General features: G+C 36.8%; 3 protein-coding genes across 5 annotated transcripts; 2 read left to right on the top strand and 1 right to left on the bottom strand.

Annotated features, from left to right (window-relative positions):
* The first annotated feature begins 4,452 nt into the window (after positions 1-4,452).
* PTP4A1 (protein tyrosine phosphatase 4A1) lies at positions 4,453-13,456 on the top strand. Of its 3 annotated transcripts, none has more exons than XM_047733653.1 (6): positions 4,453-4,598; positions 8,012-8,559; positions 9,595-9,687; positions 9,992-10,122; positions 11,527-11,601; positions 12,031-13,456. In XM_047733653.1, the coding sequence occupies exons 2-6, from the start codon at positions 8,455-8,457 to the stop codon at positions 12,146-12,148; spliced, it is 522 nt and encodes a 173-aa protein (XP_047589609.1). In that variant the 5' UTR covers positions 4,453-4,598; positions 8,012-8,454; the 3' UTR covers positions 12,149-13,456. The 3 variants fall into 3 exon arrangements, with proteins under 3 accessions (XP_047589609.1, XP_047589610.1, XP_047589611.1); XM_047733654.1 differs by having other exon boundaries at positions 4,460-4,598; positions 8,015-8,559; XM_047733655.1 differs by lacking the exon at positions 4,453-4,598 and adding an exon at positions 5,668-5,686.
* Positions 13,457-52,900: 39,444 nt separating this feature from the next.
* Positions 52,901-57,779, bottom strand: LOC125101590 (basic salivary proline-rich protein 3-like). Its single transcript, XM_047731986.1, has 3 exons — positions 57,775-57,779; positions 53,799-54,146; positions 52,901-52,989 (listed from the first exon to the last, which is right to left on the bottom strand). Exons 1-3 carry the CDS (start codon positions 57,777-57,779, stop codon positions 52,962-52,964), a joined length of 381 nt encoding a protein of 126 aa, XP_047587942.1. The 3' UTR covers positions 52,901-52,961.
* Positions 53,751-138,280, top strand: PHF3 (PHD finger protein 3). The gene is given in 17 exon segments (XM_047733086.1): positions 53,751-53,955; positions 64,472-64,740; positions 95,269-95,430; positions 100,613-102,392; positions 108,153-108,462; positions 118,084-118,267; positions 121,023-121,170; positions 121,252-121,388; positions 121,391-121,407; positions 123,001-123,117; positions 124,967-125,098; positions 125,889-126,024; positions 128,446-128,641; positions 129,649-129,796; positions 132,423-132,512; positions 134,762-134,957; positions 135,417-138,280. Coding segments are annotated over 16 exon segments (6,120 nt in total). The 5' UTR covers positions 53,751-53,955; positions 64,472-64,496; the 3' UTR covers positions 137,540-138,280.
* Positions 138,281-144,179: the final 5,899 nt, after the last annotated feature.

The raw sequence follows: 144,179 nt of genomic DNA, 5'->3' as shown, positions 1-144,179 counted from the left end.
ATTTCCAATTCCCAAATCACTTTCATTCAGACTTTAGAACAGCAAAAGAAATTTTTTGAAGCTCACTAAAAATAAGAATTTTCTTAAATTCCTCCTGGTAACAGTATGTGAATCAGTCAAAATAATGGCATGCTATGATAATGTTATGAAGTATTATAGGTTCATAGTAAGTCTTTTATGCAGTGTCCCAAGGAAACAGTTCAACATGCAAATAGAAATATTCTTTTGACTAATCTATCACACTGTAATGTGCAGGCTGAACCACCACAGAAGTAAATACTACGTTAAGTGGCAGGATTTCTAAGGTGAAAATACAATTTCCTCTGATTTGAAGACTTCCCTAAGCAATTTCCAGGTTTATATTTAAGTGGACTAAAATTAGTCATGAAAAGTAAAGAGACAGAAAATGGACACTCTAGAGATTAACTGGAGAGAATTATCTTTTTTAACAGACAATTTGTTAAAGTTGTTTGAAAATTGCCTTAATTTTACTAAGAAAACATTACTTCTAGTGATTGGGTTTGATGACTTAATAAAATTTTGATTTCTGATCTAGCATGATTCATTTATCTAAGATATCTACATGTTTAACACCCCCTTGGGTCAGTAACTGGCAGTTCCTATGTCGGACATATACAAAACACAACAACAGCCCAAGTATACCTATTGGTCTATGGACTTTGTCCTTGAAAGCCTGTTGTGACAAGCTTAATTGTTAGAGATCTCTGTGTTTAAAATTCCCACAGAAATGATGATGTAGCACTGGGTTTGGTTTCATTATTCATCAAACTAATTAAGGAGACTTGATATCCCCATCACAAGAAAAAAAATTGTAACTATGTATGGGGGCGGACGTTAGCTAGACTTATTATGCAAATTATCTCACAATATATACAAATATTGAATTATTAGCTTGAACACCTGAAATTAATATGATGTATGTCATTTATATCTCAATAAAATAAGTACACAGAAATATGTAGATACAAAAAAAGACTTCATAAAACTTTAAATTAATGTCTTAAGGGATGAAAACTTTTTAACATAGAGCATTAGTTTTAAGCATTTGTGCTGACAGTTGTATGTTCACAGAAATGTGAATGAGCTCTACATTTTTTAACATTTTTTACAACCACACAAAAATATTAATTTTAGATATAAAATAAAATAGGCTATTCTATAACAGCAAAAGGAAAATAAACTTTTACAATATTGATAGGGACTGTGTTTGTGCCCCCTGAATTTTCAGGGAACACTTAATATTGCCCTCTGCACTGGTATCCAGACACCCACTGGGGTATTTGCCTCTACTAAGTACAGCTGGCATATTATTATACTTTGCAGTTTACTGTTTGTTTCTGGGCTAGTATTGTCACATTCGATCTTTCTATCATTGCAATGGTAATATACATACTATATTAAGTGTTCTTTTAATCAGACTTCCTCATAGCCCCAAATCATCATTCTGTAGTCTCAATGTGAGGAGATTGAAAGGGATAAAATCCTCCATTCTTCTCATATGACTGCTATAACTGGAATCATTTCACGTTTACTAGATCTACCACCATTGTAAGGATTTCTCTGTTCATGCTTACCAGAATTTACGATTTGTTGTCTTCTGCAGTGTTTCATCTTCCATAAGGATCTTCCTCATAATTGTCTTAATAGTCATTTTTATCACCCAACTGTTAGATTTTGCATTTTGAATATGCTGATAAAAAGTCCTGCTCACCATGATGAGCTCAAGGACATGTTTTGCTGAGAAAAGTAACTTATAGCTGGGCATCTTGTTCAGTAGGAGAAGAAGTCTTCCATCTCAGGGCTTTTTCTGGAGCTTAGAGTAAGCATTGGCTTTGGGGACTGGGTTTTCTTACCTCTGAATGTCTGGACCACTATTTGCAAGCATGTTGGCTCAGGCTGGAGACCTTCTGCTAATAAGTGTGCTGATGTTCCAAATGCAAATCTGTGGAGGTTAGGTCTTCAGACCACAGGAGTCTCCTGACCCATATTGGGATTGACTACTGTTCTCTAAGAATCAATACCTTTAAACTACTGGGCTCAGTAGACCAGACACCCTCAGTACTGCAGTGAACCACCATGGCACAGGTCACATACAAACATGGCAGCTGCCAGAGTGACGAGCCGAGGGCTACTCTGAGAGAATTTGGCAAGCTGGTCAGCAAGACCATATTTATATCTTGTTTAAAGTGCATCCTTCCTCAATACCAAAACCTTTCTCTAGTTTTCCATCCTTGAACTATGTCCTTTTCAAAGTATAAGAAAGTGGTACCTCATCTGAGAGGCTAAGACTTCTGTAAGCTGATTAATGCACTTGCAAGTTTGAGCCCAGCTTTTAGAGCTTGATGAGCATAGCTGACTGGATACTTCATGTCAGCACTACTTGTGGTAATTACAAGATGTGTGCATCACAAGTCTCACAACTTGTATCACAAGTTCTACAAGAAAACTGGCTAATACTGATTTGGCTCTGCTTACCATTTGTTGAATTTATATCTCATCCAAGCAAATTCATTTTTTAAAAAGTCATTACATGAAAAACTTCACCACTCCAAGTACCATCACTGTTTGCTGACCAACTTTTGGAGTGAGAGTAGCTGATTGAATGTTTTTTAGCTATTGTATATGTTGGTCAAGCTTTTTGTTTATTATGAAGTTAATTCTGCCCATTACACACTGTTAATATTTTCTCCTGGTGTGCCATCAATATTTTAACTTTATCAAAAGTTTTCATCATATAGAAGTTTTTTATATAATGAAATCTATCTTTTTTCTTTGTGATGAGTTCCCTGACCTACTTAGGAAGGTCCCTCCCACAACAAGATTTTTTGAAAATATTTTTTTGACATAACACTTTAAAATATTTGTACCTTTTAAAGTTTATTTGTAAAAGGACATTATGTTTCTCAAGCTCTTTAGTTTTTCTTCATTTAGATAGATTCAAAAGTTTCTTAAATGAGTAATTTCTTTAAAATGAAGATTTTACTTTTACTTCTGTAAAAGCCTGACCCAGTTCCTTTTTTCAAAAGTGCTATTTTGTTTACAGAGCATATAAGAATGTTGAATAACTACCCAAGCCCTCTAAATAGAAGTACTAATAAATCCTGAAATGCTGCAGTACGCTGACTGAGAACAAAATTTGATCCCTAAAGCCGTCTCCAATCTACTGGTCAGTGAAAATAGCAAACAAAAGGCCTCAGTGTTAGTAGAAAACCCAGTTCTTCAAAGCAGGTAAAAGTCCTGTTTAGGCCTTCCATATAGCAGAGAAAAAAGGGTTTGCAGATTACAAGTGACAAAGTTGCCTTTGTGTAGCACAAAACAATTATGACAAGGCTTTACTTCTTAAGGGCCTAAATTATGAAAACAGTGGAGCAACAGAACTGAAAATGAAAAAAAAAAAAAAAAAGCTTTAGCTTTGACGCAAAGAATTACAGCAGTCCTTGACATAACCAAAGATTCTTAATTTTTAAAACGCTTCCTTTAGCAGTGACTAACCTTTCATTATCTGTGACAACACATCAAGTGAACAGCAGTACAAAGGATGCATGTGATTTCGAAATGCCACAACTGAGCCAACTGCAGTTGCCCGCGTACATAGTATGGAGGCGTGACCAAAAAAAGATTAGGGAGCATTGGAGCTTTATCTGCCTCCCGCGGTACTCTCCCAATCTCCCATAGCAGAAGTTTGCAAAGTTTCTCCCCGCTTGGAAGGGCCCTCGGCTACAAGTATTCACCTTGTCCGAGCCTAGGGCCGTGGCATTCAAGGTGTTGAGTCACCGAGTACAGCGGTCGTGCGACGTAAATATCGTTTGATGACGGAGATCAGATCGTAGTGGCGCAGGTGCCCAGGTAAATCGCTGGCAAAGAGGACTGTGGTTTAACTTAAGGCAGAATAAAGTAGGGTCGGGACTGAGGCACGGTTCTGGCCCTAAAGGGATTGCATTTTAAGTTGAGGCAACTTCAAAGCTCCCCATGTGACATATGCGCACTCCTCGCCGGCTTGAACTATGAGAGCCAGGGTTTCCGGTGTGATTCCTTCCAGTCAACACACTGCAATCTTCTCCCGCTCCCACCCTTTCCTACCCCAGGCTCGGTCGGCCCCCGAGTCCCTCCACGTCCCCTTCCCTCCCCCGCCCGGGAGATGCTACGACTCCAGCACTTCGCCATTCATCAACCGGTTCACACCGGCAGCGGCCGCCGCGCGGTGACGTCCGCGGGAGGGGGGTGGGCCTCCGCCCCCGCTCGTCGGCGAGCTGCCGGAGGCCCGGGCCGCGATTGGTGGCGGGGAGTTCGCACGTCGCACCGGCTATAAAAGGGAGGGCTTGTGACGCAAGGGCGCCTCGCCGCGTGTATTGGCTCCCTCTCCTGCGGGCCGGCTGGGCTACGCGCTCTTCTCGGAGCCGCTCACTGCATGGTAGAGTCTGGTGCCCCCACCGCTGCCTGCAAAGCCGCCGCCGCCCCGCGACGACCACCGGTACCCCCTGCCCTGCAGCCGCCGCCACCGCCGCCGCCTGTGTCGCCGCCGCCTCGGGACCGGCTGTATGATTAGGCCACAATCTTCAATGAGTAAACATATTCCTGTGAGTATCCGTCGCTCCGCCGCCTCTGGGGCCGGGGCTCCACGACCGGCCCCCCCATCCCCACCGTCGCCTTTGTTCCGAGCCCGGCGTCCGCTCCCCACCGCCCCGGCACGCAGTTCCGGTGGGTCCCTGCCTGGAGCGGGCCGGACTACGACCCCGTGGCCGGACGGTGGGACTGGCTGCGGGGGCCCGGACGCTGGGGTCCACAGGGTTGCGGGTTGGCGGTTGAATGCCGGAGGCACCGGCTTCCTCATCCCTGCCGAGCCGGGGGGCGGCGGGGGCACTGCGGCCGGGCCTGAGCGGCGGGTGGGGGCGGTTTCGGCCACCGCAGCAGGCCGGGCGGGGCGGCACAAAAGCCGCTTTGTGACCGCCGCCTCCGCCCTTGGCCCTCCGGTCTGGCGCGCCTGTCCGGGCCCGGCGGGCTCCGCGGCGTCCCGAGGCCCCTTTGTTTGGCCGAAAGAGAGCGGCCCGCCTGGGAAGCGGGAGACGTGGCCCGGGGTGGGGCAAGGGCTGCGCGTGTCACTGCGGAGCCAGATACGGGGAGGGCGCGGCGGCGGGGTCGCCACCGAACCGGGGCCGGCGAGGCTGATAACGGTCTCGGCCGAGAGGTCTCCGGGCTCGGGGGCCAGCGCGGGACAGGAACCTGGTGCAGCCACCCCTGTGCTCCGCGGCCCGGACCGGCGCCTCAGACAAAATGGCCTCGGCGTCCGCGCCTGACTGAAGGCGCGGCGCGAACCCGTGATTGCGGAGAGGGGGCGCCGCGGGCGGGCCCCGGCGCGCACCGCCGCGTGCGCGGAACTGCGGCCCTCTGGGGCTTTACGCGAGCTACAGGCTTGGCGGGGGCTAGAGCGAGGCTCTGCTAGGTGAGGAGGTCGACTCCCTGCCCCGCCCTACGCCCTCAGTCTCCACCTGGTAATTCGAGCTGTTCCGGATTTAACGCCCCACTTGGGGCTCTGGATAATGGGAACAAGTCGAGTCTTGTCCTTTCTCAGGGGCAGGTCGGTGGAGAAATGGTCTGGGTCTGAGCACCTTGGAAACTGCCAGGACTACTGTTGCACTGAAGCGAAAGAGTCCACGACCGGGCACCAGTCTGCACTTTCCCTGCCAATCTTTGGGGCCCTGGATGGCGCCTTTTAATCGGGGACTATTTAGAACTGTTCCTGAAATCCTTGGTGTAATGTGTTGTTGCCTGCTTTTGGCTTGTGGCAACAGTAGCCAGCCAGAGCCAGAATTCTGAGGTTTATCTTCTGTCCGTGGAAGCCGCCTACGATTCCAAGAGTATTAAGTTGTTATTTGCACTGTAGTTGGAACCGTCTACCTGCTTGGGATCCAGATTCTGAGGCAATTCTTCCTGTTTCTCTTTTTATATGAATTTCGTTTGACGGCAGTAAATCAGTTGAAGACCAAAAAACTAGGTCATTCCCAAGAGTAAAGCAGCATTTTACGTATGCTATATACCAAATACATTACTTAAGATATAGTAGATCTGGAACAAACTTTTCAACGACCTATTGGACAGAGTGGTTATACGGATTAATTGCTCTGACTCTGCAATCTGACGAATTTAAGCTTCTGCGCAGAAATTGCTTTGCCCAGACTTCCCTCCCACCCACGCCCGGTGTATATTACGGTGATTATATAGAATGATAGGTGGGAAGGGGAAGAAACGCCTTGGTATTTCCGAGCTGCCTATTGTGGATAGTTTTTCCTTGGCAAGGAAATTGGTAGTGAGGGAATGTATTGGGCGGAACAGGTGTTAAGTAGTTGTGGTCACTGCTCTTTTGGTGAAAGTTCCCCCCCAGCCACTGGATGGCTCCACTAAGTGAATTATTTCTGTTGCTTTCTCTGCTTCCTGATGAACCTGCTTATATGAAGAGATACGGCCAAACTCAGCTGTAACGCGAATTTTAGCTGTTAAATGTGGAAGTTGTATTGTGAAATGCTGTCTTTTTCATACATGTGCTTTCAATTGAAAAAAGATGGTATCTGGAAATCAGAATACTAAGCCACGAGTCATTGCACTTAACAGCTTTACAAAGGACTTCTTTAATTCATTGTATATCATGGAAAAGCTGCCAGAATTCACTTTTTTTATTCTAAGAAAGTAATATTTAGGATTTGAGGCAAAAGTATAACTGAAATTATTTTCCAGATTACTGCTGTGTGTGTTCACTGTAGTAGAGCCAAGCTTACTTAATGGTAGTCACTAATGTTTTAACCCAGGTAGCAAATACATGAAGGAATACTCTCTGAGGGTTCCTTTGAACAGATTTGGAATAATGAAAGTCCTCTTTCTTCTGGGACTCCTGAGGCTAGTTCCTTTGTTTTGACAGAAAAATGAACTAGGGTTTTGACTTGCTGTTTTTCACTGATCTGCTAGATCTCCATATGAATTCTTCAAAATGTAGCAAAATTTTTCTAGAAACTATAACTAGTATGGTTCAAAATGCTATTTAAAGGTGCAAAATGGAAATAACAGATAGTTTGAATTTAATTTTAAGCTTTTGAAATGCTTAAATATAAACTGGGGGGAATCTTTGGTTAAAAGATTTTATTTGGTAATTTTCCCTTGAGAATACATAGAAAGTGTTTGGGGGCAGTGACTGGCACTTGGTACTCTTGTTAACCTATCAGTTTTTCTTATTCCTCTCTTTACTACTTAGCACTCACAGTCTTTTTTTTTTCCTACTTTATGAATGTTCATTCTTGTATTTCATATAACAAGTTGATTAACTTCCAGAGACTCAGATAAGGAAAATCTGTTAAAAAAGAATTGTAAATTGATAGGTTGTTGGATCAAAAGATAGTGCATGTGGAAGCATTTTGAAAACCAGTTTCTTTTCTTTCCCTTAAGAACATTGGTTGAAGGGCGCCTGGCTGGCTCAGTTGGTAGAGCCTGTGACTCAATCTTAGGGATGTAAAGATTATTTTTAAAATAATTTTTTTAAAAGAACATATTGAGTTTTTAGAGGAGTAAGTAAATTATGCAAGGACTAACAGCTTCCAGAGTTTTCATGAAGTTTACAATATGTAAAAATACTTTATTAGGTGGAAAAACAATATAAAGAGTTGTAAGTTTTATAACATTGTAAAGCCACCAACTATTTAAAATAAAATGGGAGTGTATGTGTAAGTGATATTGTCAAAATGTAGCAGTGGTGTTCTTTGAGGGGTCTCTGTATTAGGTCAGTAATTTCAATCTAAAGTAATCTACTTGTGAATGCTTGTTTTATGGTTTTTTATTTAAATTGTAATCACCCCTGTTATTTTTGTGGTTTAAATAAAAGTTTAAAAGGTGGCTTGGGCCCAAATTTGAAAGGATAGTCGTGCACTTAAATACTACAAAACCATAATATGTTCCTTTGAATTGGAAAACAACTTTTTTCTTCTCTCTCTTTTTTTCTTTTAAACAGCAGTTCTGTGGTGTTCTTGGTCACACATTTATGGAGTTTCTGAAGGGCAGTGGAGATTACTGCCAGGCACAGCACGACCTCTATGCAGACAAGTGAACTGTAGAAATTCATTACTACTCCACCAAGAAGCCCCCATAAAGAGTGGTTAACCTGGACACAGAAGTGTTGAATTGAAATCCACAGAGCATTTTACAAGAGTTCTGACCTGGATGGGGTAAACCTCAGTGCACTTCCTTTCTATTGCCTCAGTATTACTGGATTGAAGAATTGCTGCTTCTTGTTAGGAGGTTCATTTCATTTCCCATTACTCCCAACTTCATACTCAAAGCACTGAGAATTTCAAGTGGAGTATATTGAAGTAGACTCAGTTTCTTTGCGTCATTTCTGTATTCAATTTTTAAAATTCTTTCATAACCCTATTGAGTGTTTTTAACTAAATTAACATGGCTCGAATGAACCGCCCAGCTCCTGTGGAAGTCACATACAAGAACATGAGATTTCTTATTACACACAATCCAACCAATGCGACCTTAAACAAATTTATAGAGGTAAGGTTTGATACTTTCTAATGTCTTAAACTGATTGCAGTTTAATGGTGGGGCTTTTTATCAATCAAAATAAATAGGTGGTTTAGAGAAATTTTGGTTGGTATGTCTGCCGTTCAGTTTCCAGAAATGAAATAACAGTTTCTTCTTTAGGTTACAGGAAAATTATTTTGTACATTTCAGAAAGAGCATGTACTTGAATTAGTTTGCATTTATAAGATCATCTAGTTGTTCATGCCTCACAGTTTGCTTATTTAAATCTATATGAGGGCGGTATAACAGTATGATTCTCACAAGAAATTTATAGAAGGGAGGCTGCCACTTAAAGATAGTTCATATATCTGCTTAGTCTAATGACTAATACTGTAACCAAAGTTAGTTAATGTCTTGGACCCTATTTAATGCTTAGAAGCCAATTTTTAGCTACTAATTATAATTAGTAATAAGATTATGAGTCTTAAAGCTTGTAGTTTTAAATAGTGTGAGGTTTTTTACACTGTACTTATAGGATTTTAGAGTCTTTGGATATACTTTTAAGGTTCTAAATTACAGTGTGTACTGCCAGTGAGCAAAAGTTTAAGGAGTTAATGTAATCAAGTCAAGTCAGATTACTTGTAGTCATGAGTGATTCCTTTGGGTTCTATTTACCTTTGTCTCTGAATTGCTTCTCTCCTCTTGTTCTTCATCTCCATCCAGCTGGTGTTGCCAATACTATAAACACCTTCCATGTATGAAGGGCCACATGATCTTTTTTTAACTAAATTTATTAAAAATATGTGATGTTTAATATTCTCCTTTTGTCCTATGCTAGTGTTGTCATTTAAAACAGGATTTCACTTCCCAGAGTTGAGTTGTAAATGTGGGTGGTGTGGAATGAATGAATGAAAACAAGATTTACTTTCCTGTTAAACATACATAAGTTATACCATTTGTTCCGTGATTTTCTGTTAACTAGCAATACCTTTTCAGCAATTGGTGAGCAATAGTATCATGGTCATAAAGACTTCATTACGTATTTTTTATGTATGTGTTATCCAGGAACTTAAGAAGTATGGCGTTACAACTATAGTAAGAGTATGTGAAGCAACTTATGACACTACTCTTGTGGAGAAAGAAGGCATCCATGTTCTTGTAAGTGTTTAATAGTTCCTATGTGTTTGATACTGTGCTACAAAATGACCAACTTCAAAAAGCTTGATTTTTTTTTAAGTTATTACGAAAGTATACAGCATCTTAATTTCTAAATATGAAAGTTAAGCAAAGCTTTGAAGTAATGAGATCTTTATAAAGATTCAGCATTTATTTGCATTTCATTGACAGTGGGGTTTCATAAAAGACATGTTTAAGCATATTAAAATGCTTGAGTGTTAGAAACTTAGAATTATTAGTTGGCATTTATGCTAAAAAATCTAAAACGCTTATTCTTTTGACTTAGGATTGGCCTTTTGATGATGGCGCACCACCATCTAACCAGATTGTTGATGACTGGTTAAGTCTTGTAAAAATTAAGTTTCGTGAAGAACCTGGTTGTTGTATTGCTGTTCATTGTGTTGCAGGCCTTGGGAGGTAAGAGAATTTTTTAAATCCATTTAATGTTATTCGTCTTCATTCTAGTAAAAATGATTTTGATTTTGAGTCCAAGAAAGATTCAGTTACCACTTTGTGAGTCAATTTGCTTTGTTAGGTTACATATTAAACTAAGTTTAAAAGTAGGTGAATGTAGGGGCACCTGGGTGGCTCAATGGGTAAGGCCTCTGCCTTCAGCTCCGGTCATGATCTCAGGGTCCTGGGATTGAGCCCCACATCGGGCTCTCTGCTCAGCAAGGAGCCTGTTTCCCCCTCTCTCTCTGCCTGCCTCTCTGCCTAACTTGTGATCTCTGTCTGTCAAATAAATAAAATCTTTAAAAAAAAAAAAAAGAAAAGAAAAAAAGTAGGTGAATGTAATAGAATAATATCTTCCAGTACAGCTGGAGCTAACAAATGCTGTAGTTGTAAATTATACTTGTCTCTGTGGGCATAATTACGTACAGAATTAATTGTGCTAGCTTATATCAGTGATATCAATGATATTGGAATCATTGTCCAGGCTCATTAGGAAAAAGAATTATGGATCATTTCTAAGGTGCTTTGAGTTGCATATGTTGTACTTTTGATAGCGTTCTTGATCCTGGAGATCCCAGTTCACTGGGAACTCATTACCCAGTAATGCCCAAATATTCATATCCAGATTTGTAACTCACTATTACTGCCCTCCATCCCACCACCAAGAAAAAAAAGTTCTTTTCTAGAGGGTAAAAATAAAATGAGCATTGGCCCTGGGGGTTTGGCATGCAACTGTGTCACAATCTCGTTGATAATAAACAAAAAAGGAAGCAAATAGTTCCAGAAGATCTTTAGGAAAAGGAGTTCATAACCTTTAAAAAATTTTTTTAAAGATTTTTATTTATTTATTTGAGAGAGAGAAGTGAGAGAGAGCATGAGCGAGGAGAAGGTCAGAGGGAGAAGCAGACTCCCCATGGAGCTGGGAGCCCGATGTGGGACTCGATCCCAGGACCCTGGGATCATGACCTGAGCCGAAGGCAGTCGTCCAACCAACTGAGCCACCCAGGCGTCCCCAAAAAAATTTTTTTTTTAATACTATTCCTTGCTTGGATTCAGAAAAAATTATCTGCATTTATCAAGATTTACCCCCTTACGTTTTTTAAGATTGCCCTCAAATAATTCAAGTCTTAGTTTTCAGACTTACTTGTAACAATTAAGGACATAGTTTATTTTTGGTTCTAGGTAAAGGTCTGGGTTTGGTAGGAAAATGCTGATGCTTTATTAATTTTTTAAAAAGAAGTCAACATTTACTCTAAGGTATTAATTACATAGGGAAGGTGGTAAATAATAGTACTTTTGGGTTAAGGGATGAATGTTTGAGGTGTTGAGTTTTCCAGGATTGATTTATCAAAATTCTTACCCTACCAGAGCTCCAGTGCTTGTTGCCCTAGCATTAATTGAAGGTGGAATGAAATATGAAGATGCAGTACAGTTCATAAGACAGTAAGTATATAATGATTTTTCTTTTCATTTCTTCATTATCAGTGGGTTTTATTACTACAAAAACAGTTTTTCCTCCCATATCACATCTAACCATTACATTCAAGATAGTATTAAAACCAGGAAATAGGATCTTATTTACACTCCTTGTAAATGCTCAGATTACAGAGATTCTAAAATAGTCATGTAAGTGGATCTCATATAAGTGGATATATAAATTTGACTGTTATAACCAGAACATTTAAGATTTAGGACTTTGTAGTACCCTTTTTCCATTTACACATGTATGTCTATCCATAAATTTGGCATTAAGTCACAGCATAATAATCAAAAAGATAAATTGCCACAAGAGGTAGTTGTCTATAGCATAGTAAACAGTAATACGGAGGGAGTTTGCTTTAGTAAATTCACCTTTTGTTTTTCTTCATGTAGAAAGCGGCGTGGAGCTTTTAACAGCAAGCAACTTTTGTATTTGGAGAAGTATCGTCCGAAAATGCGGCTGCGCTTCAAAGACTCCAATGGTCATAGAAACAACTGTTGCATTCAATAAAAGATCAGGGGTGCCTGATGTCATTTGCCTTGGAAGTGGAATTTGAAACAGGACCTAATTTGTCATACATATTAGCAAATATGTTGGCTTGGTGATTAAGTCTAATGAAGCTTCCATAGGAGTATTGGAAAGCAGTTTTATCAGGCCACAAGTTTGATGGGATTGCAGCCTCTGTGTTTGGGTTACAATCAACCTATTTGGACACTTTGCAAAAGATTCTTGCTTTACAGCATTTAAAATGTGCTTACCACTTGTACCAATTGACCTTTCCTGAAATCATGCAGTATTGACTTATGTCTTTAAATTTATTCCCATGCCAGAATCTTATCAATATATAAGAAATTTAGAAAGATTAGGTGCCAAAATATTCAGCACAATATTTGTTGTATATTTTTAGTATCGTACAGAACTAAAATCCCAGGAACTATGAACACTCTGGACCTTATGTGGTTTATTCCTTCAGTCATTTCAAACATAGAAATTAGGGCCTATATGGTTATTTGCCTGCTCACTTTGTGTTTACATCTCCCACATTCATACCAGTATACATCAGGTTTGCTCAACTTCTTTTTCTTTTTCTTTTTTAAACCAAGTCTTACAATGATTATTTCATGTCTTTCTACAAATTTCATTTTGTGCTGTTATGGAAAACCTCCATTTTGAAAATCTACGTTGTACAGAAGCACATGTCTTTAATGTCTCCAGACAAAAAAGCCTTACAGTTAATTTTAATGTTTGCACTTTGGAGTGCAACTTACAGGGAGGGCCTGAAAAAAGAACGGGAGGGGGCTATTATGTATTTTTAGTAAAATGTTGCCTTTGTCTTGTGCAGAACATGTAGAATATGCTCTTTTATTTAGTAAATATTTTTTTAAAAGGTAGAGATGCTTTGTTATTGTAGCTAAAACAATTCTTAATCATAAAATTTCTGAAATTCTTGTAATTTTTTTTCTTATCTGAAGTTTATCAACATATTTTTGTTTGAAGTGTGATTTTTTTTCTTCTCTTCCCAACCTCTCTTGCAAAAAAAAAAAAGTGGGTTTCTGCTAATGAATTGAGCAGACATCTAATATTTTATATGCCTTTTGAGCTGTGTAACTTAATATTTGGATACTTGATAATTTGTTTTATTATGTAATTGATAAATGGTGATGTGTATTAATGTTAGTTCAACCATATATTTATACTGTCTGGGAATGTGTGGTTGTAGTTCTGTGGGAGACATAATTTGTCAGTGTTCACCAGCTTGTAAAAATCTAGTGCGAGAGCTTAAACATCTAAATAAATAATGAAATGCATTTATCATCATTGAAATTGTTTGGCTTAAAGTTAACTGGTTTTGTAAAAAATGATATAAATGAATTAGGCTTCATTTAGTGCCATTTGAAGTATGTCCTCTTTTTTTTTTTTTAAACAAATGAAGGATTAAATGAAGTTGACGTTTAGTAAGTTTTTGATGGACACAATTTGTTACAGTCATGAGAACTGCTTAACATTAAAAGTACTTTCCATTATAGATTTTCCTTTTTAAAGGTTTAAATAATTTCAAACCTGTGTACTATGCTGTATTGAGAAACTAGAGAAAGGCCTTAATTTGAAGCTCAGTTCCACCAAATAATAACTTGTTTTGAGCAACTTCTGAGCCCGTTTTCTTATTTGCAAATAATGGATACCTTTACAGGTTTTGATATTGGAACATAATATTTGGCACATGAAGGCTTAATAAATTTGAAATTTCTTTCAGTATTTATTTCAGTAATCTAAGTGCTTCCTTTGTGTAGCTCATGTTAATCTAAAAGGGACAGATGTCCTTGTCTGATTTAACAGTTTTAATAGTTAAAACTGAGTAAGATCTTTTTTTTAAAAAATGGTACTCCACATTGTATTTTTAAAAAGATTTTGTTTCCATCTCTGCCAGTTTAGCACTTAATATACACTATTCTTAAAACTTAGAGCCAAGGCAAAAGCAATAAGGAAGTCTCTGGGGACCCTTAGTTCTTTAAATCTTACATGTTTTGTAATTGGGAGTAGTTAATTAACCTGAGTTTTTTTGGTGATTGTTTTGTTCTTTTTTAAATGCAGCCTTCCCCTGAAGATATTTGGTAATTTTGTAAAATTGATAACTAAATAATCATTGCTATTATCACACAGCCCATAAAACAGCATTTGTTTATTGAGAGGAGGTGCCATCATGATAAATGAAACATCTTGAGTTTGGAAACATTGTTGGTTTGCAGTATTGGATTGTATATATATGGTGCTTAAAATCAATTTATAACCTCATCTGTACAGCATACGAATGATGAAATTTGCTTTTTATCCAAATATTTTGTGTCTTGTAAATATGACTAATTATAGAAATACCCATTATACATTTTGGGAGATTCCTTATATCTAACAAGAAATAAAATAGAAATAATGAGTTGAGATCTTGAATGTAAGAAGTTACCAGATGGTGTTTGAAAATTTGGTTATTACTTGGTTTTGGATAACAATTTCCATCAATAGGATAATGTGTTAAGTAGTGACTAGTTGACTAAGCCTGTCTCTAGGAATCATAATGCTGACAATTAAGTAATGTGATTACTAAATCATAACAAGAGACAGTGCAGCCCTTTAGCTGAAAGCAAAACCTAGGTATGTATTGCCAGACTAACCAATTAATATAGCTATTGTGATAGCTACCATTTATTAAGGATATTATTTTCAGGTAATTTTCATAATTTAATTATTTTAAAATATTACATTTTCCCAATTTTTTTTTTAAGATTTTATTTATTTATTTGACAGAGAGAGATCATAAGTATACAGAGAGGCAGGCAGAGAGAGAGCAGGAAGCAGGCTTCTTGCTGAGCAGAGAGCCCGATGCGGGACTCGATCCCAGGACCTGAGATCATGAACTGAGCCGAAGGCAGCAGCTTAACCCACTGAGCCACCCAGGCGCCCCACATTTTCCCAATTTTATACATAAGGAATATAAGCCTCCAGTTAGATGACTGATAAGTAGAATGCAGGGATTCAGGATACTCAGGTGGCTCAGTCAGTTGAGTGTCTGACTTCGATTTCCGCTCAGGTCGCGAGTTGTTGAATTGAGCTCCTCTTTTGGCTCCATGGTCAGCAGGGAGTCTGCTTGAGAGTCCTTCCTTCTGTCTCTCACCCTACTCTCTCAAATAAAACCTTAAGAAATTCAGGGGTTCAAACGTGACTACTACACACAGCTATGACTACATATGTCTGACCTTTTTTAATGTACTAAGTTGTTAAAGGTTTTAGGAGTTCTTAAACTGCCTGTGGAACTCATTCTTTTTTAAAAAGTGCGAATGTTACGTGATTGTGTAAATTTCTTCATTTAGATTGAACCTTTTCCTTTTACAAAACCTTTTTTGAAGTAAATCAGGATCAGCTAAGATAATGCTGCAGAAACAAGCAACCCTGAAAATAATACAGATACCCTTACTTAACCTTCATATTCATTCCACCCAAGCTGATGGAGCATCTTTTCTCTAGAAAAGTGTTATTGTGACAGAAGGCCAAAAGGGCTTTGATAATTAAGTTTTTGACTAAGAGATCATGCATAACACTTGTATCCAACTCATTGGATGGAACCGGTCACATAGCTACCAGCATGGAAAATGCAGTCCTATTGTCCTGAAAAGCTAGAAATACACAGCAGTAATTGCTACCACATAAGAGTTTAGACAGTAAACTTTTTTTTTTTAAGTAAGCTGTATGCCCATGGGGTTTGAACTCCCAACCCTGAGAGCAAGATTCACAGGTTCTACTCACTGAGTCAGCCGGGTATCCCTAAAGTAAATTTTTTTTTAAAGAGTATATCCACAGTAACATACCACATAACTGAAATATCAAGCACAGAGGATAAAGTTCCCAAGCAATCAAAATAGATACCATGAATTTTAGGCATCCAAGTGTGCCTATTTAGTTTTATTTGACAGTAACTGTAGCAGCATTGGTAATTTGGTTCCCCTGCCAGACTAGAGGTAATAGATAAGATGCAGAGCATGGGGAGAGAAGCACATGGGCAAGATACATATGTCAACCTGATACTGAAAGACTTGGACTATGAAAACTAAGCTGAATTTAAAAAGCACAGTCATTTGGGACACATCAGTGTTATGGACGAATAGCCTTAGACTGTGTGTGTGTGTGTGTATATATATATATATATATATATATATATATATATATACACCCTGTAGACCTTCAGCCCATCAATGTTTCACACAGACCACAGAACAATTACAGATATTTATAATGATTACCTCCATCATCAAAACTATAAACAATTACATTCAGCTTTGTATGTTTTAAGGCAAATTTTGTTATCTAAAATGTTCAGAGGATATTCTTAGAAAAATGGTGCCATGAATAAATAAGTTTTGCAAACATGACCTAAACTTAGATATTATTTACTGCTATATTATTTAATGCTTTTAATATGTTGATGTAAATTTTGTATCTTTCCAGGAGTGTGATATAATATATAACTATTGAATAAGTTAGCTCCCAGAAGGAAACAGGTGGTACATTCACAGTGGACAATTGAGAATATGTAATAGAGGGAAACCAACAAGGGAGAATGCAGTACTGTTACGATCTCCAGGCCTAAAGAGGCGAGGAAGGGGGTGGGGGGCAGTTAACAACTGGGGAAAACAGCTAAATGGAGAGGACTGACTGCCTCACAGAAGCTGTGACTCTAGTAGGAAGACAGCCAACTAACTTGTGGCAATCCCGCAGAAGGGAGGTGAGAGACCCAGAATAAATAGCTATCTCCATTTCCCTATCTCCTTTAATCCTCAGCCCTCCTCCCCATTAGCCCAATCCAAGAGGAAGGCAGGGCAAAGGAACCTGGAGTCTAAGATAAACCCTTTGGGCACAGAGCAGAAGGAAAACTAGTAGAGAGTGGGAAACTAAATATTCTATACAACTGTGGGTTCCTTTTTTTCACAGATGACTGTTTGGGATACAGTATTCTGCAGAACATGTTTTCAGAAAACTTGACATTATCCATTTATAGACATACAAACTACTACATACAAACATACTTTTTTAAAAAGTGACAGTGGAAGAATCTACACTAATATGAAAGAACTCGTTCTTTCAATTTCAGTTTAATCAGGTGTTGATTTTGGGAGGAGAAAATACAATTTCTCCAACAAAATGGTAAGATAAACAACATAATGTCTATTTCACTTTCGATTTATGAACTGTGATCATGGAGTTGGTCATTTTTGCAAAAATATTCCAGGGCTTTCTCCCAATGATCTTTATTAACCAGTTATTTAGATAATTTGTCTTGCAGCTACTCTGGCATCTACCATGGCATCCATATAAATTTTCTTTCTTCCAATTTACTTGATTTAACTCTATCAGAAACTCATCTAATAATAACTTTCGGGGGATGCCTGGGGTGGCTCAGTAAGTACGTTAAGCATCTGCCTTGGGCTCAGGTCATGATCCCGGGGTCATGGGATAGAGTCCCACATCAGGCTCTTTTTTCAGCAGGGAGCTTGCTTCTCCAGCTCTGCTGCTCCCCCTGCTTGTGTGCGCACGCTCTCTCTCTCTCACAAATAAATAAAATCTTTAAGAGAAGAAAACACTTTGTAGTGAGTTGTGCAGTTCTCCAAAAGCATTTTCATTGACTTCGTTCAATCCTGAAACTTAAATTTCACTTGCATATGTTTACATTGTGTTGTTGGCTACGCTGGCAAGAAAATGACCAACAACTTGGTTTGGATATATTTCACAATGCTAATGTTAAACAGGGAGAAAGACTGGTAGACTAATTTTTAAGTGGAAGTTCATCAATGAAAATACTATATTTTGCTTCCCTACAACTTAATTTACGTAGGGAGTCAACGAATATACAGCTAAAAAGGGCCCTTAGTTCGAAGGAATAAGCAAGAGTTCAGCTTCTATTTGACTAATGAGATCTGGATAGGTGTTGACTCTCTTAATGCTTTGTTATTCAGTCAGTGTTCATCAAAAACCTACTAGAACTGGGCGATGAACCTTAAGAGGAGCGCATGATGTAATGAGCACTGGGTATTATATAAGACCGTTAAATCACTGACCACCACCTCTGAAACCAGTAATTAATTCATTTATATGTGAATTGAACTTAAATAAATTTATATATATATATATATATATTTTTTTTTTTAAACCTACTAGAAGTTTTCATACTAGAAGCCCAGCCAAACTGTTGCTAAGAACTTCAGTAATTCCCATATCTTGTCAGCCAAGTATTCAGTTTTGCCCAGGGAAACCAACCCATCAGCTGGTTTCTGTAATTGTCATAATGCAAAACCTATATAACATGAAAGTATTTAATGACTATTAACAACTAGCCCACCCTCCACCCTGTACCCTCTTTCAACATATTTAAACCAAAGGACAGTGTTTCCGAGAAATCTCTGTCAGGAGATTTCCCTAATTTGAATTCAGTCACTAAAAGAATTAGCATACTAAGCGCTCCTGGGTGACTCGGTTGGTAAAGGTAAGGGCCCATTCCTGATTTCAGATCAGGTCATGATTTCAAGGTTGTAAGGTCAAGCCCAGAGTCTGGCTCTGTGCTCAGCCAGGAGTCAGATTCTTTTTTCCCCTCATCCTCTGCCCCTCCCTCATTTAGACACATTCTAAATACATAAATATTTTTTTTTAAAAGAACACCTTTTTAAAAAATTAACATAGTAAGAAAAGCATACTTACAAGCATGTAAGACAAGTTGTTCTGTTTTTACTAGTTAGTATTTTATGACTTATTATGTTTGCTGGGATATATTCACTTGTTCAATGCCAAACGTGATCATTAGATGATTTTTGTCAGTTCAAAGCATACATAGTCTTCTAGGTATGAAGCACTGTTTCTTTTCAAAAAACGGTAGATATTCTTCTGGTTTGTTGGTGGGGCTAGGGGCAAGAAGAGGCAAAATTCTCCTAGCCTTGGGGCGCCTAAGTGGTTCAGTCGTTAAGCATCTGCCTCCTCTCAGGTCATGATCCCAGATCCTGGGATCAAGCTCCCCCCCCCATCGGGCTCTCTGCTCAGTGGGAAGCCTGCTTCTTCCTCTCCCACTCCCCCTGCTTGTGTTCCCTCTCTCACTGTCTCTCTCTCTCTCTGTCAAACAAGTAAAATCTTTAAAAAAAAAAAAAAAATCCTAGCCTTGAGAGAGCTATTGAATTTTTCAATTGACTAGAATCAGGAAATTGTTCATTAATTCCATAGACGTTCATTGAGTAAGCATTATGTACCAGGTACTTGGCATTGAAGACAAAGTAATGAGGACCCCTTGGTCCCTGCCTTCATGGAATTTAGGCTAGAGATCCAAATTTAAACTTGCACTTTTGGGTATAGTACAGTAGTGTATCTAAACAAAAATAACCTCTCCCTAAAGGTTCTGGATTACAAGAGAAGTATATTAAATTGCTCCTGTTGCAAAGGTATATTCAAATAATCTTCATGGATAGCTACTAGCTGATTGTCTTTAAAACAGATTCAAAGAAAGCAAATATTTAAACATTAATGATGGTTGTAATTATGCCTCATACATATGCTGTGTGTGACAGTTAATACCTTCAGGTTTGGTAGGGCTCTTTGGTGCATCTAAATACCCAAACCCATCACAAAAGTGCAGCTCAAACAGCAAAACCTCAACAGGATAAACTTCCAACTTGGCATTGAGTCGCTTAGCTGGTTGCACATACAAATCAAGTTGTTCCTTATGGGGAATCTAGTGATTCTGCCCACCAATTCTACCTCCTGCTAGGTGAAAAAAAAAACTCTACTCTGACATAGTTCTAACAACTCTGACAGTACCATCAATGAAGACTCTTTTTCTGACTTATTGTTTATTTCCTTTTATGACTATAAATGTAGGCAGAACTAGTACTAGTGACTTTTTGTTTGTTGACAACATACGGTGTCATCAATTCCAAACATTCGTGACATATTGACTACAAATACGGCTTATGAATTCATCCCAGGGGAAAAAAAATTATTTACTTGGCTTACTTTGTTGAAATCCTTCTCACTGTTTTCACTCTTCATGTGGTTTGCTTCTTAGTACTTTTCAGATTTTGGGAAGTTAAGGAGAGGCAATTTGCTTCACTTATTGCTGTGCACTCTCCTGAGAACTAATCATTTCCACCATGGTGTGGAAGGCACAGATACATTTAACAGAGTTCACAAAACTAAACAGACCCCGTTCCTTTGACATTACGCCTTGGGGTGATCTTTTTATCCTATCTGAAAGGTACAAAAATAAATTCCCAAACCCAACAGGAAGGAAAATAGGGGCACCTGGGTGGCTCAACCAGTAGAGCATGCAATCTTGATCTCAGGATTGTGAATTCAAGTCCTACAGTGGGTGTGGGGATTACTTTAAAATATTTTTTTAAAAAATAAAACAATTTTTCAGCCCTTCCAGCATTCTGTTTCTTTCACTTCTTTCTACAGGTTTCTTATGTTTTTAGGTTTTGCTCAAAATAAGTGATTCCTTTCTTTGATTATAACTTTAATTTTTTTTTAAGATTTAGTTTATTGGGGTGCCTGGGTGGCTCAGTGGGTTAAAGCCTCTGCCTTCGGCTCAGGTCATGGTCCCAGGGTCCTGGGATCGAGCCCCGCATCAGGCTCTCTGCTAGGCAGGGAGCCTGCTTCCTCCTCTCTCTCTGCCTGCCTCTCTGCCTACTTGTGATCTTTGTCTGTCAAATAAATAAATAAAATCTTTTTTAAAAATTTAGTTTATTTGAGAGAGATGGGGGGAACATGCATGGGTGGGAAGCAAGGGTAGAGGGAGAGAGAGAATCCCAAATTCTAAACAGGGAGCCTGATGTAGGGCTTAATCTCAAGACACTGAGATCATGAGCTAAGCCGAAATTAAGACTCAGACACACTGACTGAGCCACCCAGGTGCCCTAGAACTTTAGTTTTTGAAAGTAAATAATAATATGAGAAATTTTTAGATATGTTGAAACTATAGTAGTCCAGTGGTTTATCTACCCCACTCTTATTCACAAAGATGGTGATTCTCAAACTTAAGCCTGCATCAGAATCACTGGAAGGCTTGTTAAAACACAGATTGCTGGGCCCTACCTCCAGAATGTCTTATTAATTTAGTAGGTCTAGACTGGGATCTGTGTATTTGAATTTCTAACGAGTTCTCAGGTGCACCTGCTGATCCTAGGAAAACCGTTTCAGAACCACTGCTTTAGAAAAAACTATTCAAATGCTTAAGGAAATGGAAATGTTGACATGAATCTATTATATGCAAGTTGAACTGTAGGTTCTGGGGTAATCCAGAGGACTTGCCATTTACCCAGGCATTAAGAAATAGGTTAGGGATGATAATACCACATTCTAGGATGAGCCCTGCCATAGGTATCTTCTGGATAGAAGAAATAATACTGCAGGATACCACAAAGGAATTGGATCACCCAACTCCAAGGTTGAAAAATGAGATCATGGAGTGTTAGAGGTCAGGTGACAGTGCTGGACTATTAGAGATAAGATAAGTGAAATTACTACAGTAAGCCAGAGGGATGAAATGGTAATTAGTATTTTGTTTCTGGGTTCTATGACTAGTTCATCATGGAATCCCTAGGAATGAAATAGATGGACAGCTTACTAAGGTGCCACCTGACAACCGCACTTTTCCACTAAGTATGGGTCTTCCTGCCAGAAAACATAATTCAAGTCCCTGTAGTGGGATTCATGATATTTTCCAATTTCCTAATCCAAGACAGTTCAGAGTCTCAAAGGACTTTGCCAATCTTCAGCCAGTGTTTATGGTGAATTTTCCTTCAGACCTTCCCTAGAGTCTGTTTAATAGTCGACTCTGCACTGAAGTAAGGGAAATATCCAAAACTTCTGGGAATGTTATTAAACAATCACTCTGAACTTACACTGGAAACAGATATATCATTGTGTTCCACCAGTCTAGGTATGGGTTTATGAAGGCCAGAGAATGGATAGAAGCTTGACCTAAGCCAATAAAACAGTGGGTCAATGTGGTAGCCAGCTTCTAACATGGCCCTAACGATCTTTATCCCATTATTTATTCCCATTAGTGTTCCCTTTTTACATTGTGCCAGGGCTGGTCTACAAGACCAATAGAATGGTTGTTTAAAAAAAAAAAGGGGGGGGACTACAGCTACCATCTTGGGCTCTGCTCTTAGGGAAGCCAGCTGCAACATCTTGAGGACACCCAAGGAGTCTATAGAAAATAAGAAAAGTGAAATAAAGTGAAAATAAGAAAAGTTTAGCTGCGGCCAGAGGAATTGGTCAGCCAACAACCACTGAGTAAACTTGAAAGCAGATTCTCCAGCCTTCTGAAGACTACAGACACCCTGAGCCAGAGCCACCAAGGCAAGTAGCCAAGCTACTTCTGGATTCCTGACCCACAGAAATGGTGAGACAAATGTTGGTTGTTTTCAGTTGTTAAATTTTGAGGTAATTTGTTATGCAGCAATAGATACACCTAATACAACAATACCCCACTGGGTAATTTGAAGCAACTGCCTGATAGAGCATCATTTCATCCAAATATATTTCACTGTACATTGCTAAATGGTAATTTATATTTTTGAAACATACCAGAATACTAGACTTAAAAATTGACAATAATTGCTTACTACCATTAAGTATCCAATGTATCCAATCACTGTTCAAATTTCCCTGATTGTCTCATGAATTTTTTTTAAGATTGTTCAAGTTAGGATTCACATAAATTGCATACATTTTAATTGGTTGGCATGTTTCTTTTAATTTATAGATTTTCTCTCAATTACTTTTTTATCCTTTGTATTTTATTTGTTGAAGAAATTGGACTATTTGACCTCTAGATGTTTCTGTATTCTGGACATTGCCGACTGGACATGGTAGCATTCGACATACTCATTTGTGTTTCTGCATTTTCTGTAAATTGTTCGTGATAAAGATTCATTCAAATCAAGGTTGTTTGGTTTTGGTAAGATGTCATCATAGGTACTCCTTTTAAATTCTGAACCATGTGAATATATTTAAAAATAAACATACAATTTTTTTTAAAAGATTTTTATTTATTTATTTAACAGAGAGAGAGACCACAAGCAGGCAGAGAGGCAGGCAGAGAGAGAGGGGAAAGCAGGCTCCCTGCTGAGCAAAGAGGCCAATGTGGGGCTCGATCCCAGGACGCTGAGACCCTGGCCTGAGCTGAAGGCAGAAGCCCAACCCACTGAGCCACCCAGGTGCCCCAAAATAAACATACAATTTTTTTTTTTATTTAAGCAGAGAGAGAGAGAGAGAGAGAGAGGAGGAAGCAGGCTCCCTGCCTAGCAGAGAGCCCGATGTGGGACTCGATCCCATGAACCCTGAGATCAGGACCTGAGCTGAAGGCAAAGGCTTAACCCACTGAGCCACCCAGGCAGCCCCTAAACATACAATTTTAAAACCAGTTTTCTTTCTGTAAGACAAAAGCAATCATGTTGCTCAAATAAAGTATAGCCTACAACTTCTCCAATTTGCACACTGATTAAGCATGATTTCATTTTAAAAGGTGAAGTTGCTTGCCAATCCTTAGAGAACTGGTCTATCAAAACTGATGATGCTAGGGGTGCTTGGCTGGCTCAGTTGGAAGGCATGTAACTCTTGAGCTTAGGGTTGTGAGTTTGAGCCCCACAGTGGGTGTAGAGATCACTAAAAAAATAAACTTAAAAAAAGAAACCTCTGGGCTCAGTAGGTTGGGCATCCAACTCAGGGTGTTAAGATCAAGCCCCCAATATGGGCCAACTCCATCTCAGTAGGAAGTCCCCTTCTCACCTTCTACAGTTTGATTTGCCCCTCCTGATATTCACATGCTCTCTCTCTCTCTCTCTCAAAGAAATAAATCTTTTAAAAAAAGAGAGAAAGAAAGAAAGAGAGAAAGAAAAGAAAGAAAGAAAGAAAGAAGGAAGGAAGGAAGGAAGGAAGGAAGGAAGGAAGGAAGGAAGGAAGGAAAGAAAAGAAAAGAAAAGAAAAGAAAAGAAAAGAAAAGAAAAGAAAAGAAAAGAAAAGAGAAAAGAAAAGAAAGCTATTGATGTTAATGAATGACAGGGTAAATAAGCCAATATTTTCAATTTGGTAAATTTCTGGAATGTGCCTTCCATGACTAACATTCTTAGCAGCTGGATTTGATCCTAAAATGAAGGACCTTATGTGTTTCCTTTCCTTCAAGTAACCTGCATATTGGAACACATACTTTCTTACACTCAAACTTATACTTTTTTTTCTTTTCTGTGGATCTTAACAAAAACATATTTAGCAAAGATGTAGCTGGACTGGGATACTCAGATCAAAATCAACCTCAGAACATCTTTAGCATTCTATGATTTCTTTAACTGGAATATCATCTCATCATAACTTTGACAAGGCTAGGTGAAATCTCTGAAAATCACTCAATATTTTTCCTGATAAGGGATTTGTCTATTTACTTATGTATTTTTAAGATTTTATTTATTCATTTGAGACAGAGAGATACAGTGAGAGAGAGAGAGCAGGAGCAGGAGGAGCGACAGAGGAAGAGGGAGAAGACTTCCTTGTTAAGCCGGGAGCCCGACATGGGGCTTGATTCCAGGACCTGGAGATCATGACCTGAGCCGAAGACAGTCCCTTAACAGACTGAGCTACCCAGATGCCCCTGTATCTTTATTTAGATTTTTTTAAATGTTATGAATCCCTAAAAGGAATAGTTATTTATTGAGCTCTGTGCAGCATAGTCTGGTAGCACATTCAAAATGGCTTTACTTCATGTAACTAAGGAATGGAAGAAAAATTGTCCAATTAAATTCCCTAGAGTTAACCAAAATGGAACATATGCTTCAAATAATATATAAAATATGGTAGGGCTTAATGATTTTATATGAAGCAAATGACGGGGATTTTTAGTCATATTCCTGTCTATTCTATAGACCATATTTTCTTCTTCTTTTTTTTTTTTTTTTAAATAGGCTCAACACCCACATGGAGCCCAGTGTGGAATTTGAACTCATAACCCTGAGATCAAGACCTGAGCTGAGATAAAGAAAGAGTTGGATGCCTAACAGACAGAGCCTCCAGGATCACACTTAAATGATATAGTTTAAAAAAAAAAAGAAAAAGAAAAAGAAAAGAAAAGAAAGAAATTTAAATCCTGTTGCCTGGCTAGCTCATTCAGAAGAGCATGGAACTCTTGATCCTGGGGTCATGAGTTCTAGCTCTATGTTGGATGTAGAGATTACTTAACATAAATAAATAAAACAGAATAAAAAGCACTAAGACACTCTTGATTGCCTACCCTACAGGCATTTCTCCCTTCTTCCTTATACAGACTTTGATTTTGTTTGTTGTACAACATCTCCTGGGAATGAGTCATGTTTAAGCCAAGCCATGGAAGAATTTTACAAATATCAAGACAACACCCCAGAGCAATTAAATCAGAATCTGTGCAAGTTGGGCACAGGTGAAAATATGTTCTAAAAGCTTCCAGTTTCGGCGCCTTGGCGGCTCAATCAGTTAAGTGGCTGCCTTCAGCTCGTGTCATGATCCCAGGGTCCTGGGATGGAATCCCGAATCTGGCTCCCTGTTCAGCCAGGAGACTGCTTCTCCCTCTGCCTGCTGCTCCCCTGCTTGTACTTTCTCTCTCTCTCTCTCTCTGTCAAATAAATAATTAAAATCTTAAAATAAATAAATAAAAGCTTCCAGGTTATCCTTACATACAGGCAGGAAGCAGGACCACAGGTCTAACCCAATTATGACAATCCGCTCCATTTGTCAATGGCCAGAGGAAGGTACATTACACTGTTGTAACCAAAAAGACTTAAGGAAGATTCTGCTAAGGGCTCCTGGTAAAAAAAATTTTTGTCCTTGAAATAGGAGAAGAATATAAAGAGAAAGGTTTTAAGTGCCAATACTCCTGCTTCTTGCTTGTGGTGATGGCATGTCAGAGCATAACAGTTGGTTCTAGTGGCTATTTTGCAGCCAAAAGGAAAGATATTGTTGAGACAATAAAAACAACAGAGCAGAAAGACCAAAAGATTCCAAGGGTATGAATAGGAAAACAGAGCCACTGTAAATATAATGAGAATTAGGGTTTATTATAATAATTGGACCTTAAACAAATAAAAGAAGAGTTTCAAAAATGAAGGTCTAGTAAAGGAGTCAGAGAATCAGAAAAATAGCCAAGGGGTGTGTGGACAAACTGGAGCAGGTAGAGAAGTCCAACAAACCAAGCTCAACTGCTTGCCAAGTGGGACTGCAAAGGGAGCATTCATGGAGAGTTCTTTTCCAATTGTCAGCTTTAGGAAATAGTCCTCTTTGTATAGCTATCACCTCTGGGTCTGTGCTACACATCCAGTGGTGGGTCAGGGGCTGCCGTTGGCTAGCAGCACCAGTAGGTGGCAAGAGAGGCAAGACGCTGATTTGAGACAAGAAAGGACTAGGTAGGACTCACCAGGTACTTCTAGAGTCACCCAGTTTGATGACAATGACCTTTCTGAGCATAACAGCTTCAATTTCATGCACTTTTCAAATCCAATACAAATTCTTATTTTGTCCAATTCTAACCTGGAACCATGGGGGAAAAGGGATCCTCAGAAATACAGTTCCTAATCTCAGCCAAGAAATGGGATAAACAAACAAGCTATAATCTTTTTAGAAAGTCTAAATGTAATGGTTAAATCAATAACGTAGACAAATTTGGATGATGATACCAGCTAGCTATCTTTGAAAACCTTGCCTTTCCCAATTATTGTAAATTAAAGTCAATTTCCTTAAACTTAGTAGGTCCATGCTTCTTTTTGACTAAGTCTGGTACTTCTCTCTTATACAGATAAATCAATAATAAGCACAGACTACAAACAATAATGGAGTAACAACAAAAATTCAAAAGCTAGGAAGAATTTTTAAAATGAAATAAATTAAAATTTAAAGAAGCAGATTGATGTTAAAAATAAAGATTGATTAAAAATTAAAAACATTCATTAAGTGGGAAAATTAGAATGGGTGGGAAATTAAAACAGGAGGCCTCTAATTTCAAAGCTAAATGGTACAATAGAAGAATACAAAAAAGGAACCCAAAAACAGCACACATTTAGATAAGGATATTAATTAAAACTGTGAAGTTAACTTGAAGAGGATTAATAGAATAAATTATTAATTCAGATTTTCAGAGGCAACTGACACTGAGAAAAAGTTAAACTGACCCCACTCTAACCAATGAAGAGTTCTAGTGGAGGCTTTAAGAAATCCTCATTATGCCAACATGTCTCCAATGAGGATTTTTGCAAGACTCACAGTGCCCATCATAGCTCTCACAAACTTGTATGATTTGGAAAACTCATTAAACTCATAAAGGAAAATAAAAGAGAAAACCACAAAACTTATAGTAAATATTTTTACAATTTTGGGGGAACATTGGCTAATGAATGGAGTAAGTAGATTGATGTCTACGTGCAATATTTATTTTAAAATTATTTTCCCCTCTGGAGCTCCTGGGTGGGTCAGTCTTTTGGGCTACCAACTCTTGGTTTCTGCTCATTCGTGATCTCAGGGTTGTGAGATCTAACCCCAAGACAGGCTTCAAGTCCCAAGAGGGACTCTGCTCAGTACAGCCTAGTGGAAATTCTCTCTCCCTCTCCCTCTGTCCCTTTCACTCATTCTCTCTCTCTCTCTTTCTCCCTAAAATAAATAAATAGGAGCACCTGGGTGATGCAATTGGTTAACCATCTGCCTTTTGTTCACGTCATGATCTCCAGGTCCTGGGATCCAGCCCAGGACTGAGCTCCTGGCTCAGAGGAGAATCTGCTTCTCTCTCTCTCTCCCTCTGCCCCTCGCCTCCGCTTGTGCTAGCTCTCTCTCTCTCTCTCTCTCAATAAAATCTTTTAAAAATTAATTAATTAATTAATTTTTTAAAAAGATTTTATTTATTTTTTTGACAGAGAGAGAGATCATAAGTAGGCAGAGAGGCAGGCAAAGAGAGACAGGGAAACAGACTCCCTGCTGAGCAGAGAGCCCCATGAGGGGCTCAATCCCAGGACTCTGAGATCATGACCTGAGCCAAAGGCAGAGGCTTAACCCACTGAACCACCCAGTTACCCCTAAATAAATAAATCTTTAAAAAGTCAAGAAATCAAATAATTTTCCCCTCAATATTTTTTAAATTTTATTTATTTATTTGACAGAGAGAGAGATGACAAGTAGGCAGAGAGGCAAGCAAAGAGAGAGGGGGAAGCAGGCTCCCCGCCAAGCAGAGAGCCGGATGCAGGGCTTGACCCAGGACTCTGAGATCATGACATAAGACGAAGGCAGAGACTTAACCCACTGAGCCACCCAGGCGCCCTCCTCAATATATTTTAAATAAATATTTAAGATTATTGGTTGAAAGTGACCAACCTAAACAATAACTTTATTTGACTGGTAAACCAGCTTCAAACAGGCACTGATGGATCTGCCATGCGACTCCTCGGAAATCGATCTAGCATTTTGTACTAATTTTCAGACACACAAGAATATACTGTGTGGGTGTGCCTGGGTGGCTCAGTGGGTTAAGCCCCTGCCTTTGGCTCAGGTCATGATCTCAGGGGTCCTGGGATGGAGCCCCACATCAGGCTCTCTGCTCAGCCGAGAGCCTGCTTCCTCCTCTTTCTCTCTCTCTGCCTGCCTCTCTGCCTACTTGTGATCTCTGTCAAATAAATAAATAAATAAATAATCTTAAAAAAAAAAAAAGAATATACTGTGTGTAACCCTGGTCACCTCCTGGAAAAGGAAATCCTATCCAAAGAACAGGAAGGAAAAGGAAACTTTCACTATTATCCCTATATACTATAAGTGTTGTACCTTATGAATATGTCGCCTGCTCAAAAACAATTTTTAAACAAAACTTTTCAGGTTTTCAGCTCCTGCTTCTGAAATTGACAGTCACTTTAAGGAGGAAAGCAATCTCAAGTACCAGGCTCTTGGCTTCCCTCTGCTCCTCCATCTTGGTCCACAAAGTTTTACTTCTTTTGTTGCTCTCTGATGCCTTCAAATTGACTTTCTATCAACCTCAGCTTTTAAAAAAATGTATGTAGTCAGAAGGATGAACCAAAATGGTCTAGTTCATCAGTAGCTGAAGAACTTCTCTGATCCTCTCCCCTCCCCTTACTGCCTCCCCATATGTACCTGAAGTGGCAATATTGTTTCAGTTTCCAAGTCACCAAGATTTAGTAAATATAACATGTTAACCAACAAATGTTCAAATTTATTGTCTCTAAAAATGAGATAAGAGCAAAGAACAATTGTTCAATTCCACAGACGTTTATTTGTAGCTGTCATTCACTTTGTCTACTCTAACACAGGTCCTATATCAAATGCTATTAATACACCATTTTACTTCATCTTCATGATCATCTGAAAATTACCATCAGTCATATTTTATAGATAAATAATCCCATCTCAGAGACATGAAATAATATCATATATAGCAATTGTTATATACCAATGATCAATAGAATTTAATTCAAATTAAGTTTCAATCTTCTTTTTTAATTTTTTTTTAAGATTTTATTTATTTATTTGACAGAGAGAGATCACAAGTAGACGGAGAGGCAGGCAGAGAGAGAGAGAGAGAGAGAAGCAGGCTCCCTGCTGAGCAGAGAGCCCGATGCGGGACTCGATCCCAGGATCCCGAGATCATGACCTGAGCCAAAGGCAGCGGCTTAACCCACTGAGCCACCCAGGCGCCCTAAGTTTCAATCTTTAAAGAGGGTGGTACATTCTACATTTTACAGCCTCTGCAAGATACTCTACTAGATCCTGAATCAAAACAAGCAACGAGAGCATTAAACAAACCAAAAAAACAACAGTGTGCCAATGGTGTCATTTGGCTTGATATTTTCTATTCAAAATTTGTCAATATATTCAAGATACCATTTTTGCAAGACAGAGTATGCAATTAGGAGAAAAATTTATCCTCAAGAATAAAAAGCACCTCAAGATGGAAGTATTATTTGTTCCTCTTTCATTTCACCACAAATGATATTTCCATACTCAAAAGGTAAAATCCTGAGGGTGTACTAGAGTGGAGTGGGAGGTATTAACTGTTTCATTTCACCCATTTGTTTCTCAGACCTGCTTCTGGATATTGCCTCTATGCTACACTTGTAGGGCCCAAGTTGGTTTCTGTCTTCTTTCCATTGTAGCTGAACTCCCTTGGTCCCCAGCTTCAAACTCAACCCTTCTTCTGGTTCCTAGAACCAGTCACTATCTTCAAGCATTGCCAGTTCTAATTTCTGGCAAATCCCCTTTGACACTTGCCTGCTTGAGTATTTTGTCAGAGGGTCATCCTTTGCTATACGTCTCTGGCTTCTTCTTAGGTCATTGTTTTGTTTTGTTTTAAAGATTTTATTTATTACTGGATAGAGAGAGAGATCACAAGTAGGCAGAGAGGCAGGCAGAGAGAGAGGAGGAAGCAGGCTCCCCGCTGAGCAGAGAGCCCGATGCGGGGCTCGATCCCAGCACCCTGGGATCATGACCTGAGCCGAAGGCAGAGGCTTAACCCAGTGAGCCACCCAGGCACCCCTCTTAGGTCGTTTTTTCTTGTTATTCCCTTTCCAAGATCTGGATTCATGACTCTGAGTGACTTCTACCACGATACCAAATGCCTGTTTGCTGGAACCTCTTTGTATCACTCACTTTAGACTTGATGTTTTTGCCCTATTAACTATCTGTATCCCTCCCCACCAACATTCCCATCCCCCACATAGTGGTCAATCATTATTGCACTTTACTCTCTCCTGCAGTGAGAAACCCACTGCCTTGCATGTACCTTTCCTTATGCTGTTGAATGAAGTTGCTGCTTCACAAAACTATGTGAAGAATGTTTGTCTCCTGGGTGAATAGATTGAACTATGACTATTGCTTTAGAAATAAACATTCATTTAAAATATTCTTAAGCCTCTCACTACTGTTAATGTTACAGGTTCTAGTAACCAGAAAAACAAAACAAAACAAACCCCAAGACCTAATCATAATCACCACCCTTTTGGAATTTACAGTCTACTTAGAGAGCTAAGCTCCCCAAGGAGGCAATGGAGGGCAGAAAGGAAAAGTGCCATAGGAGAACAGATGAAGTACTGTAGAATTAAAGAGAAGGATAAAGAGAAGCAGGTATGACTTAATGAGAGAGAAAACATTTCTGTAATTGAAGATATCAAAAAAGAATGCCTTTCTCTCTGAGGATGTGAGCCCAAGAGCTGCTAACAACTATTTCCCCAGCCTTGAGGAGAAAGTCAATCTTGGGTGTGGTGTGAGGATCAACAACCAAGGAGAAGGAAACCAAGAATTAGGGAGGGAGGAAGAAATAGGAAGAAAGGGCAGGAAGGAGACCCTAATTACAGTTGAGTCTCTGGTTCCAGACACCTCTGAGGCTAGTTGTATTGCTGATCTTGATAGGATCCATTTATACCATCCAATAAATTCCTTTTTTTTTTTTGCCTAATAAATTAGTCCCCTAAACTAGGATTTTCTGATTTACAAACAAGAGTTATAATGAACCTATTAGACAAACACTCTGGAAATTTACCAGTTACTAATTACATCTTAGTTAACTAATCTTAATCTTAGTTAAATTAATGTTTTAACCTTAATGTTTAATTTGGTCATTTTAAAGTTAATTTTTAATCCTTTTTCCTTGGATATCCTGCTTTCTAACCTTTGAAGGTCATTATTTCACATTTAAAGGATGAGAAGTAACAATACACAGAAAGAAGTCTTTGGGTATATGCAATATCTCAAAATTAAACTTGTATACTTTAAGTATACAGTGGCTAAAATTTTCAGATAAATAGGCTAGCATTTTGTTTTGGGGGGTTTTCTTTTTTTTCAAAAAAAAATGTTTTAATTGTATTTATTTATGTGACAGAGAGAGACACAGTGAGAGAGGGAACACAAGCAGGGGGAGTGGGAGAGGGAGAAGCAGGCTTCCCGATGAGCAGGGAGCCCAGTGAGGGACTCAGTCCCAGGACCGTGGATCATGACCTGAGCTGAAGGCAGACGCTTAACCATCTGAGTCACCCAGGCGCCCCTGGCTAGCATTTTGAAGACAGTGTATTTACCTTTATACTGAAAAGAAAACACCATGACTCCAAAAATGAAGTTAAACTTTGAAACCAAACTCTAAAAGGATGAGTTATCAGACCACTTTACAAAATAGGTGTGTTTCCTATTTGTGGGAAGAACAATGACTCGAAAGCAAGGGTGTGCAATATTGGTGCATTTTCCCAGAACACTATTTTGATAATGAGATGAAAGTGCTCAGCGGCATCAGACCGCTTCATTTACTCACCACACATGGATTGTTCCCTCTTGATGGATAAAGCTCTGCCAGGGATCGGACCAAAGCACTGTGCAAACGGAAAGATATTGGCACTATTAAACCTAAGAATTTGGAGGCTGGTAACTAACTGGTCCTACCCTCTCTTCCACATGTTCCACTAAACAAACAAATAAACAAAACAAAACAAAAACAAAAACCAAAATTTAGTAAAGCAACAACCATTGCCCTTACCTCTCATGGTTTCTGTGGATCAGGAATTCATGAAGGGGTTGGTTCTATAGTTCTGACTGCAATGGCAGTCAGAGTCTGGGGGCAATGTGGGGCTGGAGCAGCTCCGGACGGGTCATGCGTTTTTCTTTCCAAGCAGTCTCAGAGTTGCTCCTTGTCCTTCAGTGTGTGTTGGTTTAGGCTTCCTCACAGCAGGGTAGCCTCAGGGCACTTGAATTGGTTCTATGTGGGTGGTGCACCCAAGCATGAGCACCCCAAGGGATCAAAATGAACATGTATGTGTAGCATATTCATGACCTCTCCTTGGAAATCCCACTGCATCACTGTGTCATATGCTTTGGTTGAGGCATTTACAAAGGCCTGCTGAGGTTGAAGGAGAGAAGTCATAGATAGCCTAGATCCCACCTATCTCTCAGTGGAAGGAGAGAAAAAGTCATATTGTAAGGAGAGCAGGTAGGATGAGAGATGTTGTGGCCACCTTTGGAAAGTGTCTGTAAACTCCCACCAATCCCATCCCTATTCCCAATTGAAAGGAGATGGAAGTAATGAGTTTTATTCTGACAGAATAGAGACCTCTACAAACCATAGCAGTCATTTTATAGCCTATGTATCTGATATTCCTATCTTCTGGCACATATTCTATAGACAAACCATAGTATATGCATGGAATTTTATAGCTAGTAAACAAAATTATATCATTGAATAGACCACATTTTTATTAGGAATTTCATTTTTGCATTGGTTTCTGAATGTTCTTACATTTTCAGAAATACCTTATAATGAAGTCATTTAAAAAATAGCTCTTGGAAAAATTAAAAAAATAAATAAATAAAGAAAGAAAGAAAGAAAGAAAGAAAGAAAGAAAGAAAGAAACTCACATAAAAAAAATAGCTCTTGGGACACTGTTTAGCTACCTTTTTGTTTTTCATTTTAAATTGTAAAACCCTTCACATATATCGAAAAGTATGAAAATAAAAAGTCACCTACTAATGAACAACAAGACTGAACAAAAGTTAACATCTGACCAGCAGTCAAACTCCCTCTCACTCCCTTCTACTTTTTCCTTAGGTGTTTGTTTTTTTTTTTTTTTTTCACCTTTCTGGAATGCTGCCTTTTCCTTACAGTCTGGCTTCCACATATCCTTAACAGTAGAAAATAAATAGCAAGTTATTAAAAAAAGCTATTCGACCAAATTTGAAGGAAAAAATAAGAACCTAAGGAATTACTTTTTAAAAAGGGAGCTGCTTTTGGCCAAAAACATTTTCCCAAAATCAAGGGTGAGAGTAGAATTTGGTGCTGTTATGGACTGCAAGGCAGATAAATCCATCCAAATCTGGAACAACGGTTGGGGGTTGGGGTGTACTCTGAAGGATCATCCTTGCAATAAACAGGGACTTTTCTTTCAAACTGAGAAAGAGGCTATGTAGGGTTACAGCCCAGTCAAATTCCCTGGGACATCCAGGAAAACCCAAGACATGAACTTGGTATTCTATGGTCCAGGACTTATAACAAGCCCAGACACAAATGCTAATTTTTCTGGAGGAAAGTAACTTCAAAGTGTTTTGTTTTTGAACATCATGCCCAGGAAACTGACATAACCGAGTGCTTCACTTTGATATAACCAAGGGCTACTATGAGCAAGAAGCAGGTCCTCAGACGTTTCAGGTGTTGGAACGACCACTTGGAGACTCCATAAGCATGATGCTGACCATTTAAAGGAATGAATACAGCATTGAAGATATCTTCAGAGAATAGGAAACTATAAAAAGTGATACCCGGGGACGCCTGGGTGGCTCAATTGGTTGGACGACTGCCTTTGGCTCAGGTCATGATCCTGGAGTCCCGAGATCGAGTCCCGCATCGGGCTCCCGGCTCCGCGGGGAGTCTGCTTCTCTCTCTGACCTTCTCCTCGCTCATGCTCTCTTTCACTGTCTCTCTCTCAAATAAATAAATAAAATCTTAAAAAAAAAAAAAAGTGATACCTGGAGGGAAGTAAGTGTGGAAGATAGAACAGCCTTTTAATCTTGAGCCCCTAACGGGAGAGGTGCTAGACCCTTAATGGGCTTGGAAAATAATAGATATTAACAAGAGCAGACAGAACCTGAACATTCACTACACATCAAATATTTTAGTCGGCTAGGGCTGCCAAACCAAAATACCACAGATTGGGCGGCTTAAACAACAGCAATTTATTTCTCACAGTTCTGGAGGCTGGAAGTCTAAGATTCAGGTGCTGGCTGGGCTGGTTTCTTCTGAGGCCTTACTGCTTGGCTTGCAGGTGGTTGCCTTCTCTCTGACTCTTCACGTGGACTTTTCTTCGTGCACTCTCATCCCTGGGGCTCCTCTTCTTATAAAGACTCAGTCATACAAGACTAGGGTTCCATCCTTATTACCTCGTGTTGCCTTAATTATCTCTTTAAAGACCTTAATCAAATACAGTCCCATTGAAGGTTAGGCCTTCAACATATGAGTTTTGTTAAGAGAAATGCTTGCTAGAAAACTTTAAGAAGAATGCTATATCCATTTTGAGTGAACAGATGTTTATAAAAGCTTAACTAATAATAAAAGAACAATAGAGATGAGATTTTACCATCATCATAGTCATAATCTTTGCAGAACTTTGGTGGAACCATTTGACATCCTGAAATTCATAGCATCAAAAAAATCATCTTCAAGACCTGTATTTTATTTTTAGCTATTTAATTTCATTTATATTAAAAAGGCTTTGAAGAAAAAAATCCCTTTTGGGAGTTTTTTACTTCCGTGAGGCAGAATTAAAAAGAACATTAATTTTGTCAACTCAGATTTGGAGATGATTGCTTTCAAATTATTCAAACAAGATGGAATATCTTCTCTCACATGTATAAAAGGCTGATGGAACCAAAGAAAGCCTTTTAACTATGCTTTGCAGATAACAATACTAGTATAGCAGTATTTACTAGCAACCACTGATTGTCTGCAAGAGTTCATTTGCTGCTGAAGAAATAAAATGATGTGCTTGGAGAAGGTAAGTCTTTCTCACGTGATACCTAGTGTAAAGACTCTCCTGTCATTTAACTCCAAGAAGATTCTGGAATTAGTATGCTTGTAATGAATGTTGAGAAGGATGTGAAAATTCAGCGGTGATTCTATTTTCCTTAAAACCAAATCCATTTCTACTGCCACATGTTTAAATCCAAAATGTAGGCACAAAATGTTTGTGGAAGGGAAGTAGCTGATGCAAAATACTTTTTTCAAAATGCAAAATACTCTATTTTCAAATAGAGACAGGAAAGGACAGTATAATAAGCCCTTTTGGACTTGTCTGTCACCTAGCATCTACAATTACCAGCATTTTATTGCTTATCTTTTATCTAATCTCCATTAAGTTTTAAATTTCCTTTTATTTTCTGGAGTCTTTTAAATAAAATTCCAAATATCATATGATTTCATCCCATAAGAATTTCCACATGTATCTCTAAAAGATAAGAATTCTTTAAAAAACTATTATCACGGGGCACCTGGGTGGTTCAGTCGTTAAGCATCTGCCTTTGGCTCAGGTCATGAATCTAGGGCCCTGGGATTGAATCCCCTATTGCTCAGCAGGAAGCTTGTTTCTCCCTTTCCCACTCCCCCTGATTGTGTTCCCTCTCTGTCAAATAAAATCTTTAAAAAAAAAACTATTATCACACTTAACAAAGTTTTTTAAATTTCATAAACACCCAGTTTGTGTTCGATTTTCACCAATTGCATTAAAAGTCTTTTTTGTGGTTTAGTTATTATCTAAGTAAGATCTACACACTGTATTTGTTTCACATGTCTTTAAGTTTCTTTTATTTTTTCTTTTATTTTTTAAGTAGGCTCCATGACCATCATAGGACTTGAAGTCATGACCCTGCGATGAAGAGTTGGATGCTCTATCTACTGAGCCAACCAGGTACCCCTAAGATTCTTTTAATCATAATATTTCTTCCTTCTTTTTTGTTATTTTTTTGTAATGTTAATTTGTCAAAGAAACTGGTGGGTGTTTTGAATTGTAGAACTTTCCACATTCTGGATTTGCCTGATTGTATCTTCATAGTGAAGGAAACAACAATCTTAAGACTGATTCTAAAAAAAATAAATACATAAATAATAAAAATAAAAAGTAAATCTAAAAGACTCTTCTAAAAATAATTAGAAACATCTTTTCCCTTCAGTTTTTAAACTGAGGAATAATAGACATACATCACCATGTAAGTATAAGAAGTACAGTAAGATTGTTTGATTTTCATGTATTATATAAAGTGATTACTACAATAGGTTCAGCTAATACCCATCTCTCACACAGATAAATTAAAAAGAAAAGAAAAAATTAATTTCTCTTTGTGATGAGAACTTTTAGGAACATCTTTTTGAGGAAAAGCAAGATGTCTTATGTCATTGGATTGTCTTTAAAAAAAAAAAATATATATATATATATCAAAAGTATCAACCAAATCTTTAAGCCAGAAATAAAAATAAATCTTTACTTTAGTCAATTACTGCTAGAGAAGAAGGAAAGCTTAATCCCCTCAGTAGCAATATCACTATCCCCAGTACCTACACTGACAGACTTACCCAGAAAAATCTGTAGCTTCTCTAAAGATCTCAGTTGAAAGTAAATTTAAGAACTCCAATATGATACTTAGTCTCACAAATGCACATATGGTGACCCTAAGGGCAACATAGTTGCTGTGTGTTGAACAATAGTTTTTCCTGCACCTAAGATCAAACTGCTGCAGTACCTGGCTGGCTCAGTCAGTACAGCATGAGACTCTTGATCTCAGGGTTGTGAATATGAGCCCCACATTGGGTGTGAAGACTACTTGAAATAAAAATAAAATAAAATATTGAAAAAAATTAAAATTGAATGGCTAATAATACTTTTTTTTAAATCAAGAAACAGACTTTTTTTTTAGATTTTTAAAATTTATTTATTTGACAGGCTGAGATCACAAGTAGGCAGAGAGGCAGGCAGAGAGAGAGGGGGAAGCAGGCTCCCCACTGAGCAGAGGGTCTGACACGGGGCTCCATCCCAGGACCCTGGGACCATGACCGGAGCGGAAGGCAGAGGCTTCAACCCACTGAGCCACCCAGGTGGCCTGAATGGCTAATACTTTTAATAATAAATTTATAATAATTAAATTTTCAAAGTTTTAGATGAATTGTTGTTTTCTAGAGGTTTATTATTATTATTTTAAAGATTTTATTTATTTATTTGACAGAGATCACAAGTAGGCAGAGAGGCAGGCAGAGAGAGAGAGGGGAGGAAGCAGGCTCCCCACTGAGAGCCCGATGCGGGGCTCAATCCCAGGACCCTGAGATCATGACCTGAGCCGAAGGCAGGGGCTTAACCCACTGAGCCACCCAGGTGCCCTGGTTTATTATTTTTAAAAAGACTTTATTTATTTGTCAGAGAGAGAGAGAGAACACAAGCAGGGGGAGCAGCATGTAGAGGAAGAAGGAGACTCCCCACTAAGCAGGAAGGGCTCAATCCCAGGACCCTGGGATCATGACCTGAGCTGAAGGCAGACGCTTAACCCACTGAGCCACCTAGCTGGCCGTAGAGGTTTATTCTTTTTTTTTTTTTTCTTTAAAGATTTTATTTATTTGACAGACAGAGATCACAAGTAGGCAGAGAGGCAGGCAGAGACAGAGGGGAAAGCAGGCTCCCCGCTGAGCAGAGAGCCAGATGCAGGACCCTAGGATCATGACCTGGGCCAAAGGCAGAGGCTTTAACCCACTGAGTCACTCAGGCGCCCCAAGGTTTATTCTTTTAAGGTACCATTTGATTTGGCATCAGTTTTTGCTGCATATCCACTTTACCATTCAGCCATTTTTCATTTGCCTAAAATGTTAACCTCTGTGTGACTAAATGCTTATTTCATTTTATTGTAATGTGAAAGAGATGTCCACTTCCTCCTACCCCAGCTGGAATTGGGGTGCTCCAGTCCATCTTCAGTATATAGGAATTCAATTTCTTTATATTCTAGTTAGTGATAACATATTTGAACCAAACATCCCTCATCACTTTTATTGCGGGGGAGGGGGAGAGATAGAGACAGAGAAGAATCTAGTGATCCCATAAGAAGTATCAATGGCCAAAATATATTTTTTTTAAGATTTATTTATTCATTTGAGAGAGAATAAGAGAGAGAGCAGGGGAAAGGGCAGAAGGAGAGGGAGAGAAAGTCCCAAGTAGACACATGCCAAGCACAGAGCCTGATGCAGGGCTTGATCTCAAGACCCCGAGATCACGACCTGAGCCAAAATCGAAAGTGAGATGCCCAACTGACTGCACCACCCACGCGCTCCTAAAATTTTTGGTTTAGATGTATTTGCCTTAATCTGAAGACCAGTGGGTTTCATATAAGTTCACAGTCTTCTATTACCATGCCCCACTTTTCCTCATGTTCATTGTCTACTAAATCACTACAACTATGCTTGGTGAGGGGGAAGCACTGTGAAAATAGAGATGGCAGGGCTGAAGGTCATGTCTCTCAGAGCTATTAAAGCTGGGAACACTTAAGATGCTGACAAAGCACCACATTCCCTGAAGGTAGAAGTCAAAGCTTCTATGTTCTACTCCAGGCATGGAGGAATGTCCTTCTACCCCTTCCACACCACACTTAATCTTCTGGATATCAAAGAAGCAGTGCTTTGTATCTTCACATTTTATGAGCTCCTTCATTTTAAACAACTTTGGTTTCCACCTGCAGAAGCTTTGGGACAAAATTATACTTTCCTTGGCTCATGAGCCAATATGTTGTCCAGACACCACTCTTTTTGACCCCTAGCCTGGGGGGATACTGGAGTTGTGTGGGGGCATTGGTGGGATAAAGACAGAAGAAAGGATGATAATGAAACACAATAAAAATTCATAGAAGTCGGTCTTCCTGCAAATTCATTCTTGGCAGATTTAAGTCATCAGGCCATGGAAGTTTATTGAATTACTACTATGAACCAAATATTGTGCTGAGGGCTAGAGACCAAGATTTGAACTGCATATAGTCTCTGTTCTTTTGAAGCCTGCAATCCAGAAAAGAGAAGGAACACTAAACAATTAATATACACATGCTTAATAAAATAATTAAAAGTGAGCAGCATTAGGAAATAGTTGAGGGGTGACCAAGAGAATACAATGGAGGACCTGTGATATAGGGAGTTAGAGATGTCCTGAAAGAAATGATGCTTGAGCTAAAACCAAAAAATTATATCGTTTCATGATTCCATTTATATGAAATGTCCAGAATAGACAAATCTACAGAGACAGAAATTAGATTAGTGAAAAGTGATTACTGGTTGCTTAGGGCTGGCGGGAGGATGGGAATTGGGCAGTGATGGCTAAAAGAAATGAGATTAGTTTTTGAAATTATTTAAATCTCCTAAAATTGTGGAAATGGTGTGCAACTGTGAGTGTAATCATTGGATTACACACTTTAAATGGGTGAATTATATAGTATGTGAATTATGTCTCCATAAAGCTGTTACCAAAACAAAACAAAACAAAACAAACAAAAAAACCCCACCAAAAAAACCATCAGATTATGTCATTTCTTGCTTAACACAATGCTCAGTGGAATTCAGTAATAGATTCTAAATTCTCTGCTTTAGTCTACCCAGGTCTTGCCAGTCTCTCAGCTTTCTATCTTGCACCGTATGCTCCAGTCACACTAGCCTTTTCTTTTTCTAGAGCATCCCAAATTCATTACCATCATAGTCTTGAATTACCTTTTTCATTCCCTAGAGTACTCTTCCGTAGTGACCTCCCTGGTTTTCTGTTGTCACATAGTCTCATATGCTTACTTCCTCTTGTTTGAGGAACTCCTTTTCCCTCGTCCTCCCTTTCAACCTTTCCAGTATGCGCTCTAAATACCAACTTGGGATCAGTTTCCTACATATTTCTTTTTTTAATTTTTCAAAAAGATTTTATTTCTTAAGTAATCTCTACATCCAACATGGGGCTTGAACTCACAACACCGAGATCAAAAGTTGCATGCTCTACCAACTGAGCCAGCCAGGTAAGTATGCCTTTCCCCCAACTTTTTTAAAGTTACCATGTTTCTTTCTTTATTCTTTTCTTTTCTTTCTTTTTCTTTTTCTTTTTCTTTTTTTTCCCCCAGTTTCCTACATATTTCTATAGAGTGAACTACCCGAGGGAACTTTTCTCATAAAGCCTGTACCTTTCTAGCAAGTGCTCCATTTTCTTGAGGCTCTGTCTTTATAGACATTAGGTTGTACCTAATGTTTTGTTACCTATTTTCTTCAGTGATAGTTTGAATTCAAACATAAATTATAAACCAGTTATTAGCTTTTGACGATATAATTTGTAAAAGTGTTAAATAGGCTATGTAGCCTAGGAATGCCAGGGCTGGTCCCTTTTGAACAAAGCCATGTCTACATTTAGTACCATCAAAAAAGAAGTCCCTCATACCTCATTCCAAGTCAGTCTTGCCTCTTGGGCTTATGTTCTGTTGTAACTTGTTGAGCTTCCTGTTGAAGTTGCTTCACCTCTGGACTGAGTGACACAGACTCAGTGCATCTTGGGAAACTGCAAGCTGCAGAAGCCACTACCGTCCCCTTCATTATCTTCTGCTTGGTGTGAAGAGAGCTATAATCCTTCCCAAGCCTCTGGGCTATGGACCTACCCTTTTGTCTTCCCATTGTGACTGGGCCTAGTGTAGGCAGCATAATACTTATCTTAATCATATCTGATAAATTTGGTTCTTTACGGACTCAGAGTACAAATCACAACTCTAGCAACTGGGAAATCAGTCTCTAACTAGTTGAAAGTTATATTTAACTGCCCGTCAGCAGATCCCCTTCATGCTCTTGACTTAATTGAAATCTGGTTATTCCCTGAGGCCCTTATTTGCTCTGCAACCCTCTCAAGCAGAGCTCCCTATTTTTCACACCCCTCCTACCTTGGGGTAGGCTTTCCATTTCTCCACTGCAGCTTCTTCTAGATCATTTATTTCTTTCCCTTCTGGGTGGGGAGGAGTGCTACCACCCACTCTATCCCCCTCCTCATTGCCATCATATACCTGTCCCTGGTCTTTTGATGATGCTTTTAGCTTCTAGCTCGGCCATTTGCACTTCTACCGTCATGTAATTCTCACAATGTTAGTTTTCGTTTAAAGGATTCATTTAATACACTGAACTCTCACATCCTTGACACTCATTTCCACTTCGCCTTCAGTATTCATTCCCATAGTCATATCTGAAAACTTGTCATCACTGAAGTGATACCATTTCCAAAAGTCTTGATTTCAGAAATTCTCAATTTAGTCACCAGCCTGGCCTTCCACCATCCTTACTTTACTATCTGTAGTACTGTAATTTTCTATCTCATTCAGATGCCTCCCTATTCAACCTCACTACTTTCTCATTGTCTATCATGTTCTACTCGACTTTACTTCGTGTGTCCCTCTGTTTATAGTTCATGGTCTATCAATGTTACTACTCCCTAAAAATTATCTACCACTCGTTGCTTCTCTCTTCCACTATACTTGCCTGGCAAAACCTCAATGGTAATTGAATCCAATTATCCACATTCTCAATGCCCATTACTGCATAGTAGACTGTTGCTGAAGTAAATCGCACAACCAGGCTGACTGGCTTAATTTTATCATCACAAACCTTAAACAGACACCCAACACTACCCAAAACATCTCTTCCATTTTCCTTGGTAAGCTTGCTTTTGACCCCTAGAAACAACAACTTCATTGCTTTCGCTTTCTCCTCAAATATTCCAACATGCTTCCTTTGCTTACTATCAGTCATTAGGAAGAACTCCTCCATCCTCTCACAACAAAAAACAACAGTTTTAACTGTAGCTTTACCCACTCTTCCCTTCTTTAAAATGGTGAGAGTATCCTTATGCTTATATAAGGCCAACTTCCAAAGATTTAGGTCAGTGCTTAAACGAGCAAACTACTCAAACACGCACAACTCACCTTTGAGTAGACCTCTGTTGCTTCTTGCTGTCGCTCCATTTCTATGCTTCCCTTAACAACAAAACTTTTCAAATCAGCTGCTATGCACATAAGCTCTGCCTCCACACCTATTTAGTGCTCATTATCTACTGATTCTTCTATTTCTATGGAGGGAGCACTAGCTTGAAATCAGCGAGGTTTTTTGTCTTGTTTTGGTTTGGTTTGGTTTTGGTTTTGGTTTTTTTTTTTTAGGGCAGCAAAGAGAAGTTTATTGAATGACAGTACGAAGCTCCCAAAGAGAGAATGGGATCCAAGAGGCTTGTCCTCAGTTAGCTTCTTAATACCAAGCTTGATACTACTCCTTTGTTTCTTATGTGGCAAAGCCATCACTATGACCTGCACATCTCTTATTAGACAGTATGAGTCAAAAACTGTTCTCCATGAACCCAAGATAAATTATAGAAAGAATATTCCAACAAAACAAAGCATACCCTTTGTAAAGCATAATTATGAGAAGAGCAGCAGAACCGACAGTGCCCAAGAGAGGGTTCAGCATGATTTGTGCTAATGCACATTGACTAAAGGTTTACATTTCAGTCTACCCAAAGTTAGTTCTCAATGTCTTAGGGTGTGCAATAGCACTCAGAACATGCATACATACATAAATATATCAATGTCTACTAATGGCTGCTTTAAATATACATATCTTAAAAGAAAAATATTTCAGAACCAAGTGATATAAAAATCAGTGCTGTGTGGGGCAACATTAACTGGGCAACTGAGACTCAGGACTCAGTCTCAGGACCCTGAGACCATGACCTGAGGCAAAATCAAGAGTCAGACACTTAACTGACTGAGCCACCCAGGCACCTCTAAGAGCTCAAATTCTAATGGGAAAGACAGTAGCCTAATAAGTTCTATAACAGAATTGTAAACAGGATACAAAGCGGATAATGAAGTATTTTGCTGTGGGAGAGAGACAATCAGGAAAGATTTTATGAACGAGACATGTAAGTTTACCAAATAGAATTTTCCAATAGAGGAAGCAGCATGTGCAAAAGGTATGGAAGCAGGAGATTACCTCACAGAATTATGAGGAATTTGGTGGCTGGACCATAAGAAGCAAGAAAAGGATTCTCGTAAATTGGCATCAGATCATGGGTGATCTTATAAATCATGCTAAGAAGTTAAGCATAGGATTATATTTTAGTCAGTGTGAAACTTCGAAAGGTCATAAGCACAGGAAGTAGCATTGTTAAATTAGCCTTGGTCTTTGAGAAAGATTGTATCCTGGCCTGTGGTTAACAGATTGAAGGGGAACTAGATGGGAGATTACTTCCACAATAAAGTCCAGAGGAGGGGCAGATTTTGGAGATATCTAGGAGGAAGAATGGATAAGATTTGGTCATTTGGTCATTCCAGTAACTTAGTCACTACTTCAGAGGAGATGTTCAAAATATTCAGAAGTTATAAATAAAATTTTACACATCCTTTGAGTAGGCTCCATGCCCAGCTTGGAGCCAAATGCAGGGCTCAGTGTCAGGCATGAGCCCATGATTCTGGAGATCAAGACCTGAGCTGAGATTGAGTCAGATGTTCAACTGACTGAGCCACTCAGGTGCCCCAAGTTTTACATCCTTTAAAATGTTGTTGTAGATGCAACCCTGCTGGGACCCCTTTCAGTCTTTAAAAAATTTTTATTTTTTTTAAAGATTTTATTTATTTATTTGACAGACAGAGATCACAAGTAGACAGAGAGGCAGGCAGAGAGAGAGAGAGGAGGAAGCAGGATCTCTGCAGAGCAGAGAGCCCGAACCCCTTTCAGTCTTGAGAGCTTTTTCTGTATCTTTTCTTACTAAGCTTCTATCACTTTACTCACAAAAATTTAAAAATAAAAAAAAGTTGTAGAGCTACATGATTAACTGCGAAGAATCTTTACTATATATAATTGATGTTTTTAAAAGCAAACTTAAAGCAACATATATAGTAAATCCCATTTTGTATATAAATTTTTGCATACTCAACTTCTATTTTCTTTTTTTTTTTAAGATTTTATTTATTTATTTGATAGAGTTCACAAGTAGGCAGAGAGGCATGCAGAGAGAGAGAGGAAGGGAAGCAGGCTCCTCGTGGAGGAGAGAGCCTGACTCGGGGCTCTATCCCAGGACCCTGGGATCATGACCTGAGCAGAAAGCAGAGGCTTTAACCCACTGAGCCACCCAGGCACCCCTCAACTTCTATTTTCTTAACATAAATTTCTAGAAGCTGAATTCTAAGGTCAGAAGATTAGAAGTTTAAAATGTTTATGGGATGAAGTGCAGCTGTGTGTGTGTGTGCGCGCATACGTGTGCGCACATATATTGTTATATAGAACAAAAGTCTGTAAGATATATACTCATATGATGATTGAACTAATTGGTTGTTTTCAATTTTATATTATAAGCATCCTTATACATAAATCTTTAGATTCTCTCCTATTATTTCTTTAGTTTAAGTCCTAAGAATAGAAATTCTGTATCAAAAAGTGTGCACATTTAAAGGCTTTTGGAGGGGCACCTGGGTGGCTCAGTGGGTTAAAGCCTCTGCCTTCAGCTCAGGTCGTGATCCCAGGGTCCTGGGATCGAGCCCCGCATCGGGCTCTCTGCTTGGCAGGGAGCCTGCTTCCTCCTTTGTCTATCTCTCTCTGCCTGCCTCTCTGCCTACTTGTGACCTCTGTCAAATAAATAAATAAAATCTTTTAAAAAAAATAAAAAATAAAGGCTTTTGAGAGATGCCTGAGTGGTTCAGTCGGTTAAGTGTCTGCTTATCTCTTGCTCTATAATAAATAAATAAATAAATAAATAAATAATAAATAAATAATCTTAAAAAAATAAAGGCTTTTGATGCACCTTGCCAAATTTTCCTCTAGAAAATTATCAACTTGTATTCCATCTTTAGTATATGACAGTTTATCCATGCCCACATCAACACTGAATGGTGACTTTTAAAAATATTTAACCTGTCTGATGACATATGATATGAAGTTGATTATTTTCTTTTTTTTTTTTAAGATTTTGTTTATTTATTTGAGAGAGAGAGAAAGAATGAGCAGTGGGGAGGGGCAGAAGGAGAGAGAGAGAGAGAGAGAGGCAGACCCCCTCTATCCCAGGACCTGAAGATCATGACCTGAGCTGAAGGCAGACACTTAAGTGACTGAGCCACCCAGGCACCACATTTGATAATTTTCTGATACATTTATTAGAGATTTATTTTCTTCTGGAGTCTTAAGCATATCTGGAAATACTGTAGCATAAAGCGTGAGATTGGGATTCAACTTCAGCTTTTCCACCAATTGTTGCCATATAGCAAATAATCCTTTCTCTACAGACTTGAGAAGGCATCCTTATTAGAGACAAAAATTATATTTATATTCATTTTTCTGCTCCCAGACTTTTTTAACAGCTTTATTGAGATGTACATTCACAAATCACACAAATTAACCCATCTAAACTGTGCAATTTAATTGTTTTTGGTATCTTATTAATTTTTGAAGATTGTGATAAATTTTTAAGATTGTGGTATATAAAAATTGCCATTTTAACCATGATTCAATGAACAACTTAGTGGCATTAATTACATCCAGAATGTTGCATTATTTCTAAAACTTTTTCATCATCCAAATGGAAACGCTGTAACCATTAAATAGCAAATCCTCATTCCTACTCTTCCTGGACTTCCTATCCTGTTAATTGAACAGGTCTCTGTTATCCAGACAGTCTCATGCCATTTTTATTATGATAAATTTATATATTCTGGGATGCCTGGGTGGCTCAGTTGGCTAAGCGTCTGTCTTCAGTTCAGGTCATGGTCCCAGGGTCGTAGGATGGAATCCCACATCCCATCAGGCTCCTTGCTCAGAAGGGTCACTGAATCATATGATAACTCTTGCTTTCAGTTCAGGTCATGATATGATATGATATCATATGATAACTCTTATGATATGATATCATATGATATGGCATATGAGAACTCCTGCCTTCAGTTCAGGCCATGGTCCCAGGGTTATGGGATGGAACCCCACAACCCATCAGGCTCCTTGGTCAGCAAGGTCACTGAATCATATAACTCTTGCTTCTCCCTCTGCCTGCTGCTCCCCCTGCTTAAGCTCACTCACTCTCTCTCTCTCTTTCTCTCTTGGACAATAAATAAATAAAATCTTTAAAAAATTTTTATATTATGTTTAAATTGAATGCCCATGTTCCACTCCTGCAGATTACATTTTTTTTAAATTTTGATGACTATATTAGCTCTTCCATTCTGTTAGATTAAAATTTTCTTGCCAAATAAAAAAAGGAATGACAATACATTCACGGTTATTTTGGGGAGAATTGACATCTTCATTAAGTTGTTTTTCTCTAACTAGAACATAATATGTCTTTACTCAAGTTTCTGTTTAAAAAAATAACAGTTTTACTGAGATAAAATTTACATACCGTATAATTCATCCATTTGAAGTGTACAATTCAGCTGTTCTTAGGAGATTCACAGATAGGTATAACTACTAGGACAGTCAAATTAGGACACTTTCATCACTTTGAAAAGAAACTCTCTACCTTACATCTCTCTCATTCCTTCACCAACAGTCCTAAGCAATCACTAATCTACTTTCTGACTCCATAGATTTGCCTATTCTGAAAATTTCATAAAATATACTATATTTTGTGACTTGCTTCTTTCATTTAGCATAATGTTTTCAAGGTTCATCCGTGTTGTAGCACATATTGGTACTTCATTCTTTTTTACTGTCATATCCTGTACCATTGTATGGATATAGCACATTTTATCTATTAGTCAGTTGATGTACCTTTACTTTATTTCCACCTTTTGCTGTTACGAAAAATGCTGCCATGAACATTCATGTGCAATGTTTTGCATGGACACATGTTTTCATATCTCTTGGATGTACATGTAGCAGTGGAATTAATGAATCATATGATAACTCTATGTTTAACAGTTTGAGGAACTGCAAGACTCCTTTTTAAAGAAGCTGCATCACTTTATATCCCCACCATCAGGGTATGAGTGTTCTTATTTTCCATAACCCCACAAATAATTGTTTTTCTATCTTTTTTATTATAGACATCCTAGTATGTATATGGTAGTATCTCATTGTGATTTTGGTGTGCATTTTCCCTAATGACTAATGTTGTGTACCTTTTCATGTGTTTACTTGCTTATTTGATATCTGCTTTGGAGAAATACATATATACATCCTTCACCCATTTTTTTTTTAAAGTAAGTTCTATGCCCAATGTGGGGCTTGAACTCATGACCCTGAGATTAAGAGTCACATGCTCTACTGATTGAATCAGCTAGGCACCCCATCCTTTGCCCATTTTAAATTAGGTTGTCTTTTATTGTTGAGTTGTAAGAGTTCCTTTTTTTTTTAATATTTCTTTATTTTTACTTTAGTGAGAGAGAGGGAGTGCACACAAGTGTGAGTTGTGGGGAGGGGCAGAGGGAGAGGGAGAGAGAGAATCCTCAAGCAGTCTCCCCATTGAGCATGGAGCCCTATGTCGGACTTGATCCCAGGACTCCAAGATCATGACAGTTGAAATCAAGAGTCAGACAGTAAACCAAATGAGCCACCCAAGTGGCCCTGTTAAGGGTTTTCTAAATATGTATATTCTGGATACCAGTCCCTCATCAGATATATGATTTGCAAATATTTTCTCTCATTTTCTGAACTGTCATTTCATTTTTTGATTTTGCCCTTCGAAGCACAGTTTTTAACTTTGATGCAATTAAATTTATTGTTTTTTTTTCGTTATTTTTGCTTTGGTGTCATATTGAATTTGCCAATTCTGAGATCATAAAGATTTACCCTATGGTTTTCTCTAGGAGTTCTATAATTTTTGCTCTTATATTTAGGTCTTCGAGCATTTTGAGTTAATTTTTTGTTTTGTTTGTTTGTTTTAAAGATTGCATTTATTCATTTGAGAGAGAGACAGAGAGAGAGCATGAGAACGGGAGAGAAGCAGAGGAGAGGCAGAGAAAGAAGCAAACTCACTGCTGAGCTGAAAGCCCGACATGGGGCTTGATCCCAGGACCCTGAGATCACTTCCTGAGCTGAAGGCAGAAGCCTAACCATCTGAGCCATCCAGGCACCCCAGCTTTGAGTTAATTTTTGCATATGGTTTGAGGTTAGGGCCAACTCTATTCTTTTGGTTGTATCTAACCAGTTGTTCCAGTACATTTGTTGAAGAGACCATTCTTCCCTCAGTGGATGACAGTGATATTTGTTCTTTGCTCAAAATTAGTTGACCATGACACATGGGTTTATTTCTGGATTCTCAGCTTTATTCCACTGATTAATAACTCTATCCTATGTTAGTATCATACTATCTTGATTACTGTTATTCTATGGTTAAGTTTCAAAATTGGGAAGTATGAGGGGGCTCCTGGGTGGCTCAGTCTGTTAAGTGTCTTCCTTCAGCTCAGGTCCCCATCCCCAGGCCCTGGGACTGAGCCCTGCTTCAGGCTCCCTGTTCAGTGGAGAGCCTGCTTCTTCCTCTACACCACCTCCCCGCCACCCCCCACCCCTCACCCACCTCCATATGTGCTCTTTTTGTCTTTCTCAAACAAACTCGTAAAAAATTAAAAAAAAATAAATAAAATTGGGAAGTGTGTGTCTTCCAACTTTATTCTTCTTTTTCAAGATTGTTTTGGCTATTCTAGGTCAGGTTTCCTTTGAAGTAAAGGTTTTGTTTTTTTTTTCCTGTATAGCGAAAATGCAGTATTTTTTTTCCTTGTTAGGCTGTTTAAGTGTTATATATTCCTGTTGGAATTAGTTTTCCCAACTGTATTGTAACCAAAGCTTGCTGTTTATGGAAAACCTATTAATTTTTTTGTGTGTGCTGATTTTTTAGCAACTGACCTAGCACTCCAGTAACTCCTTAACGCTGATAGTCATCTGATTCTCTTTGGTAGGCAGTTAAAGCGTATGCAAACAGCAAATCATTGTGGTTTTTTCTTGTTTTATATCTATCTTTCATTTCTTTTCTGGCCTTTTCGTATTGGCTAATATTGAATAACGGTGGCTGTAGTCACAGCCTTGCTTATCCCTGGCTTGAGTGAGGAGGCTTCTAATGTTTCAGATTTTGGGTGATGGATTCAGATAGCTAACGTTGAGCTGCCTCTTGAAAGGATGCAGGAGCAATCCACTTAACATGGTGGGAGGGTCTGTGGTGATGTTTGGGGTCAGTTCAGAAGAGGGCACTTCTGTCAGAGGTAACAGCATGATCAAAGACTTTAGGTTGAGAGATAGTATGGATATGTGTAAGAAACAGTAAGAACTTACATGTGGCTGTGTCATAAATTTAAAAAGCAGGGAATAGTGAGAAAAGAGGCTGAAGAACTGGACAAGGACCAATCCTAAAGTGTCTTAAAGGCCATATCCCTCATTAACACACTTCCTTTGTTAAAAGAATTTGAATTATTTTTACTATTTTCATATGTAGTAAGTCCAACCAGATAATTAATTTTTGCAGTTCCAGAACCACACATATTTTCTGGAACTTTCTTGTCCTTGAAGGCATCCACTCTAGGCCTGTTAAAACATGAATAAATGTCCTCTGTGTCAAGTGCTGTCGAAGTAGTTAATGACAGAGCTGATCCCTCCTTATAGTTGCTAAAGTCTGCAAAGGTGGTTCCTATGCCTTGTGCAGACCTGGTGCATGGAAAAGTTTTATTTTATTGTTTGACCCAGCCTCTCTAGGCCCCCCTGATCTCTACATGCTGTCCAAACTATTTACCATGGGTCAGGACATGCACTTCCTTTTTACCTATTGTTTCCTGCTGAAAGCCTAAGGAGCTGGGAGCAATCTTTCTGGAGAAAACAGGTTAAAAACTGTGTGGAAAGAAAGCAAGCCTGACATAAGGAACAATGTGTTCTGGGTTAAGCCCCTAAATTCCACAGTGATCTTAGTAAAATGAATTCAGAATATTTTGATTCCACTGCTTTGCTCCCTTGTTTAAGAATACAAATTTCACATTTATTACACACTAATAAGAAAGTGTGTTTGTGTATATAGAAAGTGTTTTCCAGGAAAAAAACCATTAAATATATTTGATGTTTTATTGGTTTTCTGTTTGCTGTATTTAACTCTTCTCATTTTATCATCTTTAGTGAACTGATACTGTAGAGACCAATGTTTCAGTGATGACAAGCATCTTTCATATCAAACTTAATCTGTGTACAGTACTGTGAGCTGTCTTCCATGATCTCACTTTCTGCCAGACTCAATTTTCTCAAGTTTTGCAAGATCCAAATTTTGTCAATTTTCATTTTACATCATTTCTTAGTCAATTACAAGTACACTGGTCAGATCTAGCCATTGTCTTATCTTATTTTCTACCAAATTTAATTTTCCTGAGTTAATTTGAAGTTTTCAACACTATCAATACAATCTGATTTTCCAGTAGGCCCTTTAACCAAAGCAGAATCCTTCATGCTGTTAAAGCCATTCCCGGTATGATTATGATGGCTCTTTCTTCTGGTAACCTTTTTATAGACTGGGTAAAAGACACATTGTGTTTATATCTGGGAGCAAAAACCAAAGATTATTAATGAACAGATGTGAACCTGGGTGCTTGCCTGGTTCAAAATAATAGAGTAAAAGCATCATGCTTTGTAATAAGCTTGTTGGTTTTTTTAGGATTAGAAACCTTTGCTTTGTGAATGTGACAGGCTTATCATTTCTATATTTTCTTTTACCTCCATTGCATTTTTTCATAAATTTACTAAAATTTCTTAAACAAGGTTAAGTTTTCCACAGCTCTTCCAAGGAAATTTTCCATCTAATGATTTTCCATTTGAGTTCTACTCTATTAAGTCCCTTAGCACTGGATTTTGTTTATAATCTTATTCTTTCCCAATGACTTTTTCAAATTTCACACTAAGGTCCAGAAGAAGAGTAAACATAAATTTGAGACTTATTTGTGCAATTCATCCCAAACACTCCAAGTGAAAAAAAAAATGTGATTACTCATTTCTATTTTCCTTTCTCAAAAAACAAACAACCCCCCCCCCAAAAAAAAATCCCAAAAACCAAAAACCATAAAAAAAAACCCCCGCATTGTAAAACCAAGTTTTCAGGGATGGATGAGCCAAGGCAGTGGGTGGAATTCTAGGATTCCAGTAGAATTAGGACAATCTTAAACCTCCTTTGTGAAAGAGCATTTAGTATCGGGAGTGCTCGAAATACCAGAAGTTTGGAGAGAGTAAAGAACAGCTCTTCACCGCATGCCTGTGAGCTATTATCCTACTCCGCACAAATCTCACAATGTGGACTACAGTTGGCATAAGGCTTAAATCAACAAGTAAAAGTTTCTGAAGAGCACAGCAGGTGCTGGCTATCATTCTTTAGTGGGTACTCTAGTAGTTCTTGCAAAGAGAAGGCACAGTCCCTGTCCTTAAAGGGGCTCATTTTGGTTCTAGTGATGACTAGCAACAATTACCTCATAGTGCTTTTAATGGGCTGAGATAGAGGTCAGCCCAAGCTGCTGTGGAAGCTCCTAGTCTAGACCAGTGGTTTTCAAACTTTTTGGTCTCAGGACCCGGATACGCTCTTAAAAATTACTGAGGGGCTTCCAAGAGCTTTTGTTTATATGGGTTATTTAACATCATAGAAATTCAATCTAAGAAAACATTTTTAAAAAAATACAACAAAATTCATTGTTATAATCTATTATGAAAAAATACATTTTCCAACAAAATTTAATGAAGAGTGGCATTGTTTTAAATTTTTGCACATTTCGTCAATGTCTGGCTGAATAGATGGCTGGATTGTTCTATCTGCTTCTGCATTTAATCAGCTGCTACATGTTTTGGTTGAAGAAAAACAAAATTTGGCCTTAAACATATATAGTTGTCAAAGCTTCTCTAAAAGGTCTCAAGAATCCTTCAGAGGATCCTCTTGATACATTTTCAGAACTGCTGACTTCGACCAGGAATGATTCTTGGAGAAGGCAACTTGCGTCCTGAAAAAGACTAGGTATTTGTTTTTTTTTTTTTTTTAAAGATTTTATTCATCTATTTGACAGAGAGAGATCACAAGCAGGCAGAGAGGCAGGCAGAGAGAGAGGAGGAAGCAGGCTCCCTGCCGAGCAGAGAGCCCGACGCGGGGCTCGATCCCAGGACCCTGAGATCATGACCCGAGCCGAAGGCAGCGGCTTAACCCACTGAGCCACCCAGGCGCCCAAGACTAGGTATTTGGAGACAAGGTGAGAGTGGAGGTGTTTAATGATGGGTCTGTGGTGCACACCCCGCAGGGATTCTTCGGCAAGGGGCTCATCTACTCCGCTCTAGTCTACCATTCCTGAAAGAACACCCAGTTAATGAAAAGCATCGGGAGGGAGCAAATCTGATCATCAATATTACATTAACTATGAAACCTTCGTGCTTATTACAATAGAGAAAAATCGATCTATGTCTCACCCCTTCGGGCGGCCACCGAGACGATAGCTAAAGGCCCGCAGGCGTGCCGCGCCCTCCGAAGACTGGGAGGGGCGCGGAAGCCCAGTGGAGTGGAGTGAGACTGTCGGGGCCCCGCGGAGGCGCGGCGCGGGAAGGCCCACACTGCGCAGGCGCAGCGTGCAGGCCGCGGCCCCCGGAACGGTAAACAGTGGGGTCACGTGACGCGTCCCGGCTTCTGCCTCCGCGCCGCCGCCGCACGCCGATGGCTGCGGGGTCTGGCGCCGCCGCACGGTCCCCACGAGGCGAGCGACCCTTGGGCCCTGGGCGGCGGCGGCTGCTACGAAGATAAAGAGGGCGGCGCGGAAGCCAGGCTAGTGTCGTCAGCGGCAGCCGCTCGGCCCGGTGAGGAAAAGAGGCTGTGGCAGCGACGCCGACGTCCTGCGCGTACCCCCTCTCTTCGGCACCCACCGGGCCCCCCCCCCCCCTCCTCCTCGGCGGCGGCGGCGGCGGCGGCCACCATCTTCCTCTTGCTGCCAGTGGTAGCGCTCGTCTGGCGGAGCTGGGTGAGTTGCGGCTCTGGCCGCGGCCAGGGAGACGGGCAATCCTCCCCTCCCCCATTCCCTTCCACACGCACAGCGCCTCCGCGGGCCTCCCCGCCCCTCCCGCGGCGGACACTCCGCGCCTTTCTCCCGCGCAGCCGGGAAACCTCACCGGCCTCTTGCGCAACGTCCTCGGCCTGCCCGGGCGGCGCCTCTGTAGCCCGGGACCGTTTGGACCGCGGGCTGGGAGGGAGGCGCGGCGGCGAGGTTGCCAGGCGGAGGGTCGGGACCGCGGCCTCTTCCCGGCTTCTGCTCGCGGGCCTTTGGCGGTGAGTGTGCCCTACCGCCGCGGGCGCGCAGGCCCGGAGGGACCGCGGGCGCTGCCAGGAAGGCCTGGCCCGCAGGCCTCCGGACCGGTCCTTCGGATCTCTTCCCTCCAAAGGAGTCCGGCTTTGAGCTTTGGGCCCCGGGTCTGGGAAGCCAGGATTGGCCTTTGCCGCGAGGCAGAGCCCCGTCCCAGCTTTTGGAGAGGGGGGAGTTGGCGCTCTATCCATCCTCCCGCTACCGCGCGCTTTTGTGCTCGGGACCCAAACTGTCGACTCCTTTTGCTTAGTTTGAAATGGGAAGCCTAGAATCTGGCCCTCGGATAATACGAGTAATTTAATGAACCACTTGTCGATACGTGCGTGTTAATGGTGCTAAATAACTGATCACCTGACACGGGGGGGGGGCGAGGAGGAGGGAGATAGGGAGAGAATGTTGGTACCGCGCACAGTCCTGTTTCCCTTCTTTCCCCCAGCAATGTGTTGCCGATGACCTTTTCCCATCTTTGGATTTTTAAATGCTATTTCCTAGAGACTATGATTCGAGGTAGTTTGCATGATTATTGGTGCTATTCAGGAATCATTCGCAGATTATGATCATGGATAATCATTAATGTAAGTGGCAACAACGCTTCTTCATTACGTGTAGAGATACTTAATTTTAAAAGAGACATTGGTTACTGAGCCTTTCCCAAATGTTTTACTACATATTTTAAGCTAAAATTTAAAAAAAAAAGATACAGTAAACTATTTAGGGAGTACTTATATAGTACATTGTTCTATTTAGTTACTATTTTGGGGTCGAACTTGTCTTCCTTTTTACAAACTGTTTGAGATCTTCCAAAACTACGCCTCCATTACTCATTCATTTCCTACCATTTTTTGATTCTTGAATGAAGTGTTTGGGATGGTGAAAATGTTTGTAGATGTGTTTGGGGTTGGAAAGAGACGTGAGTTAAAGAACCTGGAAATCTTTGCAGCATTCTTCTGCTGTTTTTGAATTTGTATATTCATTCCAGAGCACAGGAGATGTGTGAAGATTATTATTTTGGGTAGTTTCTACCTTCACTACTAGTCGATCTTTTCTTAATTTACAATTATTATTTTCTGTCCAGTTATTCTGTTTACTAGCCCTATGTTACAATAATGATTTTTTTTCTCCATCATCATTATCACTATTACTATTCTAAATTACAAACTTCATTTCCTCATGATAGTTACATAATTTGAGGGGCCTCGAGAGCTATTTTTGCTCTGATTAAGCCACACACACAGTTCAGTCAGTTCTTGAGCTGCAGAAAGACTTCTGCTCAACTGTAGTGGGCCACTATTTAAGTATGCAGAATTACAACAATAGATTTTAAGCTTTATTTGATAGCTGTACCGGTGATTTGTCAAAAGGATAACAAATGAGTTACTGATGGGACCAGTTTTCCCTTTTTCCTTGCATGCTTTATAGGTCTGTTTATTGATGAGCATGAAAATGTAATTTATTATACTGCTTTGCATCCTTTGGGAGGGCAGTGAACTTCCTTATCTATCACACTGATTAGTTTTGCATTCCATGATGTTGGGACAGACTTCACATAACTTTAGTTTATGAGTGGATGTACTCATCTGTTGCATATGCAAATAAGTCAGATTAAGAGAAGCGATATGTGTAAATGTAGGTGAAAATTAGCGTTGATTAAATGCAAATTTCAGAATAGAAGAGTGGAAAGGAAGTTGTCTTTATGTTAAAATCGTTTAAAACCATTCTATTAAAATTTAAAATGTATTGAGAATGGAATTAATTAAGAAAGGTTGATAATTTTTGACAAGTAATAACCTGTTAATAAAATTATTACTGATAAAAGCTTGGAAGGCAGCAGTTAACAATTTGGATTATTGCAAAATTATGCTGATTTTAGATTTTTACACAGTATGGATTTTACTTGGGAAAAACTGATGAATGTAAATTATGCATACAGTTTGGGCTTTTTTTGAGTGCTAAAACGTAATGGTTATCTTCTTTGGTAATATGGTATTTACCTTTTTGATACAATTTGCTTTCTTAAATGTGCACTTTTCCCCTTGTTTTTTACACCTATTTCTCATGAAATCCTTTTTATTTATTTGTCTAGAGATAAGATCTTTTCTATTTTTTAGTGAGTTAATGAGATTTGTTGATAAGCATCTCAGGTTTGTAGATTACCCATACCTACTTCACCAGTGTTATGAAGTATCAGGAGGAGGGCTGATTTCTTTCTTTCTTTTTTTTAAATGATTTTATTTATTTATTTGACAGGGATCACAAGTAGGCAGAGAGGCAGGGAGAGAGAGAGGGGGAAGCAGGCTCCCTGCTGAACAGAGAGCCTGATGGGGGGCTGGATCCCAGGACCCAGAGATCATGACCTGAGCCATGAGCGGAAGGCAGAGGCTTAAACCATTGAGCCACCCAGGTGCCCCAGGAGGGCTGATTTCTAAATATTTTCATTCATCCCTGTTTCAGGAATTCTTTCTTTTTTTTTCTTTTTTTTTTTTTTTAAAGATTTATTTATTTTTTTTTTTTTTAAGATTTTATTTATTTATTTGACAGACAGAGATCACAAGTAGGCAGAGAGCAGGCAGAGAGAGAGAGGGGGAAGCAGGCTCCCTGCTGAGCAGAGAGCCCGATGTGGGGCATCCCAGAACTCTGGGATCATGACCTGAGCCGAAGGCAGAGGCTTTAACCCACTGAGCCACCCAGGCGCCCCTCAGGAATTCTTTCTGACATGTGGCTTCTGATTTCTTGTATGGAACAGTACATCTTGGGCTCTGTTTCTCATTTCTTCTTGGAGCACCTCTGAGAATCCTGGAGTATCTTTTCAGAGGCTTAGACATTTTATTTTTTAAATTACAAAAATGACTTGGCAAATTGTTTGGCACTTAAAAACAATACAGTTGCATGTTGAACAGCAAAAGATACTCCCTTTTAGTTGCTACCGTTTGATTACTGGGGAAAGGTATTTGAGGGTATTGTTTTGATTCAAAATACCTGAGACCCAGGTGCTGTTTGTACCCTCAAGAAACCTGGACTAGGCTGAGAAACAAGATTCAAAGACATGAGATGTTCAATCATTGCAGTAGAATTAAAAGAAGAACTTGCAAGAATTACAAAAGGCATTGTGTGAGGAATTGTCAAATGTATAAGCCTGGACACTTACTCCTATGCAGTGTGTTTAATTTAGATCATTTTTTGATGGTCAGGGGATTTGCACTTTTACGATCATTTGTACTATGAAGAGAGGTGATGGATGAAGAGAAAGATTTAATAAAAATTTCAAGATACTATCCAGAAGTTTTAATCTGCACAGTCTGTTAGATGAAGTTTTAAATGGCATAGTAGATTGTACAAAAAGGCTAAACTTAACAGTTTTGGTTCATTCATAATTTGTGTGAGTTGGCCACATGAAAAAATTCTAAAATTGTAGACTGTGAAAATAAATTGCAGTTTATAGTTGATAACTTCCAAAATGATGTTTATACACACTCAGGATAGCCACTGTATTTTTTATGTGTAGGGAGTGGCTAAGTGTGTATTTTCTAGCTATTTTGGAAGAAGTGTATGTCCCTTTATTTTTAGTATTTTTGGGATTTCATTAATGATATATTAAGAACAGAAAAATTAGTTATGTGTTATGTAAGTAGAGTGCATAAAGTATAGTAGCTTAAACGTGCAGACTCAGGAATCACACTGCCTGGGTTCCAGTTGAGGTGTACTGGATATGTAACCTTGGGCAAATTACATAATGGTGTGGGCCTCAGTTTGCTCTTCTGTAAAATAGATAAAATAATTGCACCTACCTCATAGTGTTGTTGGGAGAAGGTAATGAGATAATGTATACAATACACTGATCATAGGGTCTGGCTCATAGTGTATGCTAAAAGCACCATGTTAGCTTGGACTGTTATTACCTCGGCCATAGTTTTAATGATGAACTACTTCCACTGTTTCTGTGGTTAATCCAAACTGCTAATGCTTCCCATAATATCAATAGAATATAGTTGTTAACTTTGAAGTTAACTCAATACAGCTAGCTTGTATAATTCTGCTTTTGCCAGTTTCAACTTCTACCTGCTAGTTCTTTTTCTAGATTCTTAGGTCTTTAGTATTAGCATGGCAGACACCTTGGGTTCTTATATAGTCTTTTACCTGATAAATTCAGAAAAGTTATGAACCTTGCTGCTGCTTATAGATTCTAACCAATGAAACTGAAGTAGAATTTGATGTGTGTGTTTAGAGCAGTTAAGGTTGCATTGCTCTCTAGAATTGTACTTTCTAGAATTGTGTCATACCACATGGTCTGTTTAGTGATTTTCCTTACCTTTATCCTGGAAGGATAACCTTTATTCATCTTTAATACTGTTTTATTATGGTGGTTAAGAACTAACCTTTGTCTCAGAGCAGAATTGAGTCCTAGCTCTGTCACTTATTTATTCTGTAATATTGGATGTAACTTTGCTAAACTTTAAACTTTGCTAAACTTTACTCTTACAACTTAAGAATAATAATAGTATCTTCCTAATTGTGTGGTTGTGAAGATTAAATGACATGCATTTAGGTTTAGCATAGTGCCTGGCACATAATAAATATTCAGTGCATTTTACTTTATAAACAGGTAATGTAGGGTGTAGTGGTAAGTGCATTAATTCTCGAATGAAATTTTCTAGGTTCAGATTTCATCTCCACCACTTACTATAGCAAGTAATTTAATCTTCTTGATCCCAATTAATTTCTTCCTTCCTTCCTCCATTTGTTTCTTTCTTTCTTTCTTTCTTTGTTTATAATATAGCATTGTTGTGAGGATTAAATTAGTAAGTGTAAAGCAGAGTTTCTTTAGCAGTTTTCTGGCTGGGTAATTCTTTGTTGTGGGGCTATCCTAGTGCATTGTAGTAATTTTACTAGATGCCAGTAGCCTGCCCTCCAGTTGGTGATTACCAGATGTCCTCTAGAGGGGCATAATCACCTCTGATTGAGAATTACTGATGTAAAGCATGTAGAACATTGCCTGGTGTGAAATTAGAGCACATCATTTTATGTGTTTCATCACCATTAGTAGTGGTACTTTTATTTTTCTACTACTACTACGTACTAGAAATTTGTTTGTGGTAAGCATGCCTGATGAATTAATGGCTTACTTTAAACTGTAGTGTAGGGACTGGGAGGCACCAAGTTTCCATTCCCAGGGCCTTTGCATTTAGGTCTTTGCCTGGATTGCTCTTCTCCATTTTTATACAGATCATGGTTTCCAGTTTTTGGGTTACATGTTGCCCTATAATAAGCAAGGTCTTCGTTTAGCATTGTACGTAGAAACCCTCCTTCTCCCCTATAACTATTACCCTGTTTAATCTTTCATCATAGATTTTATAGTCTTCTGAATATATTTTTACACCCCATACCACCCCCCATACGCTTACACACAAACATAGACTGTATGAGACAGACCTTCATCATGGGATAACTTCTTAGGGCCTTTGATAGCTTTAGTGATTTATCGTTAGATTTAGATCTATTTTTTTTTTTTTAAAGGAGATAACATTATAAAACACATAGTTTTACTTTGATGCTTCTGGAAAGTTGAGATAATTTTAATGTAAAAGGGGATTTATGTAGAAGTATGTATATAAAATATATTTGTGCTATTGGTGCTTTCTAAATCTTTCTGCTTTCTATTCATACATGGAACAATATATGTTGGGGATTTTTTTTAGCGTAAACTAAATTTGGCTGCAGTATAGTTTTTTTTTTTTTTTTAAGATTTTATTTATTTATTTGACAGAGATCACAAGTAGGCAGAGAGAGAGGGGAGGAAGCAGGCTCCCTACTGAGCAGAGAACCCTATGCGGGGCTCGATCCCAAGACTCTGGGATCATGACCTGAGCTGAAGGCAGAGGCTTTAACCCACTGAGCCACCCAGGTGCCCCTGCAGTATAATTTTTTATGAGTTAAGATAAAACAAGTATTTTAAAGCAGTAAATATCTTCAAACTCAGATTAAATTTTATTCAGAATGTTGGTAGTAATACTTATTTTTTAAATTGTATTCTTTCTACATGGTCTGTTAGGACCAAACTCTGTTGTTCATAATTAGTGCTTGCTATTCCCTTTGTCTGGAGTATTCTCTGGACTTTGAGAATCCAGCTGCTTAGATTTTCTTGACCTCGTAAGTTTCACCTTCCTCTGTGAAGATGTCTGCAGTCCTTCAGTATGACACTTGCATATTTTGTTGTGATGTTTATGTATTGTATTTGTTTATATGTCTATATTCTTTTATATTGTGAGTTCCTTGAATATTGAGTGGTATTTGTTGCACTGTTACCTATGATAACTAATTAAGTGGATTATCCAAATTCTCTGACTTAGCTGAATATATTTTATGGTCTGTAAACATGAGGTGTGACTGAACTGAAAAATAATTTCTGATTTTAGCATATATATATTCCCAAATTATTAGTATCAGTTTAATTGGATATATATGTATCATTAGCCACTTAGCATATACCCTAGATAGGCTTGCTATGTTTTATTTTTCGAAGATTTATTTTATTACTATTTTTTTTTTATTAGAGGTGGGGAGAGACAAAGGGAAAGGAACAGAGAGAATCACAAATAGCCTCCACACTTAGTGTGGAGCCTGCTGTGGTCTTGATTTCACAACCTTGAGGTCATAACCTGAGCTGAAAGCAAGAGTTGGACGCTTAGGTGACTGAGCCACTCAGGGGTCCCTTGAAGATTTCATTTTTAAGTATTATCTCTACACTCAGTGTGGGTCTTGAACTCTCACCCTGAGATCAAGAGTTGGATGCCCCACTGACGGAGTCAGCCAAGTTCCCCTGTTTTAATTATTAAATTTATAATGCCAAGTATAAGGAAGCATTTAAATATAGTTTCATTGTAAGATATAGACATTTGTTTAACTGAAGCAGTTTGTTTAATTAATAGATATTGAATCAACTCATTTTTTAATTTAATTAGATCTGATTGTTTATCTACATTATTAAATATCTCCCTAATTCTATTTTATTATTATGTTTAAATACACTTTTAAAGAGTATCATTTTTTAAAAATTTAAGTAATCACTACACCCAACTTTGGGCTCAGACTCATGACCCTGAGATAACCGAGTCATGTGCTCTTTGACTGAGCCAGCCAGCTGCCCCTTCTCTAATTTTAGATTAGTGTTTTTAAAAAAACTAATTTTGGAATAATTTTAGATTTATAGAAAAATTGTCGACACTGTGTAGAATTCCTATATATCCTCATCCCAATTTCCTGATTGTTACATCTCACATAATGCTAATAATGCCTTAACCAGAACTAGAGATTAAAATTGGTGCATTACTATTAACTAACTTCCAGGCTTTATTTTGATTTTACTAGTTTTTCTACTATTGTCCTTTTTTGTTGCATGATCCAACCCAGTTTACCACTCTGCATTTAGTAGATTAGTATGTTCATGTTAAGTGAATTAATATTCCTGCAAACAGCTTGTTTTCCAGTTTAGTATGGAAGATATTATTTTATTTTTGATACTGAACACTTGAAACTGATTTTTTAAAATAAATGACTTTATACTTCCATTAAATAATACTTTCAAGATAGTTTTGTGTGATGACTCTATACTATCATTTTTGGAATTCTTTGGAATTACCCCCAGAGCCAGTTGCAACTGCTTATGAAAAGTCAGTTTTACTAGTTTACAGCAGTTTTACAAGAAAACTAGTCTTGTGATATGCTGTGTAGAAATTCTCTTCTTGGGACCCTTAAGCTTGGGGTGCTTTATACCTTATTCTGTGTTGGAATATTAAAGATGTCTCAATGGTAGCTGCTTAGCAAACATTCATTGAATGAATTAAAGGTATTATTAAAGAAATGTAACTTTGTTATGCCAGTCCTTCTCAACATTTGACCATGGAAGCTTTTTCCCTGATGTGCTTATTTAAATCCAGATAGAACACACTTTGTAAGTCATATACCAGTTTTGGCCAAATACCTGTACTGGAAAGTTTGGCTTACCCATCTTATTTACAGTATGTTTTACTTTTTTTTTTTTTTTAATTGGTCTTTAAAGACTAAATATTGTCTACCACTGAGATTAAAAAATATGCCATAGGCATATTTGGCATGGTTTACTAATAGCAGTGTTACTGAAAAAAAAATATGTTGCATATTTAGATTGCTATTTAGAATGGGCTGGCCTCCCCTATACCTTTGTGATTTTGAGTTGTGTGATCATAATTTCTGAGTATTCTGAATGTCTCCATCACTTGAAAGCACACAGCAGGTAGTAACAGAAAAACTGACTTCAGGTGAAGTTTGTAGAATTTACCAGATTTGCGTTGCTATGGGAATGAGTGTGTTTTTAGTAGATTTAGCATACTTTTTTTTTTTTTTTTTTTGAAGGAAAGTTAACTATTTGCTTTTAGAACTGGAATTGTCCTTTTTTTTTTCTTTTTGATTCATCTGAGAAAAAAAGGTTGCTAATTGGGATGCAGCTTTGAAGAGGAAGTAGTCTTGGATTCCAGCACATTCAGATAAACTAATTTGTCTGTAGTTCTAGCTACTTGATTGTGTAAACATTTAGTAACATTTTTGTAAATTATTTTTAATTGCCAAAAATTTACTGTACTAAAATTTTTTTGGAACTTAAAACATATTAATGGAAGTATTGGTGAAGTATGATAATTGAGCTTTTCTTAGTTACTGAGACTCAGGTAACATTTGGGAATTAAAACTTTTCCCGACTTTTCATCAACATTGTGAGCTATAATTTTCTTTTAATATTATAGTTAGAAAATACATATAAAATAACCAGCAAATCAATCAAATAGTTAATATTTTATTTCAGTGTTTTATTATATTTTAACATGAGTAAATTGCAAAATTTGAGAAGTAATACTAAAATCCTTCTATTTAGAAGGGGATGAACCTTTATGAGAATGAGGAAATTCTCTTTCTTTTGTTTTTAGGACTTTAAATTGAGCTACAGTAAACTTTCCACTTAAAATGAACAGGTTGATGAATTTCAGCAGAGGTATACATTCATGATTTAGGGCATTTTCAACATCTCCCAAAGTATCTTCTTGTCCCTTTGCAGTCTAGCCTTCTGTTATCCAAGGACCCAGGCAACCACTGATTTGCTGGGAAATTATGGAAAATTATTTTTAAAGAAGAGCCTTTAATGAGTCAAATCTAGTCAATTTCTAGCTCTTGTAGCTCGATATGAAAGGAAGAAGTATGGTTGTGGGCTATGGAGCCTTGACCTAGGACTGAATCTTGGCTGTTTTGTGGTTTTGGGGGAAGACATTTAAATTGTTTAAATGAATTTTGTCTTATAAAACAAATTATTTACATGTTATTTTCTATATAGAGACTATTACTATTAGAAATAAATGGGTTAAATTTAAGTAAAATGGTTAGCAGCATATAATATATTACCAGTAAATTGTTGAGAGTTTTTGGACTTCCCCTTCTTTCATCATTTTTATAGGGGAAAGAATCAAAGACAGTTTGAGGAAATTTTGCTAGCTTTGGAGCCAGTCTGAAAATCCTTGGAATTTTGAACCGAAGATGTTCTCAGTCAATTTTCTAGCTGACTGAATATTATTAGATGTTTCTGTTGATGCCTCCCCTCCACCTTCCAAAGTATATTGGTTCAGTTTTTTCTGAACCAGTATTGAAAATTATTGAACTTTTGACTAAACGAGTCTCTTCTGGGCATTAGGTGACCTTTCTGAGCAGTACCTAGTATCACTAGGCAACTAGCTTGACATCTGTATATACTTCACATAACTCAGTAAAATGATTTTAAATCTCTGATATATTGTTTTCATTTATCTCATTTTATACTAAAAGGATAAAAGGAGTCCCTTTAAATGCATGTATGTTCATGTCTCTGCCTGCATATGTGTAGTTTCTTGAGTTTTGATTTGTTGGGTTTAATTAATAGTTTCTTTCCATTCTTTCCATTTTTTCCTCCTACCCCTAAAAACTACCTTTTCTCTCTATATTACCTTTCTATAAATAATTTAAATGCTTTGTAAATAAAACAAGGCTATTTTGCAGTTTTAGTAGGTATGGGACAATAATTTGATTTTGGCTCTTTTATATTGATATATTGTAAAAGCAGTGTCATTCTTAATTTATGAAAAGATTATGGTTAAAAACATACGGTTTTTATGGTTTAAGCCATGTCATTTTTTTCAACTGTATGAAATTAATGGATTATATACATAGGTTTCCCCCCCCCAAATAATGAATTGAGTAAACATTTAATAGGATTTCTGGTAAAATGATATTCTACATGTGTGATAAACATTTTAGTAAAGACTCATTCTACATGTCCAAATGTTTATTCTAAAAACAGTGAGGATTTTTTTTTAAACAATTCAGAAATACCTAAGTGTGTTCTTAGACTCAAAACTATTAAAATAATTTGGTTTTAGGTGATTTTCAATTGATAGCTTTATTTCTTATGGTATTTTTTTTGTCTTTCTATAGGGCTGAAAGACACACAGAAGTCTTCATGGATATAGTTGATACATTTAATCATTTAATTCCTACTGAACACTTAGATGATGCCCTATTTCTAGGATCCAACCTGGAGAATGAAGTCTGTGAGGATTTTAGTACAAGTCAAAATGTCTTAGAGGACTCGCTGAAGAACATGCTCAGCGATAAGGATCCTATGCTAGGATCTGCAAGTAACCAGTTCTGTTTGCCTGTTTTGGATAGCAATGATCCCAATTTCCAGATGCCTTGTTCAACAGGTAATTCTTTTTTTTTTTCTTTTTCTTTTTTTTTTTTTTTAGTCTGCAATTTAAAATAAAAAATTTTCAGCAGCATCTTTTTTTTTTCTTTTTCTTTTTCTTTTTTTTTTTTTTTTTTTTTTTTTTTTTTTTTTGGTGAGGGTAGTGAATTTAGGATTCTTTAATTTGAATTTAGAGCTGCTTTTCTGGACGTCAGAATTAGACTTTAAATTTTCTTCCGAGGAAAGTGGAATTATCTTTGAGGATATGGATGTAGATAGGATGACCAGTGACCATATAATTTATTTTCTAAAGGGGGATACTTTTTGAGAATTACAGGGGTGCTGTTAATAGTTACATCATGACAAAAAGTCTAAGTTGGGACTCTCTCTAGTATTTAGGGATTTCCTAGCAAACTGGGACATTATATCACCCTAGGCATGCTGGACTCAAGGGGAACTGCTGTGTTGAGCTTTTTCAGTGCCCCTCCCAGCCCCTTCAAATTTAATATATTGTGTGCTTCCATTTCAGATATTTTGACTTTTTATATATGTATCTTAAAATCAGAGAAAGAACTCTAGACCTGTGCTGTCCAACTTAGTAACCACTAGCCACATAAAACTGTTAATCACTTAAGAGGAGTCCAGTCTTAATTGAGATATGCTGTGAAGTGCACACTAGATTTTTAAAGACTCAGTATGAAAAAAGATGTAAAATATATTTTACCAGAGCTTTTTAAATGTTCATTACATTTGTGATGTATTAGATACTTTTGGTTAAAAAAAAAATGATTAAAATTAATTTCACATTTTTACCTTTTTTTAAAGTGGCTATATGTAGTGTGTATATTTATATGTGTATATATATGTATATAAAGTGGTTTGCATTATATTTCTGTTGGATAACACTGCTCTAGGTTCTGTAGTTGAAGTAACTGAAAGATTGAGGTTAATAACTTTCCATAAGGCTAAACTAATTCTTAATATATTAATATGTGGAAGAACATGTAGGTTTTCTTTTATAAAGCAAAGCAAGTACTACAATAAACTTTGGGGCAATTAGCTATTCCTTAAGCTAAAATTAAATAAAGGAAAATCAGCTTCACATGGAGAAGTTAGGCTTCTCTTCACTGTTCTCTAGAGTAGTTCACAGGTTTATGTGGTCTTGATCTTTCAATGACTCTAGACTTTTTCACTATTGTTTTTCAGTATAGTTTTTGTTTCCTTTTAATATTTTCTATCTAATATTTTAATAATATTTAAAGTTTGGATTAGGCTGGCCTGCTATTGATCCATAAATTTGTCAGATTATTCTGCTTGAAGACCTCAACACTTTGACTACTAGGAATCTTCATTTTAACAACTCTTTAATGCTGAGATCTTTTGAATTGCTTGCTAATGGTGTATCTCTGAATTATATACATTGTGTTGTGTTATTGCATAGGTTTACATTGTTTTTGTTGTATTCTAAATGTTACAAAGCTTTTAAAATTTTGTTTTATGTATGCATTGTTCAAGTTTTTTACTTTGGTTCCTGTGTCAGTACAGTATACCTAATTATCTCTATTTTCAAGTGCTTTTGACAGTTCTTGGTTGTATACATAGTTTCACAGTTCAGTCCAAATTCAGGAAAAACATTTATTGAATACTTCTGTGCTTGTTACTGGAAACATTCTTAAGGATGTTATGCTAGGTCTGAAATTGGCAAATATATCATCTTGTTAGATTTCTTAATTTTAAAATTTCAGCCCTTTAGTAATGCTACTGGTATTCCTACTTGCTGTCCCCCTTTTTTAAAAAAATGATTTCTGCTGTTATGAAAAGTTTTTACTGATGTGAAAAGTCTCTTCAGTTTGGTGAACATCTCTTATATTGGATGACTTAGAACATCTTTACTGAACTACTTAACAGTTTTTTTGAGGTATGATTAATACTTGTTTGTGATTTTGTTTATTATCTACAAACTAACTTTTTAAGAACTTAAGTGAATTATTTCCTAAAATATTTTATTATAAATTGCTATAATTTATCTTGGTTCTGAAGCAGAATTGTTGGTATTAACATGTATGTGTAGTATATGTGTTTTTTAAATATGTAGGGAATTTGTGGAGGAAATTTTAAATAATAAAGCTCTTGTGCTTAGGATTATTGAGATTTCTTTCCCACAAGGTAGGGCATTTATCTTAATTGCTTCAAAGTTCTTTTGCCCTTTGGGATATTTAGTTGAGTGAAAGTGCTATGTATTTTCTAATGATAACAAAATTGAAGTCATTTGAATTGAAAAAAATTGTTTTGACATAATTTTAGATTTAAGAGAAAGTTGGAAAGAAGTAATTTTTATTTTAAACTATTTAGTAAAAACCTTATATGGACAACTTTTCTAAGTTTAGCTATTCACATACTACTACAGCTTTTTTATTATAAAATAAAAAGGTCTAGTTTTTACCCAACTGTTTGTGGGTCCATAGGTTTTTACTAATTGTCTTCAGCAGGGAAAGCACCCTGGCAGTATTCCCCATGTCAAGAAAGCTATAGATTATGGTTATTTTATAACCTTGGCTTAGATAGTGTTAAAATTAGCAAACAGAATAACTGTTTTGTCCTCTGCTATGCTGAACCAAGTTGATTTGCTGTAGTTGTTAAAGATCAGTTTTTGTTGACATAGTTGAGCAGCTTGCATGTATTTCAGCTGTCTCCAGAAATCATAGAATAGCTTTAAAAATTATGAAAATAGGGAAGAAACATGGAAGATTACTTATAGGGCTCTATTCAAGACAAAAAAGTTAGGATGCTAATTGTTTCATTTTGGGAAATAACCAGTAGATTTTTTATCCCTCCTCCCCCCTTTTTTAATGCTTTTAACTCTAAAGTATTTCTTTATGTACGTATTGCCATATTTACATATGGTTTGTAGATTTGCCCAGTAAACATTTTTTTTTAATTTAACTCTAGTAAGGGAAATCATTAAGTATTGGGGACATGTTTGGTCTTTATTATCAAGCCAATTATTGGTATTCTTTAAAAATCCTCTTATCCTTGAAATTAAACTTAAAATTAAAATATTTGCCCAGGTAATAGGTTCAGGATGCCAAGTACATTATTTATATAAACACTTGAAGAAAAGATATAAAATCATTGAAACGGTTTTTGAAAAACTGGTGGTAAAGAGTGTCATGAAGAAATACTTTATCATTTTACAAACATGTTCCCCTTTTATATAGATGGCTAGGATTCATAAAAGTGAAGTAAATCTTGTATTTAACTATATCTTTACATAGGATATTGAAAAGAAAAGTTCAGTGGCTGTAATTTGGTTTATTTTCTTAAGACCAGGAAGACAGATACATTGTAGATATATGGGTATTCAGAGTAGCCTTTCATTCAGATAGCACTCATGGCTACTGTACCCTTCAGTAATATCAAGGTGTTCTTTCCATGCTACATCATGGCTTACAAATCTTCGTTCACTAAATTAAAAACAAAAATAACAAAAAACCAAAACTTTCCGGTATCATGGTGTTTGGAGATTAGACAACCAAAAAAGTTGTTAAATTCTTATAGGTATCTTGCTTATATGCTTATTTGACTAAAGTGGGTATGTTTAGAAGAGAGCAAACAGAAAAGTTTGTAGAATTAGAGATGTAACTTAGTGGAGGAGAGAAAATGCTGGAAGATGGGAAGAGTAGGATATAGTAGCAGCCATAGATCCTTGAAAATTTGTCACATTGGCAAGATATTTGACTTTTTAATGGGTAATGGGAAAGAGCTAGGTCCATTATGTAGCAGTTAGACAGAGAGAACAGTTTAACTAGCTAAAAGGAAGAACTTGGGGTTCCCCCAAAACGGAGTAATAGTTTCCTGGGGATATGAGATTTACACCTTTCTTTTTTTTTTTTGTTACAATTGACTTTTGCTCTGCTTAGCTTGATGTAGTATAAAGCAAAGTATATCTTAATTTTACTTTGCATTGAGTACTTAATTTTCTTTTTAATTTAAAATCTGAAATCATGGGGCGCCTGGGTGGCTCAGTTTGTTAGGTCATGATCCCAGGGTCCTGGCTGGGCTCCCTCCTCAGCGGGGAGTCTGCTTTCCTCCCTACCACTCCCCCTCCACTTCGCTCATGCTCTGTCCCTCATTCTCAAATTAATAAAATTAAAAAAACAAAATCTAAAATTACGTTTTCATCACTCTATCCCTAATTAATGTCTTTTAGTTTTTTCTTTTATCTATTACTTAAAATTCACTTCATTTTTATTCCTGTAGTCCATTGCTTATTTAACTTAAAAACAAAAACCTTGGATTAAGACTAGAACAGTTTTTATTCTTTGGGTTGCTGACTGAATCTTTTTTTAAATTTAGCTTGCTTGTCTGTGCGTTTATACAGGCTTCTTTTTTCAAGGTCTTGGGCATTTGGTTCTGTTGCATCTACCTTTTTGTGGAGGTTTGCCTCATAGGGCCCTTTGTCTTGTTCTTGTCTGGGTTTGCCATTCTCTAGGCCTGTGATATATCTGTCATCCCTGATCTCTCCTGCTGTCCTGGAGTAGAGAGTTATTGTTTGCCTATATTTCATTGACTTTCTGTGCCCTCCTAATCACATCCTTAGTAACTTTCTGATAACATCATATTTCAGTAATAATTTGCTTTATATAAAAAACAAAGTTGAATATTACCTTTTTAAAAAAAATTTTTAAAGCATTGCTTCTTAGCTTTCTAGTATCTGGTATTGTGTATGGGTTGTTTGATTTCTCCTATGAGACTTATGCTTTGTTAGGTGGCCATCCCTGCACCCCTGCTTTAGGATCTTTTCTTTATCTTCTGGTGTTTAGTATTTCATGTTGTGGGGTACTTGGTGGGCCTTTATGAAGAGTGATCCCTTCAGCTCTGTGAAATTTTCCTGTTGTTTTTTTTTTTTTTTTTCCTACATCTTCTGGTAGACAAATTTTGCCCTTTCTAGAGCCCATGGTTGTTTTTTTTAAATCACTTTCTTCTTTACCAGCTATATTTTTGTCTTTTTAGAGTTTACTACCATATTTCTCTTTGAATATTTAATTTTGACAATTACGTTACTGTTTCTGAGAACTCTTGTCTTCATTTGTACCCTTTAAAAAATAATTTAATTAATTAATTATATTAAGTAAGCTCTGTACCCAGTGTGGGACTTAAACTCAACCCTAAGATCAAGAGTCACAGGCAAAAAAAAAAAAAGTCACAGGCAGTATGTCCTGAGCCAGCCAGGACCCCCTATTCATACCATTTTAAAAATAGTATTCTTGGGGTACCTGGGTGGCTCAGTGGGTTAGGCCTCTGCCTTCAGCTCAGGTCATGGTCTTGGGGTCCTGGGATTGAGCCCCACATCGGGATCTCTGCTCGGCAGGGAGCCTGCTTCCCCCTCTCTCTGCTTGCCTTTCTGCGTGTTTGTGATCTCTGTCAAATAAATAAATAAAATCTAAAAAAAAAAATAGTATTCTTTGTTATAGGAATATAGTAAGAGTCTCTTTATAGTCTGAATTGGTTTCTGTATTTGTATATTTTGATCTTTCTCATTGTGTTGCAAACTTTTTCCAAATGTCAATTATTTTTGATTGTTTGTTGGTGTTTAAACTTGAAGAATTGGAAATTTTTGACAGGTTTGCTGTGGGATAAGTGAATCTTAGTTAAATAGCCTGCACTTGTTTTAGGAAACCTCTGGATGCCAGGGTGAGAGGTGCTTTTTCTTTAGGTATTAACTGTCTTTGTCTCTCAGGCTTGTTCATTCAGTTTCAATTTAGGGTTAAGAAAAGATTTTCTTGCTTGGGAGTTAATGCTTGTCTGTAGACTTTGTTGGGTGGTATTAAAGTTAGGAGAAAAGATGAGGTTGACCGCTCATCACTTGGTGTCCTTACGTTAATTCTTTATTTCTAGCCCAGTTCCTACAAATGCCCTTTGCTGGGTAGGATTTTTCCTCTTAAGTTGCAGCTCCTTTTGGCTCTAAACTAACTTTTTCATGCTTTGTTTCATTAGTCCTCTCTATTTAGTTTTCTTTTCAGAAGTTTGTTACACTCTTTCATCAGTTTTGGGAATTCTGCGTATTCTTTGTTATTATGGGCTTTTACAAACTTTTATTCCTTTATTCTCATTTTAATGGGATTTAGGGAGAAATAGGAGGTAAAAGTTGGCCATATGAAGCCAGTGACTCTTTTAATTAAATTGGATAGAATTTCTGATACCCAGTAATTCCTACCTAAGACTTTTGGAACCTTGTCCATTATTATTTTGCCTTTGTCAGTGTAGAATTTTACCATTCTTTATTTCTTCTATGGTCAGTTTGCATTTGTTCCCTTCCTTTTAAGATTTGTTAACCTATCAGAAGTATTAATCTTAATTGCTAGTTTTTTGTTAGTAATAAAGGTATAAACAAACTTCTCAGAGTTTGCAGGTATATTAGTCAAGAGTTTTTTAAAGAAAGAGAAACCAGTGGGGGGTGTGTGTGTGTGTGTGTGAGATATATAGGGAGAGAGAGATTAAAATTAAGATTGGTTTCTGTGATTGTGGAGGCTAGCAATTCTGAAATCTCTGTGGTAGGTTGGGAGCTTGGAGACCATAGAAAGAATTTATGTATCTTGAGTCTGAAGACAAAATTCCCTCTTACTTGGAGGACCTGCATCTTTTTTCTCTTAAGGCCTTTAGTTGAGTTGATGGGGCCCATCCATGTTATGGAGCATAATCCGCTTTATTCAAAGTCTACTGATGTAAATGTTAATCTCATCAAAAATATATTCACAGTAACACTTAGTAGGCATGTTAGTAAAGAACTTAAGTTCTGTGGCATAATGAACTTGAAATCTCAGGATTTGGGGGAAAGTGGTTTCATGGGGAGTTTGTAAGCAGAGGTATCTATCTTATAAAGCCCCCAGGTCTTTTCTTTTGTAAGGGATTATATATGAAGGAAGTTGATAGAAAAGCTAATACATATGGATGTTAATGTAATGTACAAAAGTATTTGGCTAGTATTATTAACTCTTTACAAAAACCTTAAAAGCTGTAAATAACTTATTAATCTCATAGGTAAATTGAGATTCTGAGAGTTAAGTAATTTTCCAGGTTCAGTAATAAGTAGGTCATAGTACTTAGACTAGAAAAAATTTCAGTATTTCAGTCTTCCTGCCTTAAAATACATGAGTGCTGTTCAGATCAAGGCTCTAAACTGTATCCCAGATTTTATTTGGCTTCATAATCAGCAAAAGTAGCATGGGGAAATTTTTTTTTTAAGTTCCATTTTTAGAAGAAAAAGGAGACAGTTGTCTTCCTTTCAAACAATGTGTGGATTTGTAGGATAGATTTATGAGTGCCTGATAGGATTCTTCACTATTAAAGATCAGGTGTTCTAGAGAGAGAGAGTCATTAGCCAGTGATTTAGGCAGTCATATATATGAGAAAGTTGCTCTAAGGATGTGCTTTTTACTCAGTGTTAGCAGGTAGAAGTGGTCTACAAGCTACGTAATACCTTCCTCAACAGGTAAAGTACTGATTCAGGATGGTATTCAGTTAGATACAAGAAAAAAAAAACTAACCTCTTCTCACTTTACAGGTGAAGAAATTGAGACTTAAAAATAAACGTTAACTTGAAGTTTTGTTAAAAATGGGTCATTTTGGCTTTTTTCACTTACTGGGTGTCTATTTCGTATCAGGTAGTGTACCAGACAGTAGATATACAGTGTTGAGTAAAACAAAAACTGAGTTTCTCTTTTAATAGATCTTTAAGTTTAGAAGTAATTTTTCTGATGTTTTGAGGATGGTTAATAAGTCTAGTTATTTATTTAATATGCACTTGCTGCGAGAGGTCATCTGCCATGGGTCTTGTGTGTTCCTGCTGAGTGTGGCAAGAATGCAAGGTCTTTTTTTTTTTTTTTTTAAAGATTTTATTTATTTATTTGACAGACAGAGATCACAAATAGGCAGAGAGGCAGGCAGAGAGAGAGAGAGGAGGAAGCAGGCTCCCTTGCCCAGTGGAGAGCCTGATGTGGGGCTCGATCCCAGGGCCCTGGGATCATGACCTGAGCCAAAGGCAGAGGCTTGAACCCACTGAGCCACCCAGGCACCCCAAGAATGCAAGGTCTTAACCACTCTGAAACTGGTCTATTTTTTAGGGTTGTGTTTGAAGCAAGCAACCTTGAAGAATAAGATAACATTTATTACTTCATACACCCGCCTTTCTGTTCCCACCCTCTGCTTATATCAGACAAATTGCAGGTTTGCCTGTTACTTAGTATGAAAATAGTAAATTCCCCACACTGTTCTCCTCCTATATCTCTACCCAATATGTAGGCTCACCTTTTGCCCCTGTGGAACTTGGGGTGGGGGAGAGGGCAAAAAGAATTGACAACACTGTGGTCTGTTGCTTGCTCTGCCATGATGACAGAATTTTTTGTTTCTGACCCAGTAGTCTGATGTCTTTTGTCAACGCCATGTACCAGTAACAGGATAGTTTTTAAGTTTACAAGTAGGGTAAAATCCCAGACCCTTCGTAGTTCTCATCATTACTGTGTTGAAGTTCAGAAATGATAATATGAGGGCTTATTACCAAGCACTTTAATTATTAAAGTTGAAAAAATAATTTACATCTGTGAAGGCAATGATAGCTCTATATACAGTATGTTGTTCATACAGACATTAGAATAGTACCCTGTCCAGCATTTAGTAGGTTTGTGAACAGCTTTTTAATCTTTAAAGTAGTGTATTCTTCATAATTAAAAATTTGGATATAGAAAGAAAATCAAGGTTCCTTGAGCAAATGCTTCTTGGCTTTGGTTTTGATCTTCTATTCCTTTGTCTAATTCTGTAACTTTTATTCCTACCATTTTTTCCATCTATAAGAAAAATAAATAATGAACTCTAATTTTGCTGTTTCTTGATTTTTCTCTTGAGGATGTTGACCAAAAGGAATTCTGATAAAATAGAGTGAGAGGTGCATCTGCAGTTCTTATGGGATCTCAATGATGGGACAGTTTGGCTGACTTGTAGTGACCCTAAAGAGAGATTAGCTTGTTTTAGGGCCCTGTCCTGGCTTACTTTCCCTGTCCTAGTGATTGTTATACCTGCCAACTAGAAGAATTGAATTTCATAATTCCTTGGCACTGACAGATTCCTGTTATTGGAGAATTAGGAAAGCTGAATTACCTAGAATTACTTGAATCATAGACTTAGGTAGGCATCCTCAGCCTACTGGCTGATCCCAGAAATACTTTCCCTATTCCAGGCTCTGTTCTTTCCTAGTCTGTTGCTGTGATGGATTTGGTTCTCATGGGTTATGATTTACTGGGTCATCTTGATAAAAATTTTTGGCTTTTTGGTCTAGGATTAAGTTCAGCTTGGGAGTGACAGAAAACTCCAAATAACAGTGATATGAAGAGTGCTCGCTTCGGCAGCACATATACTAAAAAAAAAAACAGTGATATGAAGAAAAATGTATTTTATTATATAGTAGCTCAGAGGAAGGAGCTTTACAGTGTAAGGGACCTAAGCTCCTTCTACCTTGTACAATCATATATGAGCCCTAATTCCAGGTTCACCCCATAGTTTGAGATGGCTCCTCCAGCTATGAAGCTGGATTCGAGTCAGGAAAAGGGGAAAGGGAAGGTATTGCCCACTACTTTTATGATTGTATCCTGAAAGTTGCATATACCATTTCTCCTTTCATTCCAATGGCCGTAACTTAGTGGCCATATCTAGCAGTAAGGTAGATTGAAAAGTATAGTCTTTATTTTGGGTGACCATATACTCAGCTAAAAAAACTGAAATTCTCCATGAGGAAGGGTGGATGAACAGATACTGGGCAATAGTTGGCCAGCCCTTGCAAGCACAGATTCCGTAGATTACTCTGGAGAGGGTAAGATCACGATCTTTTTCTTGGTAAGCTGGCCTCAGCATATAAGTTATCCTGGGAAGTTTGAATACTTGGCTTAGTTGATTCTGCTTCACTCACCAGAGACTTTCCACGGCTGCATATCTTTTACCCCCAACTAATAGAACTTGGGTCTCAGTTGATAAAATTTCTGGTCTCTGTTCATAGACCATGTTGTCTGCTCTTTTTAAAAATTCCAAGAGAGATTGAATTCTTCTATTGTTTCACTCTGAGGGTGGGTATCAGAATTGTTCCTTGTATATCTGAGGCTTTATTTCATTAAGATATTGATGTCTAAACTTTTTTGACTATACATGTTTAATTAGACATTTTGGAGTGTTCATCAGTACTTGTACGTGTATTGATATACTTGTCCTACTGTACTAATATATTAATGTCCATTATATAACATATATAACATTTTTATGAATATATTTTAGAAGAAGCTATAGATAACAAATGATATTACACTATAAAAATTATCAATTGTACAAGAGCTTTTTTGGAGTTGCAGTTTGATTAATTATACTTATTTTTGAAAATTATATCTTGGCATTTTGCTACAATTTGGTTCCAAGGGGAGTTTATTTTGATGCTTAATTTTAATGGCACTCATGGATGAAAGCCATAACTCAAGGAAGATAATGTATATTTAAAAGATTTTATTTATTTATTTGACAGAGATCACAAGTAGGCAGAGAGCCAGGCAGAGAGAGAGGGAAGCAGGCTCCCCACTGAGCAGAGAGCCCGATGCAGGGCTTGATTCCAGGACTGTGAGATCATGACCTGAGCCAAAGGCAGAGGCTTTAACCCACTGAGCCACCCAGGTTCCCCAAGATATGTATATTTAAATGGAAGAAATTCACTGTAGGCTCTACAAAACAGATTATAATCCTAGGTTTTTGTTCCTATCAGGTATACAGAGACTTTTATTGCAACTAAACTGGAACATTTCTGCCATTTTCAGTGTCTTATTCTTTTAAACCGACAGGAAGTTTTTACCTTTTAAAATATTTATCATTTGAGCTCACGAAACCTTTTTATTTGGAAAAATTTTAAAGTTTCCAGATAAGAGGGGCGCCTGGGTGGCTCAGTCCGTTAAGTGTCCCTTGGTTTCTGCTCAGGTCATGATCAGAGTCTTGAAACGAGGCTCCATGCTTGTCACAGAGTCTGGTTGAGATTCTTTTCCCCTTGTCCCTCCCCTTCTACATCTCCTCCTGTCTGCACTCTCTTTCTCTCTCTCTCTCTCAAATAAATAAATAAATAAATAAATAAATAAATAAAATCTAAAGTGTCTAGTAAGAGTTTTTTTTAAGGTACCAAATTTCATTTTTAGTTACAAATCATGATGGAAGCATTTCTAAACATCAGTTTTCTTAGCCCAAGTTTTTTTTTTTTTTTTTTTCCTTTTAATTCTGGTACAGTTAACAACATACAGTATTATGTTAGTTTCAGGTATTCAGTATAGTGATTCAGTAATTCCATATATCACCCAGTACTCATCATGACAAGTGCATTTCTTAATCCCCATCACCTATTTCACCCATTTCTCCTGGCCACCTCCCCTCTAGTAATCGACAGTCTGTTCTCTACAGTTAAGATAAGTTTGTTAGCCCAAGTTTCTTTTTGACAAACAATTTCTTACTCATTACTAAAAATGTCCCCTTTATCTAAAAAGGACAGATTAAGGGTGCTTATTTTTTTATATGACCTATCCCTTTCAGCTGCTTATAATAGAAGAGGCTTGTAACTTGTCTCATTCATAAAACATTAGTCTAAGAATGTATAACTTACCCTTAAGTATAACATTTCTTAAGGATTTAGCTGTGAATTAATGGAGAATCTCTCTATAGTATAAAAATTTTAATAGTACTTTCCCATCTTATGAAATTTACTGTAAACAGTCCACCCTTATAAAGGGTTTTCTTTTTTAAATATTAAAAGAACTGTGTTGATGACATCCTATAACTGCAAAATGTTGAAGGCAAATAAGTGGTTTAAGGGTGCCAACTCCACCACTTTATGGAATTCTCACTCTTAGGGTATCTGTCTTCAGGTGTGACTGACAGTTCAGCAGGGATACTAGTGTCAGCTTGATTAAATATTGGTGAAGTTCAATTCTTGTTTGTTTTTAGATAACAGTATACATAGTAATTCTTCATTCCTGGCCAGATATTTTGTGTATATGCCTTTAGATCTCTATACCTCCTTAAGAGACCATTTGTTTAGTATATACTTGAAGTCTCGTGGAGGTTGTTAAAAGGCTATCTATTGAAATGGTATTTTACTTAGAGGCAGCACCTTTTAATGTTATGCTGACCATTTTTTCATATTCTTCTTTTATTTTTTTATTTTTTTTAAAAACATTTATTTATTTGAGAGAGAGACAGTGAGAGAGAGCATGAGCGAGGAGAAGGTCAGAGGGAGAAGCAGACTCTCCATGGAGCTGGGAGCCTGATGCGGGACTCGATCCCGGGACTCCAGGATCATGACCTGAGCCGAAGGCAGTCGCTTAACCAACTGAGCCACCCAGGCTCCCTATATTCTTCTTTTAAAGAGTTTTTGATAAATACCTGACAAACTTTGACTTTTAAACTTCAGAAAATGTGAATATATGTAACTCATTCTAGGTACTTACATCATCCTTGACTTTATCTTAGTTTCTTACTTTTTTTTTTGTTTAGTTTTTTTTTTTCCTTTTAAATATTATCTTGTTTATCTTTTATAAGACCACTTTAAATCTGTTTTGGAACAAAGTGGAAAATAAATCAAATAATATTTAATTCTGTTTCCGAAGCCTCCCACTTTCTTTTCCAGTGATACTGACTTTTTGAAGAAATAAGACCCGATATTTCTTAGGAATGCTTCATGCTTTAGATTTTTAATATTGTTTCTTTGTGATGTTAGTTAGCTTTTTCATTCCTTTTATTTCCTGCAAATTGGAGGTTAGGATTAAAAGCTTGATTAGATTCAGGTTAAACACTTGGACAAGATGCCTTCATAGGTGAAGCTGTTTAGTTAATATTATATCAAATTAAGAAGTCTTACAGTGTTTCATTTTGTTGTTAAATTCAGTTACTGGGTTTGGCAATAGCCAACGCTGTGCTTCCTAAATACTTGAGATAGCAAGTGATCTGTAGGGATAGAACTTTGGCAACATTAAATATTAGTTCTTCATTAACTTTTCCTCTAATGGTTTTATGCAGCCATTGATGATACTTGGTAGAATCATTTGTAGTAAAGTGATGATTTTCTAATTCTATATTTTCTTTTACATTTATTTGTTGGCGTTCTTCTGGCAAAGGAAAGTTTTCCCTTATTATCTGGTTATTCTGAACTACAGTTTCTCCTGAAGAGGCAGATTAAAGGGAAAGAATGAACGTTTGATTTCAGTTCCTAGATCACATCCAGTGTCAAAGGTGGTCGATTATTTTTTGGATCTTTCCTTTTAGGTTGTCATGATGGGTACGCAGATTTTTAAAAAATTGCCTTAAATGTGTTACCCTCCCTCCCCCCCCTTTTTTTTTTTAAGATTTTATTTATTTGACACACAGAGAGAGAGAGAGAGAGAGCATGCATGCAGGCAGAAGGAGAAGGAGAAGCAGACTCCTGGCCGAGCAGGTAGCCTGATATGGGACTCAATTCCAGGACCCTGGCTGGGATCATGACCTGAGCTGAAAGTAGACACTCAGCTAACTGAGCCACCCAGGCGCCCCTATACTTTTTTTGATGCTCAAATTGTCCTTTTTATTTCATATGCTCAGATTGCCCCAGATGTAATCAGGGAGATGGAATACTTTTAAATGTATGTATTGATGTCCAGTTGTATACATTTTTGTAGGGAGAATTTACATACTTTGGCTTTGTTACAGAGGTATAGTGCTGCTTAAAGTACTTACTGACTTCCTTTTTTTATTCTGAAGTTAAATATTACTTAAATTTTGGCCTTAGGACCATATTTTCCTCTTTTACATGTGTAATTATAGTTAATTTCTTGATGAAAGATTTCCTAATAAGCAGCTTTACAAAAGTATATCTAATGTGTAAAAAGTCATCTTGATAGGTGATCTGTTGATAGAGTTTGGTGGGAAAATTTATCTAGGTTTAAGGTTTAACATAGATAGAAATTCTTTAAATAAATTTGATACACTTTGGTCACAGAATTGTCAAATAAATGACCTTGACTAATGGACAAGCAATATTAAGTTTTTTAAAAATACATTTTTTAAAGATTTTATTCATTTATTTGAGGGAGAGCGTAAGTGGTGGGTGGGGCTGAAGGAGAGGGAGAAGTAGACTCTCTGCTGAGCAGGGAGCCTGACACAGGGCTTGATCCTAGGACCTCAGAATCATGACCTCAGCTGAAGACAGATGCTTAATGGACTGAGCCACCCAGGCACCCCGATATTGGCTTTAATAGAGAAACACCAATGTGATGATGTTTTATGAAAGTAATTATCCCATGTAAGACAGTCTCCAAGAAAGAGGTAGTTTTAAAATGATTTTTTAAAAAACTATTTTGAGTGGGTCATTTTCTAAAATATGTTACATAACTTTTTTTTTTTTTAAATATCAATGTAGCGAACATGAATTTAGTAACTGTTGATTGAATTATCTTAGGAAACAAATTATTACATCATTCAGTATTAGTGGTATCCTTAGGTACTGTTTTAGTAGGTAGGGCTTTTGGTCCCTTCATTAATTGGACCTAAGACAAATATACTTGGGGAAAAAACTCTTTTTAATGATTTACTTTTCCTTTTTAAATAATACCTTTGGAACTTTGGATTTTTTTTTAAATCTTAGGGAAATGAAATTAAAAATACATGAAATAAAAGTAGGGGGTGCATGCTTGTAAATAAAGTTGCATGTATGTAACACAGACAAAAATAAACTTTATAAAGTAGTTTTTCACTGAGGCCTGCTATTTACTTTTCCTTAGGAAGGGCTCTAGAATTAGAATCTTAACTGAAATGAACTTGATAAGGACTCACCCAGTCCAGTTTATTTGTAAGAGCCTGGGAGACTTACTGAAATGACAGAAAGTGTGTACTGACTTTTCAACCTACATTATCAAATGTAATATATGTTTTACTATATATACAGTTGCTTGAAGACTAAATACATACAGTATTCATGTTTTGCTCATTAAGTCAAGACCTTTACCTAGGTATATTTAAGCTTGGCGGATATTTTCTTGTTTTTTTTCTCGTGTTTTTCAAGTTGTAATAATTCTCTTATGTATTCTAAATTCATTGCAGAGTTGACAGGTTTTTTTAAGTCATATATTTTTTTTAAAATTTTCAGTGTTATTGAGTTATAATTGGCATATAAAATTGTTAAGACATATAGAATGTATATCATGGTAATTGGATATATGTATACTTTGTGAAAGGATTCCCCATCTAGTTAATTAATACATCATCACCTGATACATTCATGTTCATACATTTTTTTTTGTAAGAATATTTTATCTCTCTTATTAAGTTTCAGTTATGGAATAAAATATCAATTATAGACATTGTATTTTACATTAGATCCTCAGATCATATTCATTTTATAACTGGAAGTTTGTACCCTTTACCAACCTCAATCTCTCCCTATTTCCCCCACCCCCTAGTATCCACATTTTTACAGTCTGTTTCTGTAAGTTTGACTTTTTTTTTTTTTTTGACTCTACATATTAGTGATACCATGTAGTATTTGTCTTTCTCTTTCTCTTGACTTATTTTCACTTAGCATAGTATTCAGGGTCCATCCATGTAATCCCCAATGTCAGGATCTCCTATTTTTCTCATGGCTGCATAATATTTCGTTGCATGCCTGTCTATCTGTCTTTATATCTACATACCACACTATCTAAATATATAGACACCACATCTTTATCCACTCATTGATGGACACTTCAGTTTGTGTATCTTAGCTATTTCGAATAATGCTGCAAACATGGGAGTGCAGATATTTCTTTGATATCCTTTTTTTGTTTGGTTTGGATATGTACCCAGAAGTGGATTGTTGGATCATATATCAGTTCTATTTTTAGTATTTTGAAGACTCTGTACTGTTTTCCATAGTGCCTATACCAATTTATGTTCATACCAACAGTGAACAAGTGTTACCTTTTCTCCACATCCTCACTAACACTTGTTATTTTTTTGTCTTTTTGAAGACAGCCATTCTAACAGGTGTGAGGTGGTGATTTATCATGGTTTTGATTTGCATTACTCTGATGATTAGGGGTGTTGAACACCTTTTCTTCATATACCTATTTATTTGTATGTCTTCTTTGGAAAAATGCTTATTCAGTTCCTCTGCCTATTATTTCATTGGATTGTTTTTGCTATTGTGTGAGTTCTTTACATACCTTAGATATTAGTCCCTTTTTAGATATATGATATACAGATATTTTCTCTCATTCTGTAGGTTGCTGTTTCATTTTGTGGATGGTTTTCTTTGTTGTGCAGAAACTTTTTAGTTTGATGTAGTCCCCCTTATATATTTTTGCTTTTGTTGCCCTTGTGTTTGGTATCGAACTGAAAAAAGTATTGCCAAGGCTTATATGAGGAATCTACCCTCTATATTTTCTTCCAGGAGTTTTATGATTTCATGTCTTATGTGCTAGTGTTGAATTCATTTTGAGTTGATTTTTGTATGTGGTGTGGGATCTCAGAGGTGCACTTTTATTCTTTTGCATGTGGCTATCCAATTTTCCCAACACTATCTATTGAAGAGAATATCCTTTCTCCATTGTATATTCTTGGCTCTGTTGTCATAAATTAATTGCATTAATTATTATGCAAATAAATCATTATGCAAGCAAATAATTATGCAAATAAATTATACACGTATGGGTTTATTTCTGGGCTCTCTATTCTGTTCCATTGATCTGTGTGTAGTTTTTTTTGCCAGTACCATATTGTTTTGATTGCCATAGCTTTGTAATGTAGCTTGAAATCAGGGAGTGTGATGCCTCTAGCTTTGTCCTTTTTTCTCAAGGTGGTTTTGGTTATTTGGGGTCTTTTATCGTTCCGTAGGAATTTTAGGATTGTTTGTTCTATTTCTGTGAAAAATGCCATTGGAATTCTGATAGGGATTGCATTGAATCTGTAGATTGCTTTGGGTAGTTCGGAAATTTTAACATTAATTCTTCTTTTTTTTTTTTTAAGATTTTATTTATTTATTTGACAGATCATAAGTAGGCAGAGAGGCAGGCAGAGAGAGAGAGGGAAGCAGGCTCCCTGCTGAGCAGAGAGCCCGACCTGGGGCTTGATCCCAGGACCCTGAGATCATGACCCGAGCCGAAGGCAGAGGCTTTAACCCACTGAGCTACCCAGGCGCCCCTAACATTAGTTCTTTTTATGGAGCCCAACACAGGGCTTGAGCTCATGACCTTGAGATCAAGAGTCTGACCCTTAACTGACTGAGTCACGCAGGCACCCCTAACATTAATTCTTCTAATTCAAGATGGAACATCTATCCATTTATTTGTGTCTTCTTCCTTTTTTCCATCAGTGTCTTACAGTTTTCAGTGTACAGATCTTTTACCTCCTTTGTTAAACTTATTCCCAAGTATTGTATTCTTTTTGAAGCAGTTGTAAATGGAAGGTTATGTCTTTAATCTGTAAGTAATATACATGGCCAAAGTTCCTTTTAGAGACTTCATCAGTTCTACTCTTCAGGGGATTTAGTTCCTATGCATACATCCTGGAAAAAAAGCTACTAATTGTATCTTTTTGAGTGAGTAGGTTTTTGTTGTTGTTTGGTTGTTCCATGGCGGGATATTTCTGATTTTTGTTTTTTAAACTGGTAGCATTCTTACTCTGAGTCCTGCAAGGGGTCACAGTGCAAGGTGTCAATCAACACTACTGTGCTGAATGAAGTAGAAGTGTTCTATTCTGTTTCTCTGCTTGCTAAGGGTAATTTCCTGATTAGAGTCTTGTTTAAGGTAGAGGTTCTAATATCTTGAGATGGAAACTTGGGAACAGTCATGTTTTTATGTAGTTCATTCAAACTGTGTTTAAGGTTGAACACTATGTTCAGGTGTGTTCTAGGAATTAGGGATATATTAGAAAGCAGGACAAATTCCTGCTCTCATGGAATTTACATTTTATTTTATATTGTTTATAATGTCATTAAAAGTCTTTTTTGGGCTGTTACAGATCAGAGATATTAATTGTTTAAGTGTTACCTACTGAAAGATACATAATCCTTTAAGAACTTTTTCTTGGCTTCATTTCTCTTTGGTTTTCTCATATATGAGTAAAAGCAAACCAAATGTGATAGAACAAAGTGCATAACTGGAATCTGATTCATTGAAATGGGAAACTCAGTAAATAATGGTAAGATACATATTACAGGATGGTTAAATCACATTTTTTTCAAAAAAGTTTTGTTTTATGGAATCTCATTAAATAGCATTCTGGGCATCAGGAGCTTATGGCATAATCCACAGTGTGAGGTATAATGATTTGCTTTGGCATAAAAATGATTGGTACTCTCTGTTTATTTAATAAATATTTATTGCATACCTATCAGGTACCAGACTGTTTTCACTGCTGGAGAGTACAGTTTTGTCTGAGACAAATAAAGCCCCTGTCCTCGTGGAGCTTACAAAAAGTGTAATATATAATAGAAAATATCTGGTTGTTTGGTGCTGGTGGCCATGGTTTATTTGAGTTGGGCTGGTCAGAGGTTTCAATGTGGAGGTAACATTAAAGAAGCAGCATTCTGGGTGCCTGGGTGGCTCAGTTGGTTGAGTGACTGCCTTTGGCTCAGGTCATGATCCCGGGGTCCTGGGATCGAGTCCCACATCAGGCTCCCAGCTCCATGGGGAGTCTGCTTCTCCCTCTGACCTCCCCTCTCATGATCTCTCACTCTGTCTCTCTCTCTCTCAAATAAATAAATAGAATCTTAAAAAAAAAAAAAAAAGGCAGCATTCTTAGAGACTTGTAGTGGCCAGCCTTTGAAGTTCCTGGGTTCCTGAGTAAGTGAAATACATCCATGTAGAGAAAGAGCAAATGAAAAGTATTCATTAATTTAAGTGGTGATTAGTTAGTCCTTTTGTCAGATTAAAGTAATCCACTGTTAATAAGTACCTCTAGTATCCCCTTAGATTGTGATTACATGATTACATTCACACTTAGTTTTTCACAATTGATAGAATATGTAGATGAACAGTGAAACACAAATTTCCCCCTGTGCTGTCCCACCAAAAAAGAAAAAAAAAAGCTAAGAAATAAAAACAAAATTTAGATAATCAGAAGCAATCCTTAAGCAACTAAGTACTCCCCAGTACTCCCTAAACACTCAAGCTCATATTAACAGTGTTTACATGGTCACTAAGTTTACCAGAGTTAGGTGTGGGCTGCCAGTTGCTTTCTTCTCTACACTTGTTTTTAGAAGAATGGGATGGAGCTAATCCATGTGAAAATTTGTTATGTGCATCCCCCCCCCCAAAGGTTTATTTGTTATAAAGAGAGCGTGAGCAGGCACAAGCCATGGGAGTGTTAGGCAGAGGGAGAAGCAGGCTCCCCCGTAAGCAAGGAGCCTGATGCAGGACTAAGTCCCAGGACCCTGGGATTATGACCTGAGCCAAAGGCAGACGCTTAACAGATTGAGCCACCCAGGTGTCCCTGTTACATGCATTTTGATATTTTCCTTAATTTCATAATAAATATTTCCTGGTTAGTTTAAAAAAAAAAAAACCTTTGGTATGATTTTAGTCCTTATATCCTATATTTCGATACATATTTAGATATTTATGAAATTAGGTTTTCATGTTTTGAAACATAGGTTTTTATTTTTTCCATAGGCATGATTTGTAGGTAACATGATGAGGTATCCACTGTAGTTATTGTTTTATTTGTGCTTGGTAGAATTGAAGTCTAAAAAGGGCATATATATATACACACTCTGTCAAAGTCTTTTTTTTTTTTTTTTAAGATTTTATTTATTTATTTGACAGCGAGCGAGCCTAAGCAGGGGGAGCAGTAGGCAGAGGGAGAGGGAGAAGCAGGCTCCCTACTGAGCAACGAGCAGCATGTGGGCTGGGATCAAGACCTGAGCCACCGAGGCGTGCCTGTCAGTCGTTACAATTGAATTTCATTGTTATCACACATCATGGAAGTTCATTTTACATACATTTGCATATTTGTCATATATTTACATTACCCTCTTCTTTTGCCCTTTGCTTGCACAAAACTCGTGGAAAGAATTTTCTGTGCTATCTCCAGTATCTTTCCTCCAAAATCTGATTTTGCTCTACCTACTCCACAGGGTTATAATTACTATCACTCTACCAAGGCCATTGTTCTTTTCTTCTGTCAGTGGTACTTAACTCAGTTGATCTCAGCCTTTTGAAATGATCTATTCACTTGATTGGTTTATAGCTTCCTTCCTTATTCTTTTGCCTTCCTGTCTTCTTTCTCTCAGTTTCTTTTGATACTCCTAGTCATTTTCCTGACCTAAACACTGGAGTATCTCAGGGTTCAGATTTTAGGTATCTTCTCTCTTCCTACTTCTTGTTGTGCTGGTTTAATCCAGTTTTATAACTTAAAAAACTCTTCATGGGGTGCCTGGCTTGCTCAGTTGGCAGAGCATGTGACTCTTGAACTTGGTTCTAAATTTGAGTCCTACGTAGGGTGTAGAAATTAAAATCTTAAAAATATACTCTTTATAATTAAGCTTATATCTGTATCTTTCTAGATATTTATCTATATCTTTAGTCTCAACTTAAACTTGGATGTCTATCGGGCATCTTAAGCTTAATATCGAAAACTGAACTGTTAATGCTTTCTTTCATTCCCTCCACCAGTTCCCCTAGTACCACTTCTTCAATAGTCTTTCCCATCTCTGTAAATAACAACTCTCTGAGTTGCATGGCAAAACACTTGGGAGTCGTTATTTACCTATCCTTTTCTTTCACATTTTGATATTCAGTTGGTCAGCAGCTTTTGTTGGCTTTTATTTTTAAAATATATCCAGAATCTGACTACTTAGACTTCTCATTTTCTCACTACCACTGTGGTCTTAAGCCATTACCATCTCTCACCTGGATTATCCCATTAGCCTATAAGTGGCTTTCCAGCTTCTGCGGTTGGGGATTTGTTACAGTCTGTTCTGAAAAGAGCACCAAAAGTAATCCTTTACAACGTTAGGTCATATCACCCTTGTGTTCATAGTGCTCTGGTAACTTTCTATTTCACACAAAGAAAAAAAGCTACAGTCCTTGTGGCCTAGACCCTTCTTAGTTTCCCCTGATACCTCTGTAATTTTATCTGCTATTTCCTCCTCACTTTCCCTGATCTAGCCACACAGACCACCGTTCATTCTGTTCTGACATCCTAGGCATGTTTCTTCTTTAGAATCCAGGTATTTGAATATGCTTCTAGATAGCTGTTTCCGCAACTTGTTCAGGTTTTTGCTGCAAAGTCATCTCAGCATTGTTGTCCCCCGGCCCATTCTAGACTATACAGTGTTGTTTTGGGAATTAAAAAAAGACTTGGAGAGCAGACAGGGGCATGGATATCAGTCTATACTTTTCCTTTGGGCCCAAAGCTATTGTGAAGAAACAACCAATGCAAGTATCCTTGGCTATCCCTGGCTTTCCCTGGCTATTCTGTTTAAAATTACAAACCATCCTTTGTTCCCTTCTCCATACTCTGTATTACTTTTTCCTTTTAAGTGTTAAGACTTATCTAACAGGATGTATGCTTGTCTCACTCTCATTAAAATGAAGCTTCCATTTCATGGAAACCGTTTTCAAAAAAATTTTTTTAAAGATTTTATTTTTTGGGGCACTTGGGTGGCTCAGTGGGTTAAAGCCTCTGCCTTCAGCTCAGGTCATGATCTCAGGGTCCTGGGATCGAGCCCTGCATCGGGCTCTCTGCTCGGCAGGGAGCCTGATTCCCTCACTCTCTCTGCCTGCCTCTCTGACTACTTGTGATCTCTGTCAAATAAATAAATAAAATCATTTTAAATAAATAAATAAAATCTTAAAAAAAAATTTTACTTATTTATTTGACAGAGCACAAGCAGGGGGAGTGGCAGGCAGAGGGAGAGGGAGAAGCAGGTCCCCGGCTGAGCAAGGAGCCCAGTCTTGGACTTGATCCTAGGACCCTGGGATCATGGCCTGAGCTGAAGGCAGATGCTTAACCAACTGAGCCACCCAGGCACCCTAAAAATTTTGTAATTTATGGAAAAGAGCAAAGCAGTAAGAATAGTGTAATGAATCTACATGTACCTCTTACTTAGCTTAAATAGTTAATAGCTGGTTTTATTTCATTCATTTATACCCTACTCACTTCTTCTTACCTACCCCTCTGCTCCAAGATTACTTGAAGACCTCTCAGAAGTCGTATAATTTCATCTGTAAGTATTTCCGTATGTATCTTTAAAATACAAGAATTCTTGGGGTGCCTGAGATGTTCAGTTGGTTAAGTGTCTGCCTTCGGCTCAGGTCGTGATCCTGGGGTACTGGAATCGAGCCCCACATCGTGTTCCCTGCTCATTGTGTAGTCTGCTTCTCCCTCTCCTTTTGTGCCACCCCCCAAAATTGTGTTCTCTTTCTCTCTCAAATAAAGAAAATCTTAAAAAAAAAAAAAAAGAATTCTTTATTTTAAAAAAATAGCCACAATAATATTATCCAGCCTAAAACGTTTAAAGATAGTTCTTAATATTTTCAAGTGTGCAGTCCATCAGCCTTCAGTTTTACCCAGTTCCCTAAATATTTTTTTTTTAAAAGTATGAATTGGAATTGAAATAAGGTCAATATATTAAGTTGGTTAGTGTGTAAGTATATATCAGTCTATGTAAATTCCCTCTCATCCCCTTTCTTGATATTTATTTGAGGAGACCAGGTCATTTCATTTTAAATATTCTGTATCATTGGTCTCTAGAATAATCTAGGCCAACATGTGATATATAGTAGGTACTAAGTAAATGTTTTTAAAGGAATTAACAGGAAGGTAAGTAATTTATAGTATTCTAGGATGGAATTAAAAATTTTTAGGGAATGATTACAATCTCACTTTTACATTAGCTTGATAGACTGTTAATTGAAAATAAGAAATTATTTAGACAGTTGAGAAGGGGTCAGATGCAGGGTGCTTACGACAACAGAAAGTTATTTGAAAAAATCTGCCAAAATTCATTAATAATTGTTACCATTTAAGATCTTATTATTTGCACACCAAACACTGTAGAAGTTATGTTAGTTAATTCAGTTTTCACAGCAACCTTTCAGTTCAGGGTTCAATGTCTTCATTTTCCCAGTGTGTTTTTGAAGTTTAGTGGGAGAGGTGGTTCCTGGGCATTAATGTTTTTATTAACAGACTTTATAAAACTAGAGACAACTCTTTAAAACCATTTGGATGTATAACTTTGATAAAAAAGAAAAATATAAAGAGGCACCAATAATACTACTAACCTCTACGTAGAAAACATTTGTCTAGTGTGTGTCTTTCTAGTTTCTTTTTCTAGAACTATTTTTTGTGAGATGGATTAGAAAATGTGAAAAAGAACAAAGGGGAAAATCTCTGAAATAACCATTATTAGCATTTTGGTGTATGTTTTTTGGTGTGTGTGTGTGTATGTGTGTGAGAGAGAGTGAATGTGAATATAAAGCTTGGAAGACAGTTATACCATATATAGTTCTTTCCCTCATATAATGCCTGTTTAGCATATTGAAGACTGAAGATCTGCAGTGAAAAAACTCTTCCAATTTGCTTTAACCCAGTGTCTTTTATACATATTTGATAGAAAATCGCCTTTCCAAAACATACTGATAAGTTTTACCCAAAGTATGAAGTTGAGTTTGGCAAACGTTGAAGTATTTGTGCACACTTAAATATAAAACTTCAGAGTGTTTTAAATTACAGCTGAAAGGATGCATAATTTGATAGTATTGGAGTAACTGAAGACAACATTCTGAAGGAAAATTAGCTTAGAGTGACACCAAATAATAATAAAATAAGGTAAACAAGGGAAAATACTTGTATCAAATAGGTAACATAGATATTACAGAAAGAATTCATATACATTATAGAGAAAAACACCATATCTGAGTGGGGGAGGAGGCAGAGCTAAAGAAATACAAAAAGACAGTATACACATCTGAAGTGTTCAAGGTTTTTTAAGTAACTGTTTCTTTTAAAAATCTGGAACTCAATGCCAGTGAGGTTTTATTAACGCAAAGCTCTTTGTGCTGTCAAAATTCTTTATAATCTTTATGGAAAGACATAAGATGAGATATATAAAATAGTAAAATATGTATATTTTCATTCTTTGACACAGCCAAAGAATGAAACCTATGTTTTAAGTTTATTATAAAGAAAGAATTGAAGGGAAAAAAAGATATGTGTGCATGATAGCAATATTTATATTTTTCAAATTAGGAACATCTAATATCTAAAATGATAAATTCTCAAAATGGTTCATTTTGTGTAACATACAACTTGATGTATATCACACCACCACTTCTAGGAGTGAATGGATGAATCATCCATGAAGGAAAGAACTCTTATTGAAGGGAGTCTTAAGTAGAGGCTGCGTGGTATTCTGCAATATTAGAGGAAAAAGCTCTGGTGCCTCTGTTAGGAGAATATAACCATATAATTTCTTTTTCTACTTCAAACGCAAGTCCTGTAAATAGATACCTAACCTTTATTGGAACGTTGCAACATCATGCTTGCTCTTTAGGTTTATCTCAGGTCTGATATTTAATGCCAACTTTTATAATAGAGGAAATAATTGTAGTTGAGGAGATAAAAGCAGTAGAGTTTGGCCTTTGTACTGCCAGTGTGAATTAAGGGATGTCAGATGTGAAGAATTTCCTACTGTACTTGTGTGTGTGTGTGTTTTTTAATATGGTATTAAAGTGATTTAAACTAATCCTGGTTGTTGAGAAATTCAGTAAGTTTAACTCCAAATCATTTGGTTTTATTTTCTTTATCTCATTTAACTCCTCTTCCCAGAAAGATAGATTGGAAATAATTTGGAATAAAGTAATATTAGTGTCAGGAGGACTTTACATAGACTTGACTGGTGCCAAAGAACTCAGCAGATTTAATTAGGTCCATTTGTGGATAGGGATGGGAGGAATTTTAATGTGATCTGAATTCAAGCTCAAGGATTTCTGAGTATGATGATAGATTTTATGCCAAAATTTCAAAATGACAGTGACATCTAATTCTGGAATCTGGGAGGGAGGAAAAAGTATATAGTTTCTTTCTGTATGTCATGACCATACACTTCTGTCCTTAAGAATCCAGGTCCTTAAATTATTTTGGTAACTCAAAGTTCCCATTTTAGTGAATTTAAAAAGCTGGATATCAAATACTGAATCTTGGTTGGTCTTGTGGCAGAAGGAGGGGGAAATATGGGAGGTCCCTGAGAATAGGCAGTGTTCTGAAAAGAGCCCAGATTCTCCTTTATTTATATTTATTTTCTTAGCAGAAGGATCAAACTCTTTAAAAAATATGAATACCTAATTGGGAGGGGTTTGCCCTAGAGTATTCATTCTGCACTGTGAATTACTTTAGTCAGATGAATGCAATTTATTTCAGAAGAAAGAAATATCAGAAACTTTTTAAAATTTTATTTGTTCTAGGGGTAGTTGAAGAAAAGCAGTGAGGGAGAAGGAATACATAATTTTTGATGGTGGGTACATGGGATGGGGAGAGACTGAAACAGAAGTAAACAGTAAATATAGGGCTTTCTAAGTGCCAGATACTGTTTCAAGCCTTTTATACATATTACTTTAATCATCACAGTAGCCCTCTGACCCACTAGTATTTTCTCCATTTTATTGAAGAATTTGAGGCACAGAGAGGTTAAGTAGGTGCTTTACTTGTTGGGTCCCTTGTTCACATGAGAGCCCTGGAAATGTTAGAGACCATGTAGAGCTTGATTTAATATAAAGCTGGGCTTTTGAGGTGAAGGAAATGTATGTGTTGCCAGATAGAGCAGGAGTACAAAAAAGGCTGTGTTCTTGTGTTCTTGGAAATCTCAACTCACAAATAGCTCAGATGAAGCTGAGGTATTCTAATTGTAGGTTGACGTAGGAGGTTTTTGTATGATGATGGGACCTCAAAACATCACTTACCTTCAAAGTTATTTTCCAGCACACACAAACAGGCTGGGGTCTTTGTTGATTTTCCCTTCTTCCCCTTTCCTCTTTCTACCTCCTGCCCTCCACTGTTTTTTTGCCACATTCTCTCTCCCTTCCCATTCCCTCATCTCTCTTTTGGTAGAGGTGATTCTCCCTACCACACCTCCCTCCATTTCCCCTTTCCCATGTGTCACTTATATAGAAAAATCATCTTTTGTCCCTTTTAACTTCCTTTAATTGATTTCCCCCCTTTCTGTCTTTTACCATTAAACTTCCTAAAAATAAAAGAGACTGTAGTTGTCATTCTTTACTCATGCATTTTTTAACCTCTTGTCATCTGATTCTCTGCTTCTCTGTGTCAAATTAGTGGATTTTTTCTCCATTGTTTTCTCTTGTAGCATTAACCTTCCTGATCCTACTTCACTGAAATTTTCCTTACCCTTTTTTTGTGTGTGATACTGTATTATCTTGATGCTTCTTTTGCCTGCTCTTTTTCTTTGTATCATCAGTATATATCCAAAAAGTGAAGTCAGCACCTCACTTCCAAGTTTGTTCTTTCTGGATGTGAGGGCGATCTGGTTGTGACATCTGTCACCCCATTGATCGCTAGGGTTGATTCGGCTGATCTGGCTGGCTAGGCGGGCGTCCCCTTCCTCCCTCACTGCTCCATGTGTGTCCCTCCCGAAGCTTTGCGCTCGGTCGAAGAGGACGACCTTCCCCGATAGAGGAGAGGACCAGGACTGTTCTTTGGTCAAGGGTATACGAGTAGCTGCGCTCTCCTGCTAGAACCTCCAAACAAGCTCCCAAGTTTGTTCTTTCCAACTTATCTCTTTCTGTTATTGAAAACATTTTTCTCTCACTCATCAACATTTAAATTTTCCTGACTCTTTCTTTTCCCTCGTTCTTTTGCTCAGCAAATAATTCTGGAGTGCTTCCTGTATTACCAGGTCATTATTCTAGGTTCTGGAGTTTCAGCAACAAATAAAGAGATAGAGTTCTGACTTGTAGAGCTTATGTTCTGGTGGAGAAGATAGTTAAACAGATACTTAAATCAGGTAGTGTGAAACATGTTTTAAAGAATAAAGTACACTGAGCATCAGTAGGCAGTGATGGGAATATGTGCTGTTTTGGGTAAGATTGTTATGAAAAGTTTATCTGAGATGGTGATATTTGGGTATAACTTAGAGTGAGCCACGTGGAAATGTGGGAGAAGAGCACCCCAAGCAGAGAGACTAGCGAGTACAAAGACCCTGAGATGATCTTTGCCTCTCCCATATCCGGAAAGGCCAGTGTGACTAGAGTAGAGTGAGTCATAAATCGGTAGGTGAAAAGTCACAGAAGTTGGCCTGGGAAGATCTTAGGATCCTGTGGGCCCTGGCTAGGATTTTGGATATAAATATAAGTGCGGTGGTAGAGTTTGGAGGGTCTTGAACAGAAAAATGGTAACAAGATAGGACTTCATATTTTAGAAGGATCACAGTGATGACTCTATGGGTGTATGTGGGGTATGTCAGTAGAAGAACCTGGGACGCTATTATGGTATAGTTGAGATGATGGTAATTTGTAGTAGGATGTTAGCTGTGAATGTGGTAAATGGTCAGAAGTGATAGATTTTATATTTTTAAAGATTTATTTATTTTTGTTTTTTTAAGAAAAGACTTTATTTGTTTATATGACAGAGAGAGAGAGAGCACAAGCAGGGGGAGCAGGAGAGGGAGAAGCAGGACCCTGGGATCATGACCTGAGCTGAAGGCAGGCGCTTCATCAACTGAGCCACCCAGGCACCCCAAGATTTCTTTATTTTAGAGGATGGAGAGTGTGTGTGCATGAGCTGTGGGGAGGGGGGAGAGAATCCTCAAGCAGAGTCCAGTGCGGGGCTCCATCCCAGGACCCTGAGATCATGACTTGAACTGATATCAAGAGCTGGTCTGCTTAACTGACGGAGGCACCCAGGTATCCTGAGTGATTATGTTTTTCGATAGAACTAGCAGGATATGCTGATCAGTTGGATGTGGTACATGGAGAGAGAGAAGCTAAGGATAGTTCTAGAGTTTTAGGTTTGAACAGGTGGGTGAATGGAGGTCCCATGACCAGGAATACCTTATGAGGGACAGTTTTATTGAGGAGGGATGGGTGGAAGCAGTGTTTATTTTCAGTAGGTTAAGCTTGAAATACCTGTTAGACCTCGTTGAGATACCAAATTATATTCTTCCAAAGGTTAGATGTGAGCTTGGGCCTGGAGAAAATAATTTTGGGAGTTATCCAAGTATAAGTGGTACTGGATGAGATCATTTAGTGGGGTTTGAGTGTAGATAAGAAAGAGATGGAAGGATTGAACCCTTAAGTCCTCCATTGTGTAGACCTCTGCAAGAGAAGAAAGCTGTATCAAAGGATACTGAGAAGTAGCTGGAGAGAGGAAAGATGTGTGATGTTCAAAAGCTAAGTGAGGAGAAAGGGATTCAGAAAGGAGAAATGGGTCAGCTATGTCAGAAGCTGCTAGGACAGGGAGTAATCTAATAATTGACCTTTGGATTTGGCTTGCTAAATCCCATTGATTTTTGCTTTGCAGTATAGCCCTAAAATCCAGACAATACCTTTTCACTCCCTGCCAACACTGTTGATCAGGCTTTAATTACCCTTCTTCTGGACTGTTTTCCTCTTTTGAGTTCTTCCTTTCTCTCCTGATTACAATACAGAATACCTGCTGATTGTAAAAAAAAAGTTGGAAAACACAGAGACAGTATAATAATGATGTAGAAAACTTGAATTCCTTATCTACCTTACCACTAGAGATAATCACTGATAACACTCCAGTCCTTTTTTTCCCTGTCCATTTTTATCTGTGCATATTTGTAGTGCATACATTGTATATATGCTTTTATATAAAATTGGGATGAAAAGTAGTCTTAAATTTTACTTTTTTAAATATTAAATTTTTTTTGAGAATGTGTGTGAATGTGTGACAGCATAAGTATTTCATCATGGCGAAATAGCCTTCTAATTGAACTTTCCACCCATTTTCCCCTAATTATATCTTAAGTGAGTCCTGATGAATTTTCCTTAAATACATTCTTCTCTGAGCTTTTAGTGCGTAGGTTAGTGATTGAAACATAGACTATTTTTGAGAGTAATACATGAATATAGCAGGAAATCTGGAAAACAGGAAACCAATATATTATCTTTTATAGAATAGCTATTATAATTTTCATCTGTTTCCTGCTAATCTTTTTTTCTGTTTGTCTAAATGTACATACACATGCATTTTGTTTTTTACTAACAGATCACAGTGTGTTTTCTGGCCAACTTTTTTCCATAATTTATTCTATTTATAATTTATTGGTCAAAGTATATAAGTAGTTTCATTATTCTGTTTGTTGTCAAAGTGCTCTTCAAAAAGATTGTACTATTTGAAAGTATATTTATAAAGAATTTTGTTCTCTTTAAATTTTAGGATAGACCACTATCTTGTTGAGCTCTTTTAATTGAAGTTCTTCTTGGATACAAAGATGAGGACTAGATAACTTCTTGAGGTTCCTTCTAACCCCTAGGATGAAGATAATAACTAACATTTGTATAGTGCTCTAAAGTTTACAAAGTGAGTTCTCATACATCATCTCACTTGATCCTCACAACAGCTCTGTGAGGTAGGTAGGACAGGTATTGTTATTCTCATTTTAGAGATAAACTGAAAGAGAGGTTAAGTGACTTGGTCAAGTTTTATTTAAGTGTTTTAGCTGGGATTTGAATCCAGGCCTTCTGATCTAAATAATCACAATCTCTTTACAAGATTTCATACAGCTGCACATTTAGAATTGCTATATGTCAGCTAGTTAAGTAAAATAAATTTTTTATATACAGAAATAAACCCAATGACAGTATAAATACGATATTTATATTTTCTTCAACATCCCCCAATCCTTTTCCATATCTCCCCCTCCCCATTAAATGAAATGCTCTCTCTTTTGACTGGAAGGTCACTTAATTATATAGCTATACACCTACCATTTTACCTGGCATTTGGGAGAGGGGGAAGTTAAACGTTTTTCATTTCTCTCTGTGTATATTTTTTTTGCTATTGCTTAAAGGTGTACCTGTATTACTTTCTGTACATGTAGCATAAAGTCTTTAAGTAATAGAATTATACTTCGAACTGGAATCTTTTTGGGTCTAGCATGTACTTAGAATCACAAGTTTTTCCGGGTATTAAAATTTTATACTACTTTAACTAAAATTAGGATAATTGAGTATTTCAGGTATAGTTGCTTACAGTGTTCACAGAGGTACATTGAATAATAAGTGAGAATGACAGTAGAGGTCAAATCAGGAACAATTATAGCTAATCTACTCTTTGACTAGTTACCTCATAAGGTAGCAGTTTGTAAATCTGAATTGGGAGCTTGGTAGTGGCAGTATCACATAATAGAAATAGACCTAGATTTTCAAGACTGTGTAGTATTAGTATTGCATTAAAATGTCTCACAGTGTTTTCTGTAACTGCTTTAAATACTTAAGATATTCAATATTTTTAAAAATTAATTTTCTTGTTTTTGTTTTTTCTCTAGTTGTTGGTCTTGACGATATTATGGATGAAGGAGTTGTTAAAGAAAGTGGCAATGATACCATTGATGAAGAAGAACTGATTTTACCCAACAGGAACTTGAGGGACAAAGTGGAAGAAAATTCAGTGAGATCACCAAGAAAATCACCTCGTTTAATGGCACAAGGTAATCTTCCAGAGAGGTTGAGCTAAAAAATCTAGCTAGGAATAGATGTGATAGTTTGTAAACTCGCTAAGCAGAGATGGTATTTTCATCATGTTTGCTAATCTGAGTATTTTGATAATAATGAATTTTGAGACTATATCAGTTTGTTGGTATAATATTTAAAAATTTTTATTGAAACTATATATTTATAAAATTTGAAGGATTGACTGATTCTATAAGTTTGTAATGCCTATTTGCTTTTTCCCAGAGGAAATCATTAATAACTTTCTCAGCTGGTTTTACTAAGTTTTTGGTATTTACTTCCATGTCTCTGAGTAACATATATATATTTGCTACTTTTTGATTATTCAGATGTGTAGGTATTTATTGATTTCCCACTCCAGGTCTGAGCTTAGTGTTTGTCTTCTTGTCCTCATCTCACAAAAGTATATTTTCTCATCTTCTAAAAAGTAATTTTGTTAGGTCAATAGTAATTGTTTATGTTATTGTGACTATATGTGCTGTTAGAGATGATTGATTTTAGTAAACTAAGGTTACTTTTTTCCTATACAACTTTTTGTCTTTCTGTTTTAGTAATTGTTTTTGTTGTTTATTTGCTTACAGTTTTGTACATTTGTACACACAGGTTTCTTTGTACATATCAGTAATAACACCTCAACTACTCTACTAGTTGTCTAAATCTTTCCTAAAAATACGTGTGCATATCAGATACTCTGTCATTTTCATTTTATTGAAGAAGTCTCTTAGAGCTTTCTGATCTGCTCCTATGTGTAATAGTTGCTGGCCTTGTATAAACCTGATGCATAGCTATTATCCAGGGATCTCCCTTTATTATTCTTCTGATGATTCTCTTTGGTGGTGTAGCTCTTATTTTCTCTTTTGGCTTAGCTCCTTCATTTTGGTGACACTTCTTGTAGTTTGCTGTGAAAAAGGAACATGGAGATGTGTTATTTTAAAACTGTGTGTCTGTAAATATATTTAATCTGGCCTCACATTGGAATTATAGTCCGGTTGAACATAGAATTCAAGGTTAGACATAATTTTCCCTCAGAAATTTGATAGTGTTCCTCTGTTTTCTTCTAACTTCAGTGTTGTTGAGAAGTTTATTCTGATTTCTTTTTTTTCTTTTTCGATATGTTATTTTCTTCTGGAAGTTTGTGGAATCTTCCTCTTCAGCTTAAGTATTTTGTATTTCTGATAATGTATCTTGGTGTAAGTGTATTTTAAGTATTGAATTCTGGTTACTCCATAGGTCCTGTTAGTCTGAAGAGTATTATTCAGCTCTGGGGAAATTGTTTGTTTTATCTCATTGGTAATTCCTCTCTTTATTTTCTCAGCTCTTGCTTTCTGGAACTCATTATTCAAGTGTTAGGTAGGAAGGACGGCCTTTCCATTTTCTTTATGTTGCCTACTTTGTACCTCTGTGTCTTTTTCTCTACTTGGTGAAATTTTTTCATGTTTATCCTCCAACTTTTCCCATCAAATTTTACATTTCTAATTTCTGAATATTCTTTTTTGTTTGTTTGTTTTGGGAGTAGTACTTTTTGTAGTATTTTGGTCTTGTTTCATGGACACAGTATCTTCTGTCTTTCATAAGGTACTTAACATTTTAAAAAGTGTTTTAAAAAGGTTTTTTTTTTTTTATTCACATAGTTATAGTTTCTTTTTTCTCCATGTTGTCTGCCTTTCTGTCTCTCTCTCTTTCTCCTTCTTCATTTTTCCTGCTGGAGACTTTTCTAAAATGTCTGATTATTTGCTCATGTTTAAGAGTAGGAACTAAAACTGTATGAAACTAAAAGGTTAGCACTTGAAAGAGTGGGTGGGTTGGATTTTGTCTACTGTGAGCTTCACCGTATGGTTCTCTGTTCCTGTGGGGTTTTTTGTTTGTTTGTTTGTTGAGGAATCCCTGATGTCAGAATTGAGGTTATTTATTCCTTTAGGCTCATTAAATTGGTAGAATGTTATGGGAACCTTTCAGGGAAGCTGACAGGGTGTCTCAGCTTTCCGTATATAAATTCATTTAATGTCACGAATTTCACTGTACTTTACTGCCACATTTTTCTGTGCCTGATGTTCCCTAATCTAGGAACCATGTTTTATACTCTTCCAGAGAGCAAGCCTCCAGTCTTAGATTAGGACCAGGAAAAGGCAGTTACCTGGCAGATGGAGTGGTGGAGAGGGAGCTAGAGATCTAAAAATAGCTTTCATCTCATCTTCATTTTAACTATCTCCCTTCATCCACACTTTAGAATCATCTGGGATTACCAGTTCCTAGCCCTTTTGAAGTATTAATTGTATTAATTGTACTAATTGGCAAGAACCAACACTGCTGTCTTAGGGTTTATCTTTTTTGGGTCTCCTATATCATTTACTTCTTGAGCATCTCTTGTTTGACTTCCAGAATTGTCACTGTTTTCTCCTGTTCTTCCTTTCATTCAATTTATTATTTATTTTTAATTTTATTTTTATAAAAGATTTTATTTATTTATTTGATAGAGCAAGAGAGCGAGCGCAAGTAGGCAGAGTAGCAGGCAAAGGGAGAGGAGAAGCAGGGTCCCCACTGAGCAGAGAGCCCCATGCAGGGCTTGATCCCAGGAATCTGAGATCATGACCTGAGCTGAAGGCAGACACTCAACCGACTGAGCCATCCAGGTGTCCCTCTTCCTTTCATTTTAGATTTATGCCTTTTGTATAGCTTTAGTGTGGGGTTTTCAGAAGTGGATTAAGTTAGATGCATGTATTTACTTTATCATCTTTTCCTCAATTTATATGTGTGTGTGTGTGTGTGTGTGTGTGTGTGTGTGTGTGTATAAAGATTTTATTTATTTTAGAGTGAGTGCTGGGTCACGGAGGGGGCAGGAAGAGGGAGGGGGGAAAGAATCTCAAGCAGACTCTGAGTGTGGAGCCTAATATGGTGCTTGATCTCACGACCCTCACATTATGACTTGAGCTGAAACCAAGAGTAGATGCTGAACCAGGTGAGACACCCAGTCTCCCTACTCTCAATTTATGTTTTTTATCAGGTTTTTAAATCTGTTATTTGGTAATACTTGTGACTTTAAGTAATGAGAATAATAGGATGAACATTATGGACATTTGGCCTGTTCAGCCAGGATTCATATTCATTTATATTTAGAGGAAGAAAAACAACCTGATCTTTGGCTCAATAATCAGTTATTATTGGAAAACTTTTTTTTGTCATCTTAATTGCTTTTATAGTTGAATATGCTGTTCATTTGTCATTTTTATCAATGCGTGGGTAATGGGTGTTAAAAGTTCATTTATTTTATTTCAAGGCAGAAAAAGAGCTATAAATTATTTCAGGCTGGGGCGCCTGGGTGGCTCAGTGGGTTGGGCCGCTGCTTTCGGCTCGGGTCATGGTCTCGGAGTCCTGGGATCGAGTCCCGCGTCGGGCTCTCTGCTCAGCAGGGAACCTGCTTCCTCCTGTCTCTCTGCCTGCCTCTCTGCCTGCTTGTGATCTCTCTCTGTCAAATAAATAAATAAAATCTTAAAAAAAAAAATTATTTCAGGCTGTCTTTAAAACTTAAAATATATAAAAATATCATTGAAGTATATAAAAATATCCAGATACTGATAATGAACCATTACATTTTTAGTTATTTTAAAATGTTATATATCTGAACATGTGATAAATAGTTAATAATCCACACTAAGTATTAATTTAAAAAAATTGTTGGGTGCTTATTTAATGATGAAATACTGTGTCATCTTCTGGAGGAATTAGGATCTCTAAGACTAGGATGATTGAATAATTTTTTTTTTCAAACTAGGACACTTTTGAGAGTAAAAGAGTGTGCTATTAATAATCACATCAAGACTGTATGTGTCACCTAGGACTGTTACAGACAAATGAAGACACATGATACCTTCCTTAAGAGTTTCATGGTATATGACAAATAAGGAACTGTTTCAAGTATTGGTTCATAGTAGGGTTTTGCATTGAAGGGAAAGAGGCTTTTTTTTTTTTTAAATGATAGTATTCAGTTTTCATGTGAGTTTATTTGGAGGCATTTGATGTGCATATTTTGATGTGCATATTATGATGTGAAATAGCTTATTTTGTATTTCAGTTTGTGGGTTTTTCTAATTAATCTCCTTTAGTTCTCTTTCCTTCTGGTTTCTTTTCACTCCATACTTTGTCCTTCTGGAGGGTGTATCCAGATAGGGAAAAGAGGAAAAGTTTGTATTCTTTGTTAGGAATATTGTTAAAGGTGGGAAGCTTTACTAAATTATTTTCATATTTTTGCCATTTTCTTTCATGATATTTTTTTGGCTTAAATTTCTTTGGCTGTATTTTCTCTTTATCTGTGTTTAGTACTCTAGCATGTGCTTCATTTCTTAGGAATAGCTTGTATGCTAAAATGGTGATACAAGTGAAGGACATTCATAAAAGGGAGTTAGAGTTCATATGAGGTTGTTTTCAAACTCACACAGATTCTGTCGTAGGTGGTCTAGTTTATATTTTGCTGAAACCTGAACTTAATTGGTATTATCTATTTAAAGATATTTAATGTAAAAAAAAAGACATTTGGTGATTAAAACTGTATGAGAGTCTTGCTTTATGGTGGGCATTAATGTGAAGGAAGCTCATTTTACTTATTTTACTCCCAGCTTATTTACTATATAAAAGAAACTTGATGTAAACATTCTTGTTTTGTAGTAAAGTATATCAGTCTGAATTCTGTAGTTTTTTTCTCCTGCCAGAATTTACAGAACTTTGATAAATCTAAAACTTAACATGGGTATGTATGTGTATATATGCATATATATGTATATATATATGATCATTATCATAAGTAACTGTTCAGTACATTTTCATTGAAATGAGCAAACCTATAACTCAGTTAAGAAGTAATATATTCTAGGGACACCTGGGTGGTTCAGTTGGTTAAGCAGCTGCCTTTGGCTCAGGTCATGATCCCAGCGTCCTGGGATCGAGTCCCACATCGGGCTCCTTGCTCGTCAGGGAGCCTGCTTCTCCCTCTGCCTCTGCCTGCCATTCTGTCTGCCTGTGCTCGCTCTCTCTCCCTCTCTCTCTCTGACAAATAAATAAATAAAATCTTTAAAAAAAAAAAAAAAGAAGTAATATATTCTAAATTGTATTAAAATAAAAACAATGGCAAAATAGCTAAGTTATTTTTATTTTTTTTCCTTCTGGTAGAACAAGTAAGAAGTTTGCGACAAAGCACTATTGCCAAGCGTTCAAATGCAGCACCTTTAAATAGCACAAAAAAGGCATCTGGGAAGACTGTATCTGCCCCTAAAGCAGGAGTGAAACATCCAGAAAAGTGTCAGATTAAAGAAGTTTCTGTGTCACCGAAACCTGAGTACCATAAAGAGAGCAGAAGGAGCAGCCGACATACTGGACAAATTGAAGTGGTACCAGAAGTATCAGTGTCTTCAAGTCATTCTTCAGTGTCATCTTGTCTTGAAATGAAGGATGAAGCTGGATTAGATTCTAAGCAGAAGTGTAATAATCAGGGAGAAGCGGATGTGCCATCTCATGAATTAAATTGTTCACTCCTTTCAGAGACTTGTGTTAGTATTGAAGAAAAGAAAAATGAAGCTCTGATGGAATGTAAAGTCGAGACTGTTAGTAGCCCACAGTTTAAGTTTTCAGATAAAGAACAGAATGATTCTGTTGCAGATAAAACAGATGGCACTGTTGTTGAAGAAGCGAGGGAAAAGGGGAAAGTTGAACAAGAATCAAATGAGACAGTAAAATTATCCCATGAAGATGACCAAATTACTGAGGAAGCTGCATCTTCTGCCTCTCTCTCTGATGCTGCTGCTTGTACAAATCCAAATAAGACTGAAAAGAACCTTGTAGGTTTGTCTTGTTCTGTGGATGAAGTAAATGAATGTAATTTGGAATTGAAGAATACCATGGAAGTTGCTGATAAAGCTAAGAACTCCCTTCAAAGAAATGAAATAGAACCATTGGGTTATTGTAAAGACACAGAGTCTAATGATAAGCAGTTGGAGAGCACAGAATTAAATAACTCAAACTTAGAGATGGTTGATACTAATGCTTTTGAACCAGAAAGTAATATTTTAGAAAATGCTATTTGTGATGCACCTGACCAAAATTCAGAACAGTTGAATATTGTTGAAAGTATTAAACTGGAGTCTCATGAAATAGCAAACCTTCAGGATGACAGAAACAGCCAGTTAAGTAGTGTTTCTTGCTTAGAGTCAAAAACCATAAAGTCCAAACAAACAAAACCTATAATTCATTCTAAGCAAAACATAACCGCAGATACTCTGAAAAAAGTTGTTGTAGCAAAACATGAATTAATGCATAACAAAACTAAAGTTAATGTCAAAAGTGTGAAACGAAATGTTGATGAACCAGAATCTCAGCAAAATTTTCATAGGCCAGTCAAAGTGAGAAAAAAACAAGTTGAGAAGGATTCAAAAATTCAGAGTTGCAATTCTGGTGTTAAATCTGTGAAAAATCAAGCTCATTTTATATTGAAAAAAACATCACAGGATCAAAATTTAGTACAGGTTTCCAAACCGTTAACTCATTCTTTGAGTGATAAGCCTTATGGTCACCCTGGTTGCTCTAAAGAACCCCATCATCCTGCACAAACTGGTCATTCATTACATTCCAGCCAGAAACAATGCCATAAGCCCCAGCAGCTGGCTGCAGCAGTGAAAACCAATAGTCACGTGAAGGAAGAGCTTGACCATACAGGTGGTGTAGAGCATTTTAAGGAGGAAGATAAACTGAAGCTAAAGAAACCCGAGAAGAACCTACAGCCCCGCCAAAGAAGAAGCAGCAAAAGTTTTTCTTTGGATGAGCCACCATTATTCATTCCGGACAACATAGCTACTATAAAAAGAGAAGGCTCAGATCATAGCTCTTCATTTGAAAGCAAATATATGTGGACTCCCAGCAAGCAGTGTGGTTTTTGCAAAAAACCACATGGCAACAGGTGTGTGTGTGTGTGTGTGTGTGTGTGTGTGTGTGTGTGTGATATGCATTAAAGAGAAATTGATTTTTAGGGTGGGGTTACGTGAGAACTTTTTTTATAAAAAACTTATTTAATATACAAAGACTTTTGCAGAAACAAAAAAAACCCTCATCAGTCCTGGATAAATGATAGAAAGATGGAGCCACTGAATTTATAAATATATTATCCCAGAATATGTAAAAAAAAGCATAGTCTGACCAATGGATGGTATATATTGAAGTGTTTCGTCATTGTAACCAGTTAGAGAGTGTGATTTAGTTAGAGCATCTGAAAGAAAAAAAGCTTGCTGCTAGTCAGGAATTGTTATTTTGGGTCTGTAAGTTATATATTATTTTATTTGGCTTGAAGAGCTAGTAATAAAGTGTAAAGGGCATAATGGAAATTCTATTTTTCTTTCAAAGATTTAAAGAATAATTTTTTCTTTTTTGTAATTGAAGCACACTTACCATGACTTGATACCATCACTTCATAATTACCAAACAACCTTGGAATGAAGTTTGGTAGCAAAAAACGACTTAAATTATCCAAGTGAATTGTGGATGTAACACAGAATAGAAAACCTGTGTTTCTTTTTTGAATGTTTTAGTGATTGAAATGATTTTCTTATGAATTCTAATCTTTTAAATGATTTTAGGATTCAGTGTTTTATAGCTTTTTGACACTGCCTGGCCCTCCCCCACGTTTTTTTTTTTTTTTTTTTTTTTTTTGCTAACTTTTTAAGAAAAGGAAAAGAGGAGATGAAGTGGAGTTTGCAGCTACAAGATTGTCCTGTTCAAGTGTTGAGATTGCTGTTGGAACTTCTATCAACATTGACATGATAAAAGAACATTATAGCTTACACATTGTAATATTATCCTTGCTCATGCAAGTAAATATTAGGATGACTTCCCAGTACTGTCACATTACATAAAAATGTGGAACTTTTTAGGTAGGGACAATTTAGTAAAGTATGTTGTGTAATTACTTTGTGTGGGAGCTGGTTGGGGAGAGTGGGTGGAAGTTCGTGGGGCTTTTCTATAAAAAGTAAGTTTTATGTCAATTTTTCTGTCAAAGACATAACAAAATTTTATGTCTTCTTTTATGATTCAGCCCATGTCCTATTTTTAGTCAGTTGTTACTCTTTATAACAACATATTCCAGTTTTAAATGTATTTATTTAAATATAGTGCTACAAATGTCCTCACATATGTGCTCTTTTAAGGTTTTGTTGTTGTCTTTAAACAACTTACACAGATAAAGTAGGCCTGCTAAATTTTCAAAATTAAGGGCTGGGTGGTGCTTTTAAGTGTTCTTTTAAGCCAATACTTTTCTTTCTGCCAGAATCTTCTTAAAAATCATTACACTGACATATGGTCAGAGTAATGGAATAGGAAGCTTAACTTGAATGAGTTTCTGAAATGAAACTTAAGCCTAGAATTGGAAGTCATGTTAAGTATGTTACCATGTAGTTTTGTTGCAGATAAACTGCTCTTTTGATGGCCCGGTCCTTAGGAGTTTGCCCAGGCTTTTTAACCATGGCTCACTTTACCAACATCAGTTATTTTCCTAAAATAAATTTTAAGTCCCATTGTGGTTCCCCCCTGCCTCCTAATGCCACCTTTTGTATCTGCTTTATAAAAACTAGAGTTCTTTGCCTCGTTGTGGAAAATGACTTAGACTATTAGATATGTAGGTATTTTGAGTTTACCCAATGTAATTAACATGAGTAATACATAATGATATTGGAAACAATCAATTTGGGAAGCAACATTTCACATTCAGTTTTGTAAATAAAGAAGCCTAAGTGATTGTTTTTTTCTTTACATATTAACTAGCCTTCATTACTTTTTTGATGTATTGTGCTTGTATACATTGAGCTTACTCAGAAAACTTACTCAGTACCTGTTATACTGCATGTAATTTTCCTATTTTAATCCATGTGTAAGGTTATGAATTTATTAGGAAGGGCATATCTGGAAATAATTTTCATTCATGTCATGCACTAGCCATATGGAAAGCTATTTGTTAGTATCACATTTTCTAGCACTTGTGACAGCTTTGCTGTAAGGACTAATTTTATAACTTCAGCATTTTACATATATTACAACTGAAGTTAGCTTCCTGTCTGTGCTTCCAGCTGGAAATTACATTTTTAAATACAGATTTGTTCATGGCATCCCCAAATGTAATAAATATTTGAACATAAGTAACTTCTATACATATCCTAAGGACAATAGGTATGGACTCTAACAATATACACATCAAGCTTTTGTTTGTGCTTCCATTAATTTCTTCATTCAGCCTTGTAACAAAGGTATATACATTATTTTAAAAAGTGGACTACTTAATACTCATTTTTAAAAAATGATTTTTGGAGTTACATTTACAGAGGCCAGTTGGCATTTTGGAAGGAAAAAGTATGAGTCTTTTCATATTGCCTATCTTGCAGTTTTCTAGTATTTCCCTACCTCTCCAGAAGGTGTTTATATTTTTAGTTTGTACTGAAGTTTCTGGCCCCAGCTGTAGATGATAGTATATGGGATGAAATTTGAAAACAAACAAAATCTCCATAGCAGGACGGATTCATAGCTTTATACTCAAATAAGAAATCTTTTTCTGAGAAGAAATTTTCTTCCAGAATAAAAGATCAGTGTTTTTCCTCAAGATTTTAAGAGTTTGGCAGATAAGTATTTTTGTCTGCAGATTAGATTGTTAGTGATAAAAACAGTGATATAATGTTTATGTGGAAAAGATCATTTTAGAAAAGAGTGATACACATTCACAGTAATATGGTATAGGTTGTCACACACTTAACAAGAACCGAACACCCATCTTGTAACAGGTCCATTGTTAGTAATTATAACACAAATATACTAAGAAAAGGCGTTCTCAGATGTTGCTTGCCTTTGTGATTTACTTTGAAGAAACTTGAAAGTTTTCTAAGAATATATTTTAAAAGGCTTCTACCAAAAAGATTAGAATTTTATTTTTTGTCTTACAAGTCTAATTTAGTTTCTTACTTTTAAATTTTGTGTATGAACATTTAACAGTAAAAGAATACAACAAATATTTCGAACTCTTCTATTTAACTGATTCATGACTGTCTGGTTTACCTAACTGAAACAATGGCAAACTCCATTTTTCTTTTTTTTTCGTGTTAGTGAAATATTTAACATCCAGGTTGTAGTCTTTTCTGTAAGTAATTTTGCCTATTAGTAATCAGAAATTCATGGCCACAGCAGAAAAGGGGGAATAATTCTGTTAGCTGTATGATTCATACTGCTATCCCCCCCCAACATTTTTAAACCATGAGGAATAATACAAAAAGGGAAGAAAATACTCTTTTTGTGATAGGCCTTCCCCCCCATATGGTTCATAAAATTTGTAGTACTTCTAACTTTCAGACCTAAAATGATCTATATTTACATTTTTGCAAAATCAGTTTTATTTTCAAGTGAATTCTGTTTTTCCCTAGGACATGTGAAAATTATTTTTGTCAATTTTTCAGAATTTTATTTAATTGCAGTATCTTTTATATAAAATCCTAAACTATTAAAATATCTCTGTAGATGGCATTAGACATTTGCTTTTCAGAATGTCAAGTTTCAGGAGACATTTCCAAAGTAAGCTTAAAATGAAGCATGATGAAATATAATTATTTAGTTTTGTCATCGTAAAACAACTCTTCCCTGGTTAAATAAGAATTTGAAATTTTTAAATATGTGTTTTATAATTTGATGCTTAGGGTTGAATATGGAGTAACAGCATAGCTATGGTCATAGTGTGTAGGTTTTTAAGTAGTGTCTTACTGAAACTGGTCTAGACTTGATTTGAAGAAATCATATCCCTGATGGTAGAAGTAAAGGGAAATGACTGCCAGCTTTCCTTCACTATTTCAAAGACATTCATATTACCTGCTTTCAAGAAATAGTTCTTACAACTTTGCAACCTGAAATAGAGAAACTGTGCACTTGTGTTTTTCAAAATTATTTTGTTGGTTGGAAGATCTATATCATTGAAACATGGACCCATCTAAATCTCCCCACGCCTAGATAGACCATTCTAACTTGTAAACAAATACCACATTGTTTGAAAGTTTTCTTGCTGGATTATGAATCCAAAACATTGTGTTTTGCTTTGTTTTTACCTAAAACAGGTTTTCTTGTTTCTGTTTTTTCCCCCATCATTTTGGAGAAATGAAGACTTACTTGATAAAGCTAGCATAGGCATTACTAGTTAGGGTGAAGAACGGTAAATTATAAACGTGAAGTCAACCGTCCTCAATGGACAGCAATAGTTTGATATACAATAAAAAGACACAAGAGGAAGACAAAAAATGCTGCTGTTGAGGAATGAGTGCTGTGACTTTTTTTTTCAAAATTTGTAAGGATTGAAAGTGATTTTTATAACTTCAGCCTTAAAACCTCTGGTACAAGAGAGTTGGCCGTATCACTCATTGTATTACCTTATAAAATGAGTTTTGGCATTGTTGGTGCCACTCTTAACAAAATCAGCAGTAAGTCTTTAATTCATTAAAGAATATACGTAAATCTCTTATTTTAACCTTCCAAGCATAATTATGAATTACCTGAAGAAAGAAAAAAGACATGATAAAGTGAGCTCTATACCTAACAATGGGTTAAAATTAAAATAACATCCCTCAAATTGCTGTTTGTACATCAGATTTACCATTTTATTTAAAAGTAATTCCAGATATCTTAAAGTTAGAAAAACAAGGTTTTTAGACTCCTAAATCTTGTGTCCATTGATTTTTTTTTCATTGTTAGAGAAGTTTTTTAGATAAAATGTAGTAAAGGAAAACTTTTATGAAGAGATCAAAATTTAAAAAAAATTCAGCCTGAATTATTAGTATCTTCATGTATAATCTTTATTCAGAGATACAATTTTATTATCTAAACCATGGTCAGTAGTAAGGAAGTCTGCTCTCAAAAGCACATAAAAAGATTCTTCAGCATAATCACTGTGACACCACGAGCCAGAATATTTTGAACTCAAAGAATAGTGACCTAAAGTGGTTAATAAACAATCTAAGTCTCCATTTTGTTTTTGAGTTGCATTTTTGCTCTGATCTTTTGTTATTCAAAATTATTCATCGAATGAGTGATTGTTTTAGGTAGGATTTTGGGTGTGTGGTGTAAATGTTACTGTAACTGACGGATTGTCTCTGATCAGATTATCACAGCTCTTTTTTTTTTTAATTTTATTTATTATAAACATATAATATATTTTTATCCCCAGGGGTACAGGTCTGTGAATCTCCAGGTTTACACACTTCACAGCACTCACCATAGCACATACCCTCCCCAATGTCCATAATCCCACCCCCCCTCCCAACCTCCCTCCCCCCATCAACCCTCAGTTTGTTTTGTGAGATTAAGAGTCACTTATGGTTTGTCTCCCTCCCAATTCCATCTTGTTTCACAGCTCTTAACCCACCTTCTCAGTGGAGAAACTTTATACTTTGTTATTCTATGCAGTATGCTGACAAAGATCAGGTGCTCTTTATTTTACCTTTATGGTTTTTTTGTATTTTCTCATTCATACTAGAGGGGATATATTTGACTTAAAATTTCTGTCTTCATAGAAAACTTGCTCCATGTTAAACCAATAGGATGGGTAAAGACAGAAAACAAATATCAGAAAATGATTAAAAATTTAATTTAGGCTCACTTTCAACATTTTTTTAAATGTATTAAATTAAAGTTTTTTCCCCCTTCCCAGGTTTATGGTTGGCTGTGGGAGATGTGATGACTGGTTTCATGGTGATTGTGTTGGTTTAAGTCTTTGTCAAGCACAACAAATGGGAGAAGAAGACAAAGAATACGTGTGTGTGAAATGTTGTGCTGAAGAAGATAAAAAGACTGAAATAATAGATTCAGATATTTTGGAAAACCAGGCTAAAGTTGAAGTCCACAGTGAAGATAGAACAATGGAATATGAAAAGCTTGGGTTATCAAAGCACACACCAGCAAATGATAAAACCAAATATATAGAAGATACAGTGAAGCACAAGGTCAAAATTTTAAAACGGGTAAGCTTATTAATGCATTCTTTCTATTTAAGAACTTTGTATGGTCTAACAATTTGAAATTTCTCTTTGGGTTTCATTGTTCAAAGTGTACATTTCCAAATGTATTTTTCTGTAAAAATGAATGGATTTTTATTAAAATATTTTGGCAGTCTTGGTGAAATCAGGTAGTGAAATCTTCAAAATACATGTATCTTATTTCTTACAGAATTTTATGGAGTTTCTAGTCTGTAGTTGGTAGTTGGATTTTCTTTGATAGGATGTATGTGTGATCTTGTGGTATTAAAGTGGTACTGAGCTGTTCATTGTGCTTGCTGATAAGGTGGTGAAACTTCATTCCATAACTGTCTGCTAATTCATGAACCACATTTGACATTATTATTTTCAGGTAGAAGAGTTGTTTTGTATCTTTAAAGAAAAGTAGACTTAATTCTTTTGGATTTTGTCCAGTGTTTGCTTGGAACCTTCACTTCATACTTTTTCTCTTAAAAAAGTCGGTTTTCCCTTACCTTATATTTTTAACTAATTTCTAAATGTATTTTCTAAATAGAAATTTCAAGATATTTAGTCAGTTACAGGAGAGATGTATGCAGTGTTTTATCTGCTTAAGTTTTTATAATTTTCATCATCTATTTTTTTTTTTACCTATGATTTTTCTATTTTGTTGTTCTTATAATGGTAGTAAAGGGACAACAGTGGCAACAAATATATGGGGATAGTCAAGTGTAATAATCCAAAAGACAATGAACATGAGTTGGAGTGTTAGAAGAACCATGGAAATCTTTTAATCCAACCATTGAGATTGAGGAACATAAACATGTTTTCTCCAAAATCTTCATTATTTATAAACTCAGTTCTTTGACACACTCCTTATATTACAAATCTGGATTAAGTAATAGTAGCATCCAACATTTTCTGGCTCCCCATACATTTTGAGAATCAGATTATGTCCTTCTGACATTTGCTTTTCCTTTTTTCTGTTGATTTGATTAGCACCAAAGTAATTGGTATAGAGCTGAGAGTTCCACTGAGAATAGCTTATAGCACATCTTTGGAAAACTTCATTAATTATTAATGATTAATCATCAGTTTTGGATGTAATATCTTGGCCATTCAGAAATATAGCTCATTGTTTTGTCATTTAGCTAAGTTGTCTTCATCTTGTCTAAAAAGATATGAGACATGAAACGTTAAGTGTTTTAAGAAACCACTATACATTCTCTGTATCAGAAAAGAAATTAAAGTAAGTCTGATTTTGTAAGTACATGTACTTATAAAACCCAAATGATTACTGCTTCCTTTTCTTTTTGATGGTGAACTGCTGAATCTTATTTGGACTCTGCTGATACTAGTTTATGGAATCTGTTTTTTGTTTTATTTTTTATTTTTTTAAAGGTTTTATTTATTTATTTGACAGAGCAGCAGGGGGAGTGGGAGAAGGGGGCTTCCCGCCAAGCAGGGAACTCAATGCGGGGCTGGATCCCAGGATCATGACCTGAGCGAAAGGCAGACACTTAACTGACTGAGCCACCCAGGCGCCCCTGGAATCTGCTTTTTAAATATCTCTTATTATCTTATTATCTTATTATTACTATATCTTATTATTATCTTATTATCTTATAATAAATTATAATTTATTAATTTATTAAAATTATTTAATTAAAATTATTAAAATAAATTATCTTATTATCTTATAATAAAGATATTACTATATCTTATTATTATTATCTTATTATCCTAGATTTTATGTTGAACCATTTCTTAAGTTTCTGTTGTGGGCCAAACATGGTGCTAGACTTGGGTATCTAGCACTGATTGAAATAGGTTTCTGTTCTCAAGTAAATCTAGTTGGAGAGATAGAAAATAAGTAAATAAAAAATTAGAGGATTTGTAGTCTAGAGAAAATCAGTTTTTTCCTATAAACTCTTGTCTTCTTAAAGCCTATAAAAATCTACAATTAAATATCATAGTGTTCTTTTCCCTGTCATTCTTGCTTTTTTTAATTGTCATTTTTCTATTTAAATTCAATTAATATATATTATTTGTTTCAGAGGTAGGGGTCAGCGATTCATCAGTCTTATATAATACCCAGTACTCATTACATCACATGCCCTGCTTAATGTCCATCACCCACTTACCCCATGCCTCCACCCTCCTCCCCCAAGCAACCTTCAGTTTGTTTCCTATAATTAAGAGTCTCTTATGGTTTGTCTCCCTCTTTGGTTTCGTCTTGTTTTATTTTTTCCCTCTCTTCCCCAGTGATCCTTTGTTTTTCTTAAATTCCACATATGAGTGAGATCATATGATAATTGCCTTACTTTGATTGACTTATGTCGCTTAGCGTAATACCCTCTAGTTCCAACACATGGTTCAAATGGCAAGATTTCAGGTTTTTTTTCATGGCTGAGTAGTATGCCATTGTATATATGTCCATATCTTCTTCATCCATTCATCTGTCGATGGACATCTGGGCTCTTCCCATAATTTGGCTATTGTGGACGTTGCTGCTATAAACATTGGGGTGCAGGTGCACCTTTGGATCACTACATTTGTGTCTTTGGGGTAAATCCCTAGTACTGCAATTGCTGGGTTGTAGGGTAGCTCTATTTTCAAGTTTCTGAGAAATTTCCATACTGTTTTCCAGAGTGGCTGAGCTAGTTTGCATTCCCACCAACATCCTAAGAGGGTTTCCCTTTCTCTGATTCCTTGCCAACATATTTCGTTTCCTGACTTGTTGATTGTAGCCATTCCGAATGATGTAAGGTGATATTCATTGTGGTTTTGATTTGTGTTTCCCTGATGATGAGTGGTGGGCATTTTTTTCATGTCTGGCCATTTGTATGTCTTCTTTGGAGAAATGTCTGTTCATTTCTTCTGCCCATTTCTTGATTGGCTTATTCTTTGGGTGTTGAGTTTGGTAAGTTCTTTATAAATTTTGGATACTAGCCTTTATTTGATACAGCATTTACAAATATCTTCTGCCATTCTGTCAGTTGTCTTTCAGTTTTGTCGACTGTTTCCTTTGCTGTGCAAAAGCTTTTTATCTTGATGAAGTCCCAATAGTTCATTTTTGCCTTTGTTTCCCTTGCCCTTGAAGAAATGTCTAGCAAGAAATTGCTGTGGTGTGGGCCACAGAGTTTGGTGCCTATGTTCTCCTCTAGGATTTTGATACATTCCTGTCTCACATTTAGGTCTTTCATCCATTTTGAGTCTGTTGTGGTTTATGGTGTAAGGAAATGGTCCAGTTTCATTCTTCTGTATGTGCCTGTCCAGTTTTCCCAAAACTGTTTGTTGAAGAGACTGTCTTTTTTCCATTGGATCTTCTTTCCTGCTTTGTTAAAGATTAGTTGGCCAAACGGTTGAGGGTCCATTTCTGGGTTCTCTATTCTGTTCCATTGATCTCTGTGTCTGTTTTTGTGTCAGTACACTGCTGTCCTGAAGAATACAGCTTAGTAAAACAGCTTGAAGTCTGGGATGGTGATGCCACCAGTTTTGGTTTTCTTTTTAAGTATTCCTTTGGCTCTTTCAGGTCTAATCTGGTTCCATACAAACCTTAGGATTATTTGTTCCAGCTCTGTGAAAAAAGTTGATGGTATTTTGATGGGGACTGCATTGAATGTATAGATTGTTCTAGGTAGCATAGACATTTTATGTATGAAATGTTTCTCTGTTTGTGTCTTCTTCAATTTCTTCATGAGTGTTCTATAGTTTTTTGAATACAGATACTTTGCCTCTTTGGTTAGGTTTATTCCTAGATATCTTACGGTATTCAGTGCAGTTGTAAATGGGATCAACTCCTTAGTGTCTCTTTCTTCTGTCTCATTGCTAGTGCATAGAAATACAGCTGATTTCTGTGCATTGATTTTATGTGTATTGATCCTGCCACTTGAATTCCTTTATGAGTTCTAGCAATTTTGGGCTATAGTCCTTTGGGTTTTCCACATAGAGTATCATGTCATCTGCAAAGAGTGAGAGTTTGACATACTCTTTGCTGATTCTGATGCCTCTTATTTCCTTTTATTTTCTGATTGCTGAGGCTAGGACTTCAAGTACTGTGTTGAAGAATAGTGGTCATAGTGGGCATCCTTGTCATGTTCCTGACTTTAGGGGAAAAGCTTTCAGTTTTTCCCATTGAGAATGTTATTCACTGTGGGCTTTCCATATGTGGCTTTTATGATATTGAGGTCTGTCCCCTCTATCCCTACACTATGGAGAGTATTGATCAAGAAAAGATGCTGTACTTTTTCTGCATCTATTGAGAGGATCATATAGTTCTTGTCCTTTCTTTTATTAATGTCGTGTATCATGTTGATTAATTTGTGGTTGTTGAACCATCCTTGAAGCCCAGGAATAAATCCCATTATTCATGGTGAATAATCCTTTTAATGTACTGTTGGCTCCTATTGGCTGGTATCTTGGTGAGAATTTTTGCATCCATGTTCATCAGGAATATTGGTCTATAATTCTCCTTTTTGGTGGGGTCTTTGTCTGGTTTTAGGATCAAGGTAATGCTGGCCTCAGAGATGAGTTTGGAAGTTTTTGTTCCATTTCTTCTTTTTGAAACAACTTCAGAAGGGTAGGTATTACTTCTTCTTTAAATGTTTGATAGAATTCCCCTGGGAAGCCATCAGGGCCTGGGCTCTTGTTTGTTTGAAGATTTTTGATTTTGCTTCAATTTCCTTGCTGGTTATGGGTCTGTTCAGGTTTTCTGTATCTTCCTGGTTCAGTTTTGGTGGTTTAAACATCTCTAGGAATGCATATATTTCTTCCAGATTGCCTAATTTGGTGTCATATAGTTGTTTATACTGTGTTCTTACAGTTGTACCGAAGGGGAGATTGTGATTTTATTTGGGTCCTTTCTCTTTTCTTTTTGACAAGTCTGGCCAGGATTTTATCGATTTTATTAATTCTTTCAAAGAACCAGCTCCTAGTTTCCTTGCTCTGTTCTGCTGTTCTTTTGGTTAGTATTTCATTGATTTCTGCTCTGATCTTTTTTTTTTCTGTTCTTGCTGGATTTAAGCTTTATTTGCTGTTCTGTCTCCCAACTCCTTTAGGTGTAAGGTTAAGTTGTATATTGGAGACCTTTCTTGTTTCTTGAGAAAGGCTTGTATTGCTATATACCTGCCTCTTAGGACCACCTTTGCTGTATCCCAGAGGTTTTGAACAGTTGTGTGTTCATTTTACATTTGTTCTCATTGATTTTTAAAATTCTTCTTCAATTTCCTGGTTGATGCATTCATTCTTTAATAGTATGCTCTTTAATCTCTATATATTTGCATTCTTTCCAAATTTCCTCTTTTGAATGAGTTTCAGTTTCAAAGCATTGTGGTCTGAAAATATGCAGGGAGTGATCCCAATCTTTTGGTATCACTTGAGACCTGATTTGTGAACCAGTATGTAATTTGTTCTAGAGAATGTTCCGTGTGCACTGGAAGGAATGTATATTCTGTTGCTTTAGGATGGAATGCTCTAAATATATCTGTAAAATCCCATCTGGTCCAGTATGTCATTCAAAGTTCCTTGTTCCTTGTTGATCTTCTGCTTAGATAACGTGTCCATTGCAGTGAGTAGTAGGGTGTTAAAGTCCCCTGCTATTGTATTATTATCAATGTGTTTGCATTCCTAGAGGTAAAATACTAATTTAATTTTGTTATTAATTAGTTCATATAATTCACTGCTCCCATATTAGGGGCATAAATATTTACAGTTGTTAGCTCTTGGTGGATAGACCCTTTAATTATGATATATTGTCCTTCCTCATTTTTTATTACAATCTTTGGCTTAAAATCTAATTTGATACAAGGATTACTACCCTAGCTTTCTTTTAATGTCCATTAGCGTCATAACTTGTTTTCTATCCCCTCACTTTCAATTTGGAGGTGTCTTTGGGTCTAAAATGAGCCTCTTGGAGGCAGCATATTGGTGTATCTTGTTTTTTTGTTTTTTAAGATTTTATTTATTTATTTGACAGAGAGAGAGACAGGCAGAGAAGCATGCAGAGGGAGAGAGAGGTAGGCTCCCTACTAAGCAGAGCCCGATACGGGGCTCAATCTCAGGACCACAGAGTCATGACCTGAACTAAAGGTAGATGCTTAACCAACTCAGCCACCCAGGTACCCCTGGGTCCTGCCTTTTTATCCAAGCTGATACTCTGTGTTTTTTGATTGGGGCATTTGAGCTCATTTACATTCAGAGTACTATTGAAAGATATGAATTTAGTGCTGTTGTATTACCTGTACAGAGTATATTCTCTCTGTTCCTTTCTGGTCTGTAACTTTTGGGCTCTGCCTTCACTTAAAGGATCCCCTTTAATGTTTCTTACAGTCACAAATTCTTTTAATTTTTCTTTGTTTGGGAAGCATTTTATCTGTCCTATTTTGAATGATATCCTTTGGATAAATTATTCTTGGCTGCATATATTTCTCATTTAGCATCCTGAATATATCATGCCAGTGCTTCCTGGGCTTCTAGGTCTCTGGATAGGTGTGCTGCCAGCCTAATGTTTCTACCCTTGTAGGTTATGGATCTCTTGTTCCAACTTGCAAGTGTTGCAATAGTTGCAAGCAACTATTATATGTTTAGGTGTTGGCCAGTTTTTGTTGATTTTTGCCGGGGGGAGGGCGTTTCTCTTGCCTTTCTCTGGACTTGAATCCCTTCTTCCGGTCCCAGATTAGGGAAGTTCTCCACTGTATTTTGTTCCAGTATACCTTCTATCTCTCTCTTTTTCCTCTTCTAGGATCTCAGTTATTCTAATATTGTTTTGTTTTATGGTATCATTGATATCTCAAATTCTGCCCTCTTGATCCAGTAGTGTATCTCTTTCTCAGCTTCTTTATTCTCTATCCTTTTGTCTTCTGTATCACTAATTCTCTCTTCTGCTTCATTTATCCTAGCAGTTAGAATCTCCATTTTTTATTGCATCTCATTAATAGCCTTTTTGGCTTCTACTTGATTAGATTTTATTTCTTTTATTTCTCCAGAAAGGGATTCTCTAGTGTCTTCTATGCTTTTTTCAAGCCCAGCTCGTATCTTTATAATCGTTATTCTGAACTCTAGTTTTGACATCTTATATCCAGACTGCTTGGGTCCCTGGCAGTTGGTACTGCCTCTTGTTGTCTTTTTTAAGGCTTTTCTGTGTTGTCATCTGTCCAGAGAATAGATGAATGAGAGAACAAAATACTAAAATGGCAACAACGACCCCAGAGAAGTGGGGTCACAAGAGACTGGAAATGGGGGGCAAAATTAAAAAAGGATAATAGAGGTGAACAGAAAAGAGCAATAGACTGGATCCTGTGTGTATTTTGGTCTGTTTGTTAAAACACTAGATCCCAAAATTTTAAAGAAAGAAAAACTTACATATTTACAAAAATGAAATTAAATGCATTGAAAGAATAGAATGTAACTATAAAAAAGACAAAAGAGAAAAAAGAAGAAATATAAACAAATAGGTGAACAGAACAGAGCAGTACACTATATCCTGAGTGTATTTTTGTCTCTTTGTTAGAAGAAACTACATCCCAGAGTTGTAAGGAAAGAAAAACGTATATATCTATAGAAAAATAAAATTAAATACAATGAAAGGCTACAACATAACTGAAGATGAAAATTTAAAGAGTTTAACAAAAGAAGGAAAAAAGGAGAGAATATAATCAGGTGAAGAGAACAGAGCCGTACACTAGATTCTGGGTGTATTTTCGTGTTTGTTAGAAGAAACTGCATCCTGAAATTGTAAAGAAAGAAAAACTTCCATATATATAAAAATAAATACAATGAAAGGATGGAATGTAAGTGTAAAAATGAAAATTAAAAGTTTTTAAAAGTTGATAAAATAAGAAATTGATTGAGAGAGGAAAGAGAAAAACATTATAATTGAAAGACTAAAGAATTGTAGGGAGAAAACCATGAATTCTATATATTATTTTACCCTAGTACTCAAGTTTTGCATTTCTCTATGATCAGTAAACTTGGTATTAGCTGGATGTTCTTGATCTTCTGGGGGAGGGGCCTGTTAGGCTGATTCTCAGGTGTCTATGCTCTGTGCAGAATTGTACCACCCTTGCCAGGGGCCAGGCTAAGTAAGTGGCTCTGGATTACTCTATGTGACTTTTGTTTCCTTAAGGTTTTCTGCCCTGCTTTAGAGGATGAGAATGAAGATGGCGGCCTCCTAGTTTCCAGCCCTAGAGCTTAGAGCTTGGGGTTGGGGGCGGGGATGGGGGGCACTCCTTAGCGTGCCCTCAGAGAAAAGCAGTCAATCACTCCTGTCTCCCTGGTCTCTGGCTGCACCCTGCAATCACCCAGACTGTGACCAGTGATTCTGTCTCATGGCATGTGACCCCATTTTGATTCTTCAAAACTTGCAGACTCCTGTGATGTGCACTTATGCCCCCCCCATCCCCAGCTTCCAGGGGGAGGGAAGGAAGAGGTCTTGGGGTGGTTCTGCTGCTTGCTGGGCCCCTGCTCAGAGGCAGTCACTCTGATGGACCACAGTTCAGGGTATATGGCAACCCTGTGCTGAGAGCCCACTCATGGGCTCTCTGAGTGCAGCCAGCTTCCCCACACTGATGCTGGGGAACTCTGCCACACTCAGGTACCCCCAGTCTTGCTGTGACCCCAAGGATCCTAGAACCATAGTATCTCACCTAGGATTCCAACCTACTTAGCCACCAGGTGCATTTCAGGCAGGAATGTCCCTCACTGGAGCAGACTGCTAAAAGTTCTGATTTTGTGCTCCACCGCTATATCATTTCTGGTGCTGGATGACGGAGGCTCCCTCCTGCTGTAGTTCATCTTACCATGTATCACCTCAGATTCACTCCTCCACACCTACCTTGCAGAAAGTGGTTGCTTTTCTATTTGTAGAGTTGCAGCTAATTCTTTTCTTAGACCTCAAGTTGAGTTTGCAAGTGTTCGGAATGACTTGATAGTTGTCTAGCTGAATTCCTGGGACCAGATGAAACTAAGGTCTCCTACTCCTCCACCACCTGTGGATAAACTTCTCCCTGTCTTTCAAACATCACCATGATGTGATTAATTATTTTAAAGGGTCTTAGAAATCTAGTTCACTAGTTCTTTGTTGGTTATAATTAGGATGAGAGTAGCAGGTATCCTGATGGATTGTTCTACTTTATAGAAGTTAAAACTGCCAATTGATAAACTTAGAGGTGGGTATGATTTCATTTGTTTTAGGAAATAGTGAAAAACATAGATACCTATTTCTCCATATCTGTAGCCAGCTAAAAGAACTCTTACTATCTTTTATCTAATTTTTTTTCTAATATCATTAATGGGAAAATGATATCTAAGTTTTTTAGTTCTCCTTTATAGGTTGTTATGTGTTCTGCAAAATAGGTGCTTAAAAAATGGATTTTGAGGGCGCCTGGGTGGCTCAGTGGGTTAAAAAATGGATTTTGAATGAGAGCGTGAATCTCCTTTTTGTTATTAATTGAGAGTTATTTTTGTACATCTTTTTTAAAAAAACTTAAATATTTATTGGGCTAAAGAATATAATGTTTGCTATCTTAATAGATTGTAATACTAATTAGGTCTAATCTTTTTCATCCACATACTCTTAAGCCTTGCTTTAGTAGTTTTCATTCTAATGAATTAAATAATATTTTTTCCAAGGAATCTGGTGAAGGCAAAAACTCATCAGACTGTAGAGATAGTGAAATTAAAAAATGGCAGCTAGCTCCTCTTCGAAAGATGGGACAACCAGTTTTACCTCGGAGATCCTCGGAAGAAAAAGGTGAAAAAATACCAAAAGAGACTACAACTGTTATTTGCACAGGAGAAAAAGGTTCCAAACCAGGTAGTAAGATTCATAAAAATCGTATGTACTAATAAAGTTATATTTCATACACTATCAATTAGTATATTTTAGGGAAATTTAACCATTTTAATAACTTGATGGCAATAAAAATAGTCCAGGTGATCTTTCTTGAAATTATAGTCCAGGTGATCTTTCTTGAAATTAATAACTATTGCTCTAAATTCTGGGAAGGGCTAATGAACTTAATAAGACCCCATCTTCATGGCACTCAAACACTAGTAGAAGACAAACATTAAGTAGACAAATTAAGTGGTGTGCCATTTTTTACAGTGTTTAGGCACCATGAAGAAAGTAAGTGGAGTTAAGAGTCACAGTTGAGGAGAGTGGTGAGAGTTTGTTTTAGATAGAATGGAGGAGGTAACTTGTGAGGTATAATTTGAAGTGATGGGAACTTTTTTTGGAGGACTGGGTAGGGTGTAGTCTAAAGGTTTGAAGGTAGAGACAAGCTTGGTATTTGAGGAGCACGAGAGCCACAGTGGAATGGTTAGGGTAATACATGGGATAGAATAAGGGTCAAGATGAGTTCAGAGAAAATTATGTAGGAACTTTGAGGTCCTGATAGAGTTTATATTTTATTATTCTGAATGTAATGGGAAAACTTCAGAGGATTTTGTACAAGGGAATGATGGGTTACTCCGGTTTTCCTGTGAAAATTGGATTGTAGGAGAATAGGAGAAAATGAGGGTAGTTAGAGGAGTCTATAGCAGTATCCTAGGGAAAAAAGGATGCTAGCTTGGAACAGAGGTACAGTGGAGGAATGAAAAATGGTCAGATTCTGATATATTTTATAGTAGAATTGGCAGAACTTGCTGTTGGATTAGTTATAGGTAGGTGGGTAGGTGGGTAGGTAGGTAGGTAGAGTCTTAGCAGAGGATTAAACGTTGGTGCCATTTATTGAGAAAAACAGATTTGAGGAGGAAAATTGAAAAATTATGTGTGGGTGTTTTAACTTTGAGCTGCCTTTAAGATACCCAGGTAAGGATGTTTGAGTAAATGTTTGGCTCATAAGTCTGGAGCTTAGAGAAGACTTCAAGGGGTTGTATATAAACAAGAGATTTCTCAGTACATAGTTATTTAAAATCATGTACTTAGATAGAAACATCTATTAAAGAGTTTGATAAGAGGCAGAAGCACAGTACTTGGGGGTCATATCAGCATTTAGAAGTTGAGAAGACAAGAGGTTCCACAAAGGAGACTAAAAGCTGGTCTATGAGGTAAGAGAACTAAGGGACCATGATGAAGTTTCAAGAAGGAGGGAATGATCAGTTGTGTTCAGTGTTGTCTGGACATCTAATAAGGAGCATAGATTGTATGTGATTTAGTGAAATGGAAATCATTGGTGACCTTGACTAGAATGGTTTTGGTGGAGCACTGGGAATGTAGTGGTTTATGGAGGAATGGAAAGTGAGGAATCAGAGATACTGATTACTGTTTTAAAGAATTTTGCTTTTAAAGGGAACAGAAGTGGTGTGGTAGTTAAAGGGATATGCGAGGTACAGAAATTTTTAAGGGAGATACAGTGTGTTTGGAAGACTACAGGAATGATCCAGTAGAGAGAATTTGGTGATGTAGTTGAGGGCTTCAAAGTCCATGAAAAAACAAGAGGGGATGGGATTTACATAGAAGGTTGCTCATAAAAAAGGACAGGTTACCCATTTTAATAGTAGGGAAGATGATTGTATATGGTAGGAGGGCAGATAGATGCAGGTAGGCTAGATTTGGTGATGGGAAGATGTGATAGCTGTCATTTTCCTGTTTTCTTAGTGAAATAATGAAGTGAAAAAAATCAAATGAGGTTGAAGTTGGGGAAGGAGGTATTGTTGGTTTGACAAGAAAGGAGAAAAAGTGTTAAAATAGATGTTTTGAGACTGGGAGAGCAGATTTACTAAGAAAACTTAATAAGATTAGGACAGCAGATTGTTATCTACCTCAGATTTGTGATTATAAATTTAAAGTGAGATCTGTTAGCATCAGTGTTTATTTTTCTCCAGTTGCCTTCAGCTGTTTGTAGGCTATTTGGGTAAAGGATAAAGTTGGCTTTTATTGGGTTTGTGGTTTTGCAAATGCAGGTGTTTTAAAGGAGAGAGGATAAAAGTGTTTAGTATGCAAGGGTATGGTAATAATGTTGTACTGTCTGATCAGAGTTGCTTATGTGGGAAAATGAGGACATGAATTACAAAAATGATAGATTTAAGAATTGATGTGTCAGTTGGTGAGTTGGGGGAGTAGTGCCTGGCTGGCCCAGTCAGAAGAACACGTGATTCTTGATCTTGGGATTGTGAGTCAGAGCCCCATGTGGGGTGTAGAGATTACTTCAATAAATAAAACTTTTTAAAAAATGGGAAAAAAATAAAATAGGAAAAGTGCATATGCATTTCATAGCTTTAGGCCACTTTTTAGTCACTTAATTTGTCATTAAAATTCATTTAAATTAGAATTTCTCTTTTTTTAATTGAGGTATAATTGGTATATAACATTGTTAGTTTCAGGTGTATGACAATGATTGGATGTTTGTATATATTGGAAAATGATCACAGTAAGTCTAGTTAACATCTGTCACCATACAAAGATTAGAATTTAAAAGTCAGAAATACTTCAGTATGGAATATGGGTTCTGATCTTATTTCTAAATAGTGATTTTTAATCAGTCAGTTTTGTTTGTAAGCTTATATTATGCATTAAAAAGGAAGATGTCTTTTTAAAAACAATGAGTTTTGATGATTGTTTAAATTAGGGGCTCATGAGAAGCAGGAGATAAAAAAGAAGAAAATTGAAAAGGGAATGCCTAATATGCATCCTCCTGCTACTTCTACTTCCAAGCCTTCTGCAGATCAGATCAGACAAAGTGTCAGACATTCTCTCAAAGACATTCTTATGAAAAGGTAACACACATTATTATATAGAAGATTGAATAATATATGTTTCATGTATTTGAAGAATAATTGAATTATTCTAATTTTAAGACTTACAGACTCAAATTTGAAGGTGCCAGAGGAAAAAGCAGCAAAAGTTGCCACAAAAATTGAAAAAGAGCTTTTCTCTTTTTTTCGGGACACAGATGCTAAATATAAGAATAAATACAGAAGTTTGATGTTCAATCTGAAGATCCTAAAAACAATGTAAGTATATTTTGTTCATGTTATAGATATTTATGCTTCCAGCTTTCCTGAATACATTGGAATTTAAGATTGTAATACAATAGATCTATAATTTATTTCTTCAAGTGAGATGGTCATTTTAATAGTCTTTTGCTACAGAACTGAGATTATGAATTCTGCATAGTGGTGGCTAGTGTTTTATAATGAGTGTATTAAAATGTAAAATACTAAGTCTGTCTTAACCTGATTTATGGGACTTTTCTTTTTGTCCCTTATTTAATCCAATTTATTAAAAATTCATTCATATGGGGGTGCCTGGGTGGCTCAGTGGGTTAAAGCCTCTGCCTTCCGCTTAGTTCATAGTCCCAGGGTCCTGGGATCGAGCCCCATGTCCGGCTGTCCGCTCAGTGGGGAGCCTGGTTCCCTCTCTCTCTCTCTGCCTGCTTCTCTGCCTACTTGTGATCTCTGTCAAATAAATAAATAAAATCTTTAAAAAAAGATTCATTCATATGTATTCTTTAAAATTGCTGTTAAACCAAAATTCATAATAAACACTGTATTGGTACTTCTGATTTAAATCCAAAAAAGTACTTTAAAAAGTACTGAAAGGAGAAGTAACCCCTGATCATCTTATAAGAATGAGTCCGGAAGACTTGGTTTCTAAATTTATTTTCTCCTTAAGAAAATAAATTACATTTAGGTAAAAAAAAAAATTAAAAAAATTTTTTTTAATATTTTATTAATTTAAATATGATTTTAATTCTAAATATCTTTTAGCAGGGAAGCAAACAGTCACTTGAACTGTTAATCATTTCCTGCATTTCTTGTTTGTGTCTTAGAGGATATTTAAAAGCTGTGTATGTGTAAATACAAAGTCCTTGTATATTTGCTTAAGTTTTATAAGATTTTCACATAATTGATAACAGTTTGTCAATTTGTGTAACGATATTTGCAATAGATAGAATGTGATTTGAGGTATACTAACAGCTACTTAAGAAAAATCTAGGTTATACAGTCTGTCGTTATGGTCCAGGGGGTCAGATACTTCTTGAATTATATAGTCTGGAAGCTTTTTTTCAGTAAGTAAACGTTTATTTCCTTTAGGTTTCTTTCGTGCAGTGGGTTCTTTGCTCTGAAGTCCTCTCTAAGCCAGTTAGAACTCAAACATATGAAATCTTAAAAATATGAAAGACAACACATTCAGTAAAGTTTTTTCATGCAGTACATTGCTATACCACAGGTTGGCTATTGTGACAGTGTGTTTGTCCTTGAGAATACTGGGAATATTCTGAGATGTCAATTTTGGGGGAAGTGGGGAGTGGGTAACAGTCTCAATAGAATTTTTGGATAGATGTAATGGTTCTACTATACATACTTCTCCACTATGTGTTGATTTTCATATGAAAGATAAATTTTGCTGCCTTAGATGATAAGTTCCTAGAATACAAGGCTGTCATTAAATTTCTCTGTAGTAGATAATGTATAAATCATTAAACATTTGTAAATCAAGTTTTGAAATTACATCTTTATTTATTACAAGTTTTTATACAACATGTCTTCCTTATTTTTAAAATCTTTTTCTCCCTCTTAATTCTCATCTTTAAATATATCCAGATATTATTTAAAAAAGTACTGAAAGGAGAAGTAACCCCTGATCATCTTATAAGAATGAGTCCGGAAGAGTTGGCTTCTAAAGAGTTAGCTGCATGGAGACGGAGAGAAAACAGACATGTAAGATTATCTATGACTATGGGTTTGACTATATCAGAACCTATATTTTTCAGCCGTAGGGGAAATAAACACAGAGGTAATTTAACACAGAATGCACAGTAATACAAACTTCTTGTTCCATAAATTATGTATCCCCATTAACTGGGTTCTTAAATCTTGTTTTTCTTTTATCTCTGCTGCTTTTTTTCTCATTTTTTTCCAGTTATCAGATTACATAATAAACTTTTATTTTATTATGTCTTGTACATCAGAAAGATGGGAAAATAGGCACATCTTAATCGCATCTGTACTTTTCAAAAACAGCATTTGAAGGTGTTATGAATATTGGTAATTTGTAGCACTAGATTTAAGTCAGAATGAAAATTTTTTAGATGTGTAATCCCTTACTGTTCAAAAGCTCAGAAAAACAAGGTTTTCTTTCCCTTAACTTGTTTATTGATAAAACCTGATCCAAATTGGCATGTATGAATGTTCATATCTACAGAAATGTTGTGGGCTTAAATAGCTCAATCCCTGTTAAACTGAGGTGTTGTGTAACTTAAATAGTATGTGTACCATAGTCCATTTTTAAAAGTAAAAAATTCTGAAAGTAACCAGTGCCACGAGTTTTAATTTGGGGGTTCTGAACTTTGAAATACCTTAAAGATTAAGTGACTATGTGGCTTAGGATTATTGTGACAGTGAGATGACCACGTTATCCACTATTTTGATTATAGAAGCCTTATAATATTAGCTTTTTGTTCTAGAAGATACTGGTTACTAATAGTTCATATGAACTCTGCATTATTTACCTGATTCTTCTTTCCATAATACTTGCATCTCAGACATTAAGCTTCATGTAGGTCTTTTGCCAAAACTAATTTGAAGTACAAGGCCTTGATTTGATATTCAAATATTTCTTCTACTTTCACCCTGTGTAATTTTTCCTTTTATGGTGAAAATAGTATCACCTCATCTTTTTTCCCTCTGTATCCCAAATATGCCTCTCTCCTGCTTTGGAACTGTGGCTGCAAGTACCATCTGCTTTGGAAACCAGCTTGTTCTTTCTTTAGGCCTTAATCTGATTTTTTTCTTTAAGGGATGATTTGCACTTAACAAAGGCAAGCTTAATGACTAGACCCATCTTTACATTTCTTAACCCATTGCACTCCTCACTACTTTTCACTAGTTCTTGCTACACCTGCTTAATATTTTTTTTTTGTCAAATTTGTTCAACTAAATTATCATTGTCACAAAGTAATGCTTAGGAGACAACTGATAGGGTCTACCTGATAATTTTTGGTGTTTGAATAAACTTCCATTATTTGAGGGGGATGTTAAGAACGTCAAGTTAGGAATCTGAAGAAGATAATTCTCATTTCCCTGGCGGCAGCTGGTAAAAAACTAAATCAGAAAGCCATAAATACCATGTTTCCACCCTTTGCAAATTACATTGCACTTCAGTTGCCTCTGATTAATTTACATATGAACTTCTCAAGACTTATAACCCCAGCACTTAAAATAGTCTCTGGCATTTGTAAGTACTCAGTATGTGTTTGTTGTTTGAGAGACCATCTAAAATCGGGGCACCTGGGTGGCTCAGTGGGTTAAAGCCTCTGCCTTCGGCTCAGGTCATGATCTCAGGGTCTTGGGATCGAGCCCCACGTCGGGCTCTCTGCTCAGCAGGGAGCCTGCTTCCTCCTCTCTCTCTGCCTACTTGTGATCTGTCAAATAAATAAATAAAATCTTTTAAAAAAATTAAAAATCATCTGTTATGTTTTCATTTTTAGATAAGCTCTTATTTAAAGCTGTACATTTGGAAATATGTATATGTTAATTGTGAAATGTTTCTTTAAAATATTTCATTTAGACCATAGAAATGATTGAGAAAGAGCAGAGAGAAGTGGAAAGACGACCAATCACAAAAATAACTCATAAAGGTGAAATTGAAATTGAGAGTGATGCCCCAATGAAAGAACAGGAAGCAGCCATGGAGATTCAGGTAAAAATAATAAAAATGCCATGTTCTGCAGTGCTTAAAACATGAAGATTAAGGAAAGGTTGATTTGTCGAAAATGTTCTTAAAGGTGAAAGAAGAATTTTTTTAAAAATGTATATGTTTTAAAGTTCATTTTATTGATCCCATGGTTTTTTGGGAGTGTTTAACAATACTCTTTCTCTGGATGTAGTGTGCAGACTACCTGCATCACAAGCACCTGTTAAACATTTGTTAAAATGTAGATTCCTAGGGTCTCTGTGACTTGGTGAATTCTTTAGTAGGCCTAAGTAAGTGCTTCTTAGGTAGACTGGTGTGAGAGCTTGGTACAGCTTTTTTTATTTTCAAATATCAGTGAGGAAATAATACAGAATCTTGTTAGAGGCCTTAAAGAATGAGGTATGTCTGAGGTTTTGCTCTACTTTAAGTAATAATTAATATCTAGCATTTATTTTTTAAAGATACAGTGATTGGGGGGGCACATGGGTGTTGCATTGGTTAAGCAGCTAACTCTTTGATTTGCTCAGGTGGTCTCAGGGTTGTGAAATTGAGTGTTGCATCAGGCTCTGTGCTCAGTGTAGAGTCTGCTTGAGATTCCCTTCTCTCCCTTGCTTTCCCCGTTTGCTTGCTTGCTCTAAATAAATAAATAAATAAAATCTTTTTTAAAAAAAATACTGGAAAACATATGAATGGAACAGTTTTCATTTTAGAAAAAATCAGTATGAAATAGAAGTTGATTTTAATAATTAGGGCCAAATTTGCTAAAACTTTTTACTCTTTTTTATTTTTTTTTAAGGAACCTACAGCTAACAAGTCCTTGGAAAAGGCAGAAGGAACTGAAAAACAAAAAGAAGAGATTGATTCTATGTCCAAAGATACCACTAGTCAACACAGACAACATCTTTTTGATCTTAACTGTAAAATTTGCATAGGTAATTGGAAATTTTTCTTTCTGAAATGTTGCTTTCGTTTTGGAAGAGAGATACTTGTATTTGTTATTTAAATAGGCTTCTGTTTTCTGTAAATTGGGGATGAGGTATCTGCTCACTCCCATTGAGGAGTAGCACAGTTTTGGAGTGACTGGTCTTCAGAGTTGAGGTATAGTTTGATACTGTTCTATACTTTATGATCTAGAATTAATTGTACTATGTAAGATCTGATCTTAACAACCTTGCGGCAAAAGACTAAAATTTAAGTATTAGAGTAGGCATCAGAAATGTTGGGCATTTATGATGGTACTGTCATTTATTAAGTGAAGGAATAAAATAGCATTCATGTCTTATTATCACCTATAAAAAATGAAACAAATCCCAAAATACCTTTTCTCTAGTATTCTTCTATTTGGTATTGAGTTCTTGCTGAGCACTTTATGGTGCAGGGAATATAGTCGTGAATAAGTCAGATCTTATCCAGGCTTTAAGAGAAACTATAGCCTAGTGAGAAAGACAGGCAGGTGATGACTTGGGTTACAGAAGTAGTTACAAATGTATTTAGTTAACAAGACCCAGTCTAGACTCCCGGGGTGGGGCGGGGGAGACTGGGCTGAGGAATCGACATTTAAGCTGAGTCATGAAGGTTGAAAAGAGAGGGGAACATCATTCTGAATACTGGGAATGGCATGAGCTTTGAAGTGAATTCGAGAAGAGAAGAGAGGGATATGAGTTGTTTGAAGAGCTATTTGGAGATCACATCTTGTAATAATACCTTTTTGCCTTTTAGACTTCAGTTGTGACTTCTTCGTAGTAGTGAAATCAATTTAGTAAGTAGTTACTAGCATTTCAAAAACAAAAACAAAATAGAAAGTACCACAGTGAACTGCACTTATAAAGATGAGTACCATTTTATGAGACTTTAGTTCCAGTTACTTTTATCATAAAAATACATATACACACATATACATACACATGCACACACAAACCCACAGAGATACATGTGAGTGTGTGTATTTAAGTAATGGATCATGAGATAAAATACTACTTTCCCAGATCATGATCAGAAATGCTAAAAATCTTTTGTAGCTGCTTTGAAGATTTTGGTCTTTTATCTAAGAGCAGTGGACAGTGACTAAGGGGTTTTTCAGCAAGGGATTGATGTGATCAGATTGGTATTTTATGAAGATATCTCTGACTTTGAGAAGAATTACAGTGGGAGAAGCCAGGAGAGGAAGGAGAGAAACTCCATAGGAACCCTTTGCACTAGTCCAAGTGGGAGATGAAGATAGTTTTGATTAGAGTGGTCATTGGAGATAGAAATAAGTGGAGGCTTTTGAGATACTCACATTAGGTATTATCAGTAGGTTTTGGAGGTTGAGTTGACTACCTTTAGGGCATAAAAAATGGGGATGTAATAAAGAAGAATTTAAATTATATTCAGTTTATTGTTAAAAATTAGAGGATCAAGAGTTTTGTAAATTCTGGAGATGTGGCTCTCAATTTTTATTTATTTATTTTTTACTGTTGTATGCTAAGGAATGATACATACCTTATTCGGTAGCATGAAAAATTCTTAGGTTAATCTATTTGCTGTCCTCCATCATTGGATCAGAGGCTAGATGAAATGTATCACAAATTAAGTAATTTTCCTGTAATAAAAGTAATCCTACTTTCTCAAAATTGTGTTAACATTTTATAATCTGTACAGTGGTAAAGACTTAAAGGGCAGAATATTTTTAGACTTCATTATTCTTAAAGAAAGCCATCCATGGTGTAGTAGTATTTTTAAGTACACCCATTTAGTTATGTCTTAATAAAAAATATTCTTAGTTATTTCTATTAATTTTAATCATTTCTGTGGTAATACTTCAGTAAATTTAATGGTAGCACACAAAAATATTTGTTAAACACTATTAGACCTAACCTATTTTCAGAAAGTTTGAGTGATTTTTTTTTCCTTCTTAATGCTATAGCCTAAAACCAGTGTCATTTTTAAACTTTACTAATATTTTTCATGTTTAGTAACTAAGCACTGCAGTATGCATGTATGTCATGAGCCGCTGCTATATGTAGCACAAAGTAGGATACAGAGTTGTTTTATTCAGTTCTTCTCAAGACTTGGAATTTGGTATAGTTTAGTTAAAAATTACTAGGGAATCAAGAGACTGACTTTAGGTTTTAGTTATAAAGTTTCCATTTCAGCTTATTTAAGTTACTTAACATCATCTTTTCTTAATTTTCACATCAATTAGAGAGGTGTACTACAATGCAGTTTGAAAGATGATAGTTAAAAATTACCCCAGGAAATCTAAGGTTATGCAGCAATTCAGTCAGAAAAACAATAACGTTAGAAGCAAAATGGATGAAGTTATAGAAATTTCAATTTACAATTTGGTTTATTTTCATGTCGTCTTGTGTTAGGTCGAATGGCACCACCTGTAGATGATCTTTCTCCAAAAAAAGTTAAAGTTGTTGTTGGAGTATCTCGTAAACATTCAGATAATGAAGCAGAAAGTATAGCAGATGCACTGTCTTCAACCTCAAATATTTTGGCTTCTGAATTCTTTGAAGAAGAGAAACAAGAGTCTCCCAAGTCAACATTCTCTCCTGCTCCACGGTAATTTTCTCTTAGCCACAATTTCTATAATCATCATTATAGATCTTTGCCAGTTTATACTTGGAGGTCTTCAAAAATAAAAAGGTAACTTAATTTCTTAGGAATCTTTCTTTTGAGAAAGTAACTAGCTCTTCTGTTTTTGCCTCGCTGGACTGTCATCGTCTGCCATTTACTGTGTGTGACTCCCCTGCCGGGTCCCAGGCACAGTCCCTGACCCTGCTCCCTAGGGTTCTTGCTTGCTGGAAAACCAACTGAGAAAGTGGCCATACTCACACGAGGTTTTATTTTATGAAACAGTGACTCTCCTTCCAATGCATATTAATTTCTTAATTTCTAAGTCACCTATTCAGTATTAAATATGAAATTCAGGGTAGTGAAACGGAGATCACGTCTTTAGCTGGCTCAGTGAATTGGCTCCCTTGAGTCCGTGTCCCTCAGCGTGGCAATCCTAGGGGGTCGCCTGTCTAATTCAGCTGACTGCTGGCTTTCAGACGAGGTCAAGTAAAACAAAACAAAAACAAAACCAAAAAAACACAGTTTGCCTCTTTGATATGCCAGGAGAGAGAGAGAAAGATCTGTTTTTTCACTTGGTAGAACATACCCAAAAGCAAAGCAGTACTTCTTAAACAGTAAACTAATTGAGATAAAAGAATAAGACCTAAAATTAATTAGAGATTTGAGTCTGTATGTGGGGACTTGACATTAAATTGTTTAATTAATGTTGGTCCCAAGAGGCAGGAGATAGCAGTTTAAGAAAAATTGCTTGTACTTCTCTGTACCTTCATCTAAGCCAACCCGTGAAGGATGATTTTGAAAATGCAACCATGTAAGGTAAATATGAATGTAATTTTTTATAAAAAGTGAAAATCGAAACTCTTTAATCAATAGTCTTTACATATTTTGGCTTTCTTGACATGCTAAAATAGAAATAATTGATGACTTAGTAGAAAATGGATTTATTCATGAGCAGATCTTTAAGGCTGAAAATTTTTAATGTCGTGTTTTAGTCCAGAGATGCCTGGAACTGTTGAAGTTGAGTCTACCTTCCTGGCTCGATTGAACTTCATCTGGAAAGGTTTTATCAACATGCCTTCTGTGGCAAAATTTGTTACCAAAGCCTACCCAGTGTCTGGTTCCCCCGAGTATTTGACAGAGGTACTGTGAACTTTTCTGCCCTTTTCTGCTCGGACTGACGTATGTGTTTCTAAAAGCAGTAGGAGAGAAAATAATATTACAAATAATAAAGATACTAAATGATAAATTTATTTTCATTCATAAGAAAAATATTGATTGTTAATGAATGACAGTGATTCTTAAACCGTTCAATTAATGGAACTGTGAGTTCATAAATGGAGTTTATGAACTGTGGATAACTATGTTCTGAAAGTTCTAAACCCACATGCCCTGTACTCTAAAATGTGCTTTCCTTTGTAAGAGAATTAAAAACTAATGAGCGTCTACTTGGATTACTTGAGTTTTTCTTTAAATATAGATTTGATAAAATATTAACCTACTTAATATGGTCTTGAGTGTTAGCCTGTCAGGAAGATTTTTCCTTGTGGATAGTTCTTCTTATTGTCCTGTTGCTTATGTTTCCCCAGCTGCATGACTACCTTTCTTAACTGTCTCTTTCTGCGAATGAGATATAGGTTATAGTTGAAACATTACAGCGAGTTGACAGTCTCATGAGACCAGTGACTGTAGATCCTGCAGGTACCCTGGGTTTATACCTGAAGGAATAGGAAGGAACTATTACATAATATTTATGGAAAATAAACAGTTGGACTATTATATTATGATAAATTAGAAAAATACGACATTTTTGAACTATTTTGAAGAAAGTTGTATTTTTCTGTGTTTATGCAGAAGGAAAATAAATCATGTGTACTGTATTTTTGTTGAGGTTATACTTTCTTTATGTTCATATCTAACATTAACTTTCCCCATTCATTCTCAGTCTGCTGACCATGAAGGCAAAAATTAAAAAAAAAAAAATTCTTTTTTCCAAAAGCCTAAATTGTATTATATACCTGTTTTTGTTTTTGTTTTTTTTAAGACTGACATAAACTTTACTTTTCTTTGTATTTGGCTGAAATTAGTTTTTTAAAAATTTTTATTTTTTAGTATTTATTTATTTATTTATTTATTTTAAGATTTTATTTATTTATTTGACAGAGAGAGATCACAAGCAGGCAGAGAGGCAGGCAGAGAGACAGGAGGAAGCAGGCTCCCTGCTGAGCAGAGAGCCCGATGCGGGACTGGATCCCAGGACCCTGAGATCATGACCTGAGCCGAAGGCAGCGGCTTAACCCACTGAGCCACCCAGGCGCCCCTTAGTATTTATTTAATAAATAATTGTTATTTATTAGAGAAAGTACTTTTTTAAATTTAAAAAATATTTAATATATAAATATTTATTAGCGAGAGAAAGCACAAGCAGGAAGAGTGACAGAGGGAGAGGGAGAAGCAGACTCCCCTTGAGCACAGACTCCATCCCAGGACACTGAGATCATGACTTGAGCCGAATAAGGAATTGAGCCACCCAGGTGCCCCTAGACTGAAATTAGTTTACATGTAATGTGGCTTAGCTAATGCTGACCGGTTTATTTGTTTAGCATTATGTTTTATTAAACAACCTAATTATTACTTTTATATATAGTTTGCTTGGCAAGTAGTATTTTAGAAACAACTGATTTTTATAAGAGGAAAATTAAATGGATCCGTGTTCTTCTTTTTGAACAAATCTACTTAGAAATGTTGTCTTTGAGCATGTGGGTGGCTCAGTTGTTAGGCATCTGCCTTCGGCTCAGGTCATGATCAGGTCCAGGGATCAAGCCCTGTATCGAGCTCCCTGCTTAGTGGGCAACCTGCTTCTCCCTTTCTCACTCCCCCTGCTTGTGTTCCTTCTCTTGCTGTGTTTCTCTTTGTCACATAAATAAATAAAATCTTTTAAAAAGGAAGAAGAAGTCCTAAACAATGGAATTTGATTTTAAACAAAACTATTCTCCTTTCTGAGCCAGTTTCTATGTGGTTGCTTTCCTGAATTCTACCTCTGCTTTCTGCTTATTTTTAGTTTAGGACTAAAATCCCAAATAAATATTTAAAGCAATTAATAATTTAAATAAATGTAATTGAATTTAATATCAATTAATTGTGCTTTTTATGAATTTTCCCAGCTTCTTAGAAAAATAGAAATTTACTGATTAGTTTTAAATATTTTCAATTACATAGTTAATTGATTTTATGTATAGTCATCTATTTTCAGAAAGATTCTACCGTTTAAAAAATGTATTTGCATTATTACAGTGTTATTCTCTACTGTGTAAAAATATGCTCTATAATTAAATTTAATAACTTCTGAAATCCAGCTGTTAATGATTAAATGATGTCCTTGCCCATTATCACCAAGAAGAGGGGGCAGGATAGGAGGTTTGAGAAGAAAAACAGTATCTCTAATATTCTGAAATCTGTTGTATTCTTTCTGGATTGTCAGTTTGTCATATGTTTGCCACTACCCCATTATGGTACCTGTCTTTCCTGCTGAGAACTGACATGACCTCAGATTCAATCTCAGTGGTATCTTGGGTACCCACTTTAGTTATTTGGAGTTGACATTTGAGGTAAAGCCTGATTGCTACCCCTGTACTTTATATTCTGTGATACAAATTTTTTTATTTACTTGTTTTTTATTACCATTTCAAATTAGTCTTAGAGCTAAATTTAAATGAATGATGACTCTTATATTCTGTATATGTTGCTTAACTTCATTTTTTTACTGTAGGATCTACCAGATAGTATTCAAGTAGGTGGCAGGATATCACCTCAGACAGTTTGGGATTATGTTGAAAAAATTAAAGCATCAGGAACCAAGGTAAGGAAAATGTCTTAAGTTATACCAGCATAAGAGAATATTTGAAAAGTAAATCACTGAGAGTGCTTTATGCAGGATACCCTGGGGAAAGGAGCCAATACAAATTCTAAATCTACATATTACACCTAACATAACTGAACTAAACCCATTTGCTAAGGCTCAAAACAGCCCAGCATTCCTTTTGTGGGTTTTTCTTCCTTTCTGGTTTGCTTTCTTAGTGATATCTTTGTCAGTGTTCTGGAGGAAAGGTGTTAGAATTAAGTATTGAGATTCCTCCTGGAATTTTTCCTTGCTTTGATTATAGACATTTGTTTACTTAGGGTATAGACTAAGCTGCTGCAAAGAGAGACCCTAAAAGTATAGTGGAGAATACAGAAGTTTATTATTTATTTATTTATTTATTTAAAGATTTTATTTATTTATTTGACACAGAGAGAGAGAGATCACAAGTAGGCAGAGAGGCAGTCAGTGAGGCGGGGGGAGGAAGCCTGTGAGCAGAGAGCCCGATGCAGGGCTCAGTCCCAGGACCCTGAGATCATGACCTGAGCCGAAGGCAGAGGCTTAACCCACTGAGCCACTCAGGTGTCCCAGAAGTTTATTTTTTAATAGGTCAGTGTTTCAGAGTAGTTCCAGGCTCTGGTTTTATAGGATCATTTGGGGACCAGTCTCTTATTGCTTGGCTGTTTCCAAGAGTGTTATCCTTATTGGTCAACCATGGTCAAAGCTGACTTATCAGCCTCAAGTGGAAGAATGAAGAATGCCTGTCTAGTTGTTTTAAAAGCAAGACCTGGAAATTCTTGTTACCATTTCACTTCCCTAAATTCCATGGGCAAGAACTTTTTAGTAATGTAACTTTACGTAAGCTGCTTAGGAGGCTGGGAAATGTAATCTCTGGAAATGTTGTGTCTATTAGATGGTGATGTGCCCAGCTAAAAGTCTTCTTTTTGTGATAGGAGGAAAGGAAGAGAATAGATAGTTGGTGATAATTAGTAGCCTCTATCACAATATTATTTTTTTCTTTTCTCTCTATTTTTTAATCATTTCTTAAACTTGTAAAATAGTAGTATGCAGAAAAATTTACGTTAGAAGAAATTCTTTTTCCCTCCATGGATGATAGTACCTAGTATGTTACAGGCATTCAAAAAATTAAATAAGGGAACATTAATTTTTATCTTTTTCTTAAGATTAAATATGTCTAGTAAGATTAGAAATAATTCAAAATGGATGATCTCAAGCTAAAAAGAATATATATTTTCAATAACTGATTTTAGAATTTAAATTGATACAGTGTTAGAATACAAATACACTTTAAAGCACTATTAAAGTGTTATAATATTTATTTGCTATTACTTTCTCATGATAGTAAAAGTCATGGGAAAGCATTCAGAAGGTGTTACCCTTGGCCGTTTTGGGAATCACTCTTGATCTACCCATATATTTCTGCCTAGCATTTTATAGTATACCTCCTTCCTGATCTGATTGAAACACTATAATAGTTGGTACCTCTAAAAGAGGACAGTTTAAATGACCTTTTATAAGAGACAGAGCCGTAGTTTAGCTCATTTGCACGTTTCCTTTAGGAACTTGAATCAATTTAGGCTTTGTAGCAGTTCTGGTTCTCTTCTTCATGAGCAAAACCTTCATGAAACAAAACCTAGAACCCAGAGGCACACAGATAAGTTCCCAAGTAAGCCAAATGAGTCAACAAAATTTATGGCCTTTGTGTATTTGAGTTTTGTCACCCAGCCTCTTTTATTTTTAAATCCAGTCCCTGTAAGTGGGATTCTCAGTGGATTTGAGTGTTTTTGTGTACATGGCAGGATGGTGGTGGTAAGTGATACTAATTTTCAGTATGCTGAAAACACGGGCAGCCCTTTGTGAAGGTTATAACATATAAATATAAAAACATATAAACGAGGAGATAGTGTAGACACTGAAAGACTTGGGTTTAAATATGTTTTCTATCACTGAAAATTGTGTCACCTTGAGCAAATTAATTATGTTGGGACTCAGTGTCTTATGGGACACCTTCAGATGAAACAAATATATCAGTGGATCAACAAAGATCTTTTCCCAAGAGTTGCTTCTCTTTACTATTTTTATCTGCATTTAAGTTAGTATAAATCATGTTATTTGGTAATCATCATTATACAGTTTACTAGACTATTACTAATTGGGAAATGATATTTAAAACCAAGCTCTTCTTCAGGTTATTGTTTTCAATAATCATTTATTATTTTCTTGAATAGGAAATTTGTGTGGTTCGCTTCACACCTGTAACTGAAGAAGATCAAATTTCTTACACTTTGCTGTTTGCATACTTCAGTAGCAGAAAGCGCTATGGAGTAGCTGCGAACAACATGAAGCAGGTTAAAGATATGTACCTTATCCCTTTGGGTGCTGCAGATAAAATTCCACACCCTCTTGTGCCTTTTGATGGACCTGGTAAGTACACATTTTAGTAATAGAGTATGAATAAAATAAAGTGGGAGGTGAGACCAGAGCAACAAAATGGACTCTGCTTTCTTTCTCAGGTTCCAGCCCTCTAGACCTGACTTGACAGGGGCAAGCCCTACACAATAGGCTGTAATAAGCTCGATGCTAAAATGTACCTTTATTAATGGTTGAAAATGACTTTAAAAATTTTTTTTATTTTTATTTTATTTAAAAAAATTTTTTTAAAAAAACATTTATTTAACATGGTGTGCATGCACACACAAGCAGGGCGGACAGGGAAGGGGTGTGGCAGGGAGAGGGAGAGGCAGGCTCCCAGCCTAGTAGGGAGCCCAGCATGGAGCTCAATCCCAGGACCCTGGGATCATGACATGAGCCGAAGGCTTAACCGACTGAGCCACCCAGGTGCTCTGAAAGTGACTATTAATTGATGTTTTTTATTTCACACAGGGCTTGAACTGCATAGACCTAATCTATTGTTGGGCTTAATTATCCGTCAGAAACTGAAGCGGCAACATAGTGCTACTGCTAGTACTAGTCATACAGCTGAGACTTCTGAAAGTGTACCAGTGGCTTTGCCACCTGATAAAAAAAGTAAAATAGATGTTTCCACAGAAGAAACACCAGAGGAAGAAAATGACTTTTTTAATTCTTTTACAACTGTATTGCATAAGCAGAGAAATAAGCCTCAGCAAACTCTTCAGGAAGATCTTCCAACAGTAATTGAACCTTTAGTGGAAGTCACCAAACAGGAGCCACCAAAACCTCTAAGATTCCTTCCTGGGGTATTGATTGGCTGGGAAAATCAACCTTCTACTCTGGAATTAGCAAATAAACCTCTTCCTGTGGACGATATACTTCAGAGCCTTTTGGGCAGTACTGGTCAGGTATATGAACAGACTCAATCAGTGATAGAACAGAACACACTCAAAGAAATTCCATTTATAAGTGAGCAGGCTGACCCCAAAGCAGAGAAAATAGATAAAGTGGAAGCAACTGATGGTGATGCCAAGGAGGGAAAGGTTAAAGCAGATGATCTTTCAGAATCTACAGGTAATTCAGTAGTAGGAGAAGAAACATCAGTAATGGGGTCTTCTTCCATTTCTCCTGGACCTTTGACAAGTCTTAGCCTCAGAGGTAAGCCACCAGATGTCTCTACAGAAGCATTCTTAACAAATTTATCAATTCAGTCAAAACAGGAAGAAACTGTGGAGAATAAAGAGAGAACATTAAAAAGACAGCTGCTGCAAGATCAAGAGAATAATTTGCAAGATAATCGGACTTCAAATACTAGTTCTCCAGGCAGGTCTAATGTAGGAAAAGGAAACATAGACAGTAATGTCAGCTGCAGTGAAAACCTTGTTGCTAATACAACAAGATCCCCACAGTTTATCAACCTGAAACGGGATCCTAGACAAGCAGCAGGGCGAAGTCAGCACGTAACTGCTTCAGAAAGCAAAGATGGAGATAATTGCCGGAATGGAGAGAAACATACCCTGCCTGGTCTGTCACACAAGGAGCACTTAATAGAACAAAGCAATGTAGAGGAAAAGTTGTCTTCTGTGGAGAAAAACTCATGTGTTCAGCAGGGTGATAATTCAGGGGTTGCACAAAACTCACCGTCAGTAGAAAATACACACACTTCTCAAACAGAACAAGCAAAGCCCTTACAGGAGGATATTTTAATGCAAAATATTGAAACTGTGCACCCATTTCGAAGAGGATCAACAGCAGCATCATCTCATTTTGAAGTTGGAAACACTTGTCAATCAGAATTTCCTTCTAAAAGCATCAACTTTACTTCCAGAAGCACCAGCCCCAGAACAAGTGCAAACTTCTCACCCATGAGGCCACAGCAGCCCAACCTTCAGCATCTCAAGTCTAGCCCCCCTGGATTTCCATTTCCAGGGCCTCCTAATTTTCCCCCACAAAGCATGTTTGGATTTCCACCACATTTACCACCCCCTTTACTTCCCCCTCCAGGGTTTGGCTTTGCTCAAAATCCCATGGTTCCCTGGCCACCTGTTGTTCATCTGACAGGCCAGCCACAACGTATGATGGGTCCCCTTTCACAAACATCAAGGTATATAGGTCCACAAAATTTTTACCAGGTTAAAGACATTAGAAGACCAGAAAGGCGCCATAGTGACCCTTGGGGTAGGCCAGATCAACAGCAACTGGATAGGCCATTTAATAGGGGTAAAGGAGATCGACAGAGATTTTATAGTGATTCACACCATTTGAAAAGAGAGCGACATGAAAAAGAATGGGAGCAAGACTCTGAAAGGCATAGACGCAGAGACAGAACCCAAGACAAGGACAGAGACAGAAAAAGCAGGGAGGAAGGGCACAAAGATAAAGAGAGGGCACGGTTATCACATGGTGATCGAGGAGCAGATGGAAAAGCAAGCCGGGATAGTAGGAATGTAGACAAGAAACCAGATAAACCTAAAAGTGAAGACCATGAAAAGGACAAAGAACGAGAGAAAAATAAACATAGAGAAGGAGAAAAGGACAGAGATAGGTACCATAAAGATAGGGACCACACTGACAGAGCTAAAAGCAAAAGGTAAAATTCGCAGGCTGCTTCAAGATTACATTTAAATAACTGAAACGTTGTATCTAAAAACTTTATGATTGCCTGCTAGGATTGTGCCATCTTTTAAATTTTTAATACTGGTGGTTTGCAGAACAATGAAATCTGTGTGTTGGTGCGGAGTGCGCTCTGTACCAGTGCCCGTCATCCTTTCTTCATACCAACTGTCCCTAGTTCTAGGAATTTAATATTTTTAAAAGTTTTACATTGCTGTATATTCAAAGATTTGTTTTATTAATATGCAATAAAGGCTTAGAAATTTTAGTTTTATTCCTTACTTGGTAAATATGGTTAACTATGGAATATATTTACTGCCTCTAGTGAATGTCCTTTATATAATGACTAATTTGAGAGTAATGTGTGCTCTGTAAGTTTGTTTTAAATTGCACTGTTTTTAAAGAAACTGTAGAGGAGCAACAGAAAGCCAAGCAACTTCATAATCAGATTATATTAATCATTTAGTTGAGCAGTTTTTGACTAAGAATCAGACGCCCAAGGAGTACTTTTATTGCTTTAATCTGCACTCATTGAAGGCATTTATTACCATATACTACAACTTTGTGGTAGGCCATTTTTTTCCTTTTCATTTTTGGCTCTTTGGAAACTTGAATACTTAAGCTTGTACATGATCTTGTGTTTTGCTATCCTTTTTACTGTAAAATGTAAATATTTTAAGGGATATTTTGATTCTAAATATGATAAAAGAATTTCTCACCTATTTTGTGTGTGTGATTTGAAATTCAGTAGTAAACGTATTTCTTCTTTAAAGCTTTATCAGATACTAAACTCTTTTTCTGCCAAGTACACACAGATAATAGCTCTCTACATTAGGCAGTAGATGAGGGGCAAAACAATTCTGTGTCATGGATTACAGGCTATTGAGATAAACCATAGGATTCTAAGGAGGTTAGAATTGAGAACTACCAATGAAAAAGTGTGTAGGTATAATCCAGCGTATAGGTACATTTCTGAAAACTTGTATAACATCAAATTTTTTGGTGCACTAATCATTACAGAACTTTAAAAGAAACATGGTGTGAATCTCTAAGTTGTGTATTTAACTCTAATTTGTTGGTGGAGAGAGGGGTAACTATAGTTCTGAATGCTAGTTTTGCTTGAAATAGCACACAGAGGCTATTGTTAATCCAAATTTAAGTTTATTCACACTCTAAATTACTTACTGTACTGCTATAATTTAAAGCAATGCTAACACTTGAGACCAAAAAAGAGAGAGGGGGAAAAAACCCAGTGTTTTTGCTCATCTATATTAATGAAGAAAAATATAAATCACTTCACAAAATTAAAAAGATTAAAAAAGATAGTTTGTTTTCTTAAAAAGTCTAAAGATTACAGTTAAAAATAGCTTTTGAAATTTAATCAGCTTTGATAGTCTCACTGGAGAGAAAAGAGTGTAAATTCAAAACCAAATATTTTGTCTACTTTGCAATAATTTGCAGCCCTTTTTTTGGTTATTCTTATCCTCTGAAATTAATCATCATAAAAGTTCTGAAATAGAGGACTTGTATTTAAATAAAGTGTGTTTAATTTTGGTCTACTTTTCTTTTGGAAATTAACTTGTTAAAAAACTAGTCAGTTTGTAAATAAAACCTAAAGTCGTCATCTGCACTATTATGAAATTATTTTCAGGGTTTTACTAAAAAAAAAACAACCCAAAAACCTCAAACCAAAAGTTAGCTTTTTGATTTCACAGACGTATGTTGTTAGTAAGTCTGCTTTCTCTGATTTATCTGGTTGTGGGGTTGAGCAGACAGACACTGAATTTTTTTTTTTTTTTAACAAGGTACAAGTAAAGAAGAATGGGTTAAGCAATGGAAGAAAGTCATTAAGTTAGTTTTTGATTACTTCCTAGTAGTTTCTTGTATATATTGTTGCAATGCTTGCTTTAAAGTACTTTATATATCACCAGAACATGATACATTCCAGAGGCCCCTATTAGTAGTGGTGACCATCTTCTGGGATTACAGGTCTAAGTGTTAGATCCAAGTTTGTTGATCCCTCGATGACTGAAATATTGTGGAGAGTGGGCAAAGTATAGGCATATTGACAGATTTACTTATGAGGAAAAAGGGAAAAATAAAGTTTTCGATGAGAAGTAGATCCAAAGACATTCTCAGTCTTTAAGTCTCACCTATAACTAGCCTTACTTAAATGCGAGTTAAATGAAGTTCATCTTTATTTATCCTGTCTTAAGGAAAACTTGCTCTTTAAAAACAGTCTGATGCTTTTTAAATAAATTTAGATCCATCCTAAGATGGTTTATACATACCTCTGTTAAGTAAAACGTACCAGGGTGTCTCGGTACTTAAAAAGTCCACCTCTTGTAATTCTTCTGGCAATAAGAAAGCCTCTGTGAACCCTCTGTACGTCAGACCTTGTGTTGAAGCAGGTTATCTAAGCCTTGGTCATCCTGAAAGGTGAAGAAGACTTACCTTAGAGGTCTCTTGAGGAAATTTGTACTTAACACAAATTTAAAAACTTGCCCAAGGTTAGACTGCTACTGTCAGAACTGAATTCTATCTCAGTTCTAGTTTTCTCCAAGGTCTATGTGCATGCATGCTGTATGAGAATTGAGAACAGGAGAGAGAGACGAGAGCCTGATTACTATATATCCCTTTCATATCCCCTTTCCTCTCTATTCCATCAACCTGTCTGAAACCCTTTATTGAACAACCCAACTCCTCAAAGTGAACAGAAGACACAAAAACCTGTGTGATTCCCTTGTATAGATTTGCAGAGTTTTTATTCACTTCAAATCCTAATTCCCAAGTCTTATTTTCTATTGCTGTTTTCTATTGTTGCTGTGACAAATTATTCAAAACCTAGTGGCTTAAAACCACACAAATTTATTGTACATTTCTGTAGATCAGAAGTCTGAAGCAGCTCTCAGTAGGTTGAGATCAAGGGGTCAGAAGAGTGCATCACTTTTCTGGAATGAAGTCTTAGGGGAAAATCCATCCCCCTTGCCTTTTCCAGCTTCTAGAGGCCACCTACTTTCCTTGCCTCATGGCCCCTTCCATCATCTTCAAACCCAACAACGTGGACTCAGTCTTTCTCATGTTGCCATCTCCAATTGTTTGATTCCCTCTTCCACTCTTAAGGGGTGTTGTGATCACATTGCGCCCACCCAGATAATCCAGGATAACCTTCCTATTTTAAGATCCACGGAACCTAAATCCCATCTGTGACCTCAGTTCCTTTTTGCCATATAACCTATTTACAGGTTCCAGGGATTAGGATGTAGGCAACTTTGAGGGGCTATTCTACTTAACACAATTATTGACTTTTTAATTACAGCTTATGTGTGGGTGAACTAAGTTTTTGGAGTTTTAACAGATCTCAAGCCATAGTAAATGTCTAAGAGTTAAGAAAAATATCAGTAACAGAGAAGAAAATGGAATGGACAGTTTAGCCACTTGGCACCAGTTATGTATGTGTTAACATAGAAAACTAGTTAACTAGTAAGTTTAAAATCAGATGTTTTTAGTTTTTTCATAGCTTTTTTTTTTTTTTAAGATTTTATTTGACAGAGTGAGAGAACACAAGCAGAGGGAGTGGCAGGGAGAGGGAGAAGCAGGCTCCAATTTGGGACTGTATCCTAGGGTCCTGGGATCATGACCTGAGCCAAAGGCAGATGCTTGACCTACTATGCACCCCACCACAAGATGTCCCAGTAGCTGTGTTTTAAAGATGAATATGAATTAAATGCATTAGGAGAGCTAATGAATCAGCTAATGAAACTAATTATTTAGTTTACTTAATTTTAGCATTTAAATATGCCATTTGCACTATTCCAGCCTCAGATCCCTTTAAAGCATTGGTCAGGTTACCACTTAACCAATGACAACAAAGGGCAATATACATAATCAACTACTGACCAATCAACTACTTTTTCCCAAGCAAATCATGAATAGAATTGGTTACTTCTTTTAAAAAGGTGCCAACCCTGATTCTTTGATTCCTGCTTCATTAAGAATTTAAGTAATTCATGTATAAAGCAATACTAGGTTTATAGCTTAAAAAGCTTAAAAATAGGTTTATAGCTTGGGGCACCTGGGTGGCTCAGTGGGTTAAAAGCCTCTGCCTTTGGCTCAGGTCATGATCCCAGGGTCTTGGGATCGAGCCCCACATCCGGCTCTCTGCTCAGCAAGAAGCCTGCTTCCCCCCTCTCTCTGCCTGCCTCTCTGCCCACTTGTGATCTCTGTCTGTCAAATAAATAAAATTAAAAAAAAATAGGTTTATAGCTTAAAAACGTGAGTCTACAGATTCAGAAGAGTTGGGGGAAACTCCAACATACATACTTAAAGCAGTGAGTTCAGTAACTACAATTATCCTCAAATGCCTTTGCTTTTTCTGGGAAATAATTCAGTGTGTATGGATATATCTGCCCAAGTTGTATTTTTAAGATGTTCCTTATTTTAAAAAAGAATACTTTATCCTGCAAAGTAATGATTTTTTTGCAGCACCTTATTTAAAAGGAATCTTTAAGGGGTACCTGGGTGGCTCATTTGGTTAAGCGTTGGACTCCTGGTTTGGGCTCAGGTATGCTCTTGGGAGATGGAGTCCCATGTTGAGCCCCACAGTAGGCAAGCGCTCAGTGGGGAATCTGCTGGGATTCTCTCTCTCTGTCCTTCCCCGGTCTCTCTAATACACAAATCTTTAAAAAGAATCTTCAAAAAGGTGAACAATGGGACACCTGGGTGGCTCAGTTGGTTAAGCATCTGCCTTGGGCCCAGGTCATGATCCTAGGGTCTTGGGATTGAGCCCACCACGGGCTTCCTGCTCTTCCCTCTACTGCTGCCTGCCGCTACCCATGCTGGTGCTCTCTCTCTCAAATAAATTAAAAAACAAAAAGGTAAACATGGCCACCATCTGGCTTAATAGATATTTCACCTTTACTTTAAAACATGTTTACATTCAACACTGTTTCAGAGGCATTGTAACATTTATAGTAAGGTTATCTTAAAGGGTTTCTGTATCAATTTTTATTTTGCGTTGAAAAAGCATATCACAGGAAATCTTAAACACTGTCATCCCAACAATAGCAAAAATGAATAATGGTGATAATTCATCACATGATATTTTAGATTTTGAAGGTAAACATTTTTTTTAGCACCAAATCATTTTAACCTACAGGGAATTGCTAGGTAGCGGTTTTAGGTTCTTATTTTGTACTAGATTTTTGGAATTAAGTGGTGAGCAGTACCTCCCATCTGGCCTCCTATCTCTTGGAGCTTGCAGTATGGTATAGAAGACCAGTGGTCACATCTTAATGTAAAATTGCAGCTGTCAGAAGCAGCTCTAAAGCAGTAACTCTCACACTTTGGTTTCAGGACCCCTTTACTTTACAAAATTACTGAGAACCCCAAATATTTATGGATTATAACACTTAGCAATTTAGAAATTAAATGTTACAATTTTTAAAATAACAATGATCCTATTAATATAACATTTGTATGAAAAATAACTCATACTAATCTTAGTAAGAATGTCATTGTTTTCATTTTTGCACATCTCCATAGTCTGACTTAACACAGCTGGATTCCCTTATGTGCCTCTGCATTCGGTGTTGTGCAGTATGTCGTTTTGTTTGAAATATATGAAGAAAATCTGACTTCACATGGAATTGTCATTGAGAAAAGAAGTACTCTGGGGATCCCCAGAAAATTTATGGGCTTTCAGGGGTCTGCTGAAATGTTGGGAAGGGCTGCTTTAAGGATAGTACTCTGCATTTATTTTGAGGGAATACGTGGCCTACTGTGATAGGGGGTGTGGTTCATTGAAGCTTTGGTAGCCTTACATAGAACAGCTTTCTTACCTGTATACATAAAATGTATATCTTTGAAGTTAGATCTAATTATCAGCCATCAAAACAATTTAAGAGCAGGTATCATTATCTTAATATCACCAAAGTTAAATGGTACAATCCAAAACAAATTTAGGTCACAGTTTTTCAGCAAACACTGGGCAGTTTTCTTGCATGGTTTTTGTTAAAACAAAAAAACTACTTTGGATCAATATGTAGACATTCTGCAGTTTTACATTATCTTTGTTCACACACGTTTTCTAATGTTAATATACTTGGGGACAATTTATGTCCCACTGGTGCCAAAATTCTTCACTTTAGTTCTGGGGCCCTCCAAGGGCATCTTCAGCTTTCTGATTGCAGTGGTTTGGCAAAAACAACCCCTGCCCCCAGATCTAAAATCCTTCAAATGATAAACTGCTTACCTCGTTTCTTTGTACATACTGGAACCTGCAGAGGCAGATCCTGCTTAATAGCATTGAGAAGTTAACCATGCACCAGTCCTTTTATTTGTAAACTCTTCTCCATTTAATAAGATAATTATGTACTTTTCCTTTCAAAAGTCTACAAGTTGCTTATTAAGATAATTTTTTTTTCCTCCACATAGTCCTACCTATTAGTGCATTGTGTCATTGGTGGTGTCCGTTGCTTTCTTGGTGGCCGAACTGTCACAAATATTAAACTCTAAAAATCCTAAATAACAACAGCAATAACTACTTTCCCCATCCGCCGTGGTGGAGTGGGGTTGGGAGAGAAAATTCTATTCACAAGTATATTAATAAATGGTGGTTGG

The sequence above is a fragment of the Lutra lutra genome, chromosome 6, assembly GCF_902655055.1.
Source record: "Lutra lutra chromosome 6, mLutLut1.2, whole genome shotgun sequence".
NCBI classification, from domain to species: Eukaryota; Metazoa; Chordata; class Mammalia; order Carnivora; family Mustelidae; genus Lutra; species Lutra lutra.
This window is presented reverse-complemented; position numbering and strand designations above follow the sequence as displayed.

What these genes read in the sequence shown, in the direction of transcription:
- PTP4A1 (XM_047733653.1), top strand. Translation starts at nt 8,455, where the DNA reads ATGGCTCGAATGAACCGCCCAGCTCCTGTGGAAGTCACATACAAGAAC. An exon ending in CCTTAAACAAATTTATAGAG is followed by an intron (nt 8,560 to 9,594) that starts GTAAGGTTTGAT and finishes TGTGTTATCCAG; the next exon opens with GAACTTAAGAAGTATGGCGT. An exon ending in AAGAAGGCATCCATGTTCTT is followed by an intron (nt 9,688 to 9,991) that starts GTAAGTGTTTAA and finishes CTTTTGACTTAG; the next exon opens with GATTGGCCTTTTGATGATGG.
- LOC125101590 (XM_047731986.1), bottom strand. An exon ending in GGACGTTGCGCAAGAGGCCG is followed by an intron (nt 52,990 to 53,798) that starts GTGAGGTTTCCC and finishes GTGTTCTTTCAG; the next exon opens with GAATGGTAGACTAGAGCGGA.